Genomic DNA, 144,179 nt, shown 5'->3' on the forward strand with positions numbered 1-144,179 from the left:
CATCATTCAAAACCTTCTAGTCACCGCATTCACACACTTAAACTGTGACCAGAGTTCAGGAATATAACTCAAAACACACTTTCCTAAGAGTATTTTAGACATGCTTGTCATAATCAAAAAGAGCAAGTCAAAAACAAAAAACAATTGAAACCCCTATTAATTCTCACAGCACACACAAGAAATTGAAAAAATAAAACACACCAGCAACTATTGCTTGAGAGAAGGTACTGAAAGTAACATGTTAATCTTAAATATACACAGTGCACTCTATATTTATCTATCTACATTCAAACTCAGTCAATTACTATACATCCACTACGGCAACTCAAAACTTTATTTATAGTCCTCTAATGAAACCAACTGTGGTTTAAACAGTTCACTACTTACTCATTTGCATTTTCACACTCACACACACACATCTAAAAATAGCAGCAGGCAGTCAGTGCATTACTGACTCGACACACAGAGATCTCTCACACCAAATTTTCTTATTCTATATTACAACGACGTCTTATATTTACAACCACTGTCAGATCTGTCAGCTTTAGCGCCTACCCAATTTCGACAAATTTAAAATAACCGCCCAGCGGATGAACTCCCTGAGTTTTTTGCGACCAATTAACCAGTATCTGTCCAACAGTTTCTGGCCTCATCTCTAAAGTCCCTAACACAATTTAAAAGCGTCAACCAACCCAAACTTTGCCTGAAGCTCTATTTTTGGCGTTTCCCAGCCAAGGCTTTCCCCGAAGTTTTAAGTTAAAGTTACACGCCCGAAGTCCAACTTCTTCTGACCAAAAAAGCGCAGACTACCGTTCCAAACGGTAAGGAGACTCTAACTCCTAGCTTCATTCCAGGATGCCCTGTACCCCACAGTTAAGCCACACTGAACTAACCCTCTTCGCCGAGAGGTCAATGTCGCGCGTCCACGACAAGGAGGGAGCGTAACCTCCGGGCTCTGCGCTTCCTAGAACCCCCACGGTTCCGTTCTAAGATAATTTATAATACTTTGGAACAACAGTAAAACACCCAACAAAGTGTAAGACTGAAGCAGGTCCAACCTTATAACCAAAAAATAACCAAATTCCCTAACATACTAAAATCATTGAGCAGTCCAACTGCTTACCACGGTCCAACCGTATTAAATCCTTTTAGCGGTCCAACCGCATTCAATCATTACCAGCAGTCCAACTGCTTTTAAATCCTCAGTACTGTCATGAGATTCTCATCAAAACCAAAGCAGACATTTACCGGCAACTTTTACTGAATAGACATTTAATTTTATCATCCAATTCAGCACACTTCGGATAAAATCAACAGGCCTGTGCCTACCTCTTTTTAAAGGCGCCTGTCCCCTCAGTTTGGTTGCCGGGTCACGCCTGCCTGTCTGACCACAACGGACCATACATCACCGTCTACACCTCCAATCCTCCCTCCTCAATTACCGGACGAGCCCCCAAAATGTTAAGGTTCAAAATTGAGGAGGGAGAGTACAAACCACCCTTGGTCCAGAAGGTCTTGGTCAAACAATGATTTTAATGACTACACACGTGTGGGAAGAATAATCTGTACACAGACAGGAATTAATCTTCGACTTAATCAGAGCATACACAGATTTTTAAAGCATCAGGGTTTGATTTACTGACGCCCCTTCATACGTCACAGACAGGATATATACGTACGTCAAATCAAAACCACAATGACCTTTTAACACAATTTAAAAAGAACATCGTCTTCCATCTTCATAACAGGTGCATCCTGTCACTGCCGGATGCTCGCTTGTCATCTTGACACCTCAGCAGCAGTTCGGCGACAAACTGCTCTTTTTGCAACCCCAAGCAAAACATGATTAAACTTTCACCTATAAATGATTCTCTAACTGAGTGTGTGTGTGTGTGTCTGTGTGCTAACCACAATTGCACCCTGTTTCACCTCGCGACTAGCTCCTAACCTCTAACCAGACAGAGAGACAGAAGCCACTCTGATATGTAACAACTGAAACTATGTATGTGTCCTCTACTAAATAAATGTTTTAATCAAGAACCCCTACTAAAAGCTTAATACAAGAATATGAACATATAAAAGATATTAAAATGAACTGTTGTGTAAGCATGTACTGCAATTCCTTCTATGTTCTAGTTTTCCCTCAGCATGGATCATCTAGACACTCTCACTAGATGAAGCTTAAGACCATTAATGAACCTGAACATCAACTCAAATAAGCACAGATATGCATTGTGTACACAATAGTTATAACTGCATCTGAAATACAAAATTAACATCATCATAAACATCTTAAGGCCATCTTAAAGCTATCTGTTACATTGTCAAAGCAATGATCATACTGCAGATTATATTATTAATGCAATGGTAATAATGATGATTATTTAACAATAGCAGTAAAATAATTTCCCTGCTCCACAGTAGTTCTCACAACGATTGAAGTGGTGTATTCTTAACAGTGGTATCTTATTTATGATAGTAGGGAGTTCATGCTTGAGCACAATAAGTTCTCAGTGAAGGTCCCTGGTTTCCTGCCATCAGTAGAAAAAGGCAGCTGACTTCAGGCTCACACAGTTTGTTCCCTCCAGTTATATCCAGGTTCTCTGAATACTGCCTGCAGCTTCCCCAAATGGTGTTGCTGTTGTCTTTTGAAGTGGCATTTGGAGTTTTTCATGTAAATGAATGATGTTAATATTTAACTGAATTCATTGTCTGCACTGACCTGTTGCTGTGTTGTGGATTTTTGTGAAGCGGGATGACGTACATGCAGTATTTCATTATTATTTTCAAAGGATACAGGTATTAAAGGGATATTAAAAGGATCTGTCACCTTATTCTTTTTAAATTATGAATGGATGGCAGCCTTTACCTCCTTTTCACCTATGAGGTGCTGGTGCCATTACAGGTGGGGAATCATCTTTGTCTTGGTGCCATTTGAGAAACAAGCACAGGTATGAGGAAGGGAACAATCCACAGTGTTACTTAGCACATTTGAGGTAAATGTTTTGGGAAGGGAAATGGAATGGATGTAATCTGTGGGCTACATCTGCAATCATCAGTTAATTTTCCTTTTGGTGACTCCTCATAAGCCCCTGGCATTAATAGTTCCAGCTTTCAGCACTGTAATTTTGTTCTGGTGTGCTGATGGTAACTTTTGGTACTGGCATCAGTATTTATTTATTTATTTATTTTTTGTGGTAATGTATGGAATAGGTTGGTAGAAAAGAAGTGTCTTTCTGTCAACCAGTTGATCCACAAGTTGGTCCAGACTCTCCATCAAACTATTGCCACTGCCATGAAATTCCATAGAAATGCTCATGGCCAGCAAAAGATAAATTCTAATGAATATGGATAAGCATTCATGGTTTCCAGTGGATGAACCCAACTAATTGCCTTAGCTGTCAGTTGGTTGAAGATTTTACCTATGCAAGGAAATCAGATTATTCCATATAAAATCAGCTAAACATGAGAAGAGTTCCCACTTGCCAAAGTAAATGTATGAAATAAATGTTTCAGTGGCATACACTGAAATCTTTGAACGTTTTTTTGAAGCCATAAAAAAATGACCTTCAAGCAATGAAAACTGTCTAAAAAGACTTTTGGGTAAAGATTTTTTTATGCCCATGTGTGATCAGGTGACTGTTTGAAACTAGTTAGTGTATATGAAAGGTCTCCTGTTGATCTAAAATTTAATCCCAGGGTCATCTTCTAGTCATGATTCATGTGCCTAGCTCCTACTGAAGAACATCTGAGGGATCAAATTTCAAACTACCCTTATGTGCTTTGAGCACCTCGCCCTTCGTCCGTTTTCATAGTCTAAAGGTACAATTTTCTATCACTTCAATTGATATGCAGACATTATTGTACAAATATAGAAATAAATAAATACATTCTTAGGGGGTTGTTGGGAGGCACACACTGATTTTCCATGGAAAGACCCAGTATCTATTGGATGGATTAGTACAAAATTCAGCAGAGACATTCATGGACAAGCATAACAATAGAGTGTATAGTTTTGACCCAGTTTTTTTTAAACTAAAGTCTGCATGCAAAGTTCATCTTTGCTCTAAGGCCATATATGAAGGCATCTTCATCTTATATAATACATAAGTACCCAATATATGAGTGGAGCTAAGATGCTGAAGCTGGAGCTTAATATCTTGCCTTTAAAAGATAAATTCTATATAATTGCATCAGGAAATCCCAAACTGTGTGAACTCTCTTCCGCTTGTTATCTGATTCTGACTCCCACTGAGTGAAGAAATGCTGCCTGAAGGAAGGTGGCTGATGCTATTGATAGTCAGCAAGGGCAGTTAGGATTAGTTTAGCAGTGAAGTAATCATTAGTGATATATTTCAGTAGTAGAAAGTAGGTTGCATTTCTTCAGACTACACTGATAAATATTTATGAGCATGGTTGTATCTAAATTTCTATATCTAGCAATACAGATGACACACTATCAAGCAAGTGATGGCTGTTGTTTTGTGGAAACGTGGGGAAATATGGGTCTTAATCTTCTGGCTGTAATGGTAGGGACTTTGTTTTGTATGCAGCTCAAGAAGGATCTTATCCTTAAGCAGAGTGACATTTACTTTCAGCTTAACCAAAAGGACCCGTCCCATCCCGGCAACAAACGGCAGGTGGAATTGAGTTTACTGTGAAAGTGTGAGTATAAATCACAAATACAGTGACATAGAAATGTAACAAAAAGAGAAATAGCAGAGAGAAACTCAAGGATGATGTCTTTCTGAGGACTGCATGCCTGAAATTTTGAGAGGAAGGGGAAAATACCAACAGTTAGCCTTTCTTCAGATAGTCCGTATTTATATGCTTACATAAATCTTAACAGCAAAAAAATAGAATCATAAAAAGATAGTTCACAATCAATAGTTTCTAGATAGGGTATTATGAAAAAGCTGTAGTATATCCCAGGAAAAGGAGTAAAGGACCAAGGAGTGGACTGTTGCCAAAGTAAATGTATAAAAAGAAATGTTATGCAACTCAAATCTTTAGATATAGGTCCAAAGAAATCTTTGGAGATTGGTCCAAAGATTTATGGGTGACACATGGGGCCATACGCATGCATGCTATGGCTAAGGAGCTAGAGCAGGTTGTCAGCTAATCGAAAGGTTAGGTTTGATCCCTTGCTCCTCCAACCTGCATGTTGAAGAATTTGTGGGCTGGATGACAAACCCTGATCTGTCCCCAATGCAACCATGTGAGTGTTAGATTAAAAATGTACGAATGGGTGAATGAGGGTTTTAGTACGATATACAGTGATGTGAAAAAGTATTTGCTCTCTTCCTGATTCCATTTTTGTTTTGTATTTTTGTCATGGTTAAATGTGACAAATTTCAATATTAGACAAAATAACACAAGTCAAGACCAAATGCAGTTTCTAAGTGAAGGTATTTATTATTAAGGGGGAAGATAATTCAAACGTACACGGCCCTGCATGAAAAAATTAAATGGTAAAATGGTAAATGGTCTGTATTTGTATAGCGCTTTACTTGGTCCTAAGGACCCCAAAGCGCTTTACACTACACACAATCATCCACCCATTCACACACACATTCACACACTGGTGATGGCAAGCTACAAATTACAAATTTGTAAATTACTGCCCACATAAACAATAATAACTGGTTGGGCCATACTTAGCAGCAACAACTGCAATCAAGTGTTTGCTATAACTAGCAATGAGTCTGTTGCAGCCCTGTGGAGGAATTTTGGTCCTCTCATCTTTGCAGAATAGGGTTTTTCTAGCTTGAACCGCCTTTTTAAGGTAATATCACAGCATCTCAACCGGATTTAGGTCAGGACTTTGATTGACCCACTCCAAAGTCTTCCTTTTTTCCCCCTAAGTCATTCAGAGGTGGGTTTCCTCGTGTGTTTTCGATCATTGTCCTGTGGTAGAACCCAAGTCCGCGTCAGGACAGGTCATGAACAGATTACCCACAATTTTGGTAAATTGCGGTAAATTGATGCTTCCATTTTCTTCCAGGTCCTGAAACAGCAAAACAGCCCAAGACCATCACACTACCCCATCATATTTTACTGTTAGTATGATGTTCCAAACACTTTTTCACACCCTTAAAATAAACACCTTCATTTACAAACTGCATTTTGTTTCAGTTGTGTCATTGTCTTCTAATATTTAAATTTGTTTGATGATGTTTAACAACTAAGTGGGACAAGCATACAAAAAAATAGGAATGGGGAAACACTTTTTCACACCACTGTAATTACCAATCCATTTACATTACAGTGATCGCTTACAGGAAAGGGCTATTTATGCATTACTTTTGTAGTTTGTATGCAGCTAATTCACGGATTTACCTTGGAATCATTTGCAAAGGTATGCCCATTATAACCATATTTTTACTTACACTACAATTTGGAGAAAAACCTTTTAGCTCTGACTCGTCAGGGTATGGGCAGGATATCTGGTTCTCAGATTTTTAGTAACCTTTGTGTTTCATGATGGGGTCTCCATAGGTCAGGCTTGTTCTGATGACGATCCATCCAGAAAATTGAGCTCTGGGGAAGTGTTTGGGAAGAATTGAAGGCTTCAAGCCCTTTGAGTCGTGTTGTCCAATACACTGCCGAGCATGTTTTGTTGTGTTATGTGGTGGGGAGCGACAGCTAACATCAGTTTGTGCTGACTGCTCAAATAGAAAAGCGGTATACAGTGGGGCAAAAAAGTATTTAGTCAGCCACTGATTGTGCAAGTTCCCCCACCTAAAATGATGACAGAGGTCAGTAATTTGCACCAGAGGTACACTTCAACTGTGAGAGACAGAATGTGAAAAAAAAATCCATGAATCCACATGGTAGGATTTGTAAAGAATTTATTCGTAAATCAGGGTGGAAAATAAGTATTTGGTCAATAACAAAAATACAACTCAATACTTTGTAACATAACCTTTGTTGGCAATAACAGAGGTCAAACGTTTACTATAGGTCTTTACCAGGTTTGCACACACAGTAGCTGGTATTTTGGCCCATTCCTCCATGCAGATCTTCTCGAGAGCAGTGATGTTTTGGGGCTGTCGCCGAGCAACACGGACTTTCAACTCCCGCCACAGATTTTCTATGGGGTTGAGGTCTGGAGACTGGCTAGGCCACTCCAGGACTTTCAAATGCTTCTTACGGAGCCACTCCTTTGTTGCCCGGGCGGTGTGTTTTGGATCATTGTCATGTTGGAAGACCCAGCCTGGTTTCATCTTCAAAGTTCTCACTGATGGAAGGAGGTTTTGGCTCAAAATCTCACGATACATGGCCCCATTCATTCTGTCCTTAACACGGATCAGTCGTCCTGTCCCCTTGGCAGAAAAACAGCCCCATAGCATGATGTTTCCACCCCCATGCTTCACAATAGGTATGGTGTTCTTGGGATGCAACTCAGTATTCTTCTTCCTCCAAACACGACGAGTTGAGTTTATACCAAAAAGTTCTAGTTTGGTTTCATCTGACCACATGACATTCTCCCAATCCTCTGCTGTATCATCCATGTGCTCTCTGGCAAACTTCAGACGGGCCTGGACATGCACTGGCTTCAGCAGCGGAACACGTCTGGCACTGCGGGATTTGATTCCCTGCCGTTGTAGTGTGTTACTGATGGTGACCTTTGTTACTTTGGTCCCAGCTCTCTGCAGGTCATTCACCAGGTCCCCCCGTGTGGTTCTGGGATCTTTGCTCACCGTTCTCATGATCATTTTGACCCCACGGGATGAGATCTTGCGTGGAGCCCCAGATCGAGGGAGATTATCAGTGGTCTTGTATGTCTTCCATTTTCTGATGATTGCTCCCACAGTTGATTTGTTCACACCAAGCTGCTTGCCTATTGTAGATTCACTCTTCCCAGTCTGGTGCAGGTCTACAATACTTTTCCTGGTGTCCTTCGAAAGCTCTTTGGTCTTGGCCATGGCGGAGTTTGGAGTCTGACTGTTTGAGGCTGTGGACAGGTGTCTTTTATTCAGATGATGAGTTCAAACAGGTGCCATTCATACAGGTAACGAGTGGGGGACAGAAAAGCTTCTTACAGAAGACGTTACAGGTCTGTGAGAGCCAGAGATTTTTCCTGTTTGAGGTGACCAAATACTTATTTTCCACCCTGATTTACGAATAAATTCTTTACAAATCCTACCATGTGAATTCATGGATTTTTTTTTCACATTCTGTCTCTCACAGTTGAAGTGTACCTCTGGTGCAAATTACTGACCTCTGTCATCATTTTAAGTGGGGGAACTTGCACAATCGGTGGCTGACTAAATACTTTTTTTCCCCACTGTATAAGCCATGTTACATGCTACGTCCATATGATCTTCTGCAGTCTTGATGTGGGTGGCATGGATACCAGGAACCAAGGTTTCCAAGCAAAACATTGTACACTAAAAAGGTGCCTAAAGTTAATACCCTTTATCTTTCAGTCATTTTAATCTTGTGGTTTTTTTATAGATCATAAAAAACACCATGACTTGCTTCACCTTTTAAATTGCTACTTATATAATAACGTATTCTCTTTTTACAACAATATTTCAATAATTATAACGCACCAACATAATAGGTAGTTTCAACACTTTAGCTGAGAAGGCTCTTTACTTTTATGGAGGTGGAATATCGAATGAAGGACTTTCTAAGTGCTGGTGCACTTTCTGTGTGGAGTTTACATGTTCTCTCTGTGCCTGAGTGGGCTTTCACTGATTTCCTCCCACAGTCCAAAGACATCCATATTAGGGTGATTCTAAATTGTCTGTAGGTTTGGATTTAAGTGGTAATTGTAGTCTGTCTGTGCGTACTGGCAGCCTGCAATACAACATGTCTATCTAGCAGACAATCATTGTCTCTCATGTTAACTGTTTATGCAGAGCCACTGTATTGTACTGTCCACTACATTTTATACTCTGTAATACTGAGACACTTTGTGGACATCTGATATCTGCTGCTCATTTATTTATTTTGACTGTATTTAGTAAATCATTTTTGCTCAGTTTTATTGTGAATTTTAGCTATTTTACTTAATAAATCCACTTTCTCCTTCTTTTGGTTGATCCCTTTGGGGGTCATCACAGATCATCTGCCTCCATTTTACCCTCTAACAGCCTTTTCTGTCACACTAAGTTCTGTATATCCTCCTTCACAATATCTTCTCTTGTACTCCTGCCTGGGAGCTTCATATTTCATATTGTTTGGCCAGTATATCCACTATCCCTCCTCTGCACATGTCCAAACCATCTGAGCCTCATCTGTCTAACTTTGTCTCTAAATATCACCTAAGCTATCTCTCTGATATGGTCATTTCTAATCCTGTTCATCCTGGTCACTCTCAACAAAAATAACCATCACTAGAAATACACTGAGTGAATTTATGAAGCCAGCTTTTAAAATAGTTTTTTAAAATACTGATGCATTGTATTTTATTATTTTCATTTATATTTTTACATATTGAGCACCTTTAATTAGCTTTTAGCATAACATTCTGTTGGATTTTATTAAGAATTTTGCATTTGGGCCACCTTCATTTTTTAAATGTTATTTTATGTGATTAATTGAGCTCATTTCTTTCTTGCATTTTATTGTTTCCACTTTATTGAAATATTTGTTTTGCTTTGTATTTCTTAGATATGTATTCATTCTGCCTTATTAAAGGTATTTTGTTTTAGGTTATGTTTAATGTCATGCTGACATTGCTCTTTGCTCATATGCTTTTAGTGCTATTTTTTGTTTTGTTTTTTTTTCTGTTCCTTTCTTTTCTCATTTCTTTTCATATTTCTCACCGTGTTCATTATCTAATAGTTTGCGTGTTGTTTAAATTAACTGATTAGAAAGTTAAAACGAGACATTTGTGTGCGCATGCGCCATGACGAAACCAAAAATAAGGAAGTTGATGTAGTTTATAATAGGTGTAAACAATGCTGTGTTTGTGGCGCCGCTGAGAGCATTCCGAGCTACATGGACACAAGTGTGCTGTTTGTACATACCTCAGATAATGGTGAGAGAAGGAAACGCGCATTATGTGTTCGCGACTGTCTGTTAATGTTTGCTAGCTTTTGATAGCATAACTTCTAAATGGCTAATGTTCTAGCTAATTAGGTAACCAAAGTTCGCTAGCATTAATGCGCACGGGTACACAGTAAAATAATGGCGATTTGCTACGGTAAGTCAGGGTTTGTGAATTTAAGTGATGCTAGTAACTCTGCTTTATGTCGTATTATCGTAGTTCAGTGAATAAGGGAAGTCAATATTGCACACGCAGCCCTACCGTCTTATTAGTTACATATGTGTATATTATATTTCCTTTAATTTCTCACAGTGTTTTTTTTTAATCATTCCCCAAATTACTAAAGTTAATTTTTCTTCATTTAAAAAATAAATGAAGAAAAAAAAAGTCATCAAGATAAGTCCCCCTGAAAATAATTTTGTGATTCACTACGACATTATTGACATAACCCTGAGCTTTCCTGATCACAAATGGCTCTGTGTCGAATCGATGTGACAGCTGTCAGCAAAATAACAAGATGTTTCTGATTGCTCCTGTATACTGTGTTGATATAGTGTCCACAGTTTTTATTCACTGACTTAGTCTTCCTTTTTGGGATCCAAATTAAACACAACACAGGCCTTAAGAGAAATCAGATCACAGGAGTACTCAGATTTCTCTGAGTTCTTCTGGGGTAGGTCAGTGTTGCTGTATTTATTTTGGTTTTTATATTTTCTTTATTTTCTTGAATGGATGCTGCGTCATGTGAAGCAGAATAATCGGTTAAATTGTTTTTATTAACACTGACTTGCTTATTCGCGATGCATACGAGAAACTGTGTGTGGAATAGAAGCAGTGACCCTCACAAAATTCTCTTGAGTTGTTATCTGCAAGGATTTGTTACTGAAAAGATGGGGGCGGGGGAGTTCCCCTATTCCTTTTCACAAAATCTCTCTTCTATAATAAATACTTTAAATCAAGCTATTCCATGACCTTGCCTGATTTGAATGTTAACCGGTTTATCTGAGGAAGTTATCTGTTCACTGTTTACATGTTCAAGCAGAAGTGGAAATGAAAAGAGCAGATGAGTGTATCCTGGTCACTGGCCTCTCTGTCTTTTTACTGGGATTGCCATTTCAGCGGCATTTCATGGTTCCTATAAAACGTATCTGTGTTGAGAGCATGTATAAGTTTGACGACTGTGATGGATGTTGAGTAATCTTTTCTATTTCTAAATGCTTTGGGCAGTTTTATAAATCAGTGAGCAGAATCCTTTTTTTTTTCTTTCCCTATCAATGTTGAGCTTTAGTTGTCAGGTTGTTTTTCTCTGGATAGATCAAAAATAGACGGCTCTCCTTCAGCTCACGACACCGAACGAGATAAATGTAGCCATCTTGGATGATTACCTGTCTGTGCTTCTCTCTCCAAACAGCTTCTATGCCATAATGATGACAACTAGAAGCAACATGCTCACTGCTGGAATATCTAACAATAAGGTCAAATACTCACGGCTGGCTGCTGCTGATGATGGTTACATAGACTTACAGGTGAGAGACTTTGTAGATTGATGACAGAATGTTACTAAAACATTTCTCCACCACCAGCAGTGATTTGTTATGAATCGTTAAGTAATGATTCTGTGTAAAAGCTGAGGCCCTCTGTAATTAAAATGACTTTGCAAAAGTTTTAGGCATGATAAATGAAGCTGCTTTCAACAGTAATATCATGAGTAGGTTGTACATAGTTAACTTACAAACAAAGTGGAGTAAACGTGGAAGACAAATAATGAAATTACTGGGTAGTGTGATCACTGTTTGCATTTAAAAGAGTGCCAGTTCTCTTTGTTATATTGGCATTATTTCTAAATTACTTGCCAGGTAGGTTGTTCCAAGTATCTTGGAAAATGTTCACAGTACTTTGGATTTAGGCAATCCCAGCATCTTTCCATGTAATCTTAGGAAGAATTCATGATTTTGATATTAGTACTATACAGAGGAGCTTTCCAATTGTCATGGGGCAAGAGATATTTCTTGTTGCTAAACATGGAAGCAAGCTGATCTGGAGATGGGGAAATTCTAATTGCATTAAAGTAGATTAGATTGAGTAGCTGCCTCATGAAATCATATGATATCAATATATTCTGATGTACAAAATTGAAAAGTAACTATATTTTTCCACAATTTCACTTTTCACAGTTCAAGAAACCCCCTCCAAAGATCCCATACAAGGCGATTGCACTGGCAATATTCCTGTTTCTGATTGGCTCTTTACTAATTATCTTTGGGGCCCTTCTTCTGGCAGAAATCATACCGGTTGAGGTGAGTTTGGTTAGTGTGTTTAATATCTGTTCAAAAAAATTTACATTGATGGAGCCTTTACACCAAAAATAATTTTACTGTAAAGAAATGAAGGACTTTGTCCTTAAACAGAAATGATGTGTGAATTCACAGAAAATGTCATATTGTGCACTTTGTGAAAAAAAGAAAAAAAAAGAAACGTTGAATAAAAAAAATAGATACTAAAAATTGAAAAATAAAAGTGTATTTGTTACTTGCTCTGGTGAAATGCCATAGGTTATATATTTTGTTATTAAGAAGAGTAAAACTTATGAAAATACAGTTTCAAAGTTTAAGCCTTTAAAATGATCCGCATTTTCCAAAGCCATCCTGTGGGCCAGATTGGGACCCTCTGGTGGGCTTTTCCTGGCCCATGGGCCATACACTGACTTTTCAGTGAAACATGTCTACAGCCTTTAGGTTGAAAAACAATTTCCTTGTCTGCTGCCAAAAAACGGTTAGTGTTTACCAAGTCATTTTCTTTTGTTCCTCTTTTCTGAAATCCAACGGTAAGGCTTGTGTCAGGAATACAAGCCCCCAGAAATTCATTTGTGAAGGAACTCCTGTCTGAGCCGCTCCTGTCTTCTTCTGTTTAAAACGTATTTAGAGCTACAGATGGGTGACAAATCAAAGGGAAAACAAAGATAAATGTTTAGCTTCCAAGACTTGGATTATGTCTCATCCTGGACTAACTACTATTTCTAATGGGGATTGTGATTAAATGTTCTTTTTAGTCTAGGACTATGCTCAAAATGATTATGAAGCAGGCTGAAAGTTAGGTTTTTCACTGCCACATGCTGCCAGAGCAGCTTCAGTGTGCTGTCATGTTATCACTGATATAACAACGCTATGCCTTATTTAGCATGTACAACAAAGACACAAGCCAAACATTTGTGAGAGCGCGAGCAGTGTGTCGGCCTGTGCTAAAAGGGTACTACTTCAGTAGTATTGGCTATAAGAGATCAGACCTTCAGATAAGCACAATACTTTATAAATATGCAAGAAAACTGTTCCTGCTAAAATGTGGAAACAACAAGCTTGTTTCACCATTTCAGGAAAAAATGCAGTCGAGTGCACCCAGGCTATGAAAGCACGTGAGGAGGTGATGTGCAATCCAAAATTAAACAAATGACTCACCTGAGCATCACTGGAGCAATTAACTGCACTCATATGACTGGAAGAGTAATCACAATACAACACGACAGATAATAAAACTGAAAGATATTTTATATGTGACAACAATATACAGTTCCTTACAGAGTTGGACTGACAATCTGGTGTTATCTATACTTTTGTTGTTAAAATGTTATGTCTCAAACAAGTACTGAATGCTTTTTATATTTTTAGTAGTGTGTCACACAAACAGTAAATATTGTCAAAAAAATTAAGACGTCTTTGGGGGTGCTATGATTCATTTTGAGGTATACTTTTGTGATTACATTTGATTCATGCTGTGTCACTATTGTTGCAAAATAATGCTGCTGCTCCTGCTGGCACCTTGTGGCAAAAGATTCACACTTCAAATTAGGCAGTCTGTCAACATTGACCGGAACTCATTGGAAAAGAAGGCTGGAATATTCCCTTTACTTTGTATTCACTAATAAATGTTGCTGCCTGCGAGCTGCAATCACAGATACAATGTTCAGTACTTCTTCTATATCAAAAAAATGTAATTATTGCATAATTTCCATTGTGATATATTGCGTGTAATTGTAAGACTATGTTGCCCACCCCAAGATGGAATGCAAGTCAAATAGATATTGTCCTATTTGGGACTTTGATTAGTGTGGTGGGCACCTCTGTCTAACACAAGTTCAGTTTCTCAGAGGAATTCATTAAACCATGAATCGACCCCTTGTGCCCTGTGGATGGGGGCTTTGTTATACTTAAAGATGAGAGTAGGATAGAAATGTTTCTTCAAAGAATAACCATGATTACTGAGACCAGCTTTGTATCGATCCTTTGCGTGGAAATGCTAGAGAAATGCAACCGCATGCCCTCGCTGTAAGGGTCAAATCATCACCTCTCTCTGCATGTTACTTTATGTTCGTGTTTCTTCTGCAGCTTCCCTAAGATTTATGTATCCAGAAAATGTTTTCTACATCATTTGAAGGGCATCATCTATAATGCATTTCGGTGTTTGAAGAATAGTTTGTAGCAGTTTTGGAAATATGTGTTTCCTTTCTTACTGACAGTTGAAAAACTACCCCATTCTCATTTGAAGGTGGAGTCACCAGCTGGTTAGCTTTGTTTACCTGCTTAGTTGAACGATAACAGGGTGTGCTTGCCAAGATATGAAACTGATTAATGAGCATCTTAAATCCACACATAATCTGAAATGAATCAAAACCTAAAATGACAAGTTAGGATTTAATTGGGACTCACGTGCCACAGTATTTCTGTCTGTTTCTATGTTGTCTTTGGACAGAGCAAGAATCACTATTTGCCTGTTTTTTTTTTTTTTTTTTTCTTTTTTCTTTTTTTTTTGTTTTTTTTTTTATATAGCTGCTGTCTGTATTTATATGCTTAGCATACAGCCATTTGTGTGATATTATTCTAAAGATGTAACTCTGACAAAAGAGAACAAATAGTCTTAAACCACTCCTCATTTCTTTGTGTTTTGAGGGCAAAATGGGAAATGAGTATAGCGATTTATGGAAACGTACAGTATATAGGGCAGAAACAGTTGGTAGAATTGTATTGAGCTTGTAAGTCACTGTTTGGTATGACCACCTTTATTCTTCAACACAGCCCAAACCCTCTGAGGCAAGCTTTCTTGCAATTTCTTTAAGTAGTCTTCAGGAACAGTTCTTTAAGGACATTCAGAGCTCTTCTTTGGATGTTTGCTGCCTTTTGTTCCATTCTCTGTCAAGATGATCCCACACTGCAATGTTGAGGTGCAGGCTTTAGGGAGGCCAGTCAATGACTTTCAGTGTCACATTATGTGTTTTTCTGCCTCAGCCTTTTCTTCCTGTTTCCCTTCCTCAAGAATGGCTTCTTGACAGCTACCCTTGTACAGAGACCATTTCTGATGAAGCTTTGGTGAACAGGTGATGGATCAACTGAAAGGCCAGATGCATCTCTCAGGCCATGTGCCAGGTCTTTGCTGGACCCCCCTATTTCTTAAGGACATAACGTTCAGAGACCGATCATCTGTTGTAGATGTTCTTTTGTTTGTTTGTTTTTGTCAGGCCTGTGCTGCTTTTGTCCTCGTCCTTGTCTAGTTTCTTCAAGTGCCTTTATTAAGCACACACTGCATAGCATGTGGAGATACCCCAAGTTATTGGCTAGCTCTTTGGGAATAATATAAAATACTATTATACACTTTTAAAATGTGTTATCTTGGATATTTTTGACTCATATGAAGTAAGTTGCTAGGTACTAGTAACAAAGGACCTAAAGATACAGTTTGACTGGTTGTTTACGAAGTTGTCTGTTATGTGTAGCCTTTCCATTCCTTGAGTTAGATGTTATCTGCCTGACTACTTGTTAACAGAAATATCTCAAATATCTAATCAACTCAGTATATCTAAAGCAACTCAGTGCACTTAGCCTTCAACTTAGAGAATGGTCCAAAAAAGAGAGCATATCCAGTGAGCATCAGCTGATAAATTTGCAGCAACTGTGTGATGCTGGCATTGTCAGTATGGACCAAAATCTCTAGAAGTGTTCTAGAGACTAGACCACAGACTCCTGTACCTTGGTGAATCCATGCCAAAAATAGATAAGACAGTTCTGAAGGCATAAAGGGTTCCAGCCTGATTTGCTGACAAGAATAAGTAAACAAGACGGTCAACAGGGGCGATTTTAGCCCATTTTGGGGGTGCTGAAGCACCCCCAAAATGGGTACAAGGTCAGGAAGAACCAGGTAAAAAAACAGACAGGGAATAGTGACAGGCAAAACAGAAACTGTTAAACTGCTTGAGAGAGTTGATCACCAAAAAGTGATAGACAGATTTGCCAACCTCAAGGTGAGGCGACATAGTTTAAAATAAAATAAAAAATCTGCAGAGCCATATTAGTGCAGTAAAGATCTTTTCATACATTGTATACATTGTACCATAGGCAAAGTTGCCTCCATTTTTATAATTTTATTTATCAATATTTTGTACATTTCAAGGACTCTATTTTTGGAGTGTATTTTTATATATCTGTATTATATTATACATACACATTAAAAGTGAATCTCTGTCCAAAAAATGCACTCGGTTAACTTCTTACTCACTATGATCAGAATCATCATTTTCCCCCAGTAATTAAGGTTAGGATATGTATTTTTTTTATTCCAATCCATTCTTCATTTGCAGCATTTAAATAACCTTTATCTGATTTGATGGTTTTGTTACTGACTTTTCAAAATATGTGTTTTGCTTTTCTTTCACAAATGTGGGGATTAAATTGTTTTAAAATGTACAAAGCAGTAATGTCATGTTTTGTGACGAGGACCCAGGCACAGAGAGACTTAATGAATTTAAAAATCTTATGATTTAATAAAGAAATTTGCAGACTTACTCAGAGATGGTAAAATTATGATGACTGATAACGGAGACGAAGACAACAGACTATGAGGACAGGGAGGAACAGGGGTTTAAATGCACCAAGGAAACAGTCAGAGGGAACTTGGGACAACTGGAGACATTTAAGGATGCAGGAACTGACAGACATGGGGAGACGTCTCATCGTGACAAGTAAAGTTTATCTTGCCTGGCTGGGCAGCTCTCTGGGTGCTCAGCACCCCCAAAGCTCTGATCCTAGAATCGCCCCTGACGGTCAATCTGCCAGATATTCTTGTTATACATGACTGTTTTTGGTACTATAAAGACACTTCTGTCTGCACTAATAAAGCACTGTTGGTATTACCCAGCCCTACTTTTGACACACAGTTGGAGAGCCAACAAAAAATCCAAACTTTCATCCTGAGCAGCAATTAAAACACCCCTGCTGCTGTTACTCTTGTTCTTAAATAGCTATAATTGAACAGCTGTCCTGAGATGTTATAGTCCTGCTGTCAGATTTGTGCTATGCTCTTGCTTTTACTGGTCTCAGTGCTTTTATGTGTTTCTGAATATAACTAATGATTTTGATATTTTATAGCTTGGAGTTTAAACTTCAGTGGAACCCCTCCTTTGGGGTTTTTGCTTCCTAAATTCATGACACTGAGGAGATAACTCAGCCTACACATATTCGCATTATCAGTGGGAGGGTAATGTGAATTTTTTTTAACCTACTCTGCAGATGGTATTTGCAGAAAATTTGATCTGACGTGAAGGCAGCATCAGAGTATATGAGTCTGTTGTACTTGCCAGTTATCCCACACAAGTTAAAATGGCATATCTAATACTAGGAGATTATCCAAGGTTCAAGCGATAGATACTACAGCAATAGAAATCAGACAGGTTTGTTTGCAAGAGGCTGCATGGGTTTGGGGCTAAAATAATGTTTGATCTTTGTGTGTGTGTGTGTGTGTGTGTGTGTGTGTGTGTGTGTGTGTGTGTGTGTGTGTGTGTGTGTGTGTATTAGATAACAGTTGTTATACAACTGGAACCATGTCAAGGGCTTCAGTGAACATTGTGTTGGGAACCTTTGACTCAGCCTAGTCAACCATTGTAGTGGCAAAAACAAAGAAATTAACCAAGGGAAAAGAGGTTGAAGGAACGCAGCCAATTTAGGCAATAAATTCCTATTTATTTATTTTTGAAGAGTCAAGGGTCAGTTCACCCAAATTAATGCAAAGAGACTGAAATTAAAGATCTTTTTTTCACTTCCTGATCTTCTGGGACTTTTGTATTCTTTGCCTGTTCTTCCTTAATGATTGGAGCTTGCTCACTTCTCATGGTGGTGGCTCAGTTATCATGTGGCCTAAATATAGGGCCACTGTCATGCCAACTGAGCCATCTCGTTTGGCAGGTGAGGAGAAGTCGCCTGCTGACATCCATCAGAAAAGGTGCTGTAAGTGGACACTTTACAAGACAGATAAATAGAACATTTCAGAAGCTTAATACAGACAAATGATCGACATTACCGCAGCCCAGTCCCTGTCTTTAAAAAAAAAAAAAAAAAAAAGAAGAAGAAAAAACTGGTTGAGGGTTACAGTGACTCTGAGCACAAGACTGCCATCTGGTGGTAAAATTAAACAAATTAAACACATGTCTTTGGTGTTGATGGCCTTTGCCTCCTGGTTGTTAGATGCCATGCATATGAAATGACTTATTATTTACATGAAATCTGATGTCAGACTATGAAGTCATTATGGCTGCATGCCTCATCAGCGTAGAGTGTGTTCATGTAATGCTGACAGGCAGTGTTGAGGTAAGTATGTCAAAGCATGATGGAGAACATTAGTCTTTAATGACTTCCTCTTGCATTCTACTACTAAATGCAATATTTGGTATTCAGTATGTATGAAGTCTATCTAAACTTGGTTACAGAATGTAATAATGTGAGCATTAACGAGTATTTATTTAGGTAACTAACTGAAATCATAGTGTGTAAATTCCTTCTGATTACCAGATTTTCTTTATTTTTTTCTTGATGTTTTTAGCATCCCGACCGCACTATTCCTGTCATCATCATAGGGATACTCGTTTTTCTTCCGGGATTTTACCATTTGAGAATCGCCTACTATGCTGCAAAGGGTTACCGGGGTTACTCCTATGATGACATCCCAGACTTTGGCGACTGAACCAAATACCATCCAATCATCCCCTATTTTTCCTCATTGTGTATCTTGGTGCCTGCTGTTTTCTGACTGAATGTATGTATCAAAGAGTAAAACCATATAATTTTAGGATAGATATCTGTATTTGTCTGGGTGGGCTTACTGAAAGATTTATGGTGTGTGTGTGTGTGTGTGTTTGTTTTGTTTTTTTTTCTTCTCCTAACTTTCTTCCTAAAATGTGGCTTGTGTGTTCACATATCTGCCAAAGCTTTACAGAAGTTAGAGACTTTACATATATATGCAGCTTTATTAATATTAAAACACTCAGTGACTGGTGGATATCAGTCCATCTGCTTACCTGAAACAGCACATCAATGTTTTTGCTGTTACGCACCTCACTACATACATTAAGAAATGATCAGTGAGTATAGATTTTGACAGATGCCTTTAATTTACTATTCCTAGAGTGCACGACTGAGAATCGGTGTGATTATTGTATAGTACTTTAATGATGTACAAATAGGCATCTTGTATTTTAAATTTGTGGCTTCATAATGTGTTACATCGTAAAAGACGATGGGAACTTGCATGTCTCCTAAAGATTGTATTTGTATTGCTATCAAGATTTATTACTTTAATGATGTTAAGTATATTTTTTAACCAAAAAGTATCACTTCCCTTAAAAAGTATTGCCTTTTGTCTACATTTGCTTGGTTTTGAATATTTACCAAAATGTTATTTTGCATACACTTGCTGGAGTTAAAAATATTAACAACAATAAAAATGAGACTACAAATCTACAAAAAAGTTTGATGTTTTTTGTTTTTTTATCCTTTGTGATTGTTGGGTACAGCTGGATTACATCCTCTGCAAAGTCTTTTTTTTTTTTTATGCTTTTGATGTCAGACTGCACGAATCAAAACTTGAGTGTTTAGCAAAGAATCATGACTCACTTTAATAAATAATCTGTGTTAACATGTGTCTATATCAAAAAGCGAAAGACGGGGATCAAAAAAAGCAATTTTAGGAAAAACTTTCACTAAGTTAAAAAAACAAACAAACCCCCAAACATCTGTCCTTTGTCTAAGAAGTACATCTGTTCTCCCCGTTTGGCCACCAACATCAGGTAAAGGACACCCTCTTGTGGTTACCGCTAAGCTGGATGCCATCAAGGGATTAAGGGCTAAAAAAAAATCTCCTTTCATCCTCTGCCTGCACAAACAAACACAGTTATTAAATCAGCATTGGCTCAAACATCCAGGGGCTTATAGGACTATGGTCTGTCAGTTTACTTTGTTTTGCTTTGAGCCATTTGAACATAACAAGGAAACAGGAGCAAGCAGCGGAGGGAGGAAGGAAAGAAGGGAGGGGGGAGGTTGGACTCGGGCAGGAAGAGCACAGTACGTCGATCCCTCGCTGTCACCTGTAAGTGAAATGAACACCTGTTGCCGGTGGGCTTTTAAAAGGAAAACGCTCAAATTTCAGGTAGTTTGCAACGCTACAAAGGAATAAGGCCCGTTTTTAATTTTTCAGCCACTGACCCGGTGTCTACAAACTCGGGCACAAGTTGGACTAATACTCGAGAAGGATGTGTTTTTAAAAGCAAAATCTGCCAGCGGCTAAAACGGAGCTACAGGTAAGAGAAGTAAGAAAAAATAGAAGATGTTAATGATTTTGAAAGTGTGTCTGACTTCCAGCAGCTTTAAAAGGATGAGAAATTAATGCTCGGAGCTCAAACTGTGGAGTGCCAAGTTCCCTCTCAATCCTCTAAACTGTGGCATGCATTTAAACGTCAGTAATGAAGTTTCTATGGGGGGATTTTCATTCTAATGCGCAATATGAAACTGACAGAAACTCAGGAACAGCCATTTGCCATGAGTAATTTAAACGTCCCAATGCAAACTTAAGTCTGTTTTCTATTGTTTACATTATTTATTTGTATGTTGTTTTTCCTTTATGGCTGTTGCTTTAATTGAGAATGACAACCTTTAGATTATTAAAGAATTTGGAGTCACGTTATTAGAGAAAAACAGGGCTAAGATATTGGCTGTTAGAGCGTGAGTAGATAAACACCGTACATTCACAAGGAGGGGATTTTATGCCGCATATGGATACAACTTTCACAAGCAGCAGTGCAATATGTAGAGCCAGAACCAGCATATAAGAGCTCATATTTTTCTGCTATTGTCTTTGTATTGAACCCACCGTCTATCTTTATTTCACCACTTATGGAAGAAATGGTCTCATAACTTTCCGAGACAAGCATCATTTAATGGTTTGAAATTCTATTCTTGGTTTGAATTGAGGTTGCTGATGTGCCAGATGGGTGCAGTTTCCCGTTATATATTATTTTCCATAAAGTTTATATCATCAGAGGGAGCAGAGTGGCAATTAATTCAGCAGGACTTGGTGGCACCTGAATAGTACATATGCAATAAACACTTCAGATCTGACACCTAAAGTGGATTGAAGTAGATCATTATCTACAAAACTATTTCATTCCCAGTGGGTTTTTTTTTTTTTTTAGCTTCTGCGTTCCAGTGAGCCCAGTACTGATACTGGAGAAAAACCGACAACAGTGTAAATAAAAAAAAGTCATTCTTTAGGTTGAATAACATACAAAACATCTATGCAAGGTGGTTTCTTCAGTGTAATACACCTGTGGAAACCATCAACTGCTCAGTGTTTGAAATTCTAGTTAAAAGTGCAATGCACCACAATACAATGGTCCTTTAAAAAAGGAAAACGTAATGTATTAGTGTATCCCTTTACAAAACAGACAGCTGGGACTACATGAACAAAAATCTAATCTACTATGTGTTTATGCATTTAAATTTTGTAAATACAATAGTGTTATGATTCAAATGTTGCTAAGTCATGATTGGTCCCTTATTGTCACCTGTTAACAAACTCAGCCCCTCCCACTTTAAACCACAGAGAAGAGCAAAGGCAGACAGAAAGAAAGGAAACGTACAAGCCCCTACTATGGTGAAATACCCAAAACGTGTGTAACTTTGGATGAAAATTGTGTACAATGTTTAGGATAAAGCTGAATTTAAAAAGAAAAAAAGTGTTTCAGGAATTTAAAGCAGAGCTGTTGTGATCATTTCCAACTTGATATTTTTATTCTTGACTCTGCTGAGTTTCTTTGCACGATTCTTGCTTCAAAGTACTAATTCACTGTGGGAAACAAGCAGTTTCAGTTCCTCTCCCTTTAAGGCCACTCTCCCTTAAAGCAAACAGTAGATTTTGAACAGAAGCATTTAGAGCAGTCTGAATCCTTAGATTTGGACTTACAAACATTTGTACATATGCTCACCTCATTTGAAACATTTGGCCTTGTATATTATGAGCAAACACTGCCCTAATGTTTGAATTTCATCTGATTTTAAACCTTGAGTTGAATGAAAGCAATGCTTTCATGTCTCTTTTTTTAGACATGAAGACCTTAACTTGACACCAATGATTTAGACTTTCATGCAGAGTTTATCTCTTTCATTTGGAATGACAACAGCCTCTCCAAGCCCAAAGATTAAACACTTTGTCATAAAATCTTTTCCCTAACAACCACAGAGCTTTGAATGATTTCAGCAGTGGCCAGTCATGTTGCACGAGCTTTGGAGAAAGGTGCATTTGACAGTGCAGAGCAGCAGACAGACAGCAGATGATACCTTGTGTTATTTGATTCAGATGTCAAGACTCTGTGGTTATCAACAAAACACAGACAGTAGCATGCATAACAGCAGAGAAATGACAAATACTTGCTCAAAATTGGACCATTAGTTTACAGAGAACTGCATTATCTGAAATGTTTGGTAGCATTGTTAATATAGATGGTAGTTGACAGTGAATTTGGATTTATAACAATTTATTTATGGCTTGAAAGACAACATTTATGACTTCAGCTTAACCTGGAACTTGCGGCTCTTGATTTGGGACTCAGCTCTGTAACCTTTATATGATGGATTAAATGAAGTAAAGATTGTGGCATTCACCTGGATTCACAAAACGGCTTCTGAGCAGAGAGATGCAATACCCACACTGCAAAAAAAAACAAAAAAAACTTTATTTTTCCAGTTTTCTCTCTCAATTCGAATGCCCTATTTTCGCTTAAGTGCACATCAAACCAAGCTACACAGAGAGGTTCCTATTGTGATGGAAAGTGTGTGTTTGACTTTGAAAATGGGCTTTTTCTAACCCATGTGCAAGCCATGAAAAAATACAATGTAGACTTACAGGGTGGGTTAGAGCAGGTTGATTGCCAATGCGCAGTATTTATGAACTCTGAGAGGGAGCTGACAGTCAGCACTCATGACATGACAGCTCACATTTGCAAAATTGTCAGTAATGAGATCAGCACATGGTCTTGGGATGGGTCCACGAGTCATGGGAGCTTCCTGTGGTGCCTGGCACCAGTGGATTGGCCGGAGTTCCCTAGGGCTTTTGTTGTCTGGCCACATCTGTGCTTAAGCCATGGGACCTTTGGGGCTAGTGGAGGGCACTGCTACCTGGGAAGCTGCGGAGACAAGGGTGTGTGGTTGGCTTGCATTAATGTTTTGGTGCATGCTACGTGTCAAAGAAGTATCCATGTGAATGCCAGTGCACAGGAATACCACTGCAGAATATTGCACTGTAACAAGATGATGTCATTTTAATGTTGTGGCTGATTTGTGTATATGCAAACTCAGTAGGAAGCCAGAACTGTGGGACTTCAAAAACCTACTTATTTTAGATCAAATGTTAAAAAGTACTTTTAACGTAAATCCGAACTCTTTTGGGAATAATTAAAGTTATATAGCTTTTTTAAAAGTTGTGTGAATACTATATATTTTTTTCAACTAGTTTGAGACCAAACCACGCAAAGTACTAAAAAAGAAATACTCTAGAGAGTTGGAAAATTTCGAGTCAGCGTTTCTTATTTCAGCCCACAAGTCTTTAAGGAGGGAAGTAAAAAATCTGGTTTTATAGTAGTCCACTACAAAGCAGGACCATCGGTTGACATATATATATATGATAAATATGCATGCCTTCATATTTATCTGTCTCGCTCATGTCTGCGGTAGGCTTGCTTAGCATAAGGGGTCTAGCCTTAGGACCCTTACTGGATACAGATGCCCCCAGGCAGGAATCGAACTTGCGATCCTCTGTTCCAAAGGTGTGTAGTCTAACCACTACGCCATCCAGCTCTCTCTCTCTCTCTCTCTCTCTCTCTCTCTCTCTCTATATATATATATATATATATATATACACAAAAAATGTTCATGCTTTTTTAATTTGTCATTTATTAAAATCACAAATAAATATTTTAACTCAAAAGTGCAGTTTTTAAATTTAAACAACAAATGCTGAAGTAATAAAAAATAAATCTATCTGATCGAGGAATCACTCATCTTTGGAAAAGAGAGTTTATTACAGAGAAATGGCTCTTTCCAAAATAAAAGCTATACTATACGCTTCTTCTGGGCTATATTCTCAGCAGCATATTAAACATATATAAGGAGAATCATGTGCTAACAGCTGTTTAAATGACTCGGGTAAAGTTTGTAGCATGCATGCTTGTTGTTTTTGTCTGCTTCCACTTGTCTTTGCACTAGGATGATGTCAGAGTAAATGTGCAGTCATATTCGTTGTGTTCCCACTAGTGCTGTCAGCGTTAATCTGAAATGACGTTAAGGCCACAACACGGCAAATCTCCGTTAACGAGCTACCGTGGATCTCCCAGTGCATGGGGCTGGACGGCCATCACCTTAACGAGCTAACTGCGCTAACACAGTAATTCCCACCCATGTAATTGAGCATTGCTTGGCACATCCGAGATACTGTTTTACTTTTGTCCATGACGCGCCTACCTTCAGGGTCATACTTCACATAAAGACCAAAATAGTTCCAAAGGCCAGATCTGAATGAGGGTGGGGGAGGTTCAATTTGCCATGTTGCAACGAGCTTAGCTTCTGTCTTGCTAGCTTGTGCTGCGCTCAGTGAATCTGCGCTAGACAGTGCAGTCTAGGCGGAGTAGTCGAACGCAGATCCACTGAGCTCTCAACACAGACAGCATCGTCAGAAGAAAAGTTGATAAAATAAATTAAAATTTTAGTATTGTTCGATACATATGCGTACCGAACTGAAAGCACTGTATCGACCGGTTCAATATCAATACCAGTATCGTATATATGTATGTATGTATGTATGTATGTGTATGATAGCTTTGCCATTGTGAGACTATGCCATCATGCTATTATTAATTAATGAACCGATGTACCTAACTGTTAGTATTACGATGACTACACATTCTTGGGCTTGCTCAGATTTAAATCCACATACACTCTACCATAACAGCAACCTTGGAAATTCTCTGCGTGTCACGCTGTGTGAGCACACTTTGAAAACTCTTCAAATATGTGATGAATACCTGATGTTAAAGTATGTGTTGTATTCATCTCAGTTGGAGGCTGTTCGGTGCCCTGAGCTTTAAAGTGTTGATGGACGTGTATCACATGTGATTCACAGCGCAAGCTTTGCTTTGGATTACTGTCTTCACTGTGTTTCCCTCACAGTTGCACTATAATCTGTTTAAATCCAAATCCAACCCCTATGGAGGCCTTTTAGTGTGATTCGGGACCATGCCTGAAGTTTGAGTTCTGCAGCGCTATAGGAATTTAATATTTATAGTCATGCCTTTGGATTAATGATTTTGTTTGTCCAAAGCTGAAGCACCATTTTCTGTTAAACGCTGTTGTTTACCTCTTTAGGTCACAGCAAATGAGCAATTTGACTTCTTTCCCCTTTCTACTTGCACTCTGGTCAGAGGCTAATGTCCAATTTACTGTAGCTTGCTGGCAGATACAAACAGCCTTGAACAGTTCTAACCCACAAAACAAATACCCTTGGTTTCATATTCTCTAACGGATGCAGCACCTGTTGTTTTCCAAATCGATACCAGTGCTATTGTAACAGACATATTTTGAAAATAGGCCCAAACAAGCAGGGACCACAGCAAAATGCATGGATGAGAAACAGAATGAAAACATTTATGCAAGAGGAGCTCCTTTATCTTTAAGTTTTAATTGTGGTAGGTAAAAGGAGAGCTGGCTGCTGATAAATCTGTGACTGTGCCCTCTGTGATGATTAATCAGCTGCTCCCCATTTCTTTCCTTATGTAGATTAAAATGGCAACAACGCAGAATTTCAGCAGCAGCATGCCTGTCACTGACTTTTCTATTTCTGCCAGCTGATAAATCTATGCGAGACAGGGCGCTTTCTTTTGTGAGCTACTGGCTCATTTAGTATAGCTTTATACATTTTCCAGAGTGCTGTGCTGTCACCGTGCTTGTGTTTATGTGCATCCTTTCAGTGTCAGAGGAAGGGATAATACGTCTGTGGGAAATGTCTAGAGACCATCTGTGTTACCATGGCTGAGAGCTTCACCTGTGCGGGCCGCTTTGTTTGGCATCTCTCTGAATTTTTGGTTCAAATTTAATGATGGAAAATGTCCTGCAGTTGATTTTTTTGCCCCCCCCTCTTCTTGCTGTAGCCTCCCTTTCTTTTCCCTCTCTTTCAAAAATAATCTTTCTTTTAACTCATGTGGATCCACTTTATTGCCTTGCTATTTCACCATTCACATAAATAAGCCTTACCTTGTCAAGCAGTAAAACTATAAACATTTTTATTCAGCTGAAGCTTGCACGTATTTGCCAGATGCGGGGCAGAGGTCTGGTTATAATTCTTTAATCAGTGACTTGATGACTATCTGTACTCTGTGTTGAATCCTTATCATCTCCATTCTTATTAGTTAACAAGAGGCAAATAAGGGTGATAAATAATAAGTAGATGATGCTGAGCATCTGTTCATTAAGAGCCAAATGGGGAAGCTGAGTCATGGCAACAGGGAGTCTTCATTTGTATGTGTGTGCATGTTCTCACACTGTGTGAGGGAGAGAAGCAACAGATTCATAATGTTGAAGCTTTACCTTGGCTTGTCATACTCAGTCTCAGCAAACATGCAAGGCCTAAATCCAGCATAATAAGTTCAGGATAGACTCTGTTGTGTTGCTTTGCATGAAGCCATCTGGATGAAGGGCAGGAGCAGGGGAGTGTTCACTGTCAAACACTTTGCGATCAAATTTTTTATTTTTTTGCCTGACTTTCACTTTGATTTTGTGGAAAATCTGTGTGTGTTGTTCTGTTGCTGAAGTATGTGAATATGTTGGAACAAGCGCAGCAGCTATTGACAGCCTGTGTAATTATTTGTCTTGAGTTCAGACTTTGTCCTGGTCGTGAAATGAACAATCCAATAAAAGCCTTATGGTTATAGAGAGCTGATAAGGCCATTGCTGCTCCTGCTACTGGGTCAAGGATAATAACATTGCTAATTATCAGGAAGTACAGAGATCACTCAAGATGAAATCATCTTCATGAATCTGTTACCTTTTAAAGTCAACACTGTGCTTACACCCAGTTTGTACAAACTACATAGTCATTATACATTAGAAACAACAAAGTTTCCATATATATTTGATAATATTCAGGTGATGTGATTCTATACTGATCATTTATTGTTGATACCTACAATTTTTAAAACTTTTGAAATGTGAAAAACAGATTTCCATCACAGGGGGTATTTGGGTCAGTACTGTATATCGGCAAGAAGAAATACAGTCTGAAAACTGTCAACGAAATGGTAATAAATTTGAAATCCTGTGAGTTTTTGACTCTCGTTTAGTCAAGAATTTCAAAAAAGAACAGGTTTAAAGTATATTTGGATTTCCATTTTATGCTTTTTCATAAATCACCAGTGACATTATGAGAGAAAGGACATTATTTTTTTTTCCACGTTTATCACTTTTGTCCCTTGCTCGGATGTTAAATAAGAGTTTAAATTTAGCCATTTACTGGTGTTATAATTAGATACTTTGATTCATCTTTGTAGTTTTCCCTCTGTACACCACAACAGTCGAACCACAATCAAACAATTGAGATGTGATTGAAATGCAAAGTTTCAGTTTTAGTTCAAGGGGTTTAACAAAAGCATAATAATAATAAATAAAGCAGATAAATATCTGAAGTTCATTCCAAAGTGTTGAACTTTTTGTTTTGTTTCACTGAAACACTCATTATATGATCCAAAGAGATTTTGATGCAAGCAAAGGAGGTCATCATCAGGCTGAAAACCAAAATAGATCTATCGAAGAAAAAGCAACAACTTTAAAGGTGGCCAACTCAACGTTCTGGTACTGTGTATGTTCTTAAAAATGAAAACTTCACTGGCCGGCTCAGCAACACCAAAAGGCCAGACCAGAGAAGATAAGTCAAGTTGATGATAGCAGAATTCTTTCTTTGGTTAGGGAAAGCCCTTTCACAACATTCAGCCAAGTCAAGAACTCTCTAAAGATTGTAGGTGTCCAAACTACTGGTTATACTTAAAAACAGGAAGGACATTCTTCCTAATACATTCTATCACTAACAGATGATTATAGTAAGAGGAAAAAGTATGAAGAAGGAAAGGAACAGCTCACAATCTGAAGCATGCCACATCATTTCTCAATGGCATGGGAATGGATGACTGCCAATGGACTCGGGTTACTGGTGTTTATGGATGAAGTATAAGGATGAATTCTGAAATGTACAGGGCTGTACTCTCTGCTCAGATTCAGCGAAATGCTGCAGAACTGCAAAAATGATTAGATGGAGCTTCACAAGGTGATGGATAGTCACCTGAAGTATACTGCAAAAGCAACACAAGAGAGTACATGGAAGGGAAACGAGGTCAGTTGGCGACCCTGTGTGTAGAAGCAGAGCAGAGAAAAGGCCCGGACATGACACAGGAGTTCAGAGCTTTGTCTTTCATCAGTTGATGGCATTGTTTTGCAATCTGCAACTAAGGAAATCAAAGGAATTGAAAAGCTTGGCAGAAAGCAATTCCAATTGATTGGACATTTCAACCTGAATCTTAGATCTGAATTGGGACAGTTCCAATGCCCTAGTCAGTAATGTGCTGTTGAATAATTTAGGCAGAGTTTTCATTGAGCAGCTTCCATGAAACTGTGAACTGACCTGAAAATGACCCATCATCTTGATTTCCTCACTCCTGTGTACATATTTGATCACATCTGAGCAGGGATTACTTTGACTGGATTGAATCAGCTGCTGCCTTTTGGCATTAAGTTGCACTCCGTAATGCTTAACTGTAGCCTGCGCTCCATCAGCTCAGCTCATCTCTGTCCTTGAGTGCTGAGTCTCCTGGCTGCTTCAGCCAAATGTCTTCATTGATGTGCTCTAAATAAAACACTTAGATGTCACTTTGCACGTGACTTGCAAAAGATTTATTTGACATTTATGACATTTACTTTCAGAAAACGATATAAGGCCGGGGAGCTTTCTGGCTGCAGAGGCCTCTCTGCCCATTTGTGTAATGATATGGGATGAATTCCAGTTATTGGAAAGCTGTATAAAAATCTGAATGCTCCTTTCCTCGTGTCTGTAAAATTATGACAGAAGTGGCAGCTCTGGTGTAGACTTTTTAGTTTGGAAATCTGTCACAGATGGCTGTCTTCTTGTGTGCAGCCAAGCAAGTAATGTGATTGTGACAATTGTGTCTCTTTTGCCTACAGATTGAACATGCTGCAGGTTGTATGAGTGACAGATATGGGGTCGGCAAGATCTTATTTGCAGACTTTCACTGTGGCGGTGGTTATTTGCCAATTTCGTAAGTTTTTTTTCAAATATCATTTTGCATTCCAGTGTACTTTCTCCATTTGCTCACTGTTATCCTTTGCTTTGTGAACTAACTGAAGCATATTCTCTGATTTTGCTTACAACAAACCCAACAGTAACCACTGAAGGTTTGACCTCTGAGGTGCAGGCAAAGGCTGGAAGCTCCGTGGAGCTCGAGTGCAGACTTCCGTCATCAGACCCAGCAGTTGTGTCCTCTGCATCCCAGCACGTGGTTGAATGGATTCGACAGGGATTTGACATTCCTGTTCTGATTAAATTTGGATCTTATGCACCTCGGGTACATCCACAGTATGAGGGTAAGCATCTGTTACTACATGCATACACTGTTTGCTGTAGTTGATGCCATTGTCTCAAGTAGCTTATCTTCATACTGTACATACATGCTACTGATGTAAAGTATAATTATTGTATTTTTATTTTAGGATTTACTCTAGATATTGTATTGTAAGAATATTAGCTTAGCTGAATTAGCTTAAGAAGCTATTGGACAGACTGTAAGTGAATCACGTAGAGAAAGTTTGTTTCTCCTGTTAATGATGGCTACTAAATTTGATGATCCCCTGCATGTTGGTACTGCTCTTATTTTTTTTTTTTACAGGTGTTATAGTTGTTTCTGTATGTGAATATGCTTTAGTAAGGAACTTAAAACAGTGAAGGATTCTTATTTGTTGCCATTGTCAGTACAAAAGACACTCAGTGAATTTAAGTTGAAAATATTAGAATGATGGCTGAATATGACATGGTTTGGTCCAAGTTTCTTTTAACTGAAAGAATGTAACCAATATCAGGTTCTCAGAATACACTCAGTACCACACCTTGATGTCCTTTTCAGACCAATGTTATATTTGGAGCTACTGTTAAAGGAGGTGAAACATTGCATCATCGCCTATTGTGCGCACTCTGCACACAGCACAGAGAACAAAGAGTCTACAGGGGGAAAGAGCCTCTATAGTCCAAGGATACCTTTGTGTGGCTCCTGTTATCCTTTAAAGTTGCAAACAATGGAACAAATGTGGGGAAAAAGAAGGCATGTCTGGGTTAGTCAGATCTTTCTTTTGTCAGGGGCATTGTTTTTCTTTTCTGCTGTGCTGCCTGAAGAAAAGTTCAACCTATGGACCTCTTCGGTGTTTTTGAATTTCTGCTTGAGAACAATGTCGTCATAGAAAGAAAAATGCCAAAGGAGGCATGATGATCCCACTTCAAAGAGTAAAATAAATTTAAACAGTTCAGCTGGTAGCACAAAGCAGACAGCTAACTAACACTGAGTTGTTACCTTGTCATTTATTTTCAGTGATGAGAATACCGATAGGGGGTAGATAGCAGCAATCAACATTTCATTTGTATAATTACTGCTATAGCAATCCTCTTCTGCAATATTCTTCAAAACCCTTCTTACCCACTGTTGCATCAGTCTCTATAAACTCATTCGATGTGACTAAAAACTGTTCATACCGACACGAATCATTTTAAAATTCTGGCAGAGCTTCCAAAGCCACCAGATATATCAGATTTTTTTTCTGAGGAATGTGTATTAAAGATGAGGAACAAAAAATGTAGACTGTTTTGATCCGGTGCAGTTTCAAATATTGCACTGACTTTAAAGGTGCATGCGAGGAACTAAAAGAAGAAGTGGAATCAGAACTAAATGAAGTATGCGAAAATATAGATCACTATCACTAAAACTTAATTACCGATCATTTTAAGTTTCTTTTTGTGTCATTTTCAATATGTGATATTCAATTCAATTTCAATTCAATTTAATTCAATTTTATTTATATAGCGCCAAATCACAACAACAGTCGCCTCAAGGTGCTTTATATTGTACAGTACATTGTACAATAATAGATACAGAGAAAAACCCAACAATCATATGACCCCCTATGAGCAAGCACTTTGGCGACAGTGGGAAGGAAAAACTCCCTTTTAACAGGAAGAAACCTCCAGCAGAACCAGGCTCAGGGAGGGGCGGCCATCTGCTGCGACCGGTTGGGGTGAGAGAAAGAAGACAGGATAAAGACATGCTGTGGAAGAGAGACAGAGGTTAATAACAGATATGATTCAATGCAGAGAGGTCTATTAACACATAGTGAATGAGAAAGGTGACTGAAAAGGAAAAACTCAATGCATCATGGGAATCCCCCAGCAGCCTATGCCTATTGCAGCATAACTACAGTAAGGGAGGATTCAGGGTCACCTGGTCCAGCCCTAACTATATGCTTTAGCAAAAAGGAAAGTTTTAAGCCTAATCTTAAAAGTAGAGATAGTGTCTGTCTCCCGAATCCAAACTGGAAGCTGGTTCCACAGAAGAGGGGCCTGAAAACTGAAGGCTCTCCCTCCCATTCTACTTTTAAATACTCTAGGAACAACAAGTAGACCTGCAGAGCGAGAGCGAAGTGCTCTAATAGGGTGATATGGTACTACAAGGTCATTAAGATAAGATGGGGCCTGATTATTTAAGACCTTGTGTGTAAGGAGCAGGATTTTGAATTCAATTCTGGATTTAACAGGAAGCCAATGAAGGGAAGCCAAAACAGGAGAAATATGTTCTCTCTTTCTAGTCCCTGTCAGGACTCTTGCTGCAGCATTTTGGATTAACTGAAGGTTTTTCCGGGGGGTTTTAGGACATCCTGATAATAATGAATTACAGTAGTCCAGCCTGGTTGTCACAAAATTATAGATGTTAAAATGCATCTACAATTCCTGCTCCCTAAGGACTTTTCATTTATGTCAGTCTGTCAGTTTAGATTTCTTGCTTGAGCTCAGGGCAGTTAAAGAAATCAATGGATTAAAACGGGGCTGTCTGTTAGTCACAAACACAACAATGCTATTGGATACAGGTAATTGCTGATTCCTAAATGATTATTGCCTACAAATCCCATAAAAGATTAAAAACAACAATTTGTTGCCGAACTCACTAAATCAATACTTTTAGAAAAGTTGCTGGACACTGTAGTACCTTGCTAGGGGTAAATGGTGATTTGTTGAGGACTATTTTCACCTGTGGATTACACATTGTGTGCTGTGTTTGCACTTACAGCACCAGGGATGCTGTAATGCATTAAGAATTTACTCAAAATAAAATGCAGGGCTTGTGATCAGAACAAAAGGCCACCCAGTGCAATGCATATACACGGTCGGACGATGAAACTCTATCACCCAGAGGAATGACATAAACCAGTTTTTGGATGAATAAACAGTAACAGGCAGTTACATCAATTCATTGTTGGTGTCGGACTATTCATTTTTTAATATAGAATAATTCCAGCTTCATTTTTGAAGTCACTTTCCGTGTACAGTGTACCAACCTCTTTGGTGTCATGTCCATTGATTGCTCTAGGATACGGTAATGAGCTGCAAACACCGGCATTACGTGTTTCTTTGTCAAAGGATCAGAACCTACTTTCAGCTGAGTTAAGGCCTTTGTCATGCGAGCTGGATGCCACTCCCTTGCCCAACCCAGGCAGGAAATATGACACAGACATTTACATAGTAATAAAGTCGGGGCAAACGTTAGCTGATGAATTATCGTAAGTGGGAGTGGGGCAGACTTTAATTCCAGCCCCGGCTCATAAAAAGCAGTAGCCTTTTGTCACTTACTCTCAAGACAATCCGTCAACGTGCAGCTCATTACACTGCATGTTAGTTTTCAGACGAAGGCTTCTAGTAAAAAGCCCAATAAAAATATGCCTGCCCTTCAACCCATAAATTACACTATTTGTACTCAACTCGACTCAACTACAAAGCTCTCTTCAAGGAAAAGCAGCAGCTTTAATAGACGGGTTTGCTAATCACATGCCTCTCAGGCGACAAACAAAAAGCTGCAGTTTTATACAGGTTTGAAAAAGATGCTTTGTCCCATCTGAGGCAAAGCTTTCTCACAGGTACCAGCCGGTGTGGGAGTAACAGGTGCAGCATGGGAAACCAACGCTTTAGAGATGGAACGACTGGTGTGTATTTCACCCCCTCGGGCCATGAATGTTCTCGGGTGTCTCAATAGTTTGGCTTCAGGACTCAGTCTCCAACTGTTGTTTAGCTGTTGTGATTCTAATGGAAGTTATCCAAGTGATTCACTCTGCTGAGGCTCATTTTTTTTCGTTCCATCATTCCTCCCTTTTCATCACCTTAAACTGATTAAACTTCTCTACATGTAGTCCACCTCTCCCATCAACATTCCTTGTCTTTTGGCCGTGTTTGTAGCTTTGCAAAGTGTGAGTTACTTTAGATTTTCATCTGATTGCTCCCCTGAGAGGGTTAAGGGCTAAAAAGGGCTTAAATAAATTTGTGTAATAGAGCTGTAAAGATCAAAGGATTAGCATCTTCTCTGTGGAAAGGACAGAAAGTCCCTCAACACCCATACAGCTGCTGACTATAAAAAAGTAAATACAGCTGTATAAATGCACTGTTCGCAAGCTCTTCCTATTCAAATCCCATCATAATCAGCCTGTGTGCAGGAGCAACACATTACGCACAGCTGAAATGGCTAATACTTCCTTTTTCACATGGAAAAACATTAGAGCCTTCACTGGGATTACTCATGTTCGTTACAGCAGTGAGTAGACCTCAGCGTCTGACAGGGACAGAGACCTTCAATACCAAATTTAAAACCTGACACAGAAGAGCTTAACACACACAAAAAAAACAAAAAAACAAAAACGAGGAGTGAAACCTTATCGTTTTCTTTTCTCTAACCGAAACCAGAGTGCCTCTGCGAAGCTTGCCAAGAGCTGACGACATCTTATAGAGATGATGTGGGCTTGCTGCCCATGAGTATCACATTCTCAGGGTCATAAATGTCTGGGCTGCGCAAAATGGTATTGAATTTAAATAATTTTTCATACAAGCCCCTGTCACAGAAAACAAGACACTTTCCCCCTGAGATACGTCCCACCCAACCGAAGCCTTTCTTTAGAATTTGAAAACGTCATCTCCAAAATGTTACATATCCATTTTGGAAGAAAGAAAATCAATATCTCTGGTGCATCCTTCACTCTGAATAAAACTGGTAAAAATAAAAAGCACACTCCGCAGTCCTCCAAATGTCCCTTTTGTCAGTAAAGTGCCTGTTTTTTATTGAGCTCTATTAAGGACCTCAAACCTGTGGTCTTTTCATAAGAGTAGGTGTTTTTGTTTGGAATTTTAAAGCATTTTGGTACCGTGATCCCTGCCCTGATTTTCCTTTTTTTTTAAAACATAAAATGTATAAAAATTACGTGGTACTGTGGCTAAAATACAATAATGATGAGGCATAAACTCTTTAAGGTTCAATGTAAAAAAAAAAAGATCTTGAGCTGATGTGATTTTTGTAAAAGATCTTACTTCGTCTTAGTCCATCTGAAATAAAACGATGCCTTTTAATTATCTCTACTGAAGGAAAAGAGGCTCCTTTCCCCCTCATAGAGTTACTGTCTTGAGAAAGACGATGACCATCACTTTTAATAATGTATTCTAGTAGACTTTTCATTTCAGACTTAATTCCTTTATTTGTAGAGAGTTGTATTTCTTCACAGCACTGAATGGTTTCATGTTTCCCTGTCACCTGAGAATGTATTCAGGAATAATGCCTTTAGGCGGCTTCACTTGGAGACACTATATTCACTATATTCAGCCATGTTTTTGTGTGTGGAGTATGTTGAATTGAGCTGAAAGGAGGATAGCTGAATGAGTCTCAGACCTGCAAAGCTGCTCTTTGGCTAATTTATAATGTTTTTAGTGTGTGGAGCAGTGAACATGACAAGGAAAAGTATTGAGTCTTGTTGGTGCAGGCTGGGTGTCTGTTTTTCCAATTTAGGTTCATCATCACATTTTTTTCCCGGTGAACACTGTTTCAAAGCAAGTTTTTTAGGGCAAGCTTTCAACAGTTTTTCTAAGGTACCTGTAAAGATCTGCTGCTATGCAGCCACACACTATTGGAGACTGCTGCATTTGAAAGTAGAATATGAATGCAAGAAAAAGAGGAGAACTTAAAATTCACTGCCTGTAATATAGACATCAGCATAGTCTGAGCATCAGAATCGGCAAAACAAACGAAAAATCTGTTAAAATCTCAATTATTCTATATGACTACAATTTTCCATTAAAAGCAGATACGCAATATCTGTTTTAAATTTGGATGATATCCTCTTTACCTCCTTATGAAACTCTGCGTTACTTCCAGCACTGCTGCTACGTGTGGCTCCTGTCTGGTCCTGTTCTGACCAGTTTTACGTGTGCATTTGCAATATGTGGATCTCTTCTCCTGTGTGAAATCAGCCGACCATCAGTTTGGATTTTCCTTATTTGATTTTGCGTAGATGGAAGGGGGGCAGGATTGCAGAGAGATAGTAGCACAGGTGGTAATGATTGCAAGATTCCATCATCTTCAGTGGTTGAAGCAGATCCTCATACAGTTCAGGTTGTTTGCACCTGATTTGTTCCTCAAACACTGAAGGATGTTACAGTGTATCTCTATATTTGCACAATTTTCATAGTACACAATCCAGTCACTAAAGACTGCTGTTTATTTTATGGGTCATAGGAGACCCAGCTCTCATCACCAGGGATGATCCTCAGCATGCCAGTTTGACACTGAAGTTGATATTTGCTCTCTACCCAAACATCAGCATCCCAGCAGGGATGAGAGCACTGCAGCACTTTACAAGTAAACAACCTTCAATGAGATAGCGGCCAAATTTAAATCAGGTACGGTTTCTGCTTTTTATAGGCCGATTAGCAGATCCTTTTGATCCCACCTCGTATTTAACAGTTTATGGGTATAAATTATTCCATTAGATAGCCACTTATTATTTAACAATATAGTATCATAAATTATTCTGACTGATTAACACCCTATATTTAATAGTTGGTGTTATTTTTGATGGTCAGGAGTGAGTTTGGCTGAAGGACAAAAATGGAAATGCTGTTGTTATATTTACATCAACAATGCAAAGCCAGACTGCCTTCATTTTACTACACTCCTGATTTGTTGGCACACTTTACCTTTCGTTAAAACTTGATTCTCATGCATGCACACATTTTCAGACAGTGCCTCTCAGCACAAATAATCTATGTCTGACAGTCTGAGTCGTGCACACTGTCTAAAGTCTAAATTTCCTCTGTCTCTGCCTCTGTGTTGTATTGTTTCTGTGGCCTCACACTTAATTTACCTTTCATTCAAATCCTTTGCTATCACGCATTTTTCAAACAGCAGCAGTGATGGCAGTAGGCCATGCTCTTGTTTCCCCTCCACCCCTCTCTTCACTTTTATCTCATCACTCCCAGTTATGTTTCCTCAACATCCCTGCAGCACTACAACCCTTCCTCTTAAGGTGCAATAGTGACCCATATCAAACTGATCTCGTAAACAGGCAAGCAGTAGAAAAGGTGCCAGAGGTCAAAGGGTGGGATTTTAAAAAGTGTTAATCCCCTGAGTGTATGCTCATGTGTACTTTACTCTACCTTAACCCCCACCTCACTTTTCCCCTGTGGATTTTGTCCCCTTTGGCGGCTTGGAAAAGTAAATACACTGTGTTATCAGTGTCAGCATACCTAACTCCAACTTCCTGGTTCTTTTTGACTGTCAGGGCTTTCCCTCCCTGTCATAGTAAACAGAAATCAGAGCCTCTGTTAATAATTACCATCATAGCACAGGGATCCCAGTGGGTCTCAGGCTTCCACGGGGCAGTCTGCTTTCTGTTTACATGTCTTCATTTTGAGATGGTGCAGTGAGAGGCTGTGTGTTCTAACACAGTGCGTTCATTGACAGTTTCTCTTCGGCCATGCTTTCCCATGCTATTGGGTCACCGGACAATTGCGTGTCTGTTAAAGTGTGAAAAACTAGATGGACATGGAAAGATGTGGGCTGCAGACTGGAAAAGATAAAGGCTTGATGTTGCAAGCTACACTGGCTCCAGGGAGCCGTCACCTGGCAACAGGGAGATCAGATTTCTAAGTTTGTGCGTGCATGTGTGCTGCAGTTTGCGTGTTTGCTTGTGCATATGTTGCTGTGTGGTCATTTTAAGGCACCATTTGAGGACACTATTCATTTCCTGTGTGACAAAGCATCACAGACCAACAGATGCACACACCTGAGACCTGACAAGTGAAGTCACAATTGTCTGCGCTATTCCTCTGTCACGTTCCATGCACCTACCTTCTCACTTTTTTCCTGCACTCTGTTTCCGCAGGGCGAGTATCTCTGGTACGAATCACCACCCTCAGGCTGGAGGGCCTGCTGCTCGCTGACCAGGGCTTGTATGAGTGTCGAATCCTCTCACTGGATAAGCCAACAGATGAGCTGCAAAATGGCACCTGGACTGTACTTTCTGTTACTGGTGAGGTTAATGGAACAGCTTGTGTGTGTCATCATGGCTGCTCTCAAAGAAGAATTTAGTTGGCTTTTTTACAGTAAGCCAGAGATCAAAATGTAAATAAACGACAGGATTGAACCAGATTCGAACAGTAATTTCCATCTCAGCCCCCTGGACCAGTTTGTCACTCAAACCACTGAAAATGAGAAACGCTAACTTTTACTACAGCACAGGAAAGCCTGCCTGAGGCCTTGGTACTATTTTGTTACTAGCTGAAATGTTGCTCTTATGTCTTGTTTGCAATTTATTTGATGAGATTGATTTATTGCTATCATTACAACAGAAGCACACATCCAGCTTAGAAGTTATATTTTGGTCATGTTATACCAACAACTTTAGATTCTTTAGCAGCTCAATGGTGTATTTACCACATATACTGTATATAAAAGATGGACATAACGTCAGCCACTCAGCCATCCATTTGTTGTTTTATGTCTGCTTCTTCAACAGTAGTCTTTTTCGTTCCTCCTTGTTTAGTGAGGGTTTGATTTGACTAAAAAGACAAAAGGACACTGCTGATGCATATATTTGACTTAATAATCCTGGTCTAAATCCTGCCCTTTTTGTCATTTATTTTACTTTAAATAGGTTCTTAATTCACAAAATTACCATGTTCTATTAAATAAAAGAACATGTCTTTAAATTTGTTTTATCCTGTCTTATGTTTGCAGCCAGTGGAGTTGCCCCTTTCTGAGATTTCAAGGAATGCAGTTTTTAGGCACATTTTCTTTATGGCTTTACTTTTAAGACCCCTTTTTATATCATTCACATGCATTTATTTATATATTATACAAATCAAGAAACAAAATGTAACATGAGCTATATGCCTCTATTATAGGCTCAGTTGTGATGTTAGCAAATAACCACGCTGATAAAACGTAAAACAAAGTAGTCAGTCCTGAAGTGCTGCTAGCAACATTGACCACACCACAGTTATTAGAGGAAATTAAAAAAGATAAATTGGTAAGAAAAACTCTTTTTAGGCAAGTGAAGTAAAAAGAAATGCTTGAGTATAGAAAAAAAAATTACTAAATGAAGCAATATTATGTACTAACAATGCTAAAATAAAAATACTAATCTAATTTAGGCCTGTAGAGTCTGAGTTTAACCTCTTGGGTATTTTGTAATTTCTCTGAGCAATACACGATCTGACCTTTGGGTTAATTAGCTAGAATAGTCACTCCTGGGAACATTGTGGCATTTTGTCTACACACAAGTGAGGGTAGACTTTCTTTTTCACATGACTAAATGCGTGTTTTAAACTGAAAATATTTTGAGTGCTTCAAGCATAAAAATGGAAATGACTAGAAATGGAACCAAAAATGAGCATGCAGATAGATGTGTGTCATACAGCTTTTTTATCTACATTCAATTTTAAACCAATTACCAGGCAACAGCTAACCCCTCATGCTAGCAACAAATGAAACTATAATGCACTAATGCAGACTGCTCACTCTGCATTCCTGTAGCTTGGGATGTGGCAGTATTACATTCAGTGATGGGAGAAGGCGGGAGGAAAGGTGGTGCAGTCAGAATGGAAAGCAAGACCTGGGGTGTGGTTGAATAGTCAAATTTGCTTGGGAAGGTTCCCAACTAAGCCGAGTAAGCTGGGACTATCTGCGCGGCAACCATGATAAGAGCTTTTTTGCGTTCTCCACATACTAAGGAAAGGTGCTTCAGTGCTTCCTTTATTGCCACTTTTAGCCCAGGACCCACACGACCATCCTCAAGGAAAAGAGAAAAAGGTCATTCTATCCCAGAGTTCTGACCAGTTATGAAAACAACCAAGAAAAAGTGCTAAAGTGTGCAGATCATGTAAATGTTAATTATCAACATGTTTTCCATTTACAAAACTTGCTGATATGTTTTGATTTTTAAAGTAAAGATTATGAGTTATTTAGTTGTTAAATTGTATTGGTTTCCAAAGGAAGAAACATAGAAAACATGACTTAATTCCTTTATTTTTTTAGGCTACATTCTATATAATATATATTAATACAGTATAAAGAAGTTTATATTATTCAAATGTGATCTTTTAGCTTACAGTCTACCGTATGAACTTCCACTCATCAGGTAACTACTGTATATACTACATAAAAAAATCACCTCTTAAACTGAAAGAAAACGAACATGATGTTAAAAGAAGTTTTTTTTTTAATAGTGTCTAAACTTTTTTAACAGATCAGGTAATTTGGATAACTTCTGACTTCTTTTACCTGGATTTTGGAAAGAATAGTCATTGACTAGAGTTAGCGTCATACTTCTTGATAGGTGTAAATAATAAATCGTAATATGAAATATGCATCATTATTTTTGCCCTTTGAAGTTTATCTATATTTTCGAAAACCTTTGCTATGATTCCACACACAAACATACAGAACAAAGTAGGAGTGCGCCTCAGATCAAAGCGGCAGAAACAGTTTCACCGAGCTGGTCTGTGTGAGCATCAGGATAGGGGTGAGAATAGTAATAGATGATGACTGTGTACTTGAGGGCTTGGATGTTACTTTGCTGGCATGCCCTGCAAGTATGGGCTTTACCTATTGTTTGCACTCCCCTTCAATAATAATCTGTGCGACTGTCATGGGTTTGAATTGGCGAGATAAAAGAACATGCTTCTTTTTCTGTTTTATTAGTCAATAATATACTAAAGTTTATTTTCAGAGAGTAAGTAAAAAAAAAACTTAAATATTCTTCATATACAGCTACAGTAATAAGTAATAAGTATAAGTAATAAGTAATAAGTAATAAGTTATGGTGGCTTTTTAACTCTGAAGTGTTTGCAGACAAAAAAGGAAGGCCTGATTGTCCTTTGATAAGATCTGAGATTTAAAGTGTCAGCAAGATGTTCTAAAGGCACATTTAAAAGGCTGCATTTGAAACTGACATTTTCAGTTAGGTATGTGAAATAATAATGTGTCTTTCAGGCTGCTGCTGTAACAAAGCAGGCTGTACTGCTGTCATGTTGTATATAAATGTATTGTCTGCTAATCCAGTTTTTCCTCTTTTGTATTTTTTCCCTTAATACTTCTGCTTTGAAGACAGAGCTTTCTTGCTTTTTACAGAAGGCTAAACAGCTCGAACAGCTTTAATGCTCCTTACCATTGACTCACCAAGTCTGTTGAAATGTACTGGGTGGATGAAACGCCATTCTTCCAAATGAATTTCCCCACATTTGGTGTTTTGATAGTGATATTGGAGATTGCTGTTTAACACATCGGTCCAAAATTTCCCACAGGTGTTCAGTTGTTGGAGCATGACATGTGATTCACATCATTTCAAAACTTATCAAACCAATCAGTGGCACCTTTATCCCTATGGAGACCATTTCCATCAGTAAAGAAATATTTCATCATATGAAAAAGTTGAAAATCTTTATATTAATTTGTTACACTTCCCACTCAGGGGACACAAACTATACCATCAGAATGTATGAACATGTATATTTGTTTATGGATGGTGTGAATAAGTATTCAATCGGAATTTGTTTTTCCATAAATGGCGGAATCTGTTTTTAAGTTTTTTAAATTTAGATGGTTTATGAGCATCTTCTTAAAGCTGTTTTTATATCCATAGCCCCACCCGCCTTCACTGAACCCCCACCTCCTGTCCTCGAGGCTTTGGTTGGAAGTCACATTTCTCTTTCCTGCATGACTAATGGCAACCCTACTCCAGCCATCACTTGGTTTAAAGACGGCATTGCCATTCAAAAAAATATTTCTGAGGTATGTATTTTTTAAGGGGTTTTAAACCTGCAATACAAGTATAGCGCTATAGTTGTTACATGCATGGGGTGAAATAAACAAAATTTTCCTCGAAAATAATATATAGTAGTACTCTCTCTCTTTTTTTTTTCAACCCTCAGCAGTTGGCTGCACCTTTCTGAGCCTGGTTCTACTGGAGGTTTCTTCCTTTTTAAAAGGGAGTTTTTAAAAGGGAGCCATCTGATTATTCGGATTTTCTCTATATTATTGTAGGGTCTTTACCTTACTAGTGACTTGAGTTGATTGTTGTTGTGATAAATAAAAGTGCATTGAACTGTATAGTGTTCATGCACTGCAATACATACAAAGTTTGGGTAACACTGAGCAAATGTATCCAAGATACTTTAAAATCAGCCTCAGTTCAAATGCCCATCCATCCATCCATCCATCCAAGTTGACACAGTAGTGTTGATGCAAAGTGGCACACGAATAGGTTCTAGAAAAGTCCTTGGAAGGAAAACAAAGGTGCTTTGGACACAAGCACCAAATCTGTTATTACTCCTACCTGTTGAAATATTGTGGCACAGGAACCATTGTGTGGATACATGTGAAGTATGCACGTAGGAAGTGAAGATTCTACTATATTACTATTCTACTATCAGCTGGATGCAAATGTCATACAGTACTAAATACTGACATTATACTGTAGGATGCCAATGCTTTTGCACAGGCTACAATTGCTGCTACCTATTGTACTTTCTGTGTGTTTACCTGCCTGCTGCATTCAGCCACCTCTCCGTTTTTTTACTATGTCATATTTATCAGGATGGAGTTTTATCTCTGCGAGCAGTGAGTATACATTCAGCAGGACAGTACACTTGCCACGCCTCCAACTCTGAGGGGAACGTGACTTGCGTGACAAAAGTGAAGATCAAAGGTCAGTTGTTGCCTAACAGTCTGTCTGTCTGTCTTTCTGCCTGCCAATTCCTTTAGTTTCTGTGATGTCTGTGTGCCCAACTGGCTTGAAGCCACCATAATTTACATTTCTGTTTCTTGCCCTTGCATCATGCAACAGAGCAGTAAAAGAAGTTCAAACTGAACTTGACTGGTATTTAGCCACGCAGTGACTAAATAATAAATATGAGACAAGATATCATCTGGGACTTGCCGATGTTGCTTTATCGTGATAAAGCTTTGTGTTTTGCTCAGTGTGAAGGCTTCATTTTAGAGAAGTTGACGTAACTTAGTGAAAAGTTTATTGTCTGTGGTCATGAATATATGTGTATATATGTGTGTGTATGTATATATATATAAAACACCCAGCACGCCCCTGTGGGCGGTTTATCCTTCAAGCTCGGGTCCTCTACCAGAGGCCTGGGAGCTTGAGGGTCCTGCGCAGTATCTTAGCTGTTCCCAGGACTGCGCTCTTCTGGACAGAGATCTCCGATGTTGTTCCCGGGATCTGCTGGAGCCACTCGCCTAGCTTGGGAGTCACCGCACCTAGTGCTCCGATTACCACGGGGACCACCGTTACCTTCACCCTCCACATCCTCTCGAGCTCTTCTCTGAGCCCTTGGTATTTCTCCAGCTTCTCGTGTTCCTTCTTCCTGATATCGCTGTCATTCGGAACCGCTACATCGATCACTACGGCCGTCTTCTTCTGTTTGTCTACCACCACTATGTCCGGTTGGTTAGCCACCACCATTTTGTCCGTCTGTATCTGGAAGTCCCACAGGATCTTAGCTCGGTCATTCTCCACCACCCTTGGGGGCATCTCCCATTTTGACCTCGGGACTTCCAGGTTATACTCGGCACAGATGTTCCTGTACACTATGCCGGCCACTTGGTTATGGCGTTCCATGTATGCCTTGCCTGCTAGCATCTTGCACCCTGCTGTTATGTGCTGGATTGTCTCTGGGGCATCTTTACACAGCCTGCACCTGGGGTCTTGCCTGTTGTGATAGACCCCAGCCTCTATGGATCTTGTACTCAGAGCTTGTTCTTGTGCTGCCATGATTAGTGCCTCTGTGCTGTCTTTCAGTCCAGCTTTGTCCAGCCACTGGTAGGATTTCTGGATATCAGCCACCTCCTCTATCTGCCGGTGGTACATACTGTGCAGGGGCCTGTCCTTCCATGATGGTTCCTCGTCTCCCTCCTCTTTCTTGGGTTTCTGCTGCCTGAGGTATTCACTGAGCACTCGGTCAGTTGGGGCCATCTTCCCAATGTATTCTTGGATGTTCGTTGTCTCATCCTGGACTGTGGTGCTGACACTCACCAGTCCCCGGCCCCCTTCCTTCCGCTTAGCGTGCAGCCTCAGGGTGCTGGACTTGGGGTGAAACCCTCCATGCATGGTAAGGAGCTTTCTTGTCTTTATGTCAGTGGCTTCTATCTCCTCCTTTGGCTAACTTATTATACCAGCTGGGTACCTGATCGCAGGCAGGGTGTAGGTGTTGATAGCTCGGATCTTGTTCTTACCATTCAGCTGACTCCTCAGGACTTGCATGACACTCTGCAGGTACTTGGTGGTTGCAGCTTTCCTAGCGGCCTCTTCATGGTTCCCATTCGCCTACGGGATCCCCAGGTACTTGTAACTGTCCTCTATGTCTGGTTACTGGACCCTGTTCAGGGAGGTTGCTATGGTCTGCCCTCAGATCCACTAGCCACTGAGCATTGCCGTTATGGGTTGCGTCCTTCTCCCATATGCTTTTCCAGTATTGCTCCGTCTCCAGCCTTGGTGGTGCTGTTCTCTTATTTTTCCCTTGCCACTGAGAGTACACCTTTGCTGGTTTCTGCGGAGAACAGCTGGTTTATTCTCCTGCCTTCTATCTCTCTGGTGTACCTCCTCAAGCAGCAGGCCAAGGCTGTGAGTCTTTGCTTGACAGTTTCCATGGCCTCAGGTATGGACAGCTTGCTGTATTTTTTATGCACCTTCTTTGTCGCACCTTTCTGCAACTCCGTTAGTTGGCTAACCTCCCTCCGTGCTACTTTGATGTTGCCCTCTAGCCTGATTCTCCATGGAGGGTACTGCTCCTTGTGGCTGTTCTACTTATAGCCAAGCATCTCACTGATGCTGTATTGTAGATCAGCTTGTTAGTGTTGGTAATCGTGGTTGTAGGTATTGCCCGTAGTGCTGCATTAACATCATCTAGCAGACCTTCTGCGGGTACTTCACGTAATCTTGGTAACCGGCTACGGGGGATCCAGGTTTCAAGCTTGGCCATGATCCTATTTTTCAGGTCAGTTCCTCTCGCACTCAACGATCCTTCTCCTATCACACTTGGGGCTATGTACCCAATCTCGGGGGGTGATGATATCTCCCCCCTGACCTGGCGTCCTGACTCCCCCTTGCCGTAGCATTTGTGTTGTGTGTGTGTGTGTGTGTGTGTGTGTATGTATGTATGTATGTATGTATATATATATATATATATATGTATATGTGTGTATGTATATATATATGTATGTATATATATATATATAATATATATATATGTGTGTGTATATACATATACACACATATGTATATATACATATATATACACACATATGTATATATACATATGTATATATATACACACATATGTGTATATATATATACACACATATGTGTATATATATATACACACATATGTATATATACATATGTGTATATATATATATATATATGTGTGTGTGTGTGTGTGTGTGTATATATATATATATATATATATATATATATATATGTATTTTAATTTCTCTTTCTTTTATGAATAAAATGCATAATTAGTTCTTATTTTGAAAAAGAAACTTTTCTTTTGATAATAATTGTTTCTAATTGCTTGTAATACATGCAGGTGTTCACACACGTGAAAATTACAAAGATGTTTTCAAATCATAGCTCTACCGTCCAGTTTAGGGAGAAATGCATGTAAAATATGCAAATAGGTTACTGTATATCATTGGATTACACCAACACACCACTGCGTAATACACTGTGGAATATATTTCTGACTTCTTCTGTACTCCTACTCCAACTCCTACTGCTGATTTTCCTCTGGAGGACCAGGATTCATCTGTAGCATGGTGTATGGGGAAATAATTTTTGTTTTGGCAAAAAGTCTTGTTGAGGCTTCACTTAATTTTGGAATCTCACAGATGCAGTGGCCACATTTAAAATAATAATCATGAGCACGTACGGCTCTAAGTCACATTATCTGAGCTTTGGCTGCATTCCTCTGAAGCATTGCCACATGGATGGATTACTGACTAATAGCTGATCTGGATGGAATCAAACTAAAAGCCTTAAGTAACCTCTAAACACTCACTCTTGCATATATGTCATGCATTTATGATTATAAACTTGTTCAGTAATGAGCGCTGTAATGATTATGATCTTGTTTATATATGTATATAAGACATGTGGTGTTAGAACTTTTTTATTAGCTCTGTGCAAAGAGCACACATGTTAATACAAGTTTGGAGTGGCTCAGGGAAGAGATAAATGTAACATTGTAATGGTACTAAAATAGCTGCGTTTGACAAATTCCTTTCAGTTGCTTTGGTGTACACACTGTTTTTCTTTTTGACTTTTGGTTTGGTTTGTATTAGCACATTTGTCACCACAACTAAAGGCTTCAAAAGAGTCATTGTAGAAACCCTCATGTGTTAAAAGATCCAGTCAACCATTATAACCTTAGGAAGCTAGAGACTGACTGATTTATTGGTGTATATGGTGTCAGGTCATAGACTACAGATAAGTGATGGATGCAGCCTCTGTGAGGTCTCCCATTAGTTTGGAAAGTCACTCTTGAAGCTTTGAGTTAAACATTTAAGACATAAGATAGCTCAGATTTTTGAGGGCACTCTGTGCTCATACTTGTCAATCAAAACATAGACCTGCTCTAAAGTATACCAAACCTCATCTTCCTTTTACCACAAGTGGAACCATACTTTATATACTAAACAGCATTCACTCATCAGTGAAGTTACAGATTTAGTCAAATGTTGGCTAATTTTGTCATATATGAATTGCATATGATATATATATATATACTGTATGACATCCTATTTATAAATTCTTTCTCCACACAGAGGAGTCACTTCCTCCTTAGAAAGAACACTGGTTAAGGCAGTTTTGCATTGACTCCACTTTTCAGAACCAGAAACGTTATGTATAGTTAATGTTTCCAGTGTGCAATGGCATGAAAACAGAACAAAACATATTACATATACATTAAAAGATGCTTGGGGTAACTCTGCAAAGATTTTTTTACATAGTTTGTCTAGTAGAGTGGTTCTGATTCATTCTTAAATAGTAAAGTAATGATACCTTAATTGTCTTTTGTCAGTAAAATTTTAATGTACTGCACTTACATACAGTGACTAACACTACCTATCATTAAAAACAAAAAAAAATGCAAATGTTTCAGAAAGCTGTAAAAAGCTCATTTAAAATTAAGAAACATATATATATTTTTATTTACTATACAAATAACAAACCAATTAAATCATGTTCTTAAACCCACATTTGAGCCAGCACACTGGACTTCTCTGACAAGTATATCATTCAACCACTAAAACTAATTTATCTATTCAGGAATGCAAGTAAATATCTGTAGTTTGCCATCTTAATCAAAAAATAATAATGTCCTTAACAATTTTTTTCTGCTTCTTTTGTAAAACAGTAAATTTGAAAATTAAGAGATAACAACAGTAATTAATTAAAATTATATTTTTAATGCTAAAATATGAAGTGCTTATGCATACTGATACATTAACCATCACAGAAAATATTCTAGTAATTGCCTATACTCTTAGTTTAGGGCATCTGTGCATCTATAGAGCACCCTTGTACTCTATATACTGTATATACTCTGCATGTATGGATTTTTGTCAGATATATTGATGTCATAATTTTTTACTTCACTAAAAATGTTTAAGCACTGGCCTCACATATGCACAATCTGAGCTGTGTTTACTATTTCTACAAAATAGTGTCTTGACAAATTGGTTACTAATAACAGGTGAAGTCTATACTCCAACTTATCACCTGTACGGCACATATTGAGAATATAAATTTTTAAGTAAGTACGTACTTTGGTTTCTGAACAAGGACCCAGCAGACCTTGGAGAGAGACAAAGGGCTGCTCATAAAGAATGTAAAAGATGTATAAATACAGTGTATGTGACATGTCTGGTCAAGCAAAGACATGATGGGGACCGCTGCAACATCGCAGAATGTTTTGTATATTTTAGTGTTACGGTTAAAAGAAATGTTTGAAAAGCCAATGGGGTATTAAGTTGGATTTTATTTTCATTTCTCAGTAAACATCTACTTCTTACAATTCAACTTTTGCTGTGTTGTATTTTGTTTCTTTTATTAGGTTTTAGCATCTATTTTTGTTGTTATTACGTTTCACCAATATACAACCTATTTAACCATTAAATATCCAGTTGTTTCCCACTTTATCTGTGGTTGTGTCTTTCGCTACCATGCATTTCATGAATAATTCATTCTGATATTTATTAGATTGATATTTTGCATCACAGACTATTTCATTTTTTTCTCTCCTATGAATAATACGATTTTTAAGGGAATGTAAGAAATTAGTAGATGTCTCAAGGAGGGTAAAACAGGTTTTGCTCTGAGACCAGCTAAAACAAAAGGAATACAACATACTATACTCCTCTACAAGAAGAATACTGTAGTCCAGCGTAATGTTAAAGGATAATACTGAGCTACTGATGTATTTATATAAGGCATCTTTTATATCACGCTTAAGTATTTTTTAATACTTGAGCAATATACTGTCTTTTGTTGCATCATAAAAAAGGTGTAAGATAGTGAAGGTTACAGTAAGTATAATTTAATTAAAAGAGAATGCAATATACTAGAATAGATGCAACAATCTATTTGAGTCTTTTATCATTATTTGATTATATTGCAGCTCTTTCCTAAGAGGTCCTTCCAATTCAGTTTTTTTTTTTGGCAAAATAGTCATTAAAGTAAAAGGAGAATACGACACCTAGTGTAGATAAGGGACACATTGTGAGGATGAGTATTGAGAAAGAGAAATCTGTTAAAACTGTTATTTGTATGAGGTGAATTTATTCATCTAGATACAAAGGAATTGTACTTATGTAATTTATTAATTTTTTGTGTCCTCTGCCAAACTGACACTGTTTCTTAGATTTTTAGGTTATTTATTTAATAACTATAGAGACAAAAAAAAAAGGAAATCTTTATTATTATACCCTGCACTCAGCCTTTTTGTATCCTGCATCTCCAGGTCCGCCTGTCATTGTCATACCTCCCAAAAACACCTCTCTGAATATGTCCCAAGATGCACATCTCCAGTGCCAGGCAGTGGCAGATCCCCCCAACATGACATACGTGTGGGAAAAAGGTGGAGAAAATGTCTATCATATAGAGTGAGTGAACTACCATTTTGATTATTATCCTTTTTTCTTTTCTTTTTTTTCCGAGAATGTTGGAAAAGCTTAGTGGTTGTTACGTAAATCGAATTTTGTGCTTTTTGTTCAAGATTGCCTTCATTATCTTTTGCATCATAAAAAAAGGAAAATCACAAAAAGCGGATTACTGAGATTTGTCACATTAAATCTTTAATTTAAATTTTTTTTAAAAAAGGAAAAAGAACCCAACATGTTGGGCAGGTTGTACAAGAGATGAGATTTACTTTATAGTGACTGTATTGAAAATTTACCAGAAGCTTAACCTCACCTCCTCCTACAGTATATCTTAGTAATAGGCATTATAGCACACAAAAGCCCAATTCTGTGGGTTTAACAAATCCAGAACATTCCTTAAAAGTATGTCTGACATCTACTTGTGTCAGTTCATTGAATACTTTCATGACAATAACTAACATGCAGTCTGCAGAGTGTCTTTATTAAACAGGCGCAGATCTTGTACGTGTTGGTATATACTGACATTTTGGTGAATGAGGGCGAGTCTTCAGACTCTGCATTAAATAAAGGGATACATGAGATCACAAAATGTGCTCATGAAATTTACAGCAAGATGTCATCAATTTTATATGTTTTATCATTCAATTATTTATAAGGCACTCAAACCCCCTGTCACTCAAGTTCAAAAATGTCAGGTAAACGTGGATCCATACGTTCTGTTGATCTGGAAACATGGATACATTCATGCAAAGATCACTTTATTATGAAACCCTCATTGATGCTGCATATAATGCATGGTAAATGCAATACATAGTATGGTTTCTTTGAGTTTAATAGCTAATGTTTGCATGCACTAAAATAGCAACAAATTTACCAGGCAAATGTAAAATTGTTATAAAACTGCAACAGCACCAAGGGAAAATACACCCAATACAGCCTGTAGGTTTTTTTTTGTTATTCATAAAAACTGAGTATTTAGTGTCCCGTGGGAGTGTCTAAGGTGATCTGTGGTTTGTCTGCCAGAATATGCACATCACTGTGCTCAAGCTTTTTAGTGCCAAAAATAAGAAATGCTTTTAAAAATAACACCATGAATTGCTTTTATTTGTCAAGTTACTTCAGGGCACCTTTTCTAGCTGGAGATAGTCTTTCAGGCTATGCATTTGCAGTTGTTGTCATGCTTCAGAATTCATCATGGACCAATCACACGTCCCCACATACTGTTGAATAAGTATATAAGCACCTGACGTGACTTGTTGTTTTCTAGATACAAGTGAAACATCTAGACAGACCTGAATTAACGAAAATGAGCACTGAGTGATTTCTTTTCACTCTGAGGTAACATTGACTGCACAAACTGTTTTTACAGTCCAGTGGTGATCTAAGGGCCACGTTAAAGAACTCACAACTAAAAGGTTTCTTTGCTGGCCCAGAATTGAAAGCGCTTTGCAGTAATCAAGTCTGCTAGTGATGAAAGAATGCTTTATTCCTTCGGTATATGCCTAGGAGAGAGGGTGAGCTGTGCACCAGAAATATTCCTGAGATGATAGAAGGTGGATTTTTTTTTTTTTTTTTTTTTTTTGCTACTTCAGATGTGAAATTTAAATAAGGAAAAAAAGAAACACACACACACGCTGAGGTTACTTGTTTGGGGCTTGACATTTTGTGCTAAGGATTTTAAGTCAGAGACGAGCCTCTGTTTTCATATTTTACCTGCAGTTCTTCTTAACTAGTGTGGCTTGTCTATGTTTGTCCAGGTGTAGACAACAGGGTAACACCCATTAGCTGATATGAAAAACAACATTGTATCACATTGAAGTTTTCTAAATCAGTGTTTATTTTCTTATGAATTAATGCCTCATATGCACTGGGCATTAAATATTAATGAGCACAGTGATTAAAAGTAGGGAAAAAACATATATTGCACTGCACTGTCCTCAGTCTCCAATTCTCTTTCTAGTATCAGCTGGTCAAAAGGTATGAAGTTAAAAGTTAGCTGATAGATAATGAATCAGTGGAATCAGAAATGTATCTCGGCAGGTGTTAGATGCAGAAGGTTATTAGTTTGTAAATACTGGAAACAGCATATTTTGTGTGTTTGTAAATGTGCAATTTCACCACAATGTTATAAGACAAAAAATAGGCCAAAATACTTCATTTATCTCATGGTTTTTAACTTATTTTTTTACCCCCAAATTATGTAAAGGACAATAAAAGATAACATTATGTTGTAGTCTCCAAACACAAAGAAAAATACAGAAATAAAATAAAAATAGAAAAGAGAAGAAATTCTGATGTTGCAGTAGCATCAGTCGTGTCACTTTAAAAGAAGAAAAAAGATATTGCCCTGAAAACTGCAAAGCGCCAAATGAGCTTTTCTCTATGAGAGGTTTCATAAAAGCTCTGTTTTGTGCCAGAGAGAAGATGGAGTGAGCAGGGAATGGCTCATGATTGCCAGCATATCATGCACCAGACAATTGAACAGTCTCTTAAAAAACAGTGGCTGGGATAGGGTCAGTTGAGCAGGTTGGGGGCTTAATTTGCATTACTTCTCCCCTTGAGCATTTCTCTAAAACAGGTATTACTGTTCATTATACTCAGGTTAATACTCAACTGGATCTCGATTGGTGGGGGGGAGATTCAGAGAGGCTTTTTGGACCTGATATATATTGCTGTTAACAGCTGAGTAGAGCGTATGAGGATTATTCTGATTATCTATGACTAATGGTGGGAAATAAGCCTTTTTTTTCATTTCTTTGTTAAAAATAGTGAGGTGCTTTTTGACAGTGCCAAAATAGATTTCCTATATTCATTTCTCCATTTACACTCAGATTTCATGCTGTTGTTTGGGTTTAAGATGCAATCATGGCAAAAAAAAATAAATAAATAATCAACACATCCCTTTGAATTTGTCATATTTTCAGTGTATTTTGACCTTTGTACCTTTTAAGAAAGACACTATTCTCAAACTAATTATTTCATGTTCACAGCATTAATTACAAAAAGTAAAGTCATTCATGTGGAAACAGTAAGTAAAGTAAAGTCGTACAGCTGTAACACCTTCAGATCCATAAATTTCGGATCAGGTGTTCCAGATTGGGTGCCAATGATTGGACACTCTTTAGAAGTGAGAGCTGGAACCTGTCTTATTTAAAAAGTATGACATCAAGAGTCTGGTGTTTTCTTTGCTATTGAAGTGTGTCCTCTCATGTCAAGATCTAAAGAACTCTGTAAGGGAATCAGAAAAAAAGTTTTGGGTGCCTATGAGTCTGGCAAGGGACTTAAAAAGATTTTGTACAAGAATGGCTGCCCCAGCAAATTTAGCCCAAGAGTAAAGTGTTTGATGGAAAAAGAAGTCTCCAAGAACCCCCTGGACTTTATTCCAGGACCTACAGGAAACTCTTGCTACTGTTCATGTGCTGACCTGCAGATGAGATGTGCAAGGAAAAGACTTGGCTGCCTAAAAGTAACATTAGGCCAAAACCAAGACTCTTATGCCTGGCTTTTTGGGTTGCTGTGTTCCAGACTGGTAACTCAAATGTCGATTTGTCAAGTCACAAATGCTGTGACCATCACAAATGTGATGTGATGAGCATGTCACTTATGGACATTTGTGTGTAGTGTCATGATTTGGGGTCGCTGTGGACTGGGGAGTCTCTGAGTCCCAGTTATGAGCAGTTATTATCTTTGCTGTGTAAGATATTATGAATTTATTAAGTAGTTTAAAACTGAACCTGAAGGGTACCCTTTGATGGTATAATGGTTCCCATCAAATAAGCAAATCAGCCAAGGAATGGCTGCAAGAGAAGTGATGAAGAGTTATGAAAAGGCCTAGTCAGGTTAAAAGCTACGTTATCATCTTGTTGCCGTTCAGCAGAAATGATGTCACAAATAGAGCTGGCTATGTTTGTTTTACATTGTAGGAGGATTTAAATGGGCTGTACATGAAAAAAGCCCTCTATCATAATACAGTTGACTGAAATCTACATGTGGCAGTGGCAGAAAATTTTACAAGAGCCTGGTGGATAATTGTGCAAAAATACCTACAAGTTATTGATGCCAAACAGGGCAGTATTAGCTTAAGAGAGCAAGAGTAACGTGGATATTAAATGTGTTTGTTGAGTTATTAGAATAGAAACTGCTAATTAAAAATGCTAATTATTCCATTTGTTTGTTTGTCTTTTTTTTCCTTTCTCTTTAAATATAAGGATGTATAACATGAGTGGGCACACTGCCTCTCACTCTAACTGAAATAAAATGAAATGTCCTTAACCTCCATCTGCACAGAACAGTGAATAACAATATTAATAATAACAAAAAAAAAAAACCCTCCTACACTTTTGATGTTCTGAAAATGTGCTAGAGAATATTTCCCTCTTATTCTAAAGTAGCTGGTTTGCTCTCATACTGATGTTTTTCTCAAGGTCTCTAAAGTCACGAGTGAAGATCATGGTAGATGGGACTCTACTTATCTCCAGGCTGATCCCAGAGGACTCTGGCAACTACACCTGTGTGCCAACCAATGGCCTGCTCATGCCGCCAACTGCCTCTGCCATCCTCACAGTGATGCGTACGTTTGTGTGTGGTCTGTGGCTAATATATAATAAGATGTCATAAGAAGAAATATTTACTGTGTACTTCATTTATCCCAGATTGGTCAATTCTTTTTAGCTACAACACACAACATCTTAAATAAGTTAAACATACACTAATTAATGTACTATATAGCAAGTAAAATATTTCAGTAACTCCAGCAGAAACAACATTTCAAATGGCTACAAAAGTGGTAAAGCAATTAATAGTAAAGCATTAATTGGCTCACAAGTGTCTGTTTTAACTAAGCTGAAATTAATTAAACATCAGGGTACAGACGACTGTCTGCTAGACAGATGTGTTGCATTATAGAGATATTGTATCAAGTATGAAACAATTTTCCGTGTCTGTCCTTGTGGCAGGGGAGCTGAATCAGTCTGTTAGAGAAAGTGCTTCAATGTTTGCTTAGTAACCTCTGCAGTACAGCATAAAAGTTGTCCAGTTTTCATCCAATCACAGAGCCACTATGAGTCCTTAAAAGACTATTTGTAATTTCCTTCAAATTTCATTTCTTTTCATTATTGTCTCTATTATTATGAATATTATTGTCATTAAGGCCTGAGCACTCACAGTGTAAAGGCCCCATTGTATCTGCTCAGTTTAATATTATTTCGACAAAATAATTGCCTGTTTGAGGGCCTAAATTGCATGAAAACTTGTGAAATCTGGCAGTAATTTGGCATTGATTAATTTTAGAAACAACTTCAATAGCAAGGTAAGAGTCCACATGGACTGCCTATGTAACATTTCTGGATTTTAAAACCTTGGTCACCTAGAATAATCAGGTCATTCCCAGTAACCCTCAAACCATTAAAACACACAAAGATGCAAAAAATATTATCAAAGATGTACTTCTATGGGGTGTGAGCATGACACATTAGATAGTGTTTCAGTGGATGGTGCTGACAGAAATCCATCAAGTGTTGGCATCACAGATGGCAGGAGGCTAACACACATAGTAGAGGAAGCTGACACACCTGTATGTAAGTCAGGCGTTGAGTAGCTTGGTCATCCAGAAAGAACCAGAGTCCATTTGCATCACAGTACAAATAAACTTTGACTTGTTCATCTTGTTTTAGTTCACTATGCTGCATTTTCAGCACTGATAACTTCTGAACAACTTTCCTCAGCACAGATAACCAAAGCTTTAGGATCAACTGTGCTGTGTGAATATAGAGTAAAGAAACTCAGCCTTTGCACAATCCTCCTTTTCATCTAAGTCCATTAAGGCAAGAACCAAGCTCCCCTATGCCTTGAAAATGTCTAGATTATTATTTTTTCTTTAGAGGCAAAAAAGAAAGTGGATTCTAAGAAACCAGCCGTGTCATATATTTTATATAGTTTATATATTGAAAGGGTGGTCTCCTTATTGAATGAAGGGTACATGTACATATAGAGGTTTTACAGTGTGTATACTTCTGTTATGTTTCTGGAGTGGAGATGATATATGTATTTTTGAAAACATATTTCTATTTTTATCTAGTATCTTTGATAGTCTTTAAAATACAAATATGTATCGAAATTAGGTTTTACTTGCCCATGGGCAAGATATGTTTAGTCCATGGTCCTGACAAAGATAAAAACAAAATTATAACTAAACTGGTGAATAGAATATTTAGGAAACCATAACATGATTAGTGTGAGTACATATATGATGGATTTATCTGCCAATGCCAATTAGCAGATTTACTACATATCTGACATGTTTTGCTTACTGTGGGTTGCTGATGACAAAGGGTCAATTAGTCTGAGCTTTCTTTCATATGTCGCATGTATTCCCTTCATGTGGAGTGGCAGTCTTCACTTTAGAAACATTGTAGCATCGTAAGGTAGACAAACACTGTGATGGACAGTCACAAACAATATTTTAAGCTTCATTTTAAGCACTAAGTCATAAAAAAACATGTCCTGATTAGTTTAATTACCACTAAGAAAGCCCCAGTCATATTTTATATATTGAAACAGTGATCTCAGAAAAAATATATAAAAGACAGTAGGAAAGTGAAAGTAACTGATAACTTTAATGCCAAGCGGCAAAGGATATCCGTACCTTCTTTCAACAGAGGTACAGTGGAAATTACAAAGTTCCTGGATGAGACTGATAACTAGTGTTTATTAAGGAAATCTATATAAATTAAATCAAAAAGATGAAAATAAGATTCCAGAGACATTAAATATGGTGTTTTATTGCACTGCTGTCAGCAGTAGAATTAGTTCTGAAATAAACTGTAATGAAAAAATGCACAGTTCCTAGAACTGATGTAGAAAACTAGACCATACATTCCCTTGAAACCCCAATTTTTGTCTTGTTTTTTCCGCTTATTGTATTTTTTATTTGTGAGGCTTCTTTAAGGTTTTGTAAACAGTTCCCTATTAACATTTTGCTCTTGCCTGTGAAATATATTATTCTGTCAGGCACTCAGTCAACTGCAAACTTCTTATACTGAATACACAGACTTGCAGAAAATGCACTACAACAAAACAATTGTTTTTCAAAATAAGTTATGGATCATGGCACAGTTCCTCTGCAGTGGTATGTGCAGTTTTCCTCAGTGTTGACACAGTAAAGTATTTGAATGCTTAACTATTACAAAAATAAATAATGTTTTATCTATATAACTGTTCTCAGACCCAGCCCAGGCACTAAAAATGCCCCAGGAAACATACCTCCCCACAGGTATGGATGGTGTGGTTTCCTGCCCAATGGTAGCTCAGCCCCCGCTGCTCCGTGTGGATTGGATGAAGGACGGAGAACCAGTCGACCTGTCTTTGGTAATAAGAATAATAATTTCCACATAACCGCACATTTTCCTTAATAATCAGCCTTTGCTGTGTCCTTAAAAAAATGCTATCCCCTGTTCTGTGCACCCAACACTAGACTATTGATTTATGATACTCACAAGGAATCACTGGCTGTTTTCTATTAGTACAGAATGCACAATTTGTCCAACATTGCTGTGAGCTTTATGACTCGATAGCTTTGAGCATTTACTATATTTATTTACTATTTATGTAGTTATTTAAACATTATAAATTCACATTTCCTGTGCTGACGCATCAAAATATGTTCTGTTTCCTAGGTCTAAGGCCATGCAATCACATACATTTTAATAGAGTGGCAGACTTTTTTCAGTCTTAAAAGCTATGAAAGCCATCCTTAAGGCATTCCTTACTGCCCCGTGTACTCCCATCTTTTTCTATTATTCTTCTGCTTTCACTTCAATCTACTGCTCATTTCATCTCATTGGATAAATGGGTGTAGGAACCATTACAGATGGGGGAGGGGAGTAGCTTTGTCCTTTCTTTAAAAAAAAAAATAGTTGCACACACACACACACACATACATACATACATACATACATACACATACATATATATATATATATATATATATATATATATATATATATATATATGTGTGTATGTGTATATATATATATATATGTGTGTATGTATATATATATATATATGTGTGTATGTATATATATATATATATATATATGTGTGTATGTATATATATATATATATATATATATATATATATGAGGTGGTGCAACAATACTCGTATCGATATTGAACCGTTCGATACAGTGCTTTCGGTTCGGTACGCATATGTATCGAACAATACAGAGGATCGCAAGTTCGATTCCTGCCTGGGGCGTCTGTATCCAGTAAGGGTCCTAAGGCTAGACTCCTTATGCTAAGTAAGCCTACCGCAGACATGAGCGAGACAGATAAATATGAAGGCATGCCGGCTCGGACGCCGCCCGGATCAACAAGGTCCGCGTCAGGTGTTGAGGAACCAGGGTACCCTGACGAAAAGTGGGCTACTGGAACAAGAAGGCATCGGTGGGCAAGAGACGAAAACAGGGCGTTGTTGGAATGCTACTACGCAAGTAACCCCGGCGGAAGGGGCTACATGAATAGGATGAGGGACCTATGGATTCTTCGATACCCAACATCCACAATGACGGCGAAAAGTGTTCCAACATTCGAAAGAAGGGACTGCTCTCACAGCTAGAGATTGACGAGGTACAACACAAATGCTACGGCAAGGGGGAATCAGGACGCCCGGTCAGGGGGGAGATATCATCACCCCCACCCGAGATTGGGTACATAGCCCCAAGTGCGATAGGAGAAGGATCGTTGAGTGCGAGAGGAACTGACCTGAAAAATAGGATCATGGCCAAGCTTGAAACCTGGATCCCCCGTAGCCGGTTACCAAGATTACGTGAAGTACCCTCAGAAGGTCTGCTAGATGATGTTAATGCAGCACTACGGACAATACCTACAACCACGATTACCAACACTAACAAGCTGATCTACAATACGGCAGCAGTGATCAGTGAGATGCTTGGCTATAAGTAGAACAGCCACAAGGGGCAGTACCCTCCATGGATCAAAGTAAGATCAAAGTAGCACGGAGGGAGGTTAGCCAACTAACGGAGTTGCAGAAAGGTGCGACAAAGAAGGTGCATAAAAAATACAGCAAGCTGTCCATACCTGAGGCCTTGGAAACTGCCAAGCAAAGACTCACAGCCTTGGCCAGCCGCTTGAGGAGGTACACCAGAGAGATAGAAGGCAGTAGAATAAACCAGCTGTTCTCAACAGAACCAGCAAAGGTGTACTCTCAGTGGCAAGGGAACAATAAGGGAACAGCACCACTAAGGCTGGAGACGGAGCAATACTGGAAGAGCATATGGGAGAAGGACGTAACCCATAACGGCAATGCTCAGTGGCTAGTGGATCTGAGGGCAGACCACAGCGACCTCCCTGAACAGGGTCCAGTAACCATCACAGTGGCAGATATCCAAGAAAGGGTCTCCAGTATGAAGAGTTGGACAGCACCAGGGCCCGACATGGTTCACGCCTACTGGCTAAAGAAGCTGACTGCACTCCACGAGCGTCTGGCAGCACAAATGAATCAGCTGCTAGTTAACGAGAGACACCCGGAATGGCTAACTGAAGGTCGGACGGTCCTGATCCCCAAGGACCCCAAGAAAGGACCGGTCCCCTCCAACTACCGACCAATAACCTGCCTCAGTACTACATGGAAGCTCCTGTCAGGCATCATATCGGCTAAGATCAACAGGCACATGGGTCAATACATGAGTGAGACACAGAAAGGAATTGGCAAGAATACCAGAGGCGCAAAACACCAGCTACTGGTAGACAGAACAGTCAGCCGAGACTGCAAGACCAGACTGACCAACCTGTGCACTGCCTGGATTGATTACAAGAAGGCCTATGACTCAATGCCCCACAGCTGGATACTGGAATGCCTAGAATTGTACAAGATCAATGGGACCCTAAGAGCCTTCATCAGGAACTCAATGGGGATGTGGTGTACAACACTAGAGGCCAACTCCAAGCCCATAGCACAAGTCACCATCAAGTGCGGGATCTACCATGGAGATGCTCTGTCCCCACTGCTGTTCTGCATAGGCCTGAACCCCCTCAGTGAGATCATTAACAAGACTGGCTACGGATACCGACTACGGAACGGAGCAGTTGTCAGCCACCTCCTGTACATGGATGACATCAAGCTGTATGCCAAGAGTGAACGAGACATCGATTCACTGATCCACACTACCAGGCTATACAGCAATGACATTGGAATGTCGTTCGGACTGGAGAAGTGTAGTCGGATGGTAACAAAGAGAGGGAAGGTAGTCAGAACTGAGGGGATTGAACTACCAGAAGGCAACATTGCAGACATAGAGGACAGTTACAAGTACCTGGGGATCCCGCAGGCGAATGGGAACAATGAAGAGGCCGCTAGAAAAGCTGCAACCACCAAGTACCTGCAGAGGGTCAGGCAAGTCCTGAGGAGTCAGCTGAATGGTAAGAACAAGATCCGGGCCATCAACACGCACGCCCTGCCCGTGATCAGGTACCCTGCTGGGGTAATAGGCTGGCCAAAGGAGGAGATAGAAGCCACTGACATAAAGACAAGAAAGCTCCTTACCATGCATGGAGGGTTTCACCCTAAGTCCAGCACCCTGAGACTGTACGCTAAGCGGAAGGAAGGGGGCTGGGGACTGGTGAGTGTCAGCACCACAGTCCAGGCTGAGACAAGGAACATCCAAGAATACATTGGGAAGATGGCCCCAACTGACCGAGTGCTCAGTGAATACCTCAGGCAGCAGAAACCCAAGAAAGAGGAGGGAGACGAGGAACCATCATGGAAGGACAGGCCCCTGCACGGTATGTACCACCGGCAGATAGAGGAGGTGGCTGATATCCAGAAATCCTACCAGTGGCTGGACAAAGCTGGACTGAAAGACAGCACAGAGGCACTGATCATGGCAGCACAAGAACAAGCTCTGAGTACAAGATCCATAGAGGCTGGGGTCTATCACACCAGGCAAGACCCCAGGTGCAGGCTGTGTAAAGATGCCCCAGAGACAATCCAGCACATAACAGCAGGGTGCAAGATGCTAGCAGGCAAGGCATACATGGAACGCCATAACCAAGTGGCCGGCATAGTGTACAGGAACATCTGTGCCGAGTATAACCTGGAAGTCCCGAGGTCAAAATGGGAGATGCCCCCAAGGGTGGTGGAGAATGACCGAGCTAAGATCCTGTGGGACTTCCAGATACAGATGGACAAAATGGTGGTGGCTAACCAACCGGACATAGTGGTGGTAGACAAACAGAAGAAGACGGCCGTAGTGATCGATGTAGCGGTTCCGAATGACAGCAATATCAGGAAGATGGAACACGAGAAGCTGGAGAAATACCAAGGGCTCAGAGAAGAGCTCGAGAGGATGTGGAGGGTGAAGGTAATGGTGGTCCCCGTGGTAATCGGAGCACTAGGTGCGGTGACTCCCAAGCTAGGCGAGTGGCTCCAGCAGATCCCGGGAACAACATCGGAGATCTCTGTCCAGAAGAGCGCAGTCCTGGGAACAGCTAAGATACTGCGCAGGACCCTCAAGCTCCCAGGCCTCTGGTAGAGGACCCGAGCTTGAAGGATAAACCGCCCGCAGGGGCGTGCTGGGTGTTTTTTATTTTTATTTTATATATATATATGCTGGGTGTAATATATATGCCTATATCTATTTATATCTATATTTATTTCTTTTACAATGTAAGACCTTGGGAAGCAGCTTTTAAAATTAAATCATTCCCTTAGTTTTGTGTGCAAAACAGCCACCCGCTTCCTTTTCCCCCTCATCTTTACACAGTGAGCTGACCCCCTCCTCAGTGCTTTATGTCTGAGCTGTGGACATGTCAGCAGATGAGATGCACCACAGGAAATGCGTTAGATTCCTGCAGTGTGGGACACAGGCGCTAGAGTCAGGCTGTTATTCTGCCAATTATTCCAATTCTACCATGGACGTCACAAGCTCTCATACCCACAGTAATACTTTCTTACTGCCTCATTCTGGGAGGGGGGGCATGATAGCAATTTTGACTTCATTATACTGAGTGGCAACCTTTTGCACAGTCAAAGCTAAACACAAGCCTTCCAGCTGTGACTTAATGGAACAAAAAAATGACTGAAAATTTACGGTTTTAAAAGCAAATGCTTGAAAGCTTTGCAGGCCATTTCTGTGTGTTTTGACTGACCTGACTGAGAAAAATAAAAAAATAAAAAATCTTTTCTAATCAGACAAAAATCACATCTTTTAACATTTATTGTAAATCTCTTCTTGCAAAAACGGTGCCATTTGGATGGAATCTGTGTAGCAGGGACTACAAATATCAAAAACTGTACTTACTATACAGTGAATCATTCATACATATCTGAAAAGCGCATATTTTGCTTGCTTGGTTACGGATTTCCTGCCATTTAGCTCTTTGAGCATTCTGCCTACTTCCTGTTTAAAATATGTTTTTTACATTTACTTGGTGTATTATTCAAAATTGTGTGTGCTAGTTCCTTTTAACCTCTTACTGTGAGAGGTGTATACAAATTGTGCATTTCTCTCAGTATCCAGGATGGACCTTAGCACCAGATGGTTCTTTGTTCATGGCAACTGTCAACGATGATGCAGCGGGCATGTACAGGTGTACTCCGTACAACAGCTATGGCACTATGGGCACATCTGGACCAACTAGTGTAATTCTACAGGTTAGTGTGCAGTCCAGGCCACCTGGGTCTCTCACCACAGGGATGCTGTGTATCACATGAAGCCACTGTAATGATGTACGCAAGACAGATTACATTTCACGCACCACAAATACCGCCTTTGTGGTTTAGATGTGACCTAAAAGCTCATCGAATCTGCCTCCGAATCTGTCCTGTTCTTATGACTGAGCTGTCAATTGTGATAATTTTAATTAGCCACAACTGTATCTGTCACAGCGAATTAAAAACTTTAAGAGAAACGACATTTTATTGACCTTTTTACTCTGACGTGAGCCCTCTGACATTAATAGAAGTCAACTCAGAGTAACTACAATGGTGGCACTATTGGGGAGTTAATTGTGTGGCTAATCCTTTTGTTATTAAGATAATCTTGTCCAAAGCGGCAGTAATCCAGTCTTAAAATCCATTGTTGGGATTGCTGCGGACTCCTTAATTCAGCTATATTGTTTTGGCAATTCGCAGGATCCCCCTTCATTCAGCATCACTCCGGAGAAACAGTATAAAGTGGAGGCTGGTAGAACCCTGCTTATCCCCTGTCAAGGAAATGTGGACCCAACAATTAAAGTGACCTGGAGCAAGGTAAATTACCCACTGTGGTTTATTTAAAAAGCGAGCTGTCCTGTTTTATTCATGTCAGTGCAAATGCTTACACGGATCTTCAATTTATATTGTTTACTCAGAAATCAGAATCAGACACATGAGTCAGTGCTTGCACAGGACATAGAGTACATATGATGCAGTCTGGGTGTATATAAACAGATACATTTCCAGTTATTGTTTTCCTGATGTACTTTTCTAAATGAGTAAAGACAATATTTTTCACTCTTCCACCCTGCATCCATTTGACTCATGATGACTCATCTTGCACTTAGGGATGTATACATAAATGTATCCAGTAAAACACGTTGAGGGGTGACTGCCTAACCCCTCCCATCGTATAAATCTGTACTTGACCTTAGCTTGTGGGTAGTAGTAGCTGGTGGAGCTGTATCATGTAGGAGGCGTGTGTTTTGATTGCAGTTGGCAAAAATTTTGTTTAGGCTTCCAAAGGACAGAGGTCTAATTTATTCATTTCTAGTTGATCCTCCTCCTCCTCATCTAAGAACATGGATAAAGGAGGTGTGGATGGATGCAAACAGTGCTGTACAGCTCTATGATGTGTTGTGCTGTAGGCACTTAACATGCCATCTTCTTAGTTATCTAAAGGATTTGAGCTCATCTCCTGTATAATAATATCCTACGCAGATTTTCCAGTTCACTTGAAAATAAGTCGCATTACAGAAGCCCCAAACGCAATTTCATTGTTCTTGACAATGACAATAAATAAATAAATACTAATACTAATACTAAATAAGAGATGCTCTTGCTGCCATTTGACTAGTCTAAGAAGTAACTAGACGAAATGATGATGAGTGCAGCCAGAAGCAAAATCAGTGCATCAGTGTCTTTCCTTGCGAGAGATTGAGACCAGTCAGCAGTTGAAAGAGCAACTTTATCACCACTTTTTATTATGAAATTGCCTACTTTTCAATTTAAAAAAGGACTTTATATCCACACTCACAGAAATAAGGGCAAAAATCGGATGGTTGTATAACAAAATTGCTATGCATGCTGTAAACTTTACGACTCAAATTTAGCAGAAATCTGCTGTTTAACATCCTTTGTCATTACATCTCAAATCCAGTCACTTGGAGTATAGACAGTAGACTGTATATAATGTGGGTATAACCTTAGTACACTCACCCAGCAGATATTTGAAGTTTTCACTTAACCATTTTGGCTACTGCCATAATTTTTGAAAACCAGACACTGTGAATTGGACCTTTGTTCCATTCCTGGTCTCTGTTGTGGCTCTGTTTGCTATTCTAGCCCACTTATCAAACAATCGGCATACACAGCATTGTCCATGTTGAGTTGGGGTGCAACATGTTTGCAGGGTTTGAAGGCTCTCCACAATACCTCTTCAATGGACACAACAACAGTATCATAAATGAATCATGTGATGTTTCTACAGTCATTGGTGTACAATCAGACCTCTTTTCACAAACAGGGCCCCCAGTGGCTATTAGAAGAATTGCAGGTTTAAGGCAGTTCTGCATTAGCTTTTCAAACCTAGAGGACTACATTCAATTTTTCAATGGAGCCCAAACAAAATCAATCAATCAATCAATAAATAAGCTTATCAATAAATATATTTCCCAATATGTCTGGTCAGCAATGCATATTAAATTGCACAAGTTAAATTAACTCTTGACTTGTGTTTGATTTGTAATTTGTTTGTCCTAATATGTCCCAGCTATTTGTGAAAGTTATAAGATGTTTCATTCATGCTATAGGTACATCTGATTATGCCAACGCAGAGAGTTTTCTTCCACATGTGAATGGTTTGGTGTTTTTGATAGGTCGGCCTGGCTCGTAGCGTTTCCTACTCCGTAGAACCGGATGGTTCTTTGCTGCTGCAGCCTTTGACCAAGGACCACCAGGGGGTGTGGGAGTGCAGCGCTTCTAATCGTGTAGCCTCAGTAAAGACCAGTACACACGTATTTGTTCTGGGTGAGTCCTGTCTAACAATACCATAACCACACAGTGATTACATGAGCTGTGCACATTTTTAGTTTTTACTTTCCCAAATTATTTTCTGTATACCTGTGTAAACCTTTATTACACCCAGCACAGGCCAGATGCCTGTGCCTCCACTCCGCCTCCGATGGATAAATGTGGTACAGAGAGAGATGGCCTCTAAACTCCAGGTAGTTGAAGTGCTGGCCGATTTCCATCAACACCTCTCCATTCCCTCCATTACAGGAACCAGTCCCCATGCGGCTACCTCTCTGTCCGTGTCTCCAGGGGTGAAGCAGGCCAACATATCCTGGGAGGCAGGCTTTGATGGAGGATCAGCACAGACATTTTCAGTTTGGTGGGTGTAAAGCCACCCACTTTCTTTTCGGGCAGTAACCATGGCAGCCATCGACAGCAGTGGTATCACTCTATTGATCTCCCGAATGAGGAGTTCATTTATCTGTTATCACTTGTTGGCAGCTTCAATAAAAAAAAACGCTGCTACAGAGCATTACTTTATAATGCAGTGGCCATGCTAGCTACAATACAAGGTTACTGACAAAAGAGAGGATAATCTGCCTACTTTCTTTTCCTGTGAATCAGCACTTTTGTTCTGATGAATCATAGATGAATGGATTTTGTTTTAGATATGCTTGTGGTGTGGTGGAGAGAATAAAAGGAATCTTAAATTGGTGGAACTTGGTCAAAAACAACCAGAATTATGTGTGCACTGTTAAAAATAAAGTTTAGCATGAACACGAAGTGTATATTTTCTAATTAATTTCAAGAAATAAATAATAAACTATATTTAGATCACTATGTATTTTTTATGTCAGAGAATACTAGTACAGAGATACACAAAAGTTCTTCAAAGACCACACTGTAACCTGAGAGTGCTACATCAGATGAACATGAGATGAGCTGTCTTAATCCTTGAGAGGGAACTGGGTCAGTGCTACAGTAAGGAGCACATAAATAAATCTAAACGACTTCAAAAATACTAAAATAGATCAGCCATGAAGGATAAACAACCTCCTGAGTCTTGGCTGCAGCTTCCTTTGATAGCCTGTGGTCACAGCATGTGTTGCCGTGACCACAGGTTAAATGAAAATACTACAGTGAGAAAAGCAAGAGGATGATCGTCTTACTATAAGAAGTTCAGCATATAAGGATATTTGGGTATAATGTGAAAGTTATACCTATTGAAACTTTAATCACCATACGTTTCAGTTATGTTCACAAATGATTTAAAAAAAAAAACATGTTCTTGTTGCACTTTGTTGCGTCTAGCAGAAGAAATGTTAAAAATCATGCATATGTGTTATAGCTCTTTGGGCAGCTTTTTATTCCTCTTGAAAATGAAACAAGTCTCTGCTCTTGTAATTTTCCTAATAAAAGTGATTTGCTTGTTGCAGAACACAGTAAAATAAGGTCTCTGCACTGAATTCTTTGTACACTTGAATATCAAAAGAGAAAGTCAGCTTAACCATGTTAATGTTACCAGTAGCACTGATGGAGTCCAAGTCATCATTTAAAAAAAACAAAAAACCTGCTTTTCTGAAACTGGTATTAATATTTCTTCTGCTGTTTTTGAATAGGTGAATAGGGTATTTTTTAGCCTTAAGGTCAGGTAATTTTCTCTGTAGAGAAAAGACGTGTAGAACCTCAGCTCTGGTAGAAACATGAAAATCACTATAATTGGAGTTGCAAGCTCTCTGTGCAATTTCACAGGATACATCAGTGCCGTCTCTGCCACACATTCTGGAGCTGATGACGAATATGAATGTTTAATGAAACCTACTTTTCTGTCATGTTTCATAAAATCACACTCCCAGAATTCCCTGCTCCTCTTTTGTTCTCACTCCTTTTCTCTTTGTCTCGCCTCCTCTGCAGGGTGAAAAAGATTTCAGCAAGTGATGATGATGGGAAGCAGGACTGGTTCTCTGTGCCTGTGCCCCCCTCCTCTGGCACTAGGCTGCAGGTGACAGGCCTGTCTCCTTCCACCGACTACCAGTTCAGTATCCTGTCTCAGAATAAAATGGGAACTGGCCCCTTCAGTGACATCGCCACTACACGGACTTTGGGTCAGTATCATCCCCTGGTTTTATCTAAATCTGTCTACGGAGCTGCAATTTCAAAGGATGATCTTATTTTGGCACAAAATGGAGATTTGCTGTCTGATTCACTCCAAAGCTCCAAAGCTAACACATCTATTATCAGATGTTTGTATTCCTCCTCACTCTCAGCTGCAGCTAATTAAGGTTAATTCTGCCCAAAGGCCAAAAGCAAACTTTAGCTGTTGTGTGATAAATACACGAGTCAGCTCTCAGTGACAATAATAATGTTCTTGCAGTACAACTAACTTTGTGACTGAAGAAGTCTGTAAGTTATTTCATCATTTGGTCTATTCCCCAGCACAAACCTAAACATCATTTTCAGTCATGATTTTCGGTGCCTAGAAGATGAAACCTAATGGGTTTATCTCATCTTTCACGTCTTTCACATTTCAGGCTCGGTCCAAAAATTGATTAACTGGTTCGCATACATGTGTTGTTTCTTATCTCACTATTGCTACTTTTAAATACAGACTTAAAATGCCAAATAAACACATAAAACAAAAGGTCTGCACACTCATTGCAACTCTTATAGCATTCTTTGATCCCATTTAAGCATTCCTGTAGTGACACAAACTGGAAACAAAATACAGTGCAGTGAAACAGGATTTCCTCTCTTCACGATTTCTTATTTTTCTTTTTTATGTTTGCTACACGTTTCAAATAAAAAAAAATTAATGTTAGACAAGGTCAACTAAATGAATAATATATGCAGTTTTTAAATGATGATATAATTTATTAAGGGGGTAATAAGCAAACCTACCTGTGCCTGTGTGTGGAAAAGAAGAAGAAGAAGAAAGTGTGTACATTATTGTACTTTATTGAGCCCCGTGGGGAAATTGCTCTCTGCATTTAACCCATTCACTCAGTGAAGCAGTGGGCAGCCATTGGGCGCCCGGGGAGCAGTGTGTAGGGACGGTACCTTGCTCAGGGGTACCTCAGGGTAGCTGTTAAGGGGAATCGAACCCCCGACCTTCCGATCATGGGGCAGCCACTCTACCTACTGAGCTATCCCTGCCCAAAAAAAGTTGGCCCTAAATCTAATAACCTTCTTATCGCTGGGGAGCAATTTTGGCCCACTCTTCTTTGTAGAATTGTTTTAATTCAGGCACGCTAGAGGGTTTTCAAGCATTAAAGGCCCGATTTAGGTCATGCAAAACCATCTCATTTGAATTTAATTCCAAACTTTGACTAGCTCACCTTTGTTTTGTCTGTTTGAACAATTCAGAGGTGGACTTGCTGGTGTGTTTCAGATCATTGTTCATAGGTTACTTTTTCACATAGGTTTGGATAGCTTTTTTTTTAAATTACATTTTGTATTCACTCAAGTGATCTTTGTCTAATATAAAGTTTTTTTTTTACTTTAAACTAGCGATATCCCCATTAGCTTGCGCTAAATAATGCTAAGACACTAAACGGAGATAAAAACATATATAAAGCTTAGCATGTAAGCACTGTCAGAGCAGTATAAATAGAGAGAGCTGCCAGCATGCCTGTCACTCTTTTTCATGTTTAACTTTTTTTTTTTTTCCAGCATTGGGCCCATATGTTCAAAGGTATTTTGTGTGATTTACAGCTCTCTGGTGTCATCAAAAAATTATCAAAATTTAGCTTAGGGCAAAAACCAACATTAAAATGCAATGTTTATACACCCAGTGGCACTACTCTTTTCTTCATAGATGAATGGATAGTACATTAAAATCCGTTTAGTCCTCTGCCTCAGACTCCAGGCTGGAGTTGTGGCTGTTGCAGTCTGTGGAAATGTTGTTAAATGCAGATTTTTCTTTTCCTTGCTAGAAACATTTTTTTCATTCCAGTCAGAGAAAATATATCTGTGAGACATCTGAGAGATCATGGAAATTAATTTGAAGGTGAAATCCATTGGATAGGAAGTAAAAAGATAACATTTAGATTTTTATTTTTTAAGATATTTATGTTGGGAGCCAAAAAAAATAAAATAAAGGCTAGACTCAGGGGAAACAAACAACCTGATCACGTTAGTTTGTCTTTGTTAAACATTCATGGCAGCAGTTAATTATAATAATATGATAATCCTGAAAATAAGGAGTAAGCATGCTATATCAGTGGTTTCAGTTAGGAATTAGATAGATAAAATTGGATGGATGGATATGTTTTATCAAAAAGTCTTGAATTTACCAAACTGCATAAAGATGACTATGTGTTTCTTGTTTGGTACACTGCAAAAGACTAATGTCAACCTCTCTCTTATTCCCCTCACATTCTGAAGATTGAGCATCAGTGGCTGTAGCAATTTCCTCTGGTGTAATTTAATTTTTCCGCCAGAACATATCAAGCTGATCGACTGAAGCTCTTTCTCATTCTCTCTGCATCAGATCCTCCACCAAGGAAAAATAAACTAAAGCCCCCTGCATTGCTGTCAGCTAATCGGAGTTCAGCAGGTGTTGTTCTGCAATGGTCCCTTTCTGAAGCACAGCACCCTCCCGTCACTGGCTTTGTTCTCCAATCCCGCACCGAGCAAGGGGAGTGGTTTAATTTGGACGAGGACATCAGTGCCAACAGTAGCGAGATAGTGGTTCCGGGTCTGCACAAGGTAACACGCCAGACACGCTGCTCCCTGCGAGACTAATCAGTCCATGCTCCCTGTTGAATGCCTTTGAGATTTTTATCTAAGCTTTCCTTCCGTGGTTTTACTTTTTCAGACTCTCAATTATACACACTTCATGGCAGTCATCACTTTTCTGTCATATTTCAATCTGCATGCGTTGCCTTTTTTTTTCTCTCCTCCAGTCTGTTTCATCCTTCCTCTTTCTCTCCTGTATAGGCCTACATGAATTCAAATGAACGTCATTAGCATTGCAAGCACAATCCGGTGTTGACAAAGTGTGGTTTCATCCTCTGTCCTCCCCACTGTGTGTGTGTGTTTGTGTGTGTGCGGATGCTGGTCTCAGGACTGTGTGTACGAGCTGCGACTTCTATCTCGACGTGGGGACTTGCTGAGCGAGCCCAGCCCATCAGTCAATGTCTCCACTGCAGGTAGGTTTGGTGAGCAACCTTGCTCACTTCACATTTGTTCCCCACCTTCTGTTTGAACCCATTCTACTTCCTCAGTCTCCTTGTCCTAACTCTTTCCCCCCTCTTTCTATATTTCTTATCCCATCCCTCTGTTCCCAGCGTTAGACTAAAATTAGAGCAGGGCCTCAGGGAAAGCTGTCCATTAGAAGCCTGAATGATTGAAATGGCTCCACTAATAACTTCTCAAAAGAGTTAGTGATTGAATTTGCACTTTTCTTATCATTATGTGAATATGGCATGAATGTTACATTAGCTAGAGTACAGAGATATTAAACAGAAATCTGCAACCCCTAATGGTGTAGGACCATCGGCACCAAAACAATATCCTGTTGATTAACACAGCTCTGCTGATAATCTCAGTTTTACATCTGACAGATTAAGTTATGCAAAATAATTAAGTTGCTGATTTGATGAACATTATTATTATCAGGGATGTAGACTGGAGATTAAATCTACCTAAAAACCTTTTAATCATGTAGAATGTAAATTCATTGTTTTAGTATTATTCTGTTGTTGCTATTGTTCTCAAGTTTGTGCTTTCCCCTTTAATCAAGTATATATTTAGGTAATCCTATAGTTCTATCCATCTATATCCTTCTCTCTCCATCTACACACACACACACACACACACACACATATATATATATGCATATATACATATATATCTATATCATGTCACAGGTATGGAGATTTACCCGTCCACTTCCCGGCTCCTGGAGTTCGTCCCAGAGTCGTTACTGGCCGGTGTCCTGGGTGGGGTCGGCTTCATGTTGTTGGCCCTGGTCTTGCTGCTGGGGTCCGCCTGCATCATCAACCGCAAGAGGAACCAGCGCCGCAGAAAGAAGAGCGATGGTAAAATGCTCCTCACTCCAGAGACACAGCAGACACTCACTTTGATGAACTGCATCATGAATATAATCATTTATTCAATAAAATATTGAAAGCACTTTCAATCCATTATATAAATCATGGCCCACTGCATGGATTTGGCGCTCCTCTTGTCCACCCCCTTCGTCCATTCACTTGTAAAAGTTATTGATGTCATTTACATTACTTGCTAATTAGGGTAATTTCTCATTAGTGGCTGATAAATGTAAGTGTAATTAACTTTTTGGACAAGCCTGGGTGCCTCGGGACCTATAATGGGCTCTTATTACGGTTGATTATGTTTTTACGTCTTGGTCAGTGTGGTTGTATCCTACTGAGTCAGATACCATCTTGCCCCTCTCCCTTCCTTTCAGAGCCCCCAACTGCCATCTATAAATGCTCCCCATCAATGTAAGTACCCCTTTATCATTTCATTATAATACCTCCCATTCACCTTTCCCTCTGCCTTCCTTTAAGTGTGCTGAAAATGCCAGCACTTCAGTTATTTTCTATTGCATATCTTTGTTTCCTTCCTCATCCTCTGCTGCTGCTGCTGCTGCTGTTTTGGTCTCTCTCTATATATTTCTCCCGCCCCCTCTTTCACTTTTGCTCAGTCTTATTTTCTCTGCCTCTATTTCTCTTCCCCTCACACCTCCAGTTTTTCTTACAATTTTCTTCTGTCACCCCTCCCTTTCCCTCTTTTTCTCTCTCTCCCTCACAGAAAGACTTCAGGCACCAGCACTCCAGACAGTGTGCTGAAGAAAAGCCTGCTTCCAGCCAGCTCCCACTATCCCACATCTTCCTCTACCACCACCTCCTCTTCTTTGCAGACAGACTGTTCTTCATTTAGCACTGAGAATAATAATCGGAGGAAGCATCTTATGTCCAAGTACAGCAGAGACAGCCTCACTAAAACAACATCTCTAATTTCTCCTTCAATTGAGATGATCTCTAGAGGTCCAGATGGGCGATTCACACTCCCACCGTATGACACTGAGACTCTGAGTGTTCACAGCAAGAAAAGTGTAAGGTATGACCAACACTCTAAAGTTCGAAGGTCTGTGTCACTGCACTCGGAGAAGGAAGACAGGAAAGAGCGTCCATTTGTGCTTTCTGTTGATCTCCCGCCTTGCAAGAAGTCAAGTTATGATGGCTTTCCTGAACTCAGCAGCTTGTGCTCTGACAGTAGTTTGGCCACTATTCATCATCACGACAGAGAAATGACTCCCGTATTTCCAGTGCTTCCACATATCCGAGCTGGCCTTGGTCAGCCATCTACAACTGCAAGCGCTCTGGTGCTCCAAATGGAACATGAGAGGGAAAGGGGGAACCTGCACCGCTGCCTGAAGCTGGCTCAGGAGAGGGAGGAACTAGAGAGGGAGCTGCAGTGGTACACGTTAGAAAGAAACTCCACAAAGCACGAGCAGTCAGACTTAAAGAGGAGGGAGGATGGTGGCAATGAGCTTTTATGGGAATACAAGAGCAGCACCTTGCCACACAGATACTCCCTAGCCAGCAAGGAGAACCGTTGTTTCTCACCAAGCTTTTTATCATCATCTTCTTCCTACTGGGAAACGCATCCTCTTGTTTCTCCACCCACTTTGATTCAATCCAGGACCCATCTCAACGCATCATCAGCTGCAGCTCCCTCATATTTAAAGTCCAGCAATCGTCATTCTTCTCCGTTTTTGCCCAAACAGACTTCCTTTCAATCTGCGGAGGCAGGCAGTTTTTCGAAAGCCAGATTAACTCTCCCACATCTTTCCCTAGAGCACCAGAGACATGAAAGAGCAGGGGCAGCACCAGAAAGCTATAATGATTCACCACAATCCACAGGCCTAGATATGCAAACAAATGATTCATGTTCTGAGGCACAGAGACAGAACAATCTTAGTCATGGCAGCCTTTCAACATTGTCTTTCTACAGCAATAAATACACTGAAAGATCTAATTCAGCTCTTGATGCGTTGCCAGGCTCTTCAAATGTGGAGGTAGTGCTCCCCAAACCCACTGGTGAAGATTTGTGTGTTGAGATGAGTGTAGATGAGCCACACTTTGAGATGTGTCATGTGCGGCCTGCAAAGCCAATGTTGCACCAACGAATTGCATCTCATGTACAAGGGCACACACTGACCCGCAGAGGTCGGCATCATGATATGAGGAGGAGCACAAGCTTGAACTGCCGTGGCCCTGTTTCTGTGGATGATATATTCAGGGTCCCAGATTCTTCGCAACCTTTAGAACCACACATGTGGAAAGCTGCGAGCCAAGGCTCTAAAATATCACTCTCTAAGCAGCGAAGTCAGAGTCTAGACTTGAGAAGACGGAAGGAAAGCAATTTCCTGACTCCTGATGCATGGATAGACTCTCTTAGCCAAGAAAACTGCTCTGCTCCATCATCTTGTCCTCCAGACTCGCTGTTCTGGAAACCTCAAAGTGCTCCTCCTAGGAAGATTTCCAGCTCTCCTCCAAATGATCATGCAGATACCAAATATGCCACCTATTTAACTCCTGCTGCTGCTGACCCTCTATTTTCAATGAACCATCCAGAAAGGCCCACAATAAATCCTAATGTGCCTTGTCATTACGAACCAAGAAGAGAGACCTGTCTTGTACCCAGTGCTGCCACAATGCCAGGGGAATACCAGGAGGACATGGAACAGGAGGGAGGTTATTTGGAGGCCGTGAAAGGAGCCGCTATATGCTTACTGCCCAACACCGATGCTCATGAGGTACTGGAATTGGAGGCAGGAGGCTACGATGGAGTGCCAGAGTCTGGCAGCAGCTACAGCAGTTATGCCAGCAGTGGCCTAGGAAGCATGGAGCCCAGTAATGGGCGCCTTTCCATGTGTAACCTTTCTCCAACACTCATAAGCTCACCTGAGACTATAGAGGACACCCAGGGGAACACCCAGGACATACAAAATAACAAAATGGAATCAAGCCAAAGGTATTAAGCCATAATGAATAACGGAAATTATGTTGTATAGAACAAAATGTGTGGGATTACATTTGCAACTTGAATAAACCCTGTATGGTAAATACAAGGCTTTCAAGGTTAGCCTAATATACAATTTAATGTAATTATAGAAAGACATTGCACATTGTGTTTTCAGATTACAGTAATATGCTGTATACCCAATTTTAGAAAACCAAACTTTAGAGCAAGGTTATTCTTTAAAACATATCAAAAAGTTAAAAAGAAGTTTTTAAAAAAAGGAATTTAATCCTGCATTTTTGTATAAACTCTATCAAGATAGAAGAGCATCTGATGATGTTTGTGTGTTGTTATTTTTTGGAATACAGTGTGAACAACATCAAAATAATTTAATCCATTTGAATCAAAATCAACATCAAACACTGATATATTGCATAAAGCAAAATATATTTCATAACTGAGAATGAGATGGAGATTATAGAGTTTCTTTGTTCTACAGGAAAGCATTTAATAACTGTTTAAAAAAATGATGATAATATTAAAGATTTCTGAATATTTGCAAGCACACCTTCAGCATTCTGCTCCGTCTGACAAACTATGAAGCAAAAAACATGAAATAGTTTATTCTTTGCTGGGAGAACTCAAAGTGTGGCTCATAGTACTTTTCCATTTGTAGACAGTCATGAGTGTGTGTGAGCGTGCATTAAACATGCCTTGTTTTATGTCCTCTCTAGGAGAAAGGTCTCTGTCGATGAGAACTACGAGTGGGATGCTACTGATTTCTGCTCACAACCTGCTGACGTTCACAGTAAGCATTTTTATATTCTTGTTATATTCTTATATGGCTTATGCTTGGGTACAGACAAGGTGGAAAGCTGTATAAATCTGTTGAAACTCACTGAGCAATTTATGTGATTGTTGTGTGGTTTATGATGCTCAAATCAATAGAAAAATCCACACCATTTAACCTGTGGGAATGTAATACTCCTCATGGATGGGGACACTGAATAAGGGCAGAGACATTATGCAAATTGTTTCTGTTTAAATGTGTAACGACAATGGAACATTAGCTCTCCAGCATTTCAGACTGTGAGCTGTATAACTGAACTAAAAATACAAATGACAATCACTTGTTCTAATGACTCTTTAATGTGCATCTTCCTCTTGAATGTGCATATATCTCGGATCCAGCACACACAGGTGCAAGATGCTAACAAGATGCATGTATTTTAGCTTGAATTAATTATTATTAAGAGAAATTAAGAGAAACTTCAGATGTTTTCACTATTTAGCTCCAGTGAATTGACTTGAAAGTTAACCTGCTGTCAGAAGCCAATATTTAATTTCCAACCTGTAGCCTATGAGGGTTTCACATCTTTGGGTGTTTAAGATATAAGGGACAAAAGCCTACAGGGTGCACAATTTTAATGAAGTGAAATCTGCTGTAAAATATCAGGAAACTCACAGATACCACAACTTCACAAGTTTCTTTTTACCTACAGGCCTGTTTCCTTCGTTGAATCTGCTGAAGCCTGATCCGTGCCGCAGCCTACCCAGCATGCAGCGCTCCACTAAGGCACTGAAAAATTGCAGTCAGATTTCTCGGCTCCCAGAGCATCAAAGCAGCTGCTCTGCTGAGCTAGAACCAGACACTGTGCTGTTCTGACACTGCCAGCCTTTGGCTCGTCTCACCTGGTGTGTCCTTTCACTTACTGACTCGCATCAATGTCGACAAAAAAGTGCATGCGGCAGAATATGAGCCTTTGTGTGATCAATTTTAGTTCCCCTTTCAATCAAAAAAAAAAAAGGGAAAAAACAGAGCGAGGCCAGTACAGAACTGCCTTTTTTACTAGACTATTCTCTTTGCTAAGCTCAACTGAAAAGAATAATTTTCAACACATGTAGGTCCCAGTAAAAGTAGTAGAGGCATAAAACCATCTCTGTCTTTATGCAATGCTTTTAAACTTTGTTTCCCTTTGTGACCCATAACTATCATGCTTTCGACATTTTCTTTTGAGACTGTCTGCCAATCTGCGAATATCAAATCTGGTCACCGTGTTTTCTTGTGCACTTTGATATGCATTCATCATCCAGGGATGACTCAGTAACCAAACAAAAGACAAAACGATCACAGTCATTATCAAGTTACTGGTCTATGCTGGGATAGAGCTTTCAATATTATCTATCATCTTTGAGTTTAACAGCAGATATGTTAATGAAATGTCATCCAATAATGAAGATGACTAAAATACAGAAGGTCATTCAGCTGCACTGTTGCACAATTTGTGTAACCATCTTTCTAGAAGTATAATTTCCCAGCAGAGATTGAACTTTTTTTTTTTTAGAATCCCAACATCTACTCAGTGTAATGAAAGGCTTCCTCACCATGCTGTCTCCTTGTTCAGTGCAGCAAGACCATTAATTATGTTCAGCAATTGAAGAGGGTCATGTTAGCTAAGATCATATTTCTTCTTGTTTATTTTTTTATGGTCATAAAGGGAAATTAGCCTTATTAAATTGTGTTGCCTAATTTGGCAAGGGTCAGCTCTGACTAATCAATGCTTTTTTTCCTCCTAGCAACACGTGCGTAAAAAACACTTGGGAGATAAGAGTGCTGCTGAAAAGTGGCCCCAGATAATGCTTTGCTTGTCAGAGTGTATTTTCACACATCCAGTCAAATAGTATATTAATACCATGGTGCAAAACGCACTTCTATGTTTTCAATGTCGAAAAACCAAAATCCAAAACAAAAACTCAGAGATCATTATAATTTACCTTTATAGAAGGAAACTAAAATTGTGCAGTGCTTTATGCGGTTCTTATTACACGGTGATTGTAGTTTTTAATAAGTAAGAAAAGAAGGTTTAATTAAGAGTATGAAGTCGTGAGAAAGTTGTATTTTTCTTAAAAGTTGCAAGAGATCAGACTGGTGTAATGTAAGTCTGAAAAGCACTAAAACACATGAAGTTTTATTCAAGCCAAAGTTTTATTATTTAAGCCAAACTCTTTTTGGATATTGTGCTTTTATCAGTGGATACTAGTCATACTTCTGAGCTGTAGGACTGCAAATTCTGTTGTATGAAGGTCTTTTTCCCCCGTTCCCACTGCATGTTGCTTTTTGTTTAAGTTTAGACTCTCTTCTACACTGACTCACACATTTGCACCGCTGGTGACCATTATGCCCAGAGACATTTTTAGCCGTGTGGTGGGTAAGCTAAAGGATGCTGCAGAGCATAGAGAAGAAGAACAACACTGAAATCCAGATACTGAAAGAAATTTGCAGGCTGAATGTGTACAAGGACACTCATCTAGGGACTGATGTGCACTTTTATATCGATGACTTCTATGTTGGTCATTTGTTTAGCCCAGGAAGAATGACAAACGTGTACCAGGCTTCAGTAACATGAGTATCAGATATTATTTTGATTAACAAAAAGAACAAAATGTTATTAAAGCCAGTGGTTGTGAGCAATGCAAGGTTAAGGTTTGCTTTTATCTTTTAATATGCCTTTCAATGGCACACTATTTTGCGGAAAAAGAAGCAATGCCAGCTTTCGGCGTGCTGGTGTGATTAGGTACTAAGAAGTTTAAAGAGTTTGCTTTGTTTTAACGCGTAGTGGAACAAATTCATAACATAAAAAATCAGTTTTAATTAATGTGTGGAATAATTCCCATATCAAATTGTAAAAACTGATTTTTTCCAACCTCCTTTTCCTACTGCAGATTGTTTTTTTCCCCTGGAGGATCAAACCAAGCACAAATGTTTCACTGTTTCCGTAAACCTACTGAGAAAAAGAAATGCACCCATGCGCCACGCTCTTTTCTTCACGAACAATGGAGGAAAGGAAAAGAAAAAAATGGTTTTGGTTGCTGAACCTCTATCTTAAGGCCTGCACATTAGTCAAGCAAATAATTAACTCAGAACTCTGCAGTGTACCAAAGCATTGTGGGGTATCCATCCTATAATTGAAATTCACTCATAACAGCTACATTTACTGCAAATCAGTGTTTCACTTCTGTAGAACATTTTCATTTTCTGGTGTGCGTATTGTACCTCAAGTCGGGAAATGATAAAATCCCAAGTGCTTTGCAGACAATTTGTATTCAGCACCAGCTTTTTCTGTTTGTTTGGGTTTTTTCGCCCTACCTTTACAAGTATAACTAGTGCAAAATAGGTGGTAATATGTAACATATATATACATTAGAAAATGGAAAACACAACACTGAAAAGTGGTAATGAAGCATAATAATACACTTTTAAGGAAACCTGTTCACAAAGAGTTGTGGATAATAGCAAAGGCTCATAAAGCTGATTGTTATACTGCTACCTTTTTCAGTTATTGTGTGTACTTAGGAGGATTAGCTTCAATGCGAGCTCTCGTTTATTATGGCCATTAAGAAGTGATTGAATTATTTGCAAATGCCAGGAAGTGACTCTCCAAGCTAGAAACTAATGAAGGTCTCACTGAAAGGAGATGTCATACACAGACCAGAAAAAGGTGCTTACATCCCCTCTATAAAGTTGAGATAGCTGGAAAGTAACTGGAGACTTCATGTTTATTGAATATCAAAGTTAAACTTACAATCTGTGTGATTATACAGTGAATGAATACTGAAATGGCAAAGATTTGTAGAAAAATAAGTGGGTTTTTTTTTTGCCTGTCCCGTTTGGCTCTTTTGCCATCAGAATTGTTGTCTAAAGGCAAAGAAAGATGCCCAACGGATTCACTTTACCAAACTGACCATCCCAGCCTTGCCATAATGGTCCATTTGATTCACCTTTTATTGTTTATTTTATTTTCACTTACTGAATACGGGACAGACTTGACTGGAGGAAAGAAGGGGAGAAAGAAAGAGGGAAAGAGAAACAGCTGAGAAGAGGGACGGGGACAAGGGCAAAAGACAAAAACCAACAGAACGGGCAGAGAAAAAAAAATGCATATATCAATCACCTGGATCACCTGCTGAGAAAGAAAAAAGAAAACAAGCAGAAGAGAACAAGAGTAATAGAATAAACAACATCACAATGATATATGAGAATATGACAGTAAATACTAAATATTAAACATTATTGTGCAGCACATAAGATCAACAGAACACAGTGTGCTTTGAGGTAGGAGCCAAAAAGGGTGTAGTTTGTGGGTGTGATCACCCGTGTGTACACCTGTGAGCATGGACGCGCTTGTTTTTTTAAAAGGTTCCTTCATGTAATGATCTGCTAGAGGGTAAAGAGAAAAAATAATAAGAGGGTAGAGAAAAATAAGTTAAGTTCAGCCCATTTTGCATTTTGGCTTGTAGTCTAAGAAACACTACATATATTTATGGCTTTAAGGGCTATTGTCGTAACATTTTCACATGTTTAATTGAGTTCCATTTAGATTCAAGTTTGCCAAAACACATTTGTCATCTTTTTTGCTGTAACAAGTCATAGAAAATAGTCTTTTGTACAGCACTAAAAGCTTAAAATATACATTATGCAAAGCCCAGATAAAAATGGAGAGAAAATGCAAATAAGCTCCTGATTATGAACCAGTGTCCTTCTAATGATCAGAAACACCTCAAACTCTTAAAGAAGAAAAAGTTGGCAAAAACTCTGAATTAATCAATTCTTCAGGTTTTACAAAGCCCCTGAAAACGTGGCATCAAATCCTAGATATTGTTCTATAAAAAGAAAGACTGAATAGCAAAAGCCATGCTAGACTACATACCACCGGCAAACCCCCCCAAACCCCTCTTCATAAATCCATGAACTACGTCCTTAGATGGAAAAAGGATATCTGATCTAGTTTGCAGTTTTAATTTTCCTGAGAAAACATAATGATTTCCAATTCTGTTATTAAATTTTTTACATACATTTGTGAGTATATGTGAAGTGTTCACTGTTGCCCTTCCTTGCCATGGTAAAGTTAATCCCTTCTTAGGTCCCTGCCTTAAGCTTGGTTAAAAACTACCAGGCAAGCTGACAACATAATATCTTACCTTTACCATTAGCATAATCAGTTATGAAAACGATGATAGGTTTTGTTACTGAACAACAGCATAAATCAGCTATACTAAATAGACCTTAAAATTTAGTATATATATTGCTTTTCACAGAGATTAAGGAGTAAAATTTTCTTCTCACTCTACTTCATTTGCACAATGTAAACTGTAGAAGCAATCTGTGATGACGTACAAATATTGAGTTCCATTCTGCTCGTTTGACACTGAGTGGGCAACTGACTTCACTGACTGATAAAGTGCTTGTATTACATATGAACCAGCTTCCAATTATACTAATGGTATTAGTACCGCAGCACCAGACAACCTCCATCCTGAGAAAACGATCTGAGGTAATGTCACAGTCATCTTTTTTAATCCTCGGCAATTCCATTTATTTAGACTTTTATATCTCTTTGACATCAGAGATTATGGGGTGGGACAAACACGTATTTCTTGGCTGCGGAGTAAAGATTTGACAATGCAAAGAGCAAACACTGAACACTGAGTGTGTACAAGTGCAGCCTGTGCACAGGTAGTTCAACAGCTTCTTCTAACAGAAAACACGTGTAGCATTCAAATGACAAGAACTTGACATAATTTTACCAGAGTGGTGTGAATTAATCATTTGCACAGTCTCTGACTTTAGGTAAGAAAGGAATTGTTCGACAATGTAAAGACTGGGCTATTGATTGGATACTAAATGTGCTTTATAACTTAAAATTCTTTGTATAAATTAACCTCCTCTGATGGGCTGATTAGTTACATATCCTTGTAATTAACATAATATTAATTAATTATCTTTTAATTAATAACCTTATAGTATCATTACAGAGTTCTCTATTCTTAAATTGACTTCTGACTTGATTAGAAACAGAATTTCCTGGTTAATTTTGCCAGTAACTGTCATTTTAGGTGATAACAGCAAGCGTTGTATTGCACTTGATGTATTATACTACAATTCCAAGGCTAGCCACTGTGCCGTATCATAGTAGCAAAACATGTGGATTTAACAAAATCTCTGATTTATTTTAGCAGTAGTTGGCCTTCTTGTTTTGTTATTCCCTACAATATTTCTACCTTTAATAGTGGTAATTCTTAATTTAGTTTCACTAGTTTAATACTTTTGTTGTGTAGTAGTGGCAGCTGTCATGAATTTATGAAAAATAATGTCTTATTTTGTAGCCATCTTAACCTTGTTATGACAGTATTTTTGGAAACTTGGACGCAAGAAGCAAATAATACAACTAGCTATGAGTAGCCTCTCTTACTTTGCCACACAGGTGTCAGTCATTTAACTTAATATAATTTCATTGTGGGTGCAAAGTTATTGATTGCAGCAACTTTTCAAAAAGACTAATTTCATGTGGAATCTATTTTTTTCTCCATCATCTTAAGTGGCTCACTCATGCCCATCTCAAAGCGCAATTACTGAAGGGGCCTAAGAGTGATCTTCAGTTGTTTTACCTGGAGGCTCAATTAAAAGTTGGCAGTGTGTACTTTTTAAATCGCTAGAGGAAACATGGGTTTTCAACTATGATTAGATATATAATTAAAATAGACAAACAGGTCACCCTGAGATTAAAGTTCATTATATCACAACTCCTGTCAGTTAACAAGTCATTTAACAAGCAGAAAAGCCAAAAAAAATGACTGGTTTCTCCTTTTCAAGTGTTGACATGTTTATTTTGTAGTGTTACACTGCTATAAATCTGGGCTTAAGCAAGCTGGATAAAACAAGCATATATAATATCTATATATTTCGTGCATGTGTGTATGTATTCTATATTTAACATGACACTGGGGGAAAAAAAAACACTTGATAGATAATATCTAGTTATCTTCATTACTATTATGTTATAGAGCTACAAAATAAAACAAACGTCCCATGTAAAATGCAGGTTAATACTTTCTAGCTTCAGTGTTCTAGCATTTTCATGCTACGACATCCAGGTTTTTAGATGTGCAGACAGTCGTAATTATTTTTTTGTGCTTTTTCATCCTTAAGCAAACTACAGCAGGTATTTTATTTTGCATCGCAGAAAGAATGAGGATGGCAATTAATGCTTGTTGTTGAGGATAAGCTGTGGCTATTATCTCCTGCCAAGTGTAAAATTAGTGCGATTATCAGCAATATTACCATGGAAATATGGTTGGACGTGGATAATTTAAAGATGGAAACCTAAATGGGACTTTTTCAATCAGTCTATCTACACATCCAGCATTCAGCCTAAGAGGCAAGAATTCACAACATGTCAGCAAAGTTAATTACCTCTCTGAATGCCTCCCAGCAGAGAGTGGAATAATAGCATCAGGGGAGAGAATGACTTTTCTCCTGTTGTATTGCTTTTATTGTACAGCACAATCTTTCTTAACCCCTATTTCACTTTAATTAGGCATTTACCCAAGAGACAGAGGTTTTGAAAAACATCTGTGTTCTTGCTATCCCAAGGGCAATAACCTTGCAGTGGGTGTTTCTTATTCTCTCATTGATTACAAAGCGTGTTCATCCAGAATTGATGACCTTATTATATGGGGTGGTTTATTGTGTCCTTGAGAAGAAACATTTACCATGAAGATAAGTAAGCCTAATTTTCCACAGCCACTATTGATGTGATATAGCACTTTTTAGGGCTTTGAAATATGACAGTTATATTTGACTGATATTTAATGGATTTCTTTTCATTAACTGAATTAACTGTATGCGAGACTTCTGAAGCTAAGACTCGAAAAATGGAGACTTATTTTTTTATCATGAGGAAAATATATGCATCTATATTATTAAAAGCACAATATATGGATTTATATGGTTGAATTTATTTTCATTTCAACAATTATGACTTATATGAACCTTGTGATATGTGACATGAAGCTTATTAAACATGTTGTCAAAGTTGCAAAAGTGACTGTAACTACTTAACAGAGTTCATCTTGATGTTTAAATAATAGCTGAAGATTTCTTGTTTATTTTCTCATGAAAAAATATGATCTATAGTTATTTGCTCAGTTTTGAAAGTTGTATTTTATGTCAGACATTCAGATTTCTGTGTAAATATTTCATTATAATAATGTGTTATCATATTGTGATTTTGTTAGTTCACTTTTTTTTTTTAATGTTATAGCCATTTGTGTGCAAATGAATACTATGTTGAGGTCCTTGCCTCATCGGTCATATTTTAACAAACAATCCTGAACCATTTCACTGTTTGCCATTTACTGGACAAAAGGTGTTCACACACATTGAATAGACTCACCCACAGCAGGAGAGTAAAAGTGAATTCTTAAACTGATTTGCATTCTCTTTTGCTCATTTTGAATGATTTGTATGCATAAATGCTTTCAAAATCAATTGAACTTTGTTGATCCAAACCTTTTGAAGAATTTGGCTTTCTGGGAGAACTATGACTGGCATAGAAATTAAACCCAAAGTATATTCCCAAACTATAAAACAAGTGCAAGTACTTGTTGAGAAAGTTGAGCTTTTTAGTTTAACTTTTGGAATTTTAGTGTTTAAAGTTTAGAGCTTTCGGTTTGTAAGCCTCAGATGACATGACTCATGTTTTCATCTGCTTCTTTCCATCTCATCTGGAGTTGATCATCATAGATCACTAATGAAGACGATCTAAAGTCAAAATACCTATACATATCTTACTCTATCTATAAATAAAGCACATAAAAAATTTGCAGATACCTTTCGACTGAACTTCGTTTCAGTTACAATTTAAGAAATATTGTTATTTTCATCTACAGTCATTTATATCTATTGGTATGACTCTGTACTGGGACCACCCTATCATGCTTTATGGTTTCTTCAGGTAAAGGTTAAAAAAAATAAATAAAAGATGGTAATCTGTTGCAAAGTGTTCCCTGTTTTTAAAGCAACCATTTCAAAGGCAACACGATCATTACACATGGTCCCAATCATTTTGCTCATGACGATGGTTTTCCATGAATTGAAAATTGGTAAAATATTTCCTCTATTAATTTCTCTCTCTCTCTCGATTATTTAAACTAGATATGATAAAGTACAGTTCCCGAATCCCCGTGCGGACTGATTCCCACACTAATAGATAACTTTAGGAAAAAAATGTCGTAGGCAAATTGTGATATATTTCCTGTCGTGTGCACTCTGGCAATGCAGCTACATAACACATTTGTCCATTGTATTTTGACATTTAACCTTTCTCAATTCTGGCTGTCAAGAATGAAAAAAGTGCAATGGAAAAAAAAACATGCAAAACACAGTCTTTCAGAAATTCTCAGGTCTGTTTCCTGTTTAAGGTGTTACTGTGATATTTTATGATTTGTCACTGTCATGCCGGTTTGCCCTCAATCAAATAAGACGGATGCTGCCTGCAGCTGTTCATTTTGATCGGAGCAGCTGCACATCACATGTCCCCACAATCTCCATATTGCACCTGTTGATTTGTTTTGTCTTCTTGATCCCCTAAAAACGTCCCAAATAGCAGACAGGAACCACCAGTGAAAAGATTGTCCTTGACATGTTTTTTGACTTTGCCTGTGATGTGTATACAGTATGATGAAATGGAATCTGTTGATTGCTAGCAGCTTCGCACAACAGACAGACCTCTTCAAAGACTAGAATGCCTGATGCAAACTAAGTGATGCCAATGTGACAGAAAAATAGCAGTGCACTGGTGTCAGTGTGAGCTGTCATACACTGACGACAAGCAAAATGTCCTGCAGGAATGCACAAAGGCACAGCTTGGTTGTTGCCTCATACTTCATAATCACTAGTCAGGGATGAGAATGTGATAAAACCAAATGTTTTCTGTTTCTTTTAATGCATAGCCCATGGCTTGAGGTATGAAGTACAGTGATTACACTGTGAATGGTCTCTTTTCACCTCTAAATACAGGCCATCAATAGGCTTACACAATGAATGTTTACTGTTTCAGACAAATAGATTATTCCATTAGTCTAATTGATTAGAAACAGGTTAGTGGGGCCAAATGTGTTGGCCAAAAAAAATAAATGAGATTAAAGCGTGTGGTGTCAGTCTGGTGTGTTAAGGTCAATGGTGTTTTCTTGCTTGTTATACAATTTCAGCTGCTCAACTATTCAGGCCCTGTTTTTGTTGTAAGTGATTATTTCTTAATGTTATAAATGTATTCAGTGAATGGCAGCTCTGGGCTGCAGGCAGATGAGTTTAGTGCCTGGACTTATAAAAGATCACTGATGTAATTTTGTGTAGAAAAATATGGTGACTTCACAAATGTGCAATGTTACCCATGCTACTCACCTATGCAGTTGTATATCATCACTAATGAACTATGCATTGATATGTAGCCAGGCTGTCAGTTTTATATGGTTATTTAAAAACCACCATTTTTTTTCCTCCTCAGTTCTTAAATGCTCAATAGTGGTAAAAACAACAACAACAACAAAAACAAACAAACAAACACACAAACAAAACGGTGACACAATATAGTGGGAATATGTCTGTGAAGGTTCTCAGTCATCCAGGTCATTGTAGTCAAAGGAGCTTGCAAAGAAAAGCGTCTGGACGTCCAGACGCTTTTCTTTGCAAGCTCCTTTGACAACATAGTGGGAAACATTTCTCCCTTTGTTTTTTGGTCTTGAGCAATAGTTCTACAGGAATTCTGAAGGTCTTTCACTTTTTTTGTTGTTTTTGTTTCTTGACTGCTTTTTCACTCATGTTCACTCCAGTCATTAATTTTCAGAAGAACATTTTTATTCTTTGTTACACCACTTAACACTGACCAGTATATAAGCAAACAAAGTCAAGTCCTTAAAAATCATAACGAAATATTCCAGCAAAGACCTGACACAAGACCTGAGAGAAGAATCTGTCCTTTCAGTTGATCCATCTACTATTTACTGAAGCCTTGTCAAAAATGGCAGAAGGTTGTCTGTCAAGAAGCCATTCTTAATAAAGGGATGCAAAGAGAAAGTGGTGGTCATTCAAGCATGTTGTGTTCCTCTTGACAGAACAGAACGAAAGGCAAGAAACACCCAACAAAGAGTTTTGTAGTGTCCTCCAAGAAGCACTGAGAGCTATTCCTGAAACTATTTACAGAAATTCTTAAAGAAATCACCTAAGAGAGTTTAATTTTACAGACTCTGTTTTCAACTTATATCCTCTATTTCCATTTATATTTTTACGTATTTCAATAAATTTGCTGTATTTTTATTTCTAGTTTCTTCCTTTACATTTGTGTAGGCGTTGTTGCATAGTGGTTTAATGATAACTGACACCTGTGGTTTGCACATCCTATAATGTTCCCAGGTGTTTATCGTACCAGCTGTTTGAGTTTGCCTTTCAAGTCTTTATATAACTTCTTATGTGTGTTTCTTACTTTCTTGCCATTTGGCTTTTTCAAGATTTATGTCATAATTTTTAACATTTGACCTTCCCTATCTTCAATCCACCAAGAAAGACGCTACAATTAGGGCATCAGACAGATGTTGATAGGAGTGCATCCAATTTATTCTCAAATTAGAATATAAAACTCTTTTTTGATTAAACTATAGTGATGTAAGGAAACCAAAATGCTGATGTAGATGCAACAGTATGCCATAGTTTGTAAAATCTCTTCTAGTAAAAGTTTCCTATGGTTGTCCTTATCTGCACTGTAGCTGGCAGTGCTCTGCTGGCTGAAACAGGGACAAAAGCAATTTGGCACCACTGGCAGATAATTCATATGGTGCAGTGCTACAGGATTAAACCAGGAACCACTAATGAAATTGAGCACAAGGCTTCTTCAAGGCTATTTTCAAAATGTCCTTGAGCAATCACAGTCACGTTTATGATGTGATGGAGGGAACGCTCAGTTTGTGGAAACATTAAATGTTTTTATCACTGCTTTCCACGTCCTTTAAACTTTCAGTGTATTGTAAAACAGAGACCAATGCCACGCTTAACAATTCAACATTCATTTTATGAGAGTTTGCAAGTATACGGCACATTGGATAACAGGAAACAAGGAAGTCAACAACCTTCCAGTTTCCTTTTAGATTCAGTCTGACATCATCAATTTGTTCATTTAAATTTTCATGCACAAAAGTGGAAAATTATAGGGTTGGGTTGTCTTTTTTTCACAGGTCACATACTGTACACATGCAGCTGATCTCAACAGATCACTCCATTTTTCTGTCAGTAAAGGCCAATCCTATGTCTTGGCTCTAATTAACAGTTCAGACACCCACTCATGAATCCTAAAGACTTCCAGCACAGTTCTTCTTTGTGTGAAATACAGTGAAAAGTCACAAATTTCTGCTCTTTTCCTTTTTGACTTTTTGACTCTTCAAAGCCAGACTGGATCCTTTGGTGGACCAACTCTAGCCTGTTTTACACCCCTGTTGTTAACAGTAAATCTAAAAAAAAACAAAAACAAACCCCAAAACATCCACATATGTGATTTCTTGATATCGTACAGATTGTAACAAACTAAAAAAAAGTCTTTCGTATTGGACAAGTAAGTCAGCTCATGCTAATGTGGCTGATAAAATTACAATCCTCTTGTTATGACTCATTATGCTTTGATGCTGTCATCTTTCCTCACCTCTACACTGTGTCATTAACTGTAATGTGTTACCTTAGCAACTCTAGCGCCAAAGTGTCCCAAGCATCCCAGATGCAGCGACCGTGTCACCACAAGCTTTGACACGCTGTTCAGCAGAACCTCTAGAGCATTTCAGCTGCTTAAAATTTAATAGAGGCTTGTTGTGGTCATTTGTGATGAAGATAAATGTCGTTATAAATCCCACCCCCTCCATTTGAGGGTATTGCAGCACAGTATTGGCAGTACCAGGCCTATTCAAACAGCTAGACATACAGTAAATGTAATCTCATAGAGGTTTGGTGTGGTTTTTATTCATAGTTATTTGATATCATTGCTTCATATACTTTGTGATTTATCACATTACTCAATGTAATAAATATATACAAGTTTGGATTTCTGGGCTCAACATGGTCCAAATAAGAAATAAGTGAAAACATGCTTTTTGTTCTTATGAAATAACATTTTGTTTTAAAGTTGGTTAGCATGTCATAATAAAAGCACCCATGGACCAGCTAAAAGCCTTCAAGATCTGACTCCATTAAAACTTGGCCTTTAGTTTCTAGCTTGGCCTTTTGAGTCTTCACAGTCATTAAATAAAGTCTAGAAATAACTTTCCTTCTTTGTGCAGTTATTTCTGTCAAGCACAATGTAGCAACAGCCTCTTTGGGAATTTCGCTAGCATTTTAAAAAATGTATGTATTTATTATTTTTCGGCTTCTATAAGAAGTATAAGGAGATATAAAGCAGAACATAAACACCTGTTCTTCTACTGTGTGGCACTGTTATTATTCAGCAGGAAGGTCTTGGGCACAGCTGCTGTGTTTGAGGGGGCTTGCGATGGCCCTCCGGAGATGGAAGACAGGGACGTCTGCTGTTGTCAGCTGTGAGTGGACAGACTTATTTACGTCATAGAGATCCTTAAAATCTCAGTGCACTAAACTCAGATCTCCGGAGGTAAAGAAATCAGGCGCTTTAGAGCTTGTTGATGGCACTCTGAGGTTATGACAGGCTTAAGCTGAGTCTTGAGACATTTTTTTTCTTCTGTGCCAACATAGTTTTAGAGTGCGAAAGGTTGAATAGTACTGCCTAGGCTCAGGGGAGCTTCAGTGAATGAGGTATCCATTTCAAGCTGCAGCATGTCTTGATGTCCTGCTTTTTCTTTCCTAGATGGAGCTTTTAGTGATACTTCAAGCCAGCAGTAGCAGCAAGAACACTCATACACTTGTGGTCTTCCTTGGTGCAGAGGGGACTTCTTTTCCTTTGCTTGTGGAAGAAAAAAAGTAGTATATGCTATGAATCACTGGCTTGTCACAGTACCTCTACATTCAGCAAGCAGATAACAACAAAAGGCTCTATGTTTTACTATTAAGCTGACCTTGAAAGTTGTTTGACAGCACCTTTGTAATGCTTGGGAGGTGGGAGGGCATTTTGGGCCCAGCTTCAAATACCTCGGAGTTCACATCACGCAGGACCTGTCATGGTCCTGTCACATCAACACCGTGGTGAAAAAGGCCCGACAGCATCTCTACCACCTCAGACGCTTGAGAGACTTCCAACTGCCCTCCAAGGTGCTCAGGAACTTTTACTCGTGCACCATAGAGAGCATCCTGACGGGAAACATCTTAACCTGGTTCGGGAACAGCACCATGCAGGACAGACGAGCTCTACAGAGGGTTGTGCGGTCAGCTGAGCGCACCATCCGCTCCGAGCTCCCTGACCTGCACTCAATCTACAGCAGGCGGTGCTGGACCAAGGCCAGGAAGATCGTGAAGGACCTCAGCCATCCCAACAATGGACTGTTCTCTCTGTTGAGGTCAGGAAAGCGATTCCGCTCCCTGAAGACCAACACAGAGAGACTGAGGAGGAGCTTCTTCCCGCAGGCGATACGGTCTCTCAATCACACCACCACACAGTACTGACCCACACATACAGTTCTTACACACACACTGGACATTCTGGACATTGTTTACACTAATTCGATTAGATGCGTGGTCATCTAATCGAATCACTTCATCACTTAAATCACTTTAAGCATATGTGCACTGCACAAGACACAAATGTTAATACTGTACAGCATTCTTATATAGTTCTATACTGTGTATTTTGTTGTACAGTTATCTTATTTTAAACGTTAATTTATATATTTTATCTTATTCTTTCCCAGTTAAATTTACCCTTCATTCTAATTTGTTGTTGTACAGTTATTTCATTTTTAACCTTAATTTTTATATTTTATTTTATTCCTTCCTAGTTAAATTTACCCTTTTAATTTTCATATTTATTTCCTATCTTATTCATAGTCTTTTTTTCTTAGGTCACGAGCAGTTGTCTAAGCATTTCACTGCATATCGTACTGTGCATGACTGTGTATGTTTTGCAAATTATTTAGAATTTAATTAGAATTGAATTATTCTGGAAGAAGAACTTTTAAAAATAATAAATCGTTGTGGAAAATGAGTGGTATTAGTTAAACTAAAATAAAAGATGGTATAAAAAACCCCAGAAAAAACAAAAAACCAGAGCGCTCACTGTGACACAGACTGAACTGCCTGCATTGCCTGCATTTTAAAATTGACATCACAGCTGGCTACAACAAAACAAGAAATGCATTTTAATAAATTAATCATAATAAGAGTAGTCATAAGATTAATTACACAGGCAGAACAAAGAATGTTTATCATCTTGTCCACAGCTGCTTCTGCTTCACCAGCCTCGCAGCCTTTCTCATTCAGTCTACTGTGCTTCACCTCAGTCTGTAGCCCTCCTCAGCTCTGCTCCTCAGATCTGAAACCCTTCTCATTCGGTCTATAGTAATTATTCATCTTCATTATTCATCAATTGCTGTCCCCTATATATGTAACTCTATCAAACTGATCTAGCTAGCTCTGGCTCATATGATAGCAGCCTTCAAAATGTGTTCCTAGGCAACCAGGCAAGACCCAAAGGCTGAGTGCACCGCTTTGCGGTCAGTTCTATGAGGTCAATATGATGTCCTTGGAGTTATTCTTCTTATAAATGGTCGCCCCAAAATTCACTTTATGAGGGATAAATCAATTTCAGCAAATGTCAGGAAATATGACGTGATGGTTTTTATTTTAAGAGTTGCACTAATTTAAAAATGCCAAGGAGTCAAAATTACCTTCATGTTGCAGATCTAGTGTTGTTTACTTTTATACTGGCTTCCCTTTTCATGTCATGAGGCTACGTCCATCTTTTAAATACAGTCTGTGATGGAAGCAAAGAATTTGAAAGAGTGGCACTGTGTTGCAGTATTTAAATTGTGGCATTTAGAGTTTTTGGTACCGAAAAGTTTGAATATATTCACCTCTGCCACTTTCAGTTTTACCTCAAATCTGTCTCATGCGAGTGCATACAGAGATAGAAGCGCAATTCCAAATTTCCCTTTTCAAGGTGAAATTTTAAAAAAAATATTGTGATTTTTAAAACTTAAAACAGTTTTAGAGGCCTTGCTTCAAGGGAAACTGAGCATTCGGGGTGCATCTTGGTAGTGGTTGTGTACGGATTTGAATGATAAAGGGACAAAATATATGAATAAAGAAGGAAAATAAATATTGTGAAGAGCGCTCAGTAGTTACTGAACTTTGCACTGAGGTTAAAATTAATTGCTAAAAGAGAGACAGACAGAGTTAAATTTGTACCACCACAGTGCCCTTTGCAGATCCAGAAAAACTCCTTTGGTGACAATTCACGCTTCGTTTTCTTGCTGTCTTTTCCCCACGTTGCTATAGTGAAGGACCGTAAACCCACACCAATTAACTCCCTCCAAGAACAACTCCAAATATCTGACAACTGGGCTGGAAGGAAAGCCACCATTCCCGCATCTCACATCAATGTGGTGTGCATCACACCTATCAGCACCTTCCCACCGCACACTCAATCCAGTGTGCAGAGCAGAAGTGTGCTCGCTTAGTTTGCTCTGTGTGACAGCTTGTAACCATCACATGAATATTTGAGTTCAGTCTCACATTTGAGTTGTTTCAAAATGCAAGAAACAAGGATAACTTAGCACAGAAGAATTTGGCAAAGGGAGTATTTACTTTACTTTTACTAGACTACACTAAGTCACAGCTACAGGCATGAGCAGCAAAAATAAACAGTGGTGATAACATGGATGACAAAGAGCTGCAGTAATAATTCTATTTTAGTCATTGGTCTTTTTCACAATTTAATTACTTGCAAATGAGCTGCAATTTGCTTCATTAAAACACAGTGTTACATTAAATCCTCCAGTGCTAGCTATCTTTAAATGCAACTGTATAGAACACAGTTTCAACCAGTATTAAAATTGGCCTGTGTCTGTTTTGAATAAAGATCTTAAAATCTGATCGGCTGGTCAAATGTCAAGCTTTTAGCTTTAAGTGTTTTTATTTAGCTGTCTATATTCTGACCCCTGACATTGCTTCAATACCTAATTTTCAGTCCAGTATTTTTAGTGACTCCATTACTTCACTTTTGAGCTCTTTAGTTTAACTGAATGTCAAAACACCTAAAGAGTGAAGTTTGGCAGCTATGTGTTAAAAGGTGCTCACATAATGCACTTTTACTTTCAGCATTGATCAGCTCACCTCAAGCAACCTTTTTAAACACAAAGACTGGCTGAGCTAAACTGCCTCACAAACTGCTCCATTTACCTTTTGAGTTGGAGAAATTATTTTCAGGGGTTTTAATGGATAATCAGAGAAATGTGCAGCCTTTTAGAAGAACATTGTTTCAAATGAAATGTCTCTTTGAAATATAGAAAGTGACTTTTAGAGTGTTGATAAGTTAAAGAAAAAAAATCCTTAAATGTTTTATCCCTAAAATGAGGAAATCCAGTGGCTATTTTTCTGACACTACATCATTGAAAATCAATGCAAATTTGTTGTGAGTGATCACTTCAATCCTCTGATGAAACCTGCAGGACTAAAAATAGCTATCCTACTTGGGGACCATTATCTAAATTAGCTTTAATTTCACTGGTCACTGGGACAATGATTGCATATATAGTATAGTATATAAGTATTTTTTGAATGCCATCTCTACTCCTTATGCAGTGTCTCTGGTTAGACAGTTTTCCACCGAAATCATAAACAGGCGCAGTGTGACTAATTGGGTGGAGAGTCAGGTGGTTTTCCGGTGGGGTGGTTCCTGCTCACCTGTCTTTTGGGCTGGTTGGGTGAAGAAAAAAAATTTTAACAATTACTTTATTCATCTAATAGCACAGATTCTGCATCACAGTAAACAGCTGTTCTACCATCTTACTGTAACTTCGGCATGCGTGTCCTTTTCACGCTTTGGAGAGGCAAAGCGGGAAATGAACATGATGGGCTGGCGTGTCTGTTGCACATTTTTCTGTGATACTGGGTTGAATAAAGGCATATGATTTAAATAAGGAAAGATCATTTGGAGGAACTGAAAATGATTTATAGATAGAAAAAAGAAAGATCAACTCAGTGATTAGACTCCAATTACTCATCATGGCAGAAGTGTTAAGATTTAGGACAGAATCCCAGAGTCTAGATGGTGGAGGTAGTGGGGATGAAAATGGAGGCTTCGGTGGAAGTGGAGTGTCTCAGGTGAAGCTGAGATGGGGAGGAGACGGTTTGCATGTATAAGGATCTGAAAGGGAGAATGACAAAAGAGCACTGAGATTGAAAGCATACAGAGTGGAGGCTGATTGGCTGAAAGAAGGCATGCAAGAGGATGACTGAACTGTTATAATGATGTCAGTAGTGAGTTTGACAGCGTGGGAAAGTGGACGTGATCTAAAGAAGAGGTTAGCAGTCGAACATCTGTAAAAGCAGGCAGATGAGTGATTACAGATCACTTACGCATGAGCCTCATTAGGAAGAATGGTGCTTCTTCACATCCATATAGTTGTAGAATCCATGATAAAGGTGCACTAAAGCTGTTTTGGCAGCATGTGGTGGTCCAGTACTTTGCTAAATTCTTCTTAATATTTTGCCATGCTAGAGGCAAGTCAGCATCTGTCAAAATTTCTTTTTAAAGTAGCCAGAAAATGAAATTACTATCACTAGGACTTTTTAAGTGTAGTGCCACTGCGAGCTTGACATTTGGCTTTGACTAAAATGTCTCAACTTATATTTGTTGGATTAAATATGACATTTGGTGTACACAGTTTTGTTGCTCTGAGGTTGAACACTAAAAACATGGATGGTCCCTTTTTAGTGTTTATATTGCACTATTAAGTGTCATGTGTAGAGTGTGTCAGTTTCTGGACCCAAATACAGAGTTTAAAAAACAAAAAAATGAACCTTTATTTTGTCTAGCTGATGTTCAACAATTTGATACATCCAAATAGGATGAGCACAAAGGGAAAACCTCACAGGCTGACAAAACAGTCAGTATGACACAACAAAGATCACAAGCAGTCTGATTAAGTACGTAAGAGATGGTGGGGGCAGAGTGGAAGCACCTGGGAACTACACACAGCAGAACTAAATCTGTTAATGAGACATGAGCAAGTAAACTAAAAACAAGGCAATAAGGAATAAGGAAAACAATAAATCTCAAACTATAACCAAAAACTAGAATTATGAAGTCTGACTCAAAATATTAAACATGAATTTAGCTGTCCACAACTCAAAACACTGGTCAAAGACCAGGACCTCAGCTAATTACACTTCCATGAGCTCCAGCTGTACTTTGAACTAAAAAGTAATGCGATGTTAAGAAAGTTCACACTATTTATCTGGTTCACCATCTTAAACATGTAAACATTTGCTGATGCAAAGTGCCCAAACTGTTTTGCTTCTTGACAGTAGAAAACCAAGACCATCAAAAATTTCCAGTTTAAGTGAAAATTGCACACACACACAACTACAGTACAAATTTCAAATCAATCTTAAATTTCTCCAAATTGTTTTTTTTCTCTGTGATTATGTATAATTATGTGTAATTATAATTAATCTTATTTTGCATAAACACTAAGAAGTCTAACAAATGAAAAAAAATATACCTAATCAGAAGAAATAGCAAATGTAATTAGAAATTAAATCTGCAAGAGATTTTACAAACACACACACACTCTCACTCTCTCTGTCTCTCTCACACACACACTCACACACGCACACCTGTCACATATACACACTCCCACTTCTCTCTGTCTCACTGGTTTTCCTGCCACCCTGGAGAGTTCACTGCTCTTGCTGTTTTAACCTCCAGCCTGGGTTGTCCATGCTGCGTACACTGTGTGTCACTCAGTGAACTATTTGTTTGCCACTCATTGCTCACTGCCCTGCTCCTGTCCACACATGGCTCCCTGCAGGCAACAAACCACTGGAGAGATTTCACATCACAAGACCCGTGTGCACAAGCAACTTCCCCTCCTAGCAGCTGGTAATTTGCTCCAGACAAGGCACCTCTGCTCCCATCAGTGAGATAACTCTTTATTCTTTTTTCTCACCCCCACCCTTCCTTCTTCTCACTCCCTTTCCCTTCTTTCAACAGCTCCACATGCTCTGCATGCAGTATGACTCACCACACAAGGTGCTTTCAGTGATAATACTGCAGCAAATAAAGGCATCTATTTACACTTTACAAGCAGATTGTAATTAAAAGTCAACATCAGGAATAGCGTGCTTCCCTACCACTATATCAAACTTTCATAAAGATGATGACAGCACACGTGGATTTGCAATTTTGTAATTATCAGTACTTTACTTTGAGGGGTTGTTTCACATTTTCCAACAAAACCTGTAGCAGAGTTGTTTTTTCTCAAGCTAAATGCCAGTGCTGGGAAACTGCAGTATTTACTATGACCAATGGAAAGCTGAAGCCAGTGTGATTTGTTTTGCAGGTATCTGCTCATGATTTAAATCTTTACTGAAATACGCAACCAAGTCACGTGTGCAAACGGTGTCCTTTAGGTAACCTTTAGAAAACTTTTGAGGACTATTTGAATTCATGTCTATACCAGATGTTTAGTACACAGCTCTATTTTTTTTTACTACAGTATCAGGTTCTTCACTAAATTCAAGGGCACTCAATTCAAAGGTCTCTCCCCCCCCCCCCCCCCCCCCCCCAAAAAAAAAAAAAACAACACAAACAGTATTGGCCAATCAACATGTAGTTCACAAGTGGCCCTTTCTATAGCACTGTGATCATAAAAGCACATGAACACAACCACCAATGATGGCTCAGATAAAAAAAATAAACATAAAAAGTTAAGCTCAGAAATTGAATTTTAACTGATGCAAATGAAACCTGCATGCAAAAGTAAAACAAGATTTTATTTGTTGATGGGTAAACACTAGCTTCTGATGCCAATATTGTACTTGCTTTTTCACAGAAGAAGAATACATTTACTGATTAATCATTGTGTCAAATAACCAGTGTTGGGGAGTAACGGAATATATGTACCGCCGTTACGTATTTAAAATACAAAATATGAGTAACTGTATTCCGTTACAGTTACCGTTTAAAAAGGTGGTATTCAGAATACAGTTACTTTGTTGAAATAAATGGATTACACTGCGGTACTTTCCTGTTTCATTTTGTCGCGGGTCAGGACTGTTTGGGTTTTGTTTGAGAGCTACGGTCTGTTGTTCCAGGCGGCAGCGTTACGGTTGCCATGGTTACAGGGCGATGCTCTCTCTCTCTCTCTGCGACTGTGTGCTTCCTGGGTGAGAGAGGCCTTTTCGTTGTTGTTGTTGTTGTGCTAAGCTAACAGGCAGAATGCTACAAGCATAGCTCTAAAGAATGTAGCATCATGGGCAGTGTAGTCCGTGTTGCAGGGAGAATGGACTGCCATACACGTTATGTGTCTGTGAGCGCGAGGAGGGAGAAAAAGGGGAGTGGAAAGGTACGAGTTGTCATCGAGGAAAAACGGGAGCTGGAAGCATCTAAATATAATAATAACCACTGCAGCCAAGAAGAGTGCCTGACGAGCCCAGTTGTAAGTAAGCTATTAAGACTCAACTGTACACCGTGTTCGTGTTTTCCTCCGAAAACAATAAGTTCCGTTGGAGCAGTCTTTCAACGCCTCTCTCTGTCAAGAAAAGTTGACCCACACAACAAAGTAAAGCTATTTTTCGGCTACGAGCCGACAGGGACCCCGCCGTATTAGTCAGAGGTCCCTTTACTACAGTTCGGAGTCGCGGACCTTCAGTAATAGTAATAAATCACACAGCAATAGTACATTCACGTTGTTGTAAAAAGCATGATAATATATTAAGTAATCCAAAGTACTCAGAATACGTTACTGTCATTGAGTAACGTAACGGAATACGTTACAGAATACATTTTGGGGCATGTATTCTGTAATCTGTAATGGAATACATTTTAAAAGTAACCTTCCCAACACTGCAAATAAGTAATTTTTATGTTTAAAAGTATGAAAAAAAACCCCAATCATTTCTATGGGAGGTACTTACATATAAACGTCAAATACTTTTGAATTAAATAACTTTAAACTTTTACAGACTCCTGACTTCCCTGCTTTCCAAGTAGACAGAGCCATACAGTCTTCACTGTCACCACACATGATTTATAATGTATTTTGTCATCCATGTACTGTATATTCTTCACTGTCATCAGTCTTTTAGAAATATTTCCACAAGGAAAGCAATTAAAAATATTCCTCAAGCTGCCACGGTAAAGCACTGGGGTCTTTATTATTCAAGGGGGAGAAGCCCAATCCTAATGGTTGTGCATGCTAATTGTATCAAGGTTACTTATAGTTCCACTGCATGATTAAACTCTCACTTTGTGTTATTTCAGGTGGAGGCTGAAATAACCTCCCTCTCATCTAAACAGTGCTTCTAGGACAATGCGTTACATCAAGGCCAAAAATGTCAATTATTTAAAAGCCCAATTATATTCTCATTAATACCTCTTTTTGTTTAATTTAAGCCTGAAAGAATTCTTTTTGACTGAACAAAGACTGATTAACAATTTCACTGACCCCAAAGGAAAACTGCATGATACAGTAAACTGCATTTCATTTATATAGTTACTGGGTGTACCAAGTATGACCAATAAAGTAATGGACTGCAGAATACTTCCTGAAAGTCATACTTTTGGAAAATAACGAGTAGTTCTAACCTTTTTTTTCCACATATTAACTTGGTGAAAATGGGAGAATCAGAATGTTCTTCCATTGAAACACATCAAAAGAGTGCTCTAGTCAGCTGTCTCCTCACTACTGAACATACTTTGTGATACAGCCAGGATGCTGCTTAAGTACAGTTTACAGGAAGTGAGACAGGAGATGATCACTCACTAGCTCTGTATTTGCCAGGCTGTTGCCAGTAATATTTTCACATCTGCATAATCAGACATCACTGGAACCTTCTACTAGGAAGTAGAGATGAAATGTGGTCTCATTCAACTGTAATGCAATATCTAGAAAAGCTCAAGGATCCATTGTATCCACGTGCAGAACCTGTTAACATGCAAAGCCATTAGTAAACATGGACATAATATGTTTTAGATTTTTTACCTCTTGCTGTGTTTTTTCCTAAAAGCCACGTTCCTCTATTCAAGCCATAGTTATCCAACGTATACATATGCTGATGCATGCATTGGTGGACATTTGGGGCTAAATATCTTGCAAAGGACACTCAAAGCTGCAGGCAAGTGAAGTTGAGCATAAGTTGAGCTCTTTTGATTATTCAGACAACAGATTTTCTAGGTTCTGCACCATAGCCTGCCCTTAACGGTACTGCTGCCATGTAAGGTGCTCGAATGCCATCTGGAACAACTTTGGGTTCAGTCTAACCCACAGACACTTGGAGAGGAGGAGCAAAATACTGACTCATCAACCTTGTGACAAGTGTACAACCCACTCTACCACCTGTGCCACAGTAAATGAGCACTGATGAAAACATACACTGACTTCAGCTGAACAGATTTGACAATGATGATCCATTAGGAATCCTTCGTCATGCTATAACTTACTGCAGATGGCATTACATCAAGCCAGATTCTGGCTTCCTTCCATTGACTCACTGTGTGGTTTAGTATTGATGTTTAGATTCTACTGATCACTTTAAAAGCGCGTCTGGTAATGCCCCCCAAACAAGAAATGGTGATCCCACATTTGCCATTATGCAGCCTTGGATACTCAGGTGGTACGCTAATGGTCACAGCAGCTCCAAAGCTCAAGATTCAGATGAAAGATGAGTGTATTTCTCCCTTCAGAAATCCCTTGATTCAGAGATTTTACAATAATGTGGTGTCAATATATTTGATGTCAATTTTTATGTATTTTTTATAGCCTTTTATTGTCTGGTTATGATCATTCAATTGTCTTGTTTATTATTTCTCTCCCCCACTTTTATCTTTTAATTGTTATTATTCTCATTATTGCTTAAAATAAGTTTTCCTTTTTTTAACTTCCAGTTTTTCTTTATTTTGTTTCTTTCTTTGTAAACTCATCTTTTTAAATTGCTTTATACATTTGAAATTATTTTTCTACACCCCTTTTTTCTACCTTCTTCTTCTTGTCATTATTATTATAACAGCTGTACTCATTTTTTAGCCTTCCTGGTATGTTATATATTTTAAAAAATGCAGTGTGCAAAAGCTCCTCGTGCCACCCACAGCAAGCAGTCCAAAAATATACTACAGAATTACCACAGGGTCCCTGCGGTAATTCTAACCTACAGATGAGCAGAGTGAGGTGATAACATTCACTCATGCTCATATCGTGTGTGTGTGTTGTTGTTTTGTTTTGTTTTTGAAGAGTGTAACTCTGTTAAACATGTTTAATTTTTATCATATTTAATTGCTACATGAACAGCAATAATAATTATATATGGAACCCCATGGAATTAAAAAGAAAATCTTTTTTCTTTATTCTGCATTTAGAATTGAGGCAAATGATCCATCAAGGTTAAAAAGTCAGGGTATATAAGCTCTTCTTATAAAAGTGCCATCGTAAATAATATGATACCTGCCAATTTCTATCAGTCCCATGCAAGTTAAGTGGCCAGACCAACAGAAAAACCATGCAATCCCTAAAGCATTATCACAGGTAATATTGAACATATTACCATATTACTTGTGACACTATCAAGAAATAGTGCACCACAACTCATGCCCCAGGAATCAAACAGTCCTTTCTCTACCCAAGTGTGAATTCAGTCTGACCTTTTTAGAGCCAGTTTTTAAGCCTATAAGGGTGAGTGTTTGATACTTACATATAGATTCTTCAGTGGAGTTTCCCTTATAACATTTTCTAACTTCAGGAGGTCAAAAACTCTATTTCATGCAGTCTTTAAAGGCCACCCAAAAGCCTGCCTTTAAACAAACAGTGACACAGACCAAAATGTGTCCTTAGGTGGTTTCTGTGTGTGTGTGTGTGTGTGTGTGTGTGTGTGTGTGTGTGTGTGTGTGTGTGTGTGTGTGTTTGTGTTTGTGTGTGTGTGAAGTGGGCAGCATGACAGCTTGGACATTTGAGAGGTCACTGGCTGACCTTGAAATCTGTCTCTTCCAACAAGGTAAGAGTGTGGACGGGAGCCACAGAGAAGAGGAGCACTTGGTCTGGCTTATCCTCTGCTCTGTGATGTCTGCTGTTTAATGACCAGTTTGCAGGGATTTATGCCCTCGCCTACATCAGCCTTTAGCCAGACAGGGTGACAGCTCTGCATCAAAGGTTTTAATCATCACAGTCATTGCAGACAGGTAGCTTGATATTTCCCCTTTGTGACCCTGGCAGCATCATTAAGCAGAAAACCCTTGAGCAATAAACATATTTTGATAGCTCATGTCTGGAGGCATATTCATAATGCTACTTGAATAATGTTATCCACACTAACCTCTTCTTCTGTCTGACGTAGCTGGTTTTTGACCAGGTTTAATGCAGAAGCAATGCTGTTATACGTGGATGGTTAATATTTTTGTTATTATTTTAACAAAAGAACCAATTTGTCACTATATTGAACAAAACCAGCAACTAATAAAACATGGTGAAAATTACCTTTGGGTACATAGATTTTATTAAATGGAGACAAAAATATCTTGGTGTTTTGATTCTTTTATTCTCTCAAGGGGTCTTGAATTTACGGAGTAATTAGTTGAGTAGAATCTAATTTTCCCCCAGCCCATCCTGCACTCCTCTGCAGGGAAGTTTACATTTGGTAATGAATTAAGAGCCTTGCGCTATTAAAGGGGGGTTTTGCTGACATCTCTATAAGCTTAAGATAAGCTGGGCCTAAATCAAGAAAAATGCAGACCAAGCACATTGCAGTCCAAGGAAATCTTAGCGAGAAAAGCTTTCAGCAGAAGATAACAGTAGGTGTATTAGCCTTTGCATTACCCATAAAACATCCTGGTTTGCCTTACTTTGAAAATGCTTTTATAGGGAGTCCTATAAAATTAGGAGATCTGAATGGTTTTATGTTACTGCTTTATAAAAGAAAAAAAAAACCATTTTAAATTCAATTTAGTTCCAGGATTTAAATTTCCAAGACTTTTGCAACAAACTGATTATTTTTCATAGGTTATGTTGATACTATAGTTAAAGTTAATTCAAAAATGAACCAGGACAACGATTTCCAGTACAGTTCTGCAGCTATAGTGCAGTCAGTGTTATATAACTAGAAACTGTTTCTGCCTCTCTTTTTTCCTTGCTACCAATACTATATATACCCTGGAGATGGAAGGTCACAACAACAAAGTGTAAATTATATTTTGTATCCTTTTGTGTAAGTCCAAGTTATTTTGCTCTCCAGGCTTGGTCCCCGATGTTACTATCTTCCCCAGTCATTACATGAACTGTATACAGTGACTTTACACCGCCTGTAGGCTTGTATATTGACAGGCAGTGTGTGCCTATGTACTGCAGAGAAGCAAACTTTGATGTACAAGCTGACATCCAATGTATGCTGGCAGCTATAATTTTCCGTCTTTATCACACCTCTCCCTAGCAGTTACATCATCCACACAGCAGCCAGCATTAGGAAAGTGTTCATCAAAACAAATGAGGGCAAGATGAATTTGAATTAGCTCCACTGTAGGGGTCAATAGTGTTAATTATGCAGGAAACTAGCAGTAATAGAAGCGTTATCGTAAGACTCAATTTACCTTGTAGCCAAAACAATTAGTGTTGAGAAGCTGTTTCCTTCCAAGTCACAGGTGTGATCCACACAATAATCAATCTGCCTATAGATCCTTGTTAAAGTGTCTTTGAGCAAGACACTCAACCCTCATTTGTTAACAAGGGCTCTCTCTTCTGGTGTGCATATCAAAGAGAAATGTAATTTATACCTATGATTGTGTTGTATCTACAATAGATAGATATTTGCTGTGCAGATGTTATGTCCAGTGGCGTGTCCAGCGGGGTGGCCTGGGGGGGCACAGGCCACCCCCCCAACCAGACTGGCCACCCCAGGTGCCACCCCAAAGGCAAAACAATAAAATTCAATCAAATATCAAATGTCCGATTATGTTTTCACGGTGAAGCTCAGATATCCGAGTGTAAATGAATGCAGCATCGGCTTCTGCGCTATGTGCATCACGTTAGCAAAGGTAGGAGAGCCAAGCACGAAAGACGGCACTGCAGGAAACAATTTTTCGGTGAAAGAAAATGAGGACAGAATAAATGTCCCGGTAAGTAATATTAAGTTTGTTGAGTTTAGTAAACTTCGGTGAAATTAGAATACCAAAGAAAAAATAACACTTAAAGAATTATTGCAGCCGTCGAATATTTCAGACAGTATGCTACTGAGGGCAGCTAACATAAGAGTTATGAGTTATAAGATATAATCTAAGTCGTAACATTGCTGTATGGAGCTGCAAATTTGGTTGCAGGTTAACATAGCTGGACTGGCCATCGGGCATACCGGGCATATGCCCGGTGACTTATTTTTTTTTCTTTTTTTTTTTGTAACGGCATGAACAATGAGAGGTGGTGGATTGGCCAGATGCAGGTCGATGTGTAAAAATAACTCAGTTTTTTGGTGGTGGCTATGACGGAGCTTCCACAGAGGCCAGCAGGTGGATGAGGGAAGGGGAGGCAGGAGAGCCCCGAGGCGGCCACCAGTCCGAGTGTCAGGTGAACTGAACTTCAGGTAAGAAGTTATGACCTGCAGTCTATCTGGGTCAGATATAAACCAAGTTTAGGTGGAGTTTATTTTTGTTGTGCTGACTTTTTACCCTCAGTTGCAATAACTCGTACTGCATTCTAGCCAGCTTGACAGAGTTTATATACAGCTGGGTGGGTGCTATGATGTTACTGATAGTGAACTTTATTTTATTCATAAGGTTAGTTAGTAGAGTTGCCAACGGCTCCTTAAAAAAAATGGAATGGTCCCTCATTCAGAGAAAATATTACACGTTTCGTATTGAGCTGAGAAGAGACGCAGTTTTTCCCGAACTTTAGCTAGAATGGAAAAAAGACACAAAGCTGGAGTTATTCTGTCATTACGCTGCACAGCTGCCTCTTCTTCTCTCATTCTCTCCCCCTCCCTCTCCTGTTGCTACTTCAATCATGAAACTGATCAATGATCAGCTGATCAGCTTTTCTCTCTTGTTTATTTATCGCCCACTTTGGGCCAGAAAGAGGAAACCAGCAGATGTCGTGCTAAACAACAGCAGCACGTTTAAGCTTGATCAGCTGTTGTTAGAATTTATTTAATATTAATTTCTAATATCAGCTGATGTTTGCTGGAGCCACAGCTGTAAAGCTGCTGGTCATGATGTTGGTTTGGATGTGTGATGAGAGGGAAACGTGAAGATGAAACTAGGAGATGTCCTTACTGAATCATCAGAGCTGAGCAGATGATGGAGAAACAGGTTTACCTTTTAGGTGACATGAATGAGTTGAAGGGAAGTTATGAACTGTTTCTGAGAGACAAATAACACCAGGATCCTTTTCTAAGTAGCTGACAGCTGGTAACTGTGCAGGGGTGGATCTAGGAAAGTGTTGCCAGGGGGCCAGGTAGGGCATTAACAGGGAAAGGGGGGCACAAAGAAATACTTTTCTTTCTTATTCTCATTTAAGATATCTAGCTTTTAAAAAATAATTATCTAAATCTTACAACCAAAGTTTTTATCTGACGTAAAATGTATAGAAATCATACATATACCAACAAGACTGTACATCACTGTCACAACAGCATTTGTTTTCATTCAAAGTCTTTATGGCTTTAATACCTGGTGGGCCGGTCTGTAGTCAAAATGCCCAATTTTCTGTCCCAGTCCAGTCCTGCAGGTTAATACTGGCAGTGTCACCATGCCAGCTGACTGTATTTCATCATCAGCCTGTGTTTCTTTATACATCAATATTACCAAAGTTTACCATAAGGCAGCAGAGAAAGTATTTACTTGCTTTCAGGTTTCATTCAAATGTTAGTCTTTTCAGTTGTTTCTCCACTTTTTTCCTGTTTCAAAATCAAACACCAGTTTGTGAGAAGATTATCTTCTTTTTTTAACAGGCAGATAAAGTTTTACATTGGAATTGGCTAATTTGTCAATTGTTTGTTACAAATGTTCGTATTTTAATATTCAAAAATGTTTTTGCCCAAAACATATGTGCACTACATGTCAGTAAAAATACTATGCAAATATTGATGTCCTTGAATGCTGAGTAAACACTGACTGATTGTATCTCTTCTACTTCATCAACGCAGTATCTAAAAGCTTTGCACCGTAGTGGTTAAAATCTCATTCTAATAAGAGTTAAAAGCGCATTCGGTTATTAGGTTTATAGGGTTATTGAATTATGGTTAACGGTTGGTAGAATTTTTTTTTAAACATTATCTGCCAATTACATCTGCCACCCTTCTCCAAATCTGTGCCCCTACCTGGCCCCCCCAACAAAAAATTTCTAGACACGCCACTGGTTATGTCTCAACACTACTGTTATTTTGTTATTTTCTTAATTAGTGTATTTCAAATCTAAAGATGCCATGCCAATGGTTGCCTATCAAGCTGCTACCTTAAAGCACCACTGCCAATTAAATCTGAAAATGAGGGAAAGCAAAATGTTATTTTGAAGATTATTTTTTAAGATGCCCCAGCAGCTGTACCTTTTTTGCATGTGTGCCCATTTATGTTTGACGTTAAGGGAATAATTTAAAAAGGTTAGCGGCATGTTCTGAAATGAGGTGAAATCAACATTTATATTGATCCTCTCCTTGTTTAGGAAGTAACAAATCTAACGGAACTATTTGATCTGCTACGTAAAACATCTGCACTCTAAAAAGTAATTCATCAGGCCTTTTACCACCACTTGATTAAATCCATGGCTGCAACATAAAAATTCTAATTTATTATTTTATATGTAATTTGAAATTAAATCCCAATGTTAGTGGGTTCAAAATAAAATTCAAGTTGTAATTACTTAAAGAAATTGAATAGATAACTTGTTTTTTTTTCCACTGTAACTTCTGATTTCAAATTCCCTTCATTCCCTCAGACTTGGTTACATTTTTTGTAACTGTTACATTTCAGTAATGTAATGATTAAAGATAGGGAAAGATATTTATTGGCTTAAAAGTGTGCACTGACTGCACAACTTCTGGCCATTACCAGTCTGGCTTTTTCAAAACAGATCTCAAAATCTAGATGCGGATCTGTGGAAATGTATGTCAGTCATAAAGAAGTCTCTATGTGGGACTGAAGTTTGAAAAAATGAACAAATTAGTGTGGATTAAAGAATGGTTAAAAATAGCGTTAGGAGAGAAAATGAGCAATAGGATAATTTGTAGAACATAGGTGTCAAACTCTGGTCCGCGGGCCAAATTTGGCCCGCAGCCTAATTACATTTGGCCCGCGAAGCCATACCATATTATTATTAGAGCTGGCCTACTGGTATTATACAGCTAATATATATATTGTTTAGTATTAAGCTTTGCTTGTTCCATATTCAGTTTTTTAAGCAAAACTTGTTTGAGTCCATAAGAAAAGATTCATTCTCATATCTGGAGGAAGATTTTTTTTCCAATAAATATTAATGTTAGCCCGCGACTTTGTTCCAGATTTGAATTTTGGCCCACTGTGTATTTGACTTTGACACCCCTGTTGTAGACAGAGGAATTGCCACCTGTTGGTGGCATGTTTAAGTCTTTGTGCTTATAAAATAAAAGCAAAAAGAAATTCAAAGTGCTGATTACATTTGTGAAACTTTTCAGGCTTTGCGTCTGAAATGTTTCACAATTTCCAGATTGTGTTTGTAAAAACTTTGCCCTCTCAAAACACATTTTACACTAGGATGCCTCTGAACACAAGCAGATGCATTCAAGTAAAATGTATTTTAAGACCTTTTTCTCCCCATTCTCACTAGCTGTTTTTTAAATAAAAATGTATACAGCAGCATGGGTTAGGTATGGCACTAGCTGACGAGCACAGCGGAACATTTAGCAGCTAATGACCACGGGATGTCCTTCACTGCAGACTAAACTGAAGCTAAAAAGGGAACGAATGTTGGATTCATATTTGCCAGATGGTCAAAAACACTCCAAATGGGTGTTAATTTGCTTAGTATCTGCTCAATGTTTAAATTTTGCCAATAGGTTTGTTATATCAGCTTAAAAGTTTATATTAGTGTTGTGTTCACAGCTTCTGTTCAGTGCCTCGAGGCTGGCAAAAGCAAAAAAAAAAAATGTCCTACTGAATGTCACCACATATTTAATTTACTTTTTTGTATTAACAGGCAGCAGGAAAACTTTGAAGAGTCCCTGAACTCCAACAGATTCTGGCAGTACTGACCGATCTGTGGAGGGGCAAGCGATAGAAGGATTTCTAGAGCTCAACAGAGGATCACATCATCCTAAGACAGTTCTGATAAGGTTTCATGCTCAAATGCAGCTCTTTCAGTCTACTGATGTAACACAGTTTACTCACCTGGCGAAAAGTGGAAAGAGTGTAAAATTGTACTATTTTTTTTCCTAATCCCTGAAGTTCTGTATCAGTTTAATGCAAAACACAGTATTGTTTGCTAAATTAAGATACATCATGTAGGAGATTCCCCTCCTTTTTCTTAACTGCTCAAGCATTTAAGGATTGCAGAAGGCGCTGGAGCCTATCCCAGCCATCATGATACAAAAGTCAGGGTATACACAAGTTGCCACTTCATCACAAGACTATAACATGTGGAGACAATCATTCACACTTACAGTATAGCCAGTTTTGATTAACCTTAGATTAATCTAGCAAGCATGTCTTCATACTGTGGGAGGAAGCCAGAGTCCTTAGATGGGGAACATTCAAACTCTAGAAAGGCTCCAGCTGCCCAGCACTAGGAACTAGGAAACTTCTTGCTGTGAGGTGATAGTGCTAACTGCTGCATCAACCACTGTTTGATGTATTTGTTATAACTCACTTATTCAATTTAGTAATAATAAAGCTTAACAGAAAATTTTGATAAACTGTTGTTTTTCTATACGTATACCATAAAGTGTGCATTATTAATCAGAAGCACTGATCTGATGGTTACTAGCTGCTCTGGCGTGTAGGCATTGAGCTTAGAACTGGGTTGAATTCACCTAAAAAGACACATGTAAGGCCATTTCAACATGATTTTGTTAACCATAAGTGGTGACAATATGAATAAAATATAAATAAAATCAGTTTTTAAAATATTTATGCGCTGTCCTTTACACTGCAATAAAAAGACCACAAGTACTGCTCTGTAGGAGTGGGCTGATTTCTAGTATTTGCTCTATCATAAGGTAATTACCCAAAGGATTACATAGAAGATTAAAACGAATGTCTACATTGCTAGATAAGTCTGCAAACAGTATCGATTCGAGATAAAAGGTACATTTTGCTGTTATTAAAAGGTGTTTAGATTGAGTTTAGATTGAATCCTGTTTTCAGAGGGCAGAACTATAGTGTGTAATCAAGTGTCATCAAGGGAAGAGTGTCGTATATTACTTACACTGTGTTTGCCGTGTACTGAGCTGTAATTTCTCTGTGGAATCAGGTAGTGAAAAGAGCTCAGAGATAACACATCATAATATTCCTCAAGATCAGTAAGAGTTGATTTTGCAGAGGCAGTTCATGTTTCATGTTTCAGTCAGCTTCATAACCGGCGTGATATGTGATCAGGAGAGCTCTGAGTAGGTGCGAGAAAGTAGCTGATGCCTACTGAAATTGTCACTAGATTTGTTGCTTGGCCCTTGTTTGATGTTCAGTCACTAAAAGGTTCCCAGAAAGTTGCCAAATCTGGAGAAAAAGTTGCAACGTTGGCAACAGCTGTGCTTGGCAAGCAAGCAGTTGATTTAAAAAAATCTGAGCAATGATGGGTGGATCCAGTTTTGTTTATGGCCCTTTGAGCATGATGCTCCTGCCTCGACATAATACAATTTTTTTTCTCTTTTGTTTTTCATTTTTTCCTGCCAGGCACAGCAGAGTGTATCACTGTGTGAATAACAAAATGTTGTTGTCAGGGTGGAAATGGCATACTGAGCTTGAAAAATAGAGGACACTGCTTTCCATTGTAAATAATTTACTGTCATTACAATTTCATTTTTTCAAATTTACTTACCCGTCATTGTAAAACCATCAATAACATCTTGTCTAAGTATTCCTTTTCCAAACAAATAAAGACATATACGGAATGTGGAGCTATTTTGCATTTACTGAGTTCAATGCCATTTTCATTGTTTCTTTTTGATATTTGTGAAAGCTGAAAGTATGAATATGGTAATCATATATTTTTTAAAACAGTATCTGTTTACAGCTACGTATTAAAACACTGGAAATTAGATGTTGATAAAAAAAAAAAAGAAGAAAGTTCACCCGGATGACTTTTGTTTAAAAGAAAATGTAGTGTTTTCTGTCTAATGGACAATTTTAATCACAGAGCCTTCCGAGTCCTTATCTTTGTTGAGTTTCAGTACTTGCTATATTCTTTCTGTTCATGCTCCTGTTTTTTTATTTTTTAATTATTATTGAGGTTTTGATGTTTTCATCCCTGCTTGGATTAAGTTAATGCTCCAATGTTTAAGTGTGACCTTTGGCTCCCATTTTAATTGTTCCTTCTTTTGGTTCCCTCAGCATTTCCCTGCCAGCTACATGTTTGTATCCTCTCTTTTATTATATTTTGTCTCTACGTGTTGAGGCCTTTACACGCCTTTACATGCTTTTATATAATTTGTACACACAAAAAAAGGTGATAAACTGAAGTCAATATCAAACAACGATGATGTTTCTAAAGAAAAATGGAGGAAACAGAGTTCTGGGTTCTTCCATTTCTCAAGTCATGGTTTGATCCAGGAGCTGTATCACGACTGCTTTCGCTCATATTACAGGATGGGAGTCGGGCAGTTTGAGCTCTTGTTGGCAGAGTTGGGACCATATCTGAGGAGGCGGAGAAATCGTTTCCGAGAGCTGACTGACCCAGAGCAGTGTCTAACTGTGTGTGTAAAATAGTATAATTTTACTATTTCCATATATTCAGTGGGTGTTTTGAGCTACAAGTGCACTTTTTGCCAAATCCAGTGGTCTCATTGGTTAGATCTGCTTATTTGCATGTGAAAATCTAATAAATAGAATTTGATCTGAAAAAGTAAATATGGAAAAACCTTCAACAAAATCATGTGGTTGATGTGAATAGCCGAATGAAGAACAGGTGAGTTAGAAAAATCGTTTTAACGGACAAAAGATTTGCGCAAATTTTATGTGTCTGGTATGTGTAAATGCCTTTAGTTGTGTTTTGCTTATTTAAAGGTTAGATTTCTTTACTGTCATGTTGGTTGCCTTTCCTTCTTTTGTGATTGCCCTTTCCCTACGCTGAATGTCTACCCCTGCCCTCTGCTCCCAGATTTGTCTTGGCTTGTAATCACTTCCCTCTTTGTCCTTGTCACATGGTCTGGTTATGATCCTTGGTTTAGCTAACTGTTTTTCTAGCTAATGCCCTGTGTTTTTCTCCAGTTTGTTTCTTTGTGTTTTAGTTCAATCTTTCATTTTTTTGGATGACTCTGTTCTATCTCCATTTCTTGTCTTGTCTTGTAATAAAGTTCCCTTTTTTTGCAGTAAATCTTCAGCATTATGCATTTGGGTTCTTTCTCCTCTGACACACTATAGGGAGTTGTTTTTCAGGTTTTTGAATGATAGTACAGTTTATTGACATATAATCAAAAGCAGTGGGAAAGAATTATTCAGCAATAGCTGTCTCTTGTCTTCTAATTGTTCTCTAAAAAAAAATCTGAAAAACAAGATGATAAATAGGTATTTCCTGTTTTTAAATGACCCAGACTTTACAAAAACTTTTATCGCTATCAGATTTAATATTCAGAATATTACAAAAAAGCCTCTTTACGATAAAAACTTTTTCATTTTTTCACTTTTAATTTGGTGTCACTGTTCCTCTGTTATTTATGTCACTTTTGATGTGATTTACTGTACTCTTTGTTCTCTTGTTTGCTTCCTTTAAAACATGCAAGACTGAGAAGCTTTTTATCAAAGTGTTTTTCTTTTTACAAATCCCTTGTTTTTGTGTTTCTAAAGTACGCAGAATAAATTGCAGGACTTCACAAACTAAAGTGCTTACTACATATTGGATCAAATAGAATAGAAAAGCAAGGATTTCTAATTACTGAGTAGGGAAAATGCTTTGTTTCTGTTTTCTTTCCTACCTCAGGTTATACATTTCAGTATACAAAATCCTATTGCTCTACTGCTTTTGTGCACTGTCTTAAAGTTTCACAAACTCATTTACATAAACATGTGATAATAAGGTCTGCAATTGTCCACACCTTATTTGTTTGTCCTTTGTTTGCATCATTATTTCCATTTAATGCACAGATGGATGCATTAAAATTAAATTAGTATGCCCTCAGACAGCACAAGCTAAAACAACAGCTCCCACATTCTCCTGAAGCTTATTATTGCAAGCTGTCAGGCACTGTGTTGTTGGGAAACTGTAAAATTGTTTTTTCTAAGGGAAACGCTTTCAATTATAGAAACATTTATGTAATGCTTGTTTCATTTGCATATGACCATGTCCACTTTGTGGGGAAAGCAATGAAATCACTATGAGATTATTGTGTGCTTCCCTCAGACGGATTTATAGCTCAACTGCAGCTCTGCACCAGCCCTTCAACTACACAGATTGTATGGCATTATTTTTGTGCCACTATTCTGAGCGCACATAAAAAAAATTGCAGGTGCAAGTGTTGCATTTTGAGAAGAAATTTATTTTGAGCAAAGAAAAGCTAAATTTGAGTGAACAAAATTCATTGCTGTGTGCAAAAAATGTATTTCAGTGTTTGCTATTATTCACACACACACACAACAGCAGCCCCTCTCGCTCAGTTTTTGTAATTGCGCTCACTCGCAATGTGTTGCTCGCGCTCTCAACATTTCTGCCCGTGCGCGCTCAACTCTTTCTCTACACTGTTATATTTGTGCCACAAAACCAGCCAATCACAGACTTGGATGCAAAAAATCTGATTGGCTGTTTTGGTCTCTAATCAGCTTGAAATGACGAAATGCAATATCCCAGAATGCATTTCGTCCAAAACTCAAACGAGGCAGTGGCGGAGGAACCAACAAAATCCAACAAAAAAGCCATGACACCTACGTTGACAATGAACTATTAACTTTGGTGAAAATATGAAATGTATTCAAAAAAATTTCTGCTCAGCTCACTCTGCTGAAACCAAGAATATGGAGATATATCTTGCAGCATATCATTAGTCCATGAATAAGTGTACAGGTTTTTGCTAATGGCAGTCAAAGCAAAGCCTTGAGCCTAGCTCGCTGTCACCCACTTCAAGATGTGTTGGCTCAGCTTCTTTTGTGTGTGTGTGTGAGGGTGTGTATTTTCTTCAGGTACAGAGGACTGGAGCGAACTCACTCTTTCTCTACTCTAACAGAAGATTAAGAACATGGAAGACATAGCATTTGTACACTTTGCAGTTTTGGGTAGCCTTTTATTGGTAGTCTTTTTACCCATATTATGGCAGACCCTTTAAAGAGGCCTTCAATGAAAATAAAATGACTCTTTAAGAATGTTCTCTAGACACAGTAGATGATTTGTGCCTTGTTAATCTTACTATAATGATCATAGCAAATGTATGTATATATGTCTTTATGTATCGTATTTCTTCCTTAGTGTCTATTGTGGCTCTAACCCAAAATTTTGTGTCATCACGCTGAAAAATGAGTCAGTTTGAGGTTTGTTGGTTGTGGGACTCTGGAATCAGCTGACAGTTACCAACAGGCTAAGCCAGGCTTCCAGTTGTAACTTCTTCTACTCTTATATTAATACTTCTGTCCCGGTACTTTCTGAGTGTTGACTCCTATCATTCAGAATACTGCAGCTGCTTCCTGCTCCTTAATTATACAGTGGAACCCCGACTTACGAAATTAATTTGTTCCCGAGGGTCTTTCGTAAGTTGAAAATTTTTGTAAGTTGAAGCACCCATCGCGCCTTTTGAGTGAACAATAGGCTATAGGCTAATTGCTAACTGCAACAACAATACGTCGTTCAAGTGGAACAGCGAAGCGCAAGTACAAAAGCCAAGGCGGTTGTCACATAATTCGGAAGGAATTGTGGGCATTGTAGGCATTCTGGGATCAGCCAATCAGAGCCAGCGGATTTCGTTACTCGGGCATTTTGCCGTAACACGGGCAGAAATATTGCCGTTAAGTGCCTTCGTAACTTGAATTTTCCGTTAAATGGGGTATTCGTAAGTCGGGGTTCCACTGTATATAAATAGTGACTATGAGACGATGTTGCGGCAGCAAGCTAAGCAACCATTATGGTTGGTATAGTGGGGGTTGATCTATGAGCCTCAAGCTCTGGGTGGTGACCGAAAGAATGAGATCTCAAATTCAAGTGAAGGGAAATGAGCTATGCCCAAAGGGTGGCTGGGCTGTCTGTTGGAGATGAGGTGAGGAGCTCAGTCATTCGGGACGGACTCAGAGTACAGCTGCTACTCCTCCACATCGAAAGGACGCCTCCTTAGGTGAGGTATTTCAGGAATGTCCCATGGGGACAAGGTCCTGGGGGAGGCCCAGGACATGCTAGAGGAGTTATGCCTCTCTGCTGGCTTGGGAATGCTTTGGTGTGCCCTCAGATGAGCTGGAGGAGGTGGCCAGGGTGGGTGTCACTACTTAGACTTGGCAACCTGAAATCAGAATGGATGGCTGGAAGAATGGGTGGAGGGTTGGATGGATGGTTTATTTATGTGTAGTGAGCCATTCAAATTATCACAGACAATGTAGCAGTTTGATTCACTGTACCAGATGTTTTTCTTTTGTTTTTTTACTTTTACCTCTTACTCCACACATTATGCATAATTTTTACATTTAGTGTTGCAAGAAAATTGCATTTCTAATATAATTAGATTTAATTTTTGCAGAGCTAAGAGTTGATCTTTTTACATTAAGAAAACATACATTCACATCCCCACAGCATCTGCTCAGAAAGTGCATTTCATTATATCTTACAACAGAAAAATGAAAAGTGAACTGTATTCTTTCTTCTCTTCTGGCCAGATTTGTCTTCAGGTTAGGATGACTTAGAAGTGTGTCCCTGACTCATATCTTCTTTTGTTAAATCTATTCTTGAAATTCTATTGCTGTTGCTTCTATCTAGTGTGCGTAAGGCATTGGTACAAGACTATCAAGAGTGCACTCAAGAGAAACAATAATCCTTTTTTTCCCTTTTTTTGCCTACAACCTAAACTAACATATGCCGACCTTCAAGGAACAAAGACCTCCATTCAAATGATGTTAACACAGCATAACAAAACAAGGACTTTATCCATGACTGCCGTCATTACCTTAACTCTAATTATGAAATTAGAAAGAGACAGATATTGATTTTGTTGATAGATTCTACCTCCATCAGGAGACCCTCGGGAACAAATTAATTTTCTAAGTCGGGGTTCCACTGTACCTGAAATATTAGAATATAATATAGGAAGACATTTTTTACATGTTAATGTACATAATGTATTATTATAGTGTTTATGTTAAACTGGTCTGTCATAAAGTACAACTAAGTGTTCTTTTTTTAATGTAAGAAGGACTTCTGTGCACCTACTTAGCAAGAAGTGTCTCACGTGTTGAGGGTTATTAGAGTGAAAGCAGTGATTCCTTAGATTTCAGCTTCATGTATTTATAATAATGTGTCAAAAAAAACACCCACAACTTCAGTTTTTTAGCATCTGCCTTTTCTCAGAAGCGTGTACAGTGACATGAACCAACCACATGGCAGGTTTCCATTCATAGGTATTTTTATGTGTTGCTATTGCCTTCAGAGAAACAGCACGATAGGTGTTCTCATTTTGATTCAATGAGCATTGATTAACACCTACAGTATTAGCTATCCACTCTTGGCTGAGATAGCAGGATGAATGGAAAGGACATTGCTATATGTGTTAACGTGTAATAGACACACCAGTCCAAAACACATGCAGAAGTTGCAGTAATCTGCAGTAACAGCAGAGGGAGATGTTGGTTTTATTTCAAGCCAACATAAAAAAAAATCACGGGAAAGACATTATTAACACATTTCTATGTAAATCCATAAGAGTGTTTCTGACAATTAAGAACCCTGAAATGTACTTTATAGCCCCCCGCCCCGCCGCCACTGATTTCTTGGATTTAAATATATTATCTCCCCCTGCTGGTAACGCAACTTCAGCATGCGTGTCCATTTGAAGGGGCAAAGCATGACATGGACACAGTGGACAATTACACATTTTGCCGTGAGACTGGGTTGTGCTGTGGCTACGTTTACCACATTTCAACTGAGGAAAGCAGATGTCACAGCATTTAGTCATAGATTTTTTCTTTCTTTAATCTTCCAAGAAAAAACATGAACTCATGGGGTCTTTTTTTTTCATCCAGGTCACATTGGAACAAAGTTGTGGCTCCAGATGCAATATTAGGTGACAAATTACCTTAAAATTTGTTAAGCAAACATTGTTCAATTTGCCTAATCTTAAAGTAATCAACTTTGGGATTTTTTTTTATGTTTTGCATAAAAACAATGTTATGTCTGAAACATACACTACTATAGACAGTATAGGCAGTAAAAAATATCTTAAGAGCAAAGTTCATGTATTACAAATTGGTTTACATTAACACGAAGACTAATAAATAAAATAATCTAAAATCAGACAGTACACTAAATCAAGCATTGAAATTTTAATCAACAAATAAATTTAAAAAGACTTGAAAAATTGACCCATTCATTACAAATCAATTCAATAAATGATTTATAGTCAGGGCACAAAAAATGCTCGTGGTCTGTTTGATATCTGCTGGTAGGCAGACATAGACACAGGCTAGCTGCATCTTCAATATTATCATAAGAGAGGATCTTGATATTTCAGGACCTTCTGCTTGAGTTAAAGGTTTAAGCAATTTGAATAATTGCAAACCAACAAAAACAAAGCTTATTCTAAAATGTTTCTAAAACACCCAGATGTGGTCTCTCTTTATTTCAGCTCAAAAGTCTAGCAGCAGAGTTCTGAGTTCATGTGTAACTTGTTAATTGAGGTGTTAGGAAGGGTTACCAAAAGGCTGAACTGTTCTTTTTTGATATATGGCCCAAGAGTAAAAATTAGCTTTTTCAAATCTTAATAACTGAAACTTCCAAATGAACAAGATGGGTGACAGACAGAGAGAGTGAGAGCCAGAGCGAAACAGCTGGTTCAGTCTAGGTGTCTTTATATACACTGGGACTGGCCTTCTCAGGTGTGCTGCATCTATAATTGGGTCAGCTCCACCTACCTGCAAGAAACAGGTAACAGAAAAAGCAAAACACAAGGCCAGCCCACTGGCCGTCACAGTACCTAGGAAAATGCATTTCTTAATGACAAGTGTACACTGTATTTGATAACTCAGTTGATCCAGTTAATGAATGGGAGATGTACTGCACACTGTGGTGGTCAGTGTACCGTTCTTGAATAATAATTCCCAAGAAGGAGCATATATAACATCTAATGTCTTTTAAATAAGACCGATATAGAATTGATCAGACTAACACAGATTTTGATGCTGCTGACCAAAACTAGCCTGGAACCCTTCCCCCCCAAAAAACCTTTATTTGTTCATTTGTTCTTCTTCTTTTTTTTTCTTTCTTTTTTTTCAATTAACAAAAGCAAAATGACACAGGTTTTGGTACCATTTGTGCTTCTGTCATTGAGAAATGGCACTGAAGAGATAAAGATTCACAATGAAAAGAGGAGAGAGAAAATATTTAAAACATCTGTCGCTCCGTGCTCCCGCCCAGCACATCTGCTGTGCATTCTAGTGGGGCACCAGTCACCAATGCAGACTTACTGCACAAACAGGGTCTACATGGAAAAATGATCAGAAGGAAACAAGTCACTTCATCACATACTCCAAAGCTGAAATATGCAGAGCAACAATCGGATATGGCATTGTCATTTCAGATAAAAGAGTTGTTTACAGTCAAAGATAAAGACGGGAAATGCTGTGGATTGGAAAATTGTACAAATTCTTGTTCCAAATTGCACACATTTGATGTAGAACTGCACGTTGAACATCAGTGAAAATCTGTTCGTAGATCTTCAGCATGGTGTGCAGCTTGAAAATAATTGTAAGTAATATGCAGGGAGGTATGGGCCAAATCATCAATATCAAGAGTTGAAACACTTTAACTGCAGATAAATGATTTCCACAACAGGAACGATTATGAAGTAGTACAAAGATTTTTTTTCTTTCTTTCTTTTTTTTCCATTTTGTCTGTTTATTGTGTCTTTTCAGAAATCATCCACCTACAAAATGTGCCCAGGGTTGCACAAGAAATTGGAAGTGACAGTTTGGTAGGCACTAAAACCTGGCTTAGTATGTTTATGTAACTCATCTCCTTTGATTTATTCATTTGATTGATTCATTCAGGTAATTATTTAAGAAGTCTCTGTACAGATATAGTTTCTTGAATGTGGGCCTCATGGTTCTGGATCAAAGACATCATCATTGTAACTTTGGGATTTCCAAGAACTTTTTGTAGGATTCAGCTGCACATTGTAAGAAAACAACTGTGATCTTTCCAATTAACAGCAGGGTAGAAAAGTCATATGGTCACATAAATCAGAAAGTTTATGTTTTTGCAAAAACCAGGTCAATCAAAAGCATGACGAGGAATACCAGATCCATGAGAAGATTGACACATTAAGCTTTGTTTACTAAAAAAGGCAAAAAAACAAACAAAAACAAAACAACAACAACAAAAAAGCAAATAGATTTACTAAAAATGTTTACTAAAGAAAGCTCGACTCAAATTAGCAAAAGTGTGTAGAAGGTGTAGTTTCCACGGAGGACAAATAGTAGCCCAGTTTCCAGGATAATAAACAAGGACAAAGGCAGCGTTTCACAATGGGTGGCAGGATAAAGCCTCTAATACAGCAGTGTATTAAACTCACAGTGAAACATAGAGGAGAAATATTCAAGCCTTGGGGTATTTGGCCATTGGAACGGGACACATCAATTCCTCCCTGACCATGAAGAGGCACTCCATTTTTATTTATTTTTTTTGACATGCTATGTGACATTGCTCACCCCCAGTTTTATTTTGTGGAGTAGAATTCATCTTACAGATGGATTCATAACTCAAAGAACACCAAAGTGTTTGTCTGAGTAATAAATGAAGTGTTCATCTACAGTTGAAGTTTACAAACCTGATGACAAAACTAATACGATCTAAGAATACAAATATAAATAGAGCGATCACAACTAAAATAACCAAAACAAGGAAAAGAATCTTAACCTCTATTTAAAAAAGCACATAATCAAAATACCAAACACAAAAACGCTGGGTGACAGACGCAGGACCATGACACACACCCATGACGAGAGTACGTAAACTTCTGACCACATCTTTATGTTTAGGTTGGTTTGTTATTTAAATTATAAAAAGCCTAAAGTAAAATGCTAACTAGAGTTTGTGTGTGCATTTGTTAAAATTGTTCAAGTGATTTAGGCTGTTTATTCCCCCCTCTGCTTTGTACAGTTACAGCACTTAATTGTATGTTTGTGCTCCAAGTAAGGTGAGTACAGTAGAAACATATTTTGAATTACCATGACATTCACAACCATGATGAGTGTATGTAAACATCTGACCACATTTAGGCTGATTGGGTATTTCGGTCATAGAAACCTAAAATAAGATGTATAACAGATTTTTTTAAAATTGTGTTAAATTGTTTCAGTGATTTGAACTGTTTAATTTGCATTTTTTTCTTTTTATAGTTTTTCTTTAATTGTATGTTAGTATTGTTTGTGTCCCAAAACATTTCTATCTGCAGTATCTTTCATTCAATAAAGAGCTAATTAAAATGCAATTGTGTTGCAGGTGGTAGAGGAGGAACGTCAGTGGCACCTCCAGTTTGCATGTTGAAGTATACGTAGCCAAGATTCTGAACCCCAAATTGCCTCATTCATTCGATGGCGTATGAACATACGTATGATAGGTTAAAAAAAAGAAGTATACAAAGGTATACAATGTACCAATGCAATGCTGTACAAATATATGTGTGAACAGATGAATGCTATCTGTCATCTAAAAAGCACTTTGCACAGTACGAAAAGAAATGCACTATATAAAAACCAGTCCTTTTTAATATCTTCACATCACAAGAAACTCTTTGAAACATTGTTAGATCATGCTGGTATAAGATGGTTTATCTGATTTCCCACAAAACTTGGGATTCCTTGCAGCTTAAATGCAGCTGTCATTAAAGGAAAAAGCAGGGCAAACAGACTAAGATATTCATAAAATCATGTTCCTTTTTCAGAGATTCAACTTCTCAGTATCAAACCTCCCACACAAAATAAATGGGAACCTAATTTTGGCTCCCACAATTTATATATAAAAAAGCTCTTATTTGTAAGCAATCTGGTGTTTAATAATCCAGTTGTAAAGTGTTGAGATGGCAGAGAAGTAGCTTGAGGAGAAATGTCCCCTATGTTAGTCTTAATGACTGTCTTTAGAGTACAACTGTTCTTGGAACCCACACAGCAGTTGTGTTGTGACGTGGGTCCATACCAAATGAAGGAGAAGTGCTTGTAGAGAGACAGAGACCCTCCGGGCATTACACTGTGACTTTAGTTCTCATAAGTTTTAGCAGAGGTTTTTTTTTCCCATCTGTTAGGCTTCTCCTGAGGGCAAGATGTCGAATTAGAGAGACGGAAGGGAGGCAGCATGGGTAACAGGCAGTGGAACTGGAGACTGCTTTCTGCTTCATTTGTGCATTTGTAATTGGAAGTATGGGAGAAATGAGCTGGGTCATGATAGGTGGGTTTTGGAAGGGGTGGAGGGGTTAGCATTTGCATTAACCCCTCTACCATTAGCATTGGGGATTTTCGCAAAGGCCAATGTCAGCAAAGTTTTCTTTTTACTTTTTTTTCCTTCACATTCTCAGTGTAGAGTGGCTCTCCAAACATGCCATGCCTCCTTTATTACATGCGCACCTGGAATATGACAAGTTCAGCTATTTTGTGCAGGCTTTTCTGACGTGGCCTAGGACAACATTAGTTATCCACGGGGAAGGTTGTTTTTCAATTTAGCACCTCTATAATAAGCAAAAGCAGTTCATTATGGGTCAATAGCTTTTATTATTACTACTGCACAACAGGGTGCTAGAAGCACTCTGACTTGTAAAGGACCAGTCAAAAGAAACCTTAGGCCACTCTCAAAATACACAATTCAGAAATCAGAAGGACTATTCATGGCAGAGTTCATGGCAGAGCTCTTTATAACAAAGTTGTTTTTTTTTAAATGAAAATGTGTAATTTTTTTTCCCTGTCTTGCACTCAGAAGTTAAAGCAGGGTACACAACACTCTGGTCAACAAGCTTTGCATGGATTTTTAGTGTCTTTGAACTTTTCTGATATCAAAGCAAAGACTCCCATCTTGTTTATTGCTTTTATCTAACCTGGCAGGTAAATCTACACAATTACTATTTTTAAATGAACCAAACACAAATCTAAATCTAAATCAGTTTCCAGTCTGTTCCAGTGTTTTCCCCACATCCAAAAATGCTGTTAATAAGAACAGCTGTAATCACTGAATTATATTGGTGCTGGACCTAGAGAGGTAGTCACACATTACAGGAAAGTCTCTCAAACTTTCCTAAAGAGTGATGCAATCTTTTCTTCAAGGGTAAAATTATGCTCCAATTCATCCTAAAATGAGCGATTTATTTATGACACATGTCAGCTTCAGCTTTTCAAGCCGGTTACAAAAAAAGAGAGATCAAAACATGAAATGCTTCCTGCTGTGTCGCTTAGCTTGAAATACACTGCTATTTTGGCAGAAAGCAGTCATCCTCAGCCAAGAAATCCACTGTGTTAAGCCGTGCCCACCATCTCCTTCAGACTCCCGGGAGTTTCTCTGTCCCTTGTTAGTTTTAAGGAAAAAAGGAAAAACAAAAACACAGTAAGTGCATGGGTTTGTGCTTTGTTTTGACGAAGTATTTGCCTGTGTGTCATCACAAATGTTGTTGTGTGCCTCTATCATTCTGCCTATATTCATAATTTGTGGGCTTTGTACAGATATGATTCCTGAATGCCAAAAGGCTCTTGCCTTTGTTTTGTTTCTAACGCTGGCATGACCCTCTGAAGTGCAGGTTAGTAAGCCTAATGTTTATACAGCAACAAAATCCAAAAGAACAAAGCACTCCTGGAGGCTGCTGTCTGTTTCCTGGCCAATCAGAGATGACAGCCAGAAACCAGTTCAAAATGCGTTTTGTGGCCCACAAAAGTCAGCATTTATTTTCCAGGGAGAATTCTGATTTTCATTGTATGCGTGTAGGTGTATGTACTGTATAGACATGTAAAACTCTGAATGTAAAAAGCTAGGATATTCATGCAAACAAAAACAAATACACTAAAAAGACACTAAAAGGATTATTTGAACTAGTGATCCTTTTTTATGCCACTATTGCATGTTACTATTATGTGACACTATGTACACTTTTTCTGTTTTTCCCTACCTTCTGTTTACCTCTCTGTGCACCTCATTTCTGTATTTTACTCCCTCACATCCTAATGCGATCGCAGTAGATAATAATAATGGATTGCATTTATATAGCGCTTTTCCAGGCACCCAAAGTGCTTTACAATTCCACTATTCATTCACTCTCACATTCACACACTGGTGGAGGCAAACCACAGTTGTAGCCACAGCTGCCCTGGGGCAGACTGACAGAAGCGAGGCTGCCATATCGCGCCATCGGCCCCTCTGGCCAACACCAGTAGGGTAAAGTGTCTTGCCCAAGGACACAACGACCAGGACAGAGAGAGAGAGCTGGGGGATCGAACCGTTACAGATGAGCTACCCAACCCCCTGAACCACGGTCGCCCATGATACTGGCTGTTCATAAGGGATATTCAGGTAATCAGGATTCTCTCTCTCATTAGTATTGTAAGGTCTTTTTCTTATACACATTTCTTGCTGAATATTTATCACACTTATATGTTTCAGATCATAAAAAAATAATATTACACAACGATATCTCAAGTAACTACAAAATGCAGTTTTTAAATGATAATTTATTAAGGGAAAACAGCTGTCCAAACCTCACTGGTCCTTTTTTGAAAAAAAAGTAATTGCCTCCCCTGTTAAATCACAAATTAAATGTGATTTCAATTTTTTTTAAAAGCTGAGTACAATTTCACGAGTCACATCCAGGCCTGATTGCTACCAGACCTGGTGAAAGAAGAAATCATTTAAATAGGACTTGTCTGACAATACGAAGCAGACTAAAGGATCTTAAAATTCAATACACGATGCCATGATCAAAAGAAACTAAAGATCAGATGTGAAATGAAGTCGTATGCCAGTCTGGAAAGGGGTTTTAGTTCAGTGTTTATGATTCAAAAATAATAAAGCAAAAATGACACTGAGAGAGTTCTAATGCAACAACTGCTGACCAAAAAGAACATAAATGCTTGTCTCACATTTGACCAAAAACCTCTTAATGATCCCTGAGATTTTTGGGAAAATATTCTGTGGACTGATGATACAAATATGGTGGTCTAGGGCTACTTTGGTACTTCAAGATCTGAAGAAAAAACTGGAAATCTGCTCTCTGAAAAGAAAAACACAAAAAACAAAGGAGAATGTCTGGCTATCATTTCATGTCCTAAAGCTTGGGCTCACTATGTAGCAGGACAATGATCCAACACATATCTGCAAGTCCACCTCAGCATGGCTCAAATTTTTTAAAAAAAGAAAAAAGAAAAGGAAAGGGCTTGAAGCAGTCTACCCAAAGTCTGGATTTAATCCATTAAATCCAGGTGAGATGTTTCACCATATCCTTAAACAGGTCATTCATGATTAGCAACCCTCCAATATCGCTGACGTAAAACAATTCTGCAAAGACGAGTGGACAAAAATTCCTCCACAGTGATGTAAAAGACTCATTGCCAGTTATCACAACTGCAGTTCCTGCTGCCAAGGTATGTTTGAATGTTTTTTTTTTCATTAATAAATGAAACCATCATTTAAAAACTGCATTTTTTACTTGGGTTATCTTTGTCCTTTGTCTTTTATATTAAAGTTGATTGATAATCTAAAATATGTAAGTGTGAAAAAGATGCAAAAAACAAAATTATGAAAGAGGCATTTTTGATAGCGCCGTATGTAACTGAATTTCTTGTATCAAGTTATGGAACAGGCCATTTCCCACTGAAAAAACGAATACATAATCAAAAACAGGGTTTTCTCATTACCTAAATAGATGTATAAATCTCAAGGAATCCAAATTAGGAGGCTTATACTACTTCAGGTTGTTGTTGTTGAGCTGTGGCTCATTGTGTTTCGCAAATTATTATCAAGACTGATAAACAATCATATAATGAGTGTGTTTTGCTGTAAAGGTTTTCTCCTTTTGTACTGACATTACCTAAATGTACAATACTCGACACCAGCTTTTAATGACACACTAACTTGTATAACTTTAATATACTATTCACTGCTTGATTATGGTTATGGCTTTGATTTAAAAAGGTAGTGCAACAGGGAGCACGAGAGAAGAGGAAGTATGAATGATAAATCTTTGTATGGGGATTAGGTGCATACATTAAACAAAAGTAGTTGTATATTCTGTCAACATGTGATTGTTGTTGTTGATGATGATGCTTGGGGGAAATAAACAAGGGAGCAAACTTATTCCAAATGAAGGTTTAAAAGCACTGATTTATCAAAAGCACGACAGGACAATGCACTCAAGCTTCATTACTTTTTGAGAAGCTGTAACATCCTGCTCTCTCACACAGAGCCAAAGTGCAGGAGAGATAGTGATGCATTTTCTAAAGTTATGCTTCAACTTTAAGCATTTTTTAAAACAAAAAACCAACAAACAAACAAAAAAGACAAACTGTGGTGTGTTGACTCAATCAGTAGTTTTACAAGATATACATCCCATGTTTCATTAGCTGCTTTTTGAACTAGTAATAATAATCAGTGGACTTAAGAAAATTCTAGAGCTGCCTTTAGACTGTAAAGCTCTGCTATTGCAGAGCAGAAAGCTAAAATGTGGAAATCACAACACTGATTCAATGATAGCTTCCTATATTTTTAACTGCTACCTTAAATGAGGAGGTGGGAAGTAACAAAATACAAATACTTCATTACTGTACTCAAGTAGAATTTTTAGATAACTGTATTTAATTTTCTGACAACTTTTTGCTTTTACTCCTGTACTTTCTGCTTCTTACATTTTTAAAAGCAGACTTGTTACTCTTTGTTCATTTATAGCGTTTATACTCGCCAGCTGGAAGGAGTGCTGGTGTCTGTACGTTGTGTTTGCAGTAATTTAGAATCTAGCTAGCGCTACAGAAAAGGAGCAAGCAAGTAGACAGTGACATTTTGTGTAGTGGCAGGTAACTTGAAATTCAAATTCAATAGCTAAAAGTCCAGCTGCTGTATTTCACAGGTAGAGACAAGAGTGAGAGCTTCACTCAGAGATGGAGAAAGATGTGGGAGACCAGACAGGACAGGAGAGGAAGAAGAAAGGCTAGATTTAAATGTAATGGCTGCTCAGTGACACTTGATAAAATGCAGATTTAAAGCTTACATGTGATGTCATTATTTTAAAATTTAATTACACAAAGATAACCTACTGATTCTTATATTAAAGACCTGCAAGTCCACCTCAGTATGGCTGAGCTTGTGAATTGGGATTCTTTTCTCTATGCTGAGCCACTACATAGATGTCAGGGTTCTCCGCCTAAATGTTGTCTGAGTAAAGAAAGTCTGTTTATTTGCCACCTCTGCTAAAATGGAAATAGTTTAAAGAGAGTTTGCAACTGGTCAGTGTTGCATATTTGTGGGCAAACTTACTTTGGCGCTACATGCAAATCCGAATGTAGGCACAACCGAACCCTAAGACATATCAGTTACTCCTTTCAATTATCACACTGTCACCAGTCCTGCACTCCCAGTGGTAGTGACCTCAGTAACATAGCTTCAGTGTTTTTCTGTTTTTGTTTTGTTTGTTTTTTAACTGGGAACTAAGCCAATTTGTATCACCAGTGGCTACTTTGCATGCCATCATTGCAAGTTGCCAAAATTGACATACCATGGTATCTGATCAGCTCATCGCTCCTAGTCTTTTCCAGCCCTCCAAAGCTGAAATAATAACTTAAGGATTTTCAATACTTTGAGTAAACAGATAACTGCGGCTCTAATGAGTTGCAACAACTGATAAAATATTTGCCATCTCCACTACGTCATGTGGTGAGGTAAGGATGTGTTTGTGAATGAATAACTTTAAATTAAAAAGGGGGAAAATGAGAAAAGTCAGTCAGTCTGTAATTACTTGTTTTGTTAGAGTTAGAAATAACAAGAGGAGGTAGTTAACCTAGGTTTGTAACCTACTGTTTTCAAGGCTGATTGAGAAAGGCTGATTGTCTGTGATTATCACTGTGGCCATGGGATGATGCTGTCACAGCAAGGGTGACTGGAGCCATGGCTTTGCTTAGCTTCTGGCTGTCACACCTGTTATGAGCTAATGTGTCACACATTAGCTCATAACAGGTGTAATGCTAGCTAGATGCAGCAGTTGTGTGTGTGCATAGTGGCCTGGCGTGGTTGTTCTGACTGAGTGAATGTTGAACAGAAGCAACAGTAATCCCGTACTCCTGTGGTGAGTCTGTAACACATCTGTCATATCTGATAAAACCACTCCGGGCTCAAATCCTGTGTTCGGATGCAGTCGAATCAACCACAAATGCAGCCAAAGTCCTGGCAGTAACCATACCCAGCGTCAGAGCCTCAGCCGGCACAGTTCAAAGCAGCTGCAGCTGTCCTCCCAGCTTGTCGCTGTATTTTCACAGCCTGGCCTTTTGAATGGAAAAATAAGCAATTAATTTCAAATGTCACCAAGGGTCACACCAGCATGGTGAATGCAAAAAAACTTAAGAAGGAAATAGGGAAGAAATGGTTAGCAATCTTCAAGGTTACAAAAGTAGTTAGTATTGCAATTTAAATGTTTATCATTAAAACCTTGCTGACTATGGTGTGGATTGTAACAGGCAACACATGAAAAACTCCTACATGTATGCAAGTCTCTTTTGATAGTTTGAAGCTGGAAATGCTGTGTAGTTAATCAGTCATGCCTTTCAGTCTAAGATGTTCAACATGGAATGGGAGGAGCATTGTTTTTGACGTTAAGCCAGCAGCAGAAGTAGTCACAGAGTCGAATTGTGTGTTACGCGTGTTACCCACCTATGGGGGGATTTCACAATCTCAGAGGAAACATTGAACACTGACCTGCACCTAACAAGACACACAAATCTTAATATGCATGCACATGTCGTTGTGCTTGAATGTTGTTTTCTGAAACTGTTCTAAACACGGATGGGTGAAATTCTCTCCAAAGTGAGTGGTAACTGCATTCACTGTTATCTTGTGATTACTAATTTTCTCATTTTCACAAGTTTTGTTTTATTTTGTCCATATGCAGTAAGTCAAACCCCTGTTATGATGATCATGCTTTAACATACTCCTTTATGTCACAAACAAATCCAGTTCCCTAGGTATATTATGGCGTAAATCAGATAGTATCCAAATCAACTGCCAGAAGCTTTCAGCAAGTAGACAGTGCTATATCAAGCATCAAATAGAAGAGCCTATGCTCATCCACACATCTCCCTGTGCCTGTTTTCCTGCCTTGACAGCATCTAACACTGACATCTGAGATTAGAGCCGTTTCTCATACACTGAGCCATCCTTGGAAATGTGCCGTGTTTATGTTTCTCTCCTTTTATCCTTTACTTCTACCCTGCACTGGGAATATTCTGATGCACAAAACCATCATCATCATCATCATCATCTTCCATCCCTCACAGGATGCTACTTAACATTACATTGCATTAAATATTTTATTGTAAGTTGTACTGTCATTGACACTGAGTTATGGCTTTGTCTCAGAAAGATTTTGAGACAGCGCTTCATGCCTGACTGGTTGTTCGATATTCTGAAATTTGATTCCAGGGATTTCCAGGCTTCTACCGTTCTACCTTTAAAAGCCGGAGAGCAGTCAAATGCTGGAAGTGGAAGCTAAATTGGCTAGTCATTCATATGTATATTAGGTCGTTACCTAGGAATTCTGGAGGGAGGGGAGTGGGGGTGAGTGATTGAGGGGGTGGGGGAGTGGAGTGTTTCAGTTTGCCATCTTAGTACTGTGAGCGCAAGATCCTGTGTGGAAAGAAGGTAATGTGGCAGACTAAAACCAAAAATCAATTAGCTATTTTCAGTAAGTCCAATTTTCATGTCCATGTCAAGGTAAAATGAATATTTGATGTTTTATGATCTCAGAGGATTGCTTCTGTGAGGCTCAACTTGTTCTTAAGGTACTGTGGCATAGCAATATTTAAAGTTAAATGTAATGTTGCTATGTTAACCACAAATTGTATATAAAAAGTGAATGTAGTTGTTTCACTAATTGGCTAATATAAATGTCTTTAAGGGTAAATAAAGAACTAATGAAATTTCCATCAGCTCTAATTTTGTGTATATGCTAACAAACTGAACCAAGATGGTAAATATTATACACTATACCTGTGTTATACCTGTGTTAGTGGATTCAAATTGTCATGGTGAGTAATTGAGCATGCTGACATCATCATGATAAGACTAGGTTTAGCTGTGCCACTAGCATAGTGGATGACACCCATCCTTGCTTGTCACTACTCATCACCAGTGTTGGTCAAGTTACTTGACTTACTGATTACTTCCCCCAAAAAGTAATCCGGTTACTTTACTGATTACTTATTTTCAAAAGTAATTAGTTACTTACTGTGGTTACTTTTTTAAAAAATGATTTACAACCTGAATAGGTAATAGATCTTTCAGCCCAATTCTATTTTTTCTGCATAATCCATCATATAAAATGTAATCAAATGAAAAAGTCTCTTTTTGAAACTAGTTTTATCAGTTTTAATCCTTTAACTTTATGCATCAAGCAAACATTAAATTATATGCAACATTCTCTGACTGGAAGAAATTTGTTTAACATTTAAACTATTTTCTGCATATTAAATATATGCACATAAATAAAACATTTTTTATGTTTACACTCAGTCTTTCAAATAAAATGCACGTAAAACACAGCAGAAAATAAATACAATCAAAGACTCAGCAGTCCTGTTGCTCTATTTTCACCTGTATAGCAGGAGTGGGGCAGGCGGAGGTTTGCCCTGGTGCAGGTGTGTCGTAGGTCAGTGCAAGGATCTGGGAGTTTCACATTGCCGTGGCAGTGTACTGTCGGTGCTTGCTCGGAAGTTTAGGGGTTTTTTTCGCTGTAAAAAGAAGTTTTCTTCCCACGCAGTGAACAGCGGACACTAATGTTTTTGTCACTTTTTATGGAATCAAACTCAAAGTAAGGTCAATACTTCCATGCTTTAAACGCTGCACGCTCATACTCTCTGCCGCACTCGATGTTGGGCTGTATCCCAATTCAGGGTCTGCAGCCTGAAAGTACGCAGCCTCAATGGTCCTCAAGGGCCGCGTACTCAAAGACCGCTAAGGCCGGAAGTGCGAGGCTTGTGAAATGGGACAGTCTAGCCTCTGTCGCGCTGCCCGGGTTGCCTAGCAACCATGATAGCTGGAAACACTATAGATCAACTTACCTCAGAATATATAAAGCATATAAACAATTACAGCAATATGATGCAACAAACACAGCAGTGCTACTAATCCAAAATACTCAAAGCTTCATAGAACTGAAACAAACATTTATTTTTAGTTCCATTCTGCTGCTGATACGTACTTTAGGTTTCTGAATGTTAAACTTGTTGCTGCCTTTCATAGTGTGTAACTTGAAGGCCCTGAGTACTTTCTCCCACACTGAAAACACTGGAATGATCAAATTATTTGAACATTACCTAATAAGACTGATTCAGGACAGACAATTAGTTATGTTAAACTTTCCTAGCAGTCCTTCACAAACAGGGAACAGTCTGTCTATTCTCTCCATCTGTCAGCTGCTGCTGGCTCTTCCTCCTCCTCTTCCTCACACACTGCTGAGTTTGTCCTGGTGGATCATCAGGGGTGCAAAGCCTCACAGATGATGTGCAGCAGTGGGTCCCTCAGTCTGTCCTCACTCTGGACACTTGCAGTTGTCACACATGGAAATCAAATGTGTGATAAGCTGCAGGATTCAAACACAAGTGTAACTTATAAATACATGTTCATACTTTTATTACACTGTGACAAAGTGGGTGAGAAGACCATTTGTCTACATTCTTAGTTAACATTCTTGTTTTGATTTAACCATATTTCACATGTAATCTGCAATAGGCAAACATCTACTATCCCGGGTTTGTTTATGTTCTGCACTTTTACAGATTATATAATATAACATCTTGGTTTAAATCAATTCATACAAGTTTGTTAAGTTAACATGTTATTTATTTCAACTGTTAATTTGTATTGTTTGAACTTACCTTTACCTACCTGTCTTCCAGAAGCAAAAGGAGGAAATGTAGTTCTACTTCCTGCTTTATACCTTCTGGGTTCATCTGAGGTCACAGGAAGAGACCAAGGGCAGGAGGGGAAGAATTCTTATGATTTAATAAAGTTGATTTTAAAGGGTTTATAAAGAAATAGATTTAATGTTGTGATATGTATTGATTACACCAGAGTTTATGTTGCCAGTCAAGAGGAGTAGTAGAGGATGAATATAATCATGTTCATCTCACCTACCTACTGAATGGAATAGTCCAGAGGAGAAAGTGTTTGATTAAGGGGACTATTTAAGCAGACGAACTCAGGTGTTTCAGAAGAAGGGTTCAGGTCAGTGTAGCTGTGTGCAGTTTGACCTTAATTTCCGTTGATTTAAGTTCAGTTATGTTTATTTGAATTGAGTTTATTATAGAGTTGAGTTTCTTATTTGTTTCTTTGTAAATATTCTTGGGCCACAGAATGGTGAATAAATCACTTGCTACACTGGACAGCATCAGTCTCCTGCACTTCTTTGACCGCTTAAGTCGAGTCCTACCACATACACAATCAGAGAGAAAGAAACAGAGAGAGAGTGCAGGACAGACAGACAGGTGGCAGTCTCAGGTGTATACACTGCTACAAAACAGCACAAGAGGAGGACGATTTTGTGTTTGTGATATTACGAAACAAGAAGAGTTCCCAGATGGTACAGTGAGCACATGTGTGACTCATGTGATTAAAGCATCTTTCTTTCAGCTTAACGAGTTAACCGTCAGCTCGTTCAAACACATGTTAAAGTCCGTTTGGCTCGACACCACCGAACAGAGGCAGCAATATAACATAGCTAACATTAACAGTGCAGTGAATCCTGCTTGTGCCGTGATATTCAGGACTGCAAACCGAGCAGCATCACTGACTTTCAGCTTGTTGTGTTTGTGGATATATGACTGACTTTAATTATCCATAAAATCATCACATTCCCTGTAAGATTAAGGTCAGCTTTAGAGGCTTTAAAACCAAGTACACTGTAAAATGTAATTCTAGATGTTTGTTATTTCAACATATTATTCTAGATCAGTTTGACGATAGATGACTGAAGTTGTTGTTAAAACATAAAATTACAAGTTAAAAATGTCCCAATTACACCAAAAAAAGCTAACTTGAAAACTCATGTCCAGCTAAATCAGCAACTTATGTGAACTTGACAATGTGGGGAAGTTGAGCACAGCAGGATTCAAAACTGTCCCACGTGACTGCTATCGAAGTGCATCATGGGGAATTGGCGGTTAACAACATGCTCACTTTACTTGGACGTTTTTTAATTGTCTTCTTTGGAATATGCTTTCAAGGTGAGTAACATTGGTTATAACTATAAGGAAAGAGAGCTACAAAAGTTGGAACATGTTTTGAATTTATGGCATGACGTGGGTTTTCTCTTTTACCGAAATGTTTGCTTTAGCTAATGTAACTTTTGCTGACAAGGTCCAGCTTGTGTGTCATGACCAAATTTGACCTAATAAACTGACATATGGTCTTTTTTATGGGTTTAATGTGGCACTGACCAAATCACAAGTATTGTGCTGCTAGGTTTAAGGTTGTGCACTCAACCACTGTTGCGATATTAGCAAGCTAACTCAGCTAATTAATAAAGCTTATTTCATATTGTCTCTGTACTTGTAAATTTCTTTCAAGTTCAGAGGCTGTTGTATTTTGGTGGAAGTTCATTTTGGCAATATTTCCAATAACTGGCTGGGTTCAAAAAGAACTTTTTGGCAGGACTCCGATGCTTGTCATCTGTTTACCCCTATGTAATCACTTAAGTTGTTATTTACTGCTGCATGCTAAGCTGCAAGAGTGCACTGAGGATTGAGAAAAAATATGGTCTACAAACCAGCATTATATTAGTTTTTATCAGATAGTCCTCCAGTGTGTTTATTTTTTGCTTTAATTATATTGTGCAGTTATTTGTTACCCTGAAATGCTTTATGCTTAACAACAGCTCACTATTGTAACTTATTTTTGAACTCTTGTGATCAGTATGACTAGATTGTGTGAGTTTCCATACTAAAAGAGCTGTAGTGATAAAATAATTGGCATAAGAGACACTGATTTTTGGCATGGTATACTGCAGAAGTTTGTTTGTTTGTTTTGTTTTTTTTTCATAATTTACCTTTTAATTAAACTGAATTCCCTGTATTGTAACAAAACTAACATTGTTCATATGTCAGAAATTTAGCAAACATGAATAAATGGCCAAAACAAAATAATTATAAAATATATATTTTTATTTTACTTGTTTTAGGTCTGTGAAGCCAAACTTGATGCTGGGGATTTATTTTTGTCAGTGGAGTCAAATGGTAAGTCACAATTTGTGCATTTTGTCATACTGGAAACAGTGGCGTGTCTAGAAAATTTTTCAGTTTCATGATTGAAGTAGCAACAGGAGAGGGAGGGAGAGAGAAGAAGAGGCAGCTGTGCAGCGTAACGACAGAATAAATCCAGCTTTGTGTCTTTTTTTCATTATAGTACGGGACAAACTGCATCTCTTCTCAGCTCAATACGAAACGCGTATTGGCAGATAATTGGCAGATAATATTTTAAAAAATTCTACCAACCGTTAACCATAATTCAATAACCCTATAAACCTAACAACCGAATGCACTTTTAACTCTTATTAGAATGAGATTTTAACCACTACGGTGCAAAGTTTTTAGATACTGTGTTGATAAAGTACAAGAGATACAATCAGTCAGTGTTTATTCAGCAGTCAAGGACATCAATATTTGCATAGTATTTTTACTGACATGTAGTGCACATATGTTTTGGGCAAAAACATTTTTGAATATTAAAATACGAACATTTGTAACAAACAATTGACAAATTAGCCAATTCCAATGTAAAACTTTATCTGCCTGTTAAAAAAAAGAAGATAATCTTCTCACAAACTGGTGTTTGATTTTGAAACAGGAAAAAAGTGGGGAAACAAATGAAAAGACTAACATTTGAATGAAACCTGAAAGCAAGTAAATACTTTCTATGCTGCCTTATCGTAAACTTTGGTAATATTGATGTATAAAGAACAACACTGGCTGATGATGAAATCCAGTCAGCTGGCATGGTGACACTGCCAGTATTAACCTGCAGGGCTGGACTGGGACAGAAAATCGGGCATTTTGACTACAGACCGGCCCACCAGGTATTAAAGCCATAAAGCCTTTGAATGAAAACAAACCCTGTTGTGACAGTGATGTACAGTCTTGTTGGTATATGTATGATTTCTATACATTTTACGTCAGATAAAAACTTTGTTCGCAAGATTCAGATAATTATTTAATAAAAGCTAAATATTTGAATTGAGAATAAAAAAAAGTATTTCTTTGTGCCCCCCTCTCCCTGTTAATGCCCTACCTGCCCCCCTGGCAAAACTTTGCTAGACCCGCCCCTGCACAGCTATCAGCTGTCAGCTACTTAGAAAAGGATCCTGGTGTTATTTGTCTCTCAGAAACAGTTCATAACTTCCCTTCAACTTATCCATGTCACCTAAAAGGTAAACTTGTTTCTCCATCACAGCTCTGATGATTCAGTAAGGACATCTCCTGGTTTCATCTTCATGTTTCCCTCTCACCACATATCCAAACCGACATCATGACCAGCAGCTTTACAGCTGTGGCTCCAGCAAACATCAGCTGATACTAGAAATTAATATTAAATAAATTCTAACAACAGCTGATCAAGCTTAAACGTGCAGCTGTTGTTTAGCGCGACATCTGCTGGTTTCCTCTTTCTGGCGCAAAGTGGGCGATAAACAAACAAGAGAGAAAAGCCGATCAGCTGATCATTGATCAGTTTCATGATTGAAGTAGCAACAGGAGAGAATGAGAGAAGAAGAGGCAGCTGTGCAGCGTAACGATAGAATAACTCCAGCTTTGTGTCTTTTTTTCATTCTAGCTAAAGTTCGGGACAAACTGCGTCTCTTCTCAGCTCAATACGAAACGTGTAATATTTTCTCTGAATGAATCAGAATCAGAATCAGAATACTTTATTGATCCCTGGGGGAAATTATTTTTTGTTACAGTGCTCCATTTTAAACCAACATTAAGACAAGACAGACAATACGCTAACTAAGAATGAGGGACCATTCCATTTTTTTAAGGAGCCGTTGGCAACTCTACTAACTAACCTTATGAATAAAATAAAGTTCACTATCAGTAACATCATAGCACCCACCCAGCTGTATAGAAACTCCGTCAAGCTGGCTAGAACGCAGTACGAGTTATTGCAACTGACGGTAAAAAGTCAGCACAACGAAAATAAACTCCACCTAAACTTGGTTTATATCTGACCCAGATAGACTGCAGGTCATAACTTCTTACCTGAAGTTCAGTTCACCTGACACTCGGACCGGCGGCTGCCTCTCTCCTCCTGCCTCCCCTTCCCTCATCCACCTGCTGGCCTCTGTGGAAGCTCTGCCATAGCCACCACCAAACAACTGAGTTATTTTTACACCTCGACCTGCATCTGGCCAATCCACCACCTCTCATTGTTCATGCCATTACAAAAAAAATAAAAAATAAGTCACCGGGCATATGCCCAGTATGCCCGATGGCCAGTCCAGCTATGTTAACCTGCAACCAAATCTGCAGCTCCATACAGCAATGTTACGACTTAGATTATATCTTATAACTCATAACTCTTATGTTAGCTCCCCTCAGTAGCATACTGTCTGATATATTCCACGGCTGCAATAATTCTTTAAGTGTTATTTTTTCCTTGGTATTCTAATTTCACCGAAGTTTACTAAACTCAACAAACTTAATATTACTTACCGGGACATTTATTCTGTCCTCATTTTCTTTCACCGAAAAATTGTTTCCTGCAGTGCCATCTTTCGTGCTTGGCTCTCCTACCTTTGCTAACGTGATGCACATAGCGCAGAAGCCGATGCTACATTCACTTACACTCGGATATCTGAGCTTCACCGTTAAAACATAATTGTACATTTGATATTTGATTGAATTTTATTGTTTTGCCTTTGGGGTGGCACCTGGGGTGGCCAGTCTGGTTGGGGGGGTGGCCTGTGCCCCCCCAGGCCACCCCGCTGGACATGCCACTGACTGGAAACACCACAGATTATATTGTAACTTAATAGCTCTGTAGAACAAATGATATAAAGATTGTAGTGTCAGGGTACTTCTTAAGAAGTAATTGTAACCCGGGTTAAAAAGATGCATAAATAGTAAAAGATAAGTGAAATCTGAGAATATAAATATCAAAGAGTTCATTTATTTAAATTTTCTTGTATATTTAAAAAGGTAAAAGTTCATGTAAAATGATTAAAAACATGTTTGCATTGTTTAAAACAAGTTCTTTCTTTTCTTGTGAATTGTTTGTGAGAACTGTAATTTCCTACGGGGATAAGGTCTGTGAAGGTAACACAGGGTGGAGAAGGAAAAGGGAAAAAGAGACGAGAGCGCGAGAAGAGAGGGCGGTGGTGCGTGAGTTACACGGAGCATCCGGAGAAGTTAGCTTGTTTTTATGTACTAAGAGTAAGTGTGTTTTGACTTTTCGGAGAGATAAGTCACAGTGTCGGTAAGCTAGTGACATAACACGTAAAGTTTCAGCGTGAGTCTGCTGGACTGTGTGCTTTGTTTCTTGTGGCTGTGCACGCATTAAGTTAAAGTGAGGCTAACCCAGGCGTTCGCTAATAAGGACTACTGTAGGCTGCCGTTTCGCTATAGTTGTGGAACGTAACAAGCTGCAGAGGATCGTTACCGAACTGGATAACGACGGACACACCCCAGATAGTCACTCTGAGTGCCCGCGTCACTCAGAGTACCTCTGGCAACGTGGGAAGCTAAAACAGGTAGCTTGTGGAGCACGTGGAGATCACGGACCTTCCTCATCTTTGTGCTACTGCATTCAGAGCGGAGTGTTTCTGAAGGAGCTGAGGACAACTTGTTGCCTGGATTAAGCTGGTGGGGATTGCACGTTTCACAAGGTACTGAGTTTATTTATTTATTTTTTGCTCGTTGAGTGAAGAACTTCCGGTTGGGAGATCGTTTTGGATTTATACTGGATCAATACAGGCCTGCAACGTAGGGTTTATCTCTGCCGGCTTTAGGTTTAGTTTGGGGACTATAATTGTTTTATCACTGGTGGTTTACACTGTATGTGTGGAGATTCTGTGTACAGTGGGTAAATTGCTGTGTGTGTTTGTTGGTTTGCCTGAATACTGAAATCTGCCATTTTATTATTTTCTTGTTTTCATTGTTTGGTAAATTAAAGGAGGGTTGCAATGCTCTACTTTACATGGTGTATGACATGATTTACTGCACTATAGACACTAGTGTTAATTTTTGCGTGTAGTGCTACTGTTAAGGAATAAGCTTCATTGATCCCAGAAACAAAAGAGAAGTTAACTTAAAAATATCGTACGAGAGTACACTAGAAAAAGAACCCAAAGCCCATTTATTTAATGGTATTGAGTAAATGAGGGCTACATAATATTGCACTATTGATGATCGCATGCAGGTGGCATAAACTAAATAGTGTTCTTTTAATTGCACGTTTACTAAGGTTTTACATCACATAAGTAATTTTCACAATCATTCTACTTTAAAAGATTTCAAGACAGAGCTTATTGTTCTCTGAACTTCCTTGTTTGCTGAACGGCAGGTAAAGTGCATCTTTTTGTTTGTTTGCTTTTGTGTGTTTGTGTTTTCTCTAATGGACCTCAGATGACGGTTTGCTTAAATTTGGGTCTCAAAGAATCTTTTCTGTCTGTACTCCCCACCCCTCTTCTTCTATTGCTCAGGTTGAAGCAGAATTTGCCCGTCTTACATCTGTTGACCTGAAAGGGTTCCTTTTTGCTGTGCTTGACCATTATGGAGAGGTTCGTGGAGCTGTACAAAATCAAGAGTGGCATAGGAGGGCTATAGGCTCATAAAATGCTTCGGTGATGATGTAAGTGTTCAACTGCGAAATCTAATCCTTTGTTTAAGTTTTAGGTTATCCAGTTCAACTGATGAACTCATTGAAAGAAAGCTGATAAGTAAAGTCTGTCATCATATTTCACAACTGGACATTTAGTGTGGTAACTTTTACAGAATCTGTGTGTATTGGTGGTAGGTTGGATATCATATTCTACTTGAATGTCCTGATAAGCCTGATTCAAAATCTCCAATGATAATCATATATTGATGGAATTATGTATCAAAAAGCTGTGAATTTGGAGCTGTCTACATGCTTCATAAACACTGTTTAAAAAGTGTTTTTGTTTTCTTTTTGACTTTGACCAGAGCCCTACACAAAGGAAGAGGACAGAGGACCTCATTTTCTAAAGGAAGATCCCTCACACACTTTCAAGACTGTGAAGGTTAGCATTGTTTCTTTTAGTAAATTTAATAATGACAGCACCACAGTGGATTTTAAATTAAACACGTGGCATCTATAAAACAATAGATGCCACATGATAACATGTGTACTTCTTCCTCACCAAATGTATTATTACAAGATCTTTGACACTGGAGATGGTCTGGGTTTCAGAGAAACTAACTGGCAAACTAGCATTGATATTATTACTGTCTTGTGTTTATTCATGTCTTCACCAGGGTCTTTGACATTTCGCTGCTGTACTGTTCACTTCAGCTTTACGTTTGATTTCTCACATTGTAAATGGTAAATGGCCTGTATTTATATAGCGCTTTACTAGTCCCTAAGGACCCCAAAGCGCTTTACATATCCAGTCATCCACCAATTCACACACACATTCACACACTGGTGATGGCAAGCTACATTGTAGCCACAGCCACCCTGGGGCGCACTGACAGAGGCGAGGCTGCCAGACACTGGCGCCACCGCCACCTCTGACCACCACCAGTAGGCAACGGGTGAAGTGTCTTGCCCAAGGACACAATGACTGAAACTGTCGGAGCCGGGGCTCGAACCGACAACCTTCCGATTATAAGACGAACTGTCAACTCTTGAGCCATGATTCAGTCATCCACCCATGTGTGTGAATGACTGAATGTGTAAAGTGCTTTGGATTTTGTTTGAAGACATGCTCAGTTATTTATGAACATGGTCTTTGTTTAAAGCAAGAAATTGATCTGTAACATGGGGGTGCATATCTCATTCTGAAAAAACTAATAATTAACCAAAACAACTAATAAGTGTTACCCAAAGCCAATCACCATCATCCAAGGCATCAGTATGGCTCTTCTTTGGAAAGACATGAATTCTTAAGCACAAGGGATATTGTGTAATTGTAATTGTGTAATTTTATTTTATTTTTTGTCTTTGAACCCTTTTATAGCCGACAGTTATTGAAGACACGTTTTCTAAAAGGATGAAAGTTGGCATTGTTATGGTGAAAGAAGAAGACATCTTCGATGTGTTGGTTGTCCTTGAGGCAGCAGTAATCCTGTCTAATCTGAGGGATGTCTCAAGTGCCATTTCCATGCTGATGGGCCTTCTTTTTGCCCTCAACATAGACTATCCAAAGGAACTTAAGGGCATCTTTGAAGTCATTCAGAATGTCCTAATGAACATTGGTGGAAGGCAGTGCATCTCAGTAGTGCATGGTCTAAGAAACAGACTCTTGGGTAGTGACACCGCCACAGCCTTAAAATTCAGGGAAATGAAGGAGGCATTTGAGGGCCGCATTTCGAGCAGCCTGTCACTACCCGATCCGTACCGGAAACCCGATCGGCACTCCGCATACGCGAAAGGTGTCTACTTCCGGTCAAAGCATTTTACGATAGCTACAGGTATCTGTTAAGATGTTAAGAATAACAAGTATCTCTTAAAATGTTTCCGATAATGAAACATTTAATATAATGTAGACAAAAACAAAAAAATAAAAAGATAGTGACAGATCGGGACTCCCGATCCTTACTGCGCATGTGCAAAGTCGGACCGTACAAATCGGGCCTACCTGATCCGTACCGCGCATGTGCAAGGGTTTTCTTCTTCTTCTGTTCGTTTAATGGCAGTGTACTCCCCAGTGTACGAGGATACCGCCACCTGCTGACTGAGCGAATGAACCCTATTGTAAACTGAATTAGCGTCATTACAAACGTGTGTTAAATTTGATTTAGTGATAATCGAGTGTGTTTACAGTGGGGCAAAAAAGTATTTAGTCAGCCACCGATTGTGCAAGTTCCCCCACCTAAAATGATGACAGAGGTCAGTAATTTGCACCAGAGGTACACTTCAACTGTGAGAGACAGAATGTGGAAAAAAAAAAATCCATGAATCCACATGGTAGGATTTGTAAAGAATTTATTCGTAAATCAGGGTGGAACATAAGTATTTGGTCAATAACAAAAATACAACTCAATACTTTGTAACATAACCTTTGTTGGCAATAACAGAGGTCAAACGTTTACTATAGGTCTTTACCAGGGCCCTATTTCAGGAAGCCGGTTTAGAAAACTCAGAGTGAAAAACGATACTCAGGGTTGAGTAACCCCGAACTGTCCAACTCGGAATATTCGGTTTCAGAAAGGCTGATAACAATTAGCTCAGTCAACGCGGAGTTGCTTTAACACCAAGTTAAGCGCGCGCACGAGGATACATAAAGCCCTGATTAGTGGAGCACAGATTAAGCGAGTCACCATGGAGACGGAGGGAAAGAAGGCGCGGTCAATGTATTTTACAGCGCTTGAGGCCGAAATTCTGATGGCAGCATATGCCGATAACATGCAAATTGCGCGGAAAAAAAAGTAACACAGCCTCAGCTGCAAAAGAAAGGGAGCATGCATGGCAAAACAAAGCCGACAGAGTCAATGCGTGAGTGTTAATTTAAACATTGATCTAGGGATTTCCACCCATTTAACGCGTTATTTTATTTTATTTTATTTTGTATTTCATACATTTTATTTCGTGATGTGATGTGAGCGCAGGTGCAACCCAACAGGCCCCAAACGTTCCTGGCAGCAAGTAAAAATGAAATATAAAAATATAGTCCAAACAGGTAAGGTGTAATTGTATCATGAGCCATAGTGCTTGGTCTGTTTGTCCGATGTAAATCAATTGCAGTTAGAGGCTACATTAATTTTCTTTCTGTAAGCACTTATTGAAATTATCTGAGCACATTACAAGTACATATTTGCTTACTGTGTATGCTCAAATGTGACCCGTTATAGCCAACAGAAAAAAAAGGCCCGAAAAACAGGTGGGGGTCCTCCACCACCACCACTCACAGAGGCTGAGCAGTTGGCTTCCACATTTGTGATAATGTTGGCAGCATCACATATGATCTTCACAGTGCAGAGAACACAAATTAGCATCCATTACTATAATGAAATAATTTGTTAGTTTGAAATGCTACAGGGAACCATGTACCTGTACGTTAATGCTGTGGAAAGACTTCCTGTTCACATAGTCTCCTTCATTTACTGAAGGAGCAATGATTGGAATGTGAGTGCCATCTATACAGCCAATCACGCCTGGGAACCGTGAATATAAATGTAAGATTTAAGTAGTAGTTCAAGTATCACCACATCATGAATTAAGTTTTGTTCATCCTGATACCTGCAATTTTGTGGAATCCCTCTTTGATAAATCTTGTGGGTCTATGACCGGGGAACACCACAAACGAGTACAGGAGACGTTTCAGTGCAACTGTAACATTCCTGACTGCCCGACAGACGGTAGCCTTGGAAACGTGCTCAGCGTCATCAATATTATACAGAAAGCTCCCGTTTGCAAAAAACCGAAGTGCAATACAAATAATATGTACAGAACTGAGAGAATGTCCGCGATGTGTCACATGAGCAATATCAGGCCTGAGGATGTTATTCAAATAAATTATAGATTGTGCTGAAAAACGGTAACGTTCACACAGGAAATCATCAGGAAATGATAAAATGTCCAAACGCGCTCTAATCACTCTCTCCCGGCGAAGAGCTCTGCGGAGAATTTGGGCTTCAACATCTACTGGCTCTTCAAGGAAGGGACACGCCATGTCTGACACTTCCTACAGTCAGGTTTCCGACAAAGAGGCGGAGAACGTCAGGGTTAGTTGAAGTAAACCTGCTAGGGGGCAGGTTAGCTTCACGGAGTGTGTCGTCATAGTAACTCACTCAGAATTAATCTAAACTCGCTTTGTGAAACCGAAAACCCAGAGTTTTCGTTAACTCAGGGTATACTTACTTAGAGTTTGCACTAAACCGGCTTCCTGAAATAGGGCCCAGGTTTGCACACACAGTAGCTGGTATTTTGGCCCATTCCTCCATGCAGATCTTCTCGAGAGCAGTGATGTTTTGGGGCTGTCGCCGAGCAACACAGACTTTCAACTCCCGCCACAGATTTTCTATGGGGTTGAGGTCTGGAGACTGGCTAGGCCACTCCAGGACTTTCAAATGCTTCTTACGGAGCCACTCCTTTGTTGCCCGGGCGGTGTGTTTTGGATCATTGTCATGTTGGAAGACCCAGCCTCGTTTCATCTTCAAAGTTCTCACTGATGGAAGGAGGTTTTGGCTCAAAATCTCACGATACATGGCCCCATTCATTCTGTCCTTAACACGGATCAGTCGTCCTGTCCCCTTGGCAGAAAAACAGCCCCATAGCATGATGTTTCCACCCCCATGCTTCACAGTAGGTATGGTGTTCTTGGGATGCAACTCAGTATTCTTCTTCCTCCAAACACGACGAGTTGAGTTTATACCAAAAAGTTCTACTTTGGTTTCATCTGACCACATGACATTCTCCCAATCCTCTGCTGTATCATCCATGTGCTCTCTGGCAAACTTCAGACGGGCCTGGACATGCACTGGCTTCAGCAGCGGTACACGTCTGGCACTGCGGGATTTGATTCCCTGCCGTTGTAGTGTGTTACTGATGGTGACCTTTGTTACTTTGGTCCCAGCTCTCTGCAGGTCATTCACCAGGTCCCCCCGTGTGGTTCTGGGATCTTTGCTCACCGTTCTCATGATCATTTTGACCCCACGGGATGAGATCTTGCGTGGAGCCCCAGATCGAGGGAGATTATCAGTGGTCTTGTATGTCTTCCATTTTCTGATGATTGCTCCCACAGTTGATTTTTTCACACCAAGCTGCTTGCCTATTGTAGATTCACTCTTCCCAGTCTGGTGCAGGTCTACAATACTTTTCCTGGTGTCCTTCGAAAGCTCTTTGGTCTTGGCCATGGCGGAGTTTGGAGTCTGACTGTTTGAGGCTGTGGACAGGTGTCTTTTATACAGATGATGAGTTCAAACAGGTGCCATTCATACAGGTAACGAGTGGGGGACAGAAAAGCTTCTTCCAGAAGACGTTACAGGTCTGTGAGAGCCAGAGATTTTCCTTGTTTGAGGTGACCAAATACTTATTTTCCACCCTAATTACGAATAAATTCTTTACAAATCCTACCATGTGAATTCATGGATTTTTTTTTTTCACATTCTGTCTCTCACAGTTGAAGTGTACCTCTGGTGCAAATTACTGACCTCTGTGCAAGTTCCCCCACTTAAAATGATGACAATCGGTGGCTGACTAAATACTTTTTTGCCCCACTGTATGTAGAGGCTCTGAAACAACAAACATCACTAATGTCACACAGTTTTGCCGACATGTGGCCAACAGCAATGTTTTAATGTTCTTCGTTATTAAACATTCGCACATAAATAAGTGACATCATATTCAGTACTTACTTTTGACAGTTCACTCTTTGGCCGCTCCCTTCTGCCGTATTTTGCGGCAAAATTATCCACTCCCACCGCCGCACTATGAATTGTGGGATATATGGGACCACGAAGCGTGCACCGGACCACGCTTGATATTTGGGGAAATCGACGGCGCATTTGGAGTACGCATTTGAAGTACACTTCGAATTGGGACAGCCATCGTCGCGTGGCAGTGACGTAATCGCACTTAAAATGCGTACTTCAAGCGTGCAGACCCTGAATTGGGACACAGCCAGTATCTGCACACAGCTGTTGCCACGAACGTCGCACTCGCTTACGTCATTGTCATGAGACACTCTCGCAAAAAAATCACGGTTTTAGTAACGCAGTAACGCAGCGTGCTTACGGGAAAGTAACAGTAATCTAATTACCTTTTTTACAATAGTAATCCCTTACTTTACTCGTTACTTGAAAAAAGTTACTGCCCATCTCTGCTCATTACTGTAACCCTATTTTGGAGGCAATAAGAAAGAAAATGTCAAGTGTGATCAAAAGCTATTAATATACATATTAATGGTACAAATTTGTCATATTCTGAATGTTATACAATTTTTTTTTTTTTTTTAATGAACCTCAAATCTATTTTCTGCTGCTGAGGTTAATTCAGAAGGACCCTACTGTGTGCCATTCTTTGATGGCTGCTTTTACCAAAAGACATTAATAAGGACTAACTGCATTATTCGAGCTCTAAATCTTTATGTGTGCCTTGGCTGCAGGACCTGACAGCATATTTGGTTTATCTGACTACAGTAGTAGCAGGGTTTGATAAACTGCTACTGACAGCAGCACTGGATTCTTCTTCCCAAAATCCTGTCACTTCAAAGCACACTCCTGTTCGGGGACTGCAGTATTCACGCGACTCTGACTACAGCCGCCATCCACTTATCCATCTTGTCATATTACTCAGACTAACTGAATTTGCTCCCAAATTGTGAGTCAATAGAGATTGTTTAGATGGCACTGTGGGAAGATTATTCACTTTGGTTCTGTCAACGGGTTCTCCTAAGAAGCATGATCAAACCATAAAATTACAACCATATGTCACAATTTCTCTCAGATTGTGACTGTAAAATCCTCATTCCCCTACTCTCAACACACTCATCCCCACAAACACACACAATGCATACATGCACTTCTGTTATTTTCCTCTCTTTATATTTTCATAAATATCAAATTTTGACTAGTCTTCTGCCAAGGCCACTGCTCTGTTTCTTATAGAACATGATCTGGATCATCACCAGGATTTTCTTTGCTCGTGCTCCACTTTTTCACCAAATCTTGTGAAATCTTGTGATTTTGTGGCTTTTGTGTACTCTTGCTGACAGACACACAAACAAACTGACAAAAAAAAGAAGGAAAAGGAAAACAAAAGAAAAAAAATCCCCCAAAATAAAATAAAATCAATAAAAAATACCACCCTGGCAGAGAAGTAAACAGATGACAAGCAAGCTTGAAGTCACACAATCGAGACATCATGATGATGAGGGTTTGAGATCATTATCTTTACTTGCAGTTTTTCTGCTTTTGGAATGCTAAGTGAAATTTAAAAAATAACATGTAAAATCTTTCCAAATGATCTCTTAAATCTACATTTCAGAAATACCATTTCTCATTAGGGCATTTAGACTGAAGACTTATGCGTGACTCCTGATAGTTTGAGTAAATGTTGGTTTCACATGTCTTTGTGATCAAAATATATTTTTTTATGAACTGAGCTCTTAAAATATTCTAGATTTATATATTATTTTCTGAGTCTTTACACGTATAATAGTCAGTCTGATTATGGACAAAGGATTGAAGCGACATGAGTTATGAGGTTAGTGAGAAGGAACAGGTTCAACACAAGGTTCAGTGATTTCCAGTTTAATCTCTATGATATGTTATCATGTTATCACACACAGATAGTTTGGTACTGATGTCTCATCTTGTTTTCTTTGTCATTTTTAGAATATTCTTTTTCAATTACTGTAACAGAACTTCAATATACTGGGTAACCACAGTATGAAAAATCTCCCCCTCCCCCACCCCTCTCTCCACCCCTCAAAACTTATTCAATAATAACCTTTTTTTTTTTGTTTTTCAGAAAGGAAAACCGTAAAACTTTCTGCAGCAGAAGGTTTTACGTTTTCCTTTCCTTTTCCTTTTACGTTTTCTTTTCCTTTTCCTAGGGCTGGGTGATATATCGAGTTTTTAAAACATATCGATATATTTTTATACGAGATATAAGATGTGACAATATCCTTTATATCGATATAGATTCTTCTTCCGGCGCCCCCCGTGTGCGGCAGCCTGTTACAGCAGCTCTGCTCATTCTGAGTTTCTTTCTTTCTTATCTTTTCTTCTCGTAATTTTTTATAACTAACGTATCAGTAATTAGACTCTGCAACCATGTTCTACCGTTTTGTGCTAGTTCTGGTCGTTTTTCTTAGTTTATTTCTACTTTTTTCACGCGTGTCTGGGGACCCAGAGCAGGGATCCTTTGTTTACAGTAAGGATCAGCTGTTAGCGCTGCGTCCCGCAGCGGTACTGCCGGCGGACAGACCCGACATTCCCAGCGAGCTGAGGAGGAAAAGACGGGGGTGTCGTGCTGGGAAGGAGCGCCGTCGCCCGAGAAGGAGACGTTATCGACCATCTCTTCCTTCTGTAATCATTGGAAACGTAAGATCTTTGCCCAATAAGATGGATGAGCTCACGTCGCTAATAGAGATGGACCGATCCGATATTACGTATCGGTATCGGTCCGATACTGACCTAAATTACTGGATCGGATATCGGAGAAAAATAAAAAATGTAATCCGATCCATTAAATATCACGAAAGCACCTCACAAAACTTGCAACACGCCGTAACTCGCCTCAGAACGTCGGAGCAGTATGCATCACGTGATAGAGCAGCTGTGGCATGCGGGACCTGTCGGTGGTCTGGATAGCATTTGGAGCTTGGCTAGCAACCTGGCATTTCATCTCCGACAAAGTTATCCCCGAGAGAAGTAAAGCAAGTGTGTAAGTCCATCTCTGAATGTTTGTAAAGCATTCCCACGTTAAGCTTAACGAGCGACTGCCTCTGGCTCTCCGGCTGCTACTTCAATCGTGAAACTGCTAATGATCAGCTGATCGGCTTTTCTGTGGCGAGTCTGTCTCTCTTGTTTGTTTTTGGTCCACTTTGCGCCAGAAAGAGCAAACCAGCGGCTGAACAACAGCAGCACGTTTAAGCTTGATCAGCTGTTGTTACAATTTATTTAATATTACTTTCTACACCAGGATCTTTTTCTACGTAGCTGACGGCTGGTAACTGTGCAGGGGCGGATCTAGCAAAGTTTAGCCAGGGGGGCCGATAGGGCATTAACTGGGAAAAGGGGGCACAAAGACATACTTTTCTTTCTTATTCTCATTTAAAATGTCGAGCTTTTAATAAATAATTATCTGACACCCAAAGTTTTAATTTGATGTAAAATGAATAGAAGTCAATTACTGTATATAGTAACTATTAAGTCTAATATATATATACCCTAGTAAGCTATAGTACATTTTCCTTTGGGAAGGTACCATCTGTGCAGTCTGCAATTTTGTTGAAGAAAGATGTTGAATCTATTTAATATTTCTTGAAAAATAATTGATTTCTGTGCATTTTTTTTCACACTGCATCAAATTAAGGTTGATTACGTTGATTAAGCATCATGAGGTGGAGCGTGAGGGGTGGTTCCCTATTTTTTATTTATTTATTTTTGTTGTTGCTGGGA

The 144,179-nt window shown here is 38.7% G+C and overlaps 2 protein-coding genes across 4 annotated transcripts; both read left to right on the forward strand.

The window, feature by feature from the left end:
• Positions 1-9,837: 9,837 nt before the first annotated feature.
• Positions 9,838-19,783, forward strand: LOC146570575 (transmembrane protein 230-like). Of its 2 annotated transcripts, none has more exons than XM_085279085.1 (4): positions 9,838-9,994; positions 11,415-11,529; positions 12,178-12,300; positions 18,860-19,783. In XM_085279085.1, the coding sequence occupies exons 2-4, from the start codon at positions 11,428-11,430 to the stop codon at positions 18,998-19,000; spliced, it is 366 nt and encodes a 121-aa protein (XP_085135211.1). In that variant the 5' UTR covers positions 9,838-9,994; positions 11,415-11,427; the 3' UTR covers positions 19,001-19,783. The 2 variants fall into 2 exon arrangements, with proteins under 2 accessions (XP_085135211.1, XP_085135212.1); XM_085279086.1 differs by lacking the exon at positions 9,838-9,994 and adding an exon at positions 10,018-10,159.
• A 178-nt stretch (positions 19,784-19,961) lies between these two features.
• igsf9a (immunoglobulin superfamily, member 9a) lies at positions 19,962-83,208 on the forward strand. Of its 2 annotated transcripts, XM_085279088.1 has the most exons (22): positions 19,962-20,401; positions 20,510-20,612; positions 29,584-29,678; positions 29,803-30,003; positions 37,870-38,016; positions 41,629-41,777; positions 42,582-42,693; positions 49,022-49,163; positions 53,585-53,730; positions 56,383-56,525; positions 61,690-61,830; positions 62,311-62,427; positions 64,251-64,401; positions 64,654-64,765; positions 66,301-66,491; positions 68,876-69,093; positions 69,452-69,536; positions 70,257-70,427; positions 70,817-70,853; positions 71,164-73,392; positions 74,115-74,188; positions 74,883-83,208. In XM_085279088.1, the coding sequence occupies exons 3-22, from the start codon at positions 29,618-29,620 to the stop codon at positions 75,044-75,046; spliced, it is 4,791 nt and encodes a 1,596-aa protein (XP_085135214.1). In that variant the 5' UTR covers positions 19,962-20,401; positions 20,510-20,612; positions 29,584-29,617; the 3' UTR covers positions 75,047-83,208. The 2 variants fall into 2 exon arrangements, with proteins under 2 accessions (XP_085135214.1, XP_085135213.1); XM_085279087.1 differs by lacking the exon at positions 19,962-20,401 and having other exon boundaries at positions 20,412-20,612.
• Positions 83,209-144,179: the final 60,971 nt, after the last annotated feature.

This window comes from Mchenga conophoros, linkage group LG7 (genome assembly GCF_057382185.1).
Source record: "Mchenga conophoros isolate Kocher_MC1m ecotype Shallow Benthic linkage group LG7, M_conophoros_male_GT1.1, whole genome shotgun sequence".
NCBI classification, from domain to species: Eukaryota; Metazoa; Chordata; class Actinopteri; order Cichliformes; family Cichlidae; genus Mchenga; species Mchenga conophoros.

What these genes read in the sequence shown, in the direction of transcription:
- LOC146570575 (XM_085279085.1), top strand. Translation starts at nt 11,428, where the DNA reads ATGATGACAACTAGAAGCAACATGCTCACTGCTGGAATATCTAACAAT. An exon ending in ATGGTTACATAGACTTACAG is followed by an intron (nt 11,530 to 12,177) that starts GTGAGAGACTTT and finishes CACTTTTCACAG; the next exon opens with TTCAAGAAACCCCCTCCAAA. An exon ending in CAGAAATCATACCGGTTGAG is followed by an intron (nt 12,301 to 18,859) that starts GTGAGTTTGGTT and finishes TGATGTTTTTAG; the next exon opens with CATCCCGACCGCACTATTCC.
- igsf9a (XM_085279088.1), top strand. Translation starts at nt 29,618, where the DNA reads ATGGGGTCGGCAAGATCTTATTTGCAGACTTTCACTGTGGCGGTGGTT. An exon ending in CAACTAGTGTAATTCTACAG is followed by an intron (nt 61,831 to 62,310) that starts GTTAGTGTGCAG and finishes GGCAATTCGCAG; the next exon opens with GATCCCCCTTCATTCAGCAT. An exon ending in GCACAGACATTTTCAGTTTG is followed by an intron (nt 64,766 to 66,300) that starts GTGGGTGTAAAG and finishes CCTCCTCTGCAG; the next exon opens with GGTGAAAAAGATTTCAGCAA.